Genomic DNA, 144,179 nt, shown 5'->3' on the forward strand with positions numbered 1-144,179 from the left:
GAGGCACAAGAGATCCTTCACCACAAGGAACTCCTGTGGAGTCAAAGGCACTGAAATAGGTAAGTGCTCAACCAATGGTGCTTATGGTGCTAGAGTGAACATTGTCATGACCAAATAGTGGTGAAGACACTGATCTTGATGGCCCCAGAGGAGCTGGACTCAATGGATGAAACTTGAATGGCTGTCTGTGACCAGACCTCAACCGGAGGATTTACTAGGGGCCTTCTATTAAGGCAATAGCTGGGACTTCAATCACCTATCAGGGTTAGACAAGGACAGTTCAGAGTACTTTGACGAAGATGAAGAATGGCATTTGTCTCTGGATTTGTGTTTGGAAGCCAGAGAAGTGCTCCTCATTGATGAGGAGTCAGTCCTCTTGTGTTCAGGGTCTGATTCTGAAGAGGGACACACCTCCATCAGATGGTCTGAGGCAGAAATACCTCTTTTTTGGTTCTGGTAGAGAAGGAGGTACTACTAGGGCATTTGTTCCTCACATGTCCCTCACCAAGACAAATCAAGCAGCTCTTTGCCTATCTCTGACAAGAACAACAGCCCTACACATAGCACACTGCTTGAATCCTGCTGACTTTTTCATTCTAAACCCACCAGTTTTCCATAAAACTGCAAACTATACTAACTTATACATAAGACTAATGATATACAACTATATACCATAAAGTTGTTTTGAAAGATGGTGAACCAAAGTTAAAGTTATGGGGGGCTCCAACTTTTGCCATTGAGCAGTGAGAAGGAATTGAGAGGGAGGTGATGAACATACCCCTTTTATGCTCCCAGCTTGGTACATAGGAGAGCAGAGTGCACGTACCATCTACTGGTACTGCTGGCAAAAATCTCTGATTGGAATGCACTGGGTGCACATACACCTACAGTGGACTGTATGTGCACAGTCACTCAAAGGAGAATGTGGATAAAATCTTCTGATGACCCACAGATACAAGGTTTCTTCCTGATGAAACAATGAAAGTGAATATGGAAATAAAACTTCAAATGATAAATTAAAAGAAGAGGCAGACTTCACTTGCATAGACGAGCCATGCTAGCTGGCCTTCAGAGAAAGTAATTGGCAGGATGATGGCAGAAATTATTTTACAAAAGCTGTATAAAAATGGTACCAGATATTGTGTCATGTTGAAGGAAAAGATTCTAAAGTTTGCATAGAATAAAGAGAGTACATGACAATGAATGCAAAGGTTAAAATTGCAGTGGGGCTGACTAGTACTGTAGGGTATCTGGCAAGAAACTGACCAAAATTGCTAGTGAAAAAACCACCCAACAAAGAAACTAAACGGATGGAGAAAGATTTCATTTTGATAAATGTAGCTGAATACTTTGAGCAGGGTAAAGAAATTTAAAGCAATGTGATCCAAGACACAGAAGTCACCAAGAAGATGAGAAGACAACTTGTCATGGAGTGATAATGGATATTCTTACTAGAGAACTATGCTGGAAAAAGTAATTACAGATAGACTCAGGCTCCTGCAGATAGCTGAGGAGTTCTCATAGGAACATTATGAGAGTACATCTAGGCAAACATGATAAGTATCACCTCTTTTCAAGGCATCAGAATTAGAAAGCATAAATGTCATTCCCTAATTACTACTACTACACTTAGAAGATGGGAGAGAGCAGAGGCAATGGGAGGTGCCAGATCCAAACCATCAAGTTGCTAGTACAAATTCCACACCATATATTGCTTTTTTTAAACTAAGGGAAATTGGCGGAAGCACTTTTAAAAGCAATCTTATTCAAACGCTATTAAAGCAGCCAGTCATAGCTAAATTGCATAGGGAAGGAAATATGCCCCAGAGGCACAGCAAGCCAGAAAAGATTGACTTCTTCAAACTGGTTCTGCGATGGAGCAATCAAATACTCCAGTGTCAGCTTTCCCCATGGAGACAAGACAACCTGGGGCCATGCGACCTCAACCTCGGATATGCACAAGGAAAATTCAATGAGAGATTTGCTGGAGGAACTGCTGTCTTGAAGTGACAAATTACAAGCTTCAGTGACCTCCCTGGAAGGGAAAGTTTGAAACTTTATCAGCACCATTGAGCAATTTAGATGGGCATGGGCAAGAAAGAGAAGAGACAAAATCAAACATACAAGATTACTGGGAAAGCAGCTGAATCTCACACTAAACTTTTGGTTAAAAGTAAAATGGCAAAAGAAAGACGTGTTACATTTTAGAACCATTAGAGTACATTATGGGCCAGATCATCAGTGGGTGTAAATCACCCTCAGTCCACTGAAGTCAATGTCAGCTGGGCACCTGGCCCGCTGTGTGAATAGATTGTGATTCTGGACCCTAAGGGCTGATTTACAGTGCTACTGAGCAACCACAGCTCCCATTTGCTTCATTTGGACTTGTGGGTAACTCAACACTTCTGAAAATCAGTCCCTCCAAGGAGATACAGCTTGATTTCAAATTCACTCACTCACCATGGCTTTGATAATTCACCTCAAACTAAAACAGATTCTACAGTTCAGAACTGAATTCCACTCAGGAGAGACTGAAAAATGTGCCATTGGGGAAAAGAATGAAACACAATAGATTATTTTTAACAGTGAAATAGAGTGTGGTCAGAATGAATAACAGAAACACAGAGAAGCAGTGAATGAAGAAAAGAAAGACAAACACCATCCTCACTAAAATATAAATTCAGCTTACATGGAATATACTGGGCAGAGGCTTGTGCTAGATCCAATTCAGCAAGATGATCATGTTTAACTTTAAGCACATGAGGAGCTACATTTGAAGTCATTGGGGACTACTCGTGCTTTTAGTTAAGCATGTGCTTAACTATCTTGCTGTATTTGGGTCCTAGATTGCAGGCGAGACTTGTCTGTTCTGTTCTATTCAGGCCCTAATACCATGCCAATCGCTGGGGGGGGGGGGGGTCCTTCAATGCCTTCCACAAAGCATTCAGTGTTGATCACTAGTACACAAGACAAGCTTTCATTTGAACTAGATAAATACAGTAGTGTCCGTGGTTTTTTAATGAATCACTCAAAAATGGGTTTAAAGTTCCCAATAAAAGGGTCTGTCAACTTCATCTAGGTTGCAAACTCAGCATACACCTCAAACATAGCTTAAGAGGCCCAGAAAAACTCAAACTTGACAAGGTTCATCTTTCCCTAGTAAGGAGGCCCTGCCCTAAGAGCATCTGAGGAGAAATTTGTTCTCTCTCATTTAAGGCCCACATTTATATTTTTGTATTATGTTAACTGCGGCCTGCAACATTACAGCACAAAAGGAACAAAGGGCGGGTAGAATACAAGATAAGATAGCCACTTTGCTAACAAGAAATCTAAGCAAATATATTACATTCTGAACACAAATTAGCTGCTTGCAATAGAACCGTTGCAGACAGTTCTTCAATTAGAGTAGAGAAAAGTATAGGTAGACATCAGAGGATCCACTCTGTATCAAAAGATGTTACAAACTCCAACCAGTTGCTGTCCTGTGGTGGGACTTTGATCAAGTCACTGAATATCAAAGACCACAACTAGCTACAGAAAAACTTTGAGAACCAAATGTAGGTTTCTGCTCTGTGTAGCTTCAAGATTGGTGCCTTAGACGTGACATATGAAAATGAGAGAATTTTATTTGTCCCTAAAGTTGATTACACAAAACCAAGAGAACTCAACAGTGATTAAAAAGGGATTTAAAAGCACTGTGGAGTCACAGTGTGATTTTCTGAAAATGTGAGATTTTTATAATGATTGGATGTATAATCAGTTACTAAAGTGCAGTCCAAATGAGATATGAACACTTTTCTTCTGCAAGAGATCATGATGATAACTCAGACACTTAAATTGAGCCTTCTTTTTTGGATCATTTTCTGTACAATCTGTTGGCCAGTCCTTTGTAACACATCAGCCCTGTCCATTGAATATAGATACCGAGCTTCTGGTACTTATCTAATCTATTCTGCAAATACTGAGATTTACAAGAAAAGACTCTTCAGTGAAGTTTCTAGTACTTTCTGCTCACAGATGAACCAAAAGTACTGTTAGAACAGACATTGAGTGGAATGGGTCATTTCCAGACTCAGACAGGAGGTGCAGAAGTATATGTCCATCCCCTACCCCCCAAATACTCCAAGAATTTTGAGTTTAAAATAAAGGTTTAATTTGTATTTTGTCTGAGTGTTGGGTAAAAGTATTGATTTAGTACAATTAATAAACCCATTCCTAAGAGATTATAACTCCATAATTACCAAAATAATAACCAGGGGAGATGTTATAATTGCAAATAAGTTAGTTGATATCTCCAGCTGCTAAAGATTTCAGCCAAATCTCCCACTCCTGATCTCAGAGAGTTAAGAGATCATATGCTGATTATTAAATGGAATACAGAATATCATGCTTTCAGCAGACAGACTTATGCTCATTAAAGTTACATATTTATCCTTAAAAAGGAAAACATACCAAGGCACTTGATCTACGCCTCAAGAGGGCTAGCAAAATTTGAAATGATGCTTCCTCCACCTCTTATTGCTGTAATTCTAAGTGATCTAGAGATTAAAAAAAACCCTCTTAAAATACATAAGGATTGTGTGTTTTTTCTGGATTGGCGTCTAAAACACCAAACACTATCATATTAGAGTTTAAGAGGAACACATTGCATTGGGCATCTCCAGAAGAGCAGATCGCAGATAGACAAAGATAGGGATTATGGGTATTCATCTTGAGATACCTGAAAGGGCCCTGGTTTTCAGAAGAAGCTGAATGCTTGCCCTCTGAAAATCAGACCCCTTTAATGTCTTGCCAGTTGGGCATCCAGAAACTCAAGGCACCCAAAGTCAGTAGTAAAGTTTCAAAAATATAGACCAAGGTCTGTAAGACGAACCACTAACCCAGGAACCTATCCTTGCAACAAAGCCCGTTGCCAACTCTGTCCACATATCTATTCAGGGGATACCATCATAGGGCCTAATCACATCAGCCACACTATCAGAGGCTCGTTCACCTGCGCATCTACCAATGTGATATATGCCATTATGTGCCAGCAATGCCCCTCTGCCATGTACATTGGCCAAACTGGACAGTCTCTACGTAAAAGAATGAATGGACACAAATCAGACGTCAAGAATTATAACATTCAAAAACCAATTGGAGAACACTTCAATCTCTCTGGTCACTCGATCACAGACCTAAGAGTGGCTATACTTCAACAAAAAAGCTTCAAAAACAGACTCCAATGAGAGACTGCTGAATTGGAATTAATTTGCAAACTGGATACAATTAACTTAGGCTTGAATAGAGACTGGGAATGGATGAGTCATTACACAAAGTAAAACTATTTCCCCATGGTATTTCTCCCTCCCACCCCACCCCCCACTGTTCCTCTGATATTCTTGTTAACTGCTGGAATTAGCCTACCTGCTTGTCACCATGAAAGGTTTTCCTCCTTTCCCCCCCCTGCTGTTGGTGATGGCTTATCTTAAGTGATCACTCTCCTTACAGTGTGTATGATAAACCCATTGTTTCATGTTCTCTGTGTGTGTGTGTGTGTGTGTATATAAATCTCTCCTCTGTTTTTTCCACCAAATGCATCCGATGAAGTGAGCTGTAGCTCACGAAAGCTTATGCTCTAATAAATTTGTTAGTCTCTAAGGTGCCACAAGTACTCCTTTTCTTTTAAAGTGGAAATGATGATGACAACATTATTATTTTTAATAAACTGAAAAAAAGCTAACAGTAATCACTGGTCAAATAAAAACATGACAGCACTCCATCCCATTTCCTAAAACTTTTCTCCCAATTTAACATACTGCTCTTGATTTTTATTGTCCCCATGTGCGTTGATGTATACAACATATAGTTTTCTACTCTTATATACTGTGATACTTACGGCTACTGTTCCTAGGCTCGTGGCCTCTTCTATATTGTTAATGTTATAATGTTATAAAATCCAATGGAAAGTAAAATTAAAAAAATAAGTGGAACTCAAAAAAAGATCAAAGAGAAAAAGTGCCTAAGAAAAGAAGGCCTGTACATTGGCCCCATAAAATTGAGCAGAGTCCAAAAGAGGGAGGGAAAGTATTCATGACACATTAGAAGAGAGGGAAAACAAAAGTTTACCTCATATTAGTTTGATTCCATTCAGCTGATGTCTCCTCATCATTATTTTAATTTGAAGTCTGATTATTCCTCATTAGAGCAGGTCAGAAAATGGATTTTCCATTCAAAAAGTGTTGAGATTTTTAAAATGGTCTTCTCCCTGAATTGTTTCTAAAAGACAAAATTTTGAAATTTTTCATGAAACAAAATTCTGAAAAAAAATCATTTTGTGTCATATTTCATTCCGATAAATTTGAAATGTTTTGGTTTTAACCTTTTTTAATGCAAAATAAAATAAACTTCAAATCAAATATGCATTTCAAAATGAAAATTTGAATTCTGTTTTGCATTTTAAGGATATGATTTTTTTGACATTTTAAAAACTCTCCCTCACACACCCCATTTTTAAATAATTTCATCATAACTGATATATCACACAAAAAATTGATTTAATCAAAAGACATGTTCCAATTGAAAACTTTTGATTAATTTTTTCACAACCAACTCTCACTTCAGTCTTTACTATCATTTTCCAATATATTAATGATCGAAGAATATACCCAATCAGAGACAAAACAAAAGAGGTTCTTTCTGATGATAGACTGCCGAGATAATGGTCTCCTAACCAAACCAAAATGTCAGGAACTTGTCTCAAAGATGGCAGAGGAGGAGAAGTTGGAGGTGACAGAAGAGCTATGGCAGAAATGATGCAATGAGATGAAAACATCCTGAGAAGAAAACTGAATCTATTCATTCAATCTATCTACTTCTATTGGACTACCCACATGCTTAAGCACACATTTAAGGCTTCACTAAACCACACCTAAAACATCAAATACTACATAAATTAAAATTTAAGAGAGAGTATTCACATTGGACATTTTTGGATGAGTAGGCAACAGATGGACAAAGACAACTGTGTAATGAACTAGTGGATAGCAAGAGAAAACACTGTTAAACTGTTTAAATTGGAATCCTAAAATGATAAAATTTAAGGTAAACAACAACATGCAAAGTCATAGGGCTTGATTCAGCAAAGCATTCAGCTTAAATGCCATTTCACTCAAAAGATCTTATTCTTAAGTATCTTGTTAAGTACTTTGCAGAACTGGGGCTTATTGACTGAAACAAGTCCATGAGATTGGAGGGGCATGGTCCACCAGACTCACAGAAACAGACAATTTCCCAGCCAATTAAAACCTCTATGAATAGGGAAATGGCCTGAAATCCCACTGTTACTAAGTTAACTTTTGCCAACAGATACTATGTGAATTTGCAATTCTGCACTGTACCTGGGAGGTGTAATTCCCATCTTGGGTAGATATACGCAGGCTAGCTTGGGGTGAGCTTGGATAGCACTATTAGAATTACAGTAGAATGGGCTGGGTCTTGGGCTAGCTGATTGAGTACAGTCCAAACCTATCCAAACATAGCTCAATCAAAGCTAGCATGTGTACATCTACCTGAGTTGAGAATTATACTTCCCAGCTGCAATGCTGATGTACCCCAGGTAACAAAGCTGTTACTCTGTAAATACATAATACAACTATGATATCACAGGTAGCATTATGTGATTAATATTGGCAAGTACTGACTTTGACTGCTGTACATGATACACTTGGCTACACACTTGGACTGTTTAAAGAACCAACCCCAGGAATAAGCTTAAAAGCTGCTAGCATGTAACTGACTCCACTGTGAGTCTGATCCAACTCCTTTTGACATAAATGTAAAGATTCCCATTGACTTTGATGTGGGGGTTGATGAGACCCTACAAGGTTAGATGGTTTAGTAGCTTGTTCAGGTCCAGACTGGATGATGTACCATAGTGTTAAACGTTCAGATCTCCACAGAGACAAGGTGGGTGAGGTAATATCTTTTATTGGACCAACTTCTTTTGCTGAGAGAGACAAGCTTTTGAGCTTACACAGAGTTCTTCTTTGTTCTCTCTCCCCAACAGAAACTGGTCCAATAGAGGATATTGCATCACTCATCTTGTCTTTCTAATATCCTGGGACCAACATGGCTACAACAACACTGCATACAACAATGTTCAGATCTCCAGGCACACATCTGTGAGAGTCTAGGCCAATTAAAAAAGCCAATAGGTTTCTCTGCTTCTCTCACTTTCTCCCAACCCATTGTCTCTCCAGTCTTGTTTTCAAAAAGGCTGCAGAATCTATTATGTACTTTATGTGCATTCCATTCAAATACTCCTAAATAATTCTCTAAATCATGCTCTAATACTGGGATTAATAAATGTAGCATGATAGTCAGACTATTATTATTGCAGGTGGTTCATAAATTTTGTGATAATAAACTGATGAATCCACGGAAAACACAGACAACCTGGAAGGGTTTAATACTGCCAGTTACTAGGCTTTTGAATAAGAAAAGTGCCATTAATAAAGATAAACCCCTCCAATTTTAATAGCTAGTCTTAATTCATATGTGCCTTTTTAATCTGTGCTGAATTCCCCTGGAACCTAAGGAACATTTGTAATAATAATAGTAATTCAGATTTCTAGGGAATTTATTCCTGCTTCAAGTCTTTTTTAAATTAGACCCTAGTCATTAAGAGATTCCAGGATAGTGAATGATAGTTAATCAATGTGTTTAATTTGCCCCCCATTATTTATTTGATACAGTTTCCTGCACAATGGCTATAAATCTTTGCCCTCCCATCTTGGCCACCAGTAGCAATGGTGAAATATTTAGTGAAAAAATGAGATTTGCTCATCCTTCTAAACACATAAAAATATTATTAATAGCTTTTCTGTATATATACATTACACACAGAGACATATATGCAGATAGTTAATATACGCACAGCTAAACACTTCAGGTAGAATTTATCTCCCTCATTCCCCCCCCCCCCCCCCCGTTAACTCTTAGCACTATCAGTCAAGATTTCCCAGCATTTAACACTGGATTAGTCCTAAGCATCGGGAAATCGCATTTCTTGGTGCCAAGGGTTTAAAAAGATTCTAATTCAGCAATTAAACTGGAGGCAGCATGTGCCATCCCCACAGCACATTCATCTATTAATTCTGTCCCCTGGAAAAAATGACTACCTCTTGCACCAGTCTGATAAAATGAGGGAACACGCTGATTATGTTTGCAGCTGCTATTCTTGACCCAACCAACAGTGACAGTCATCAAACTATAGTACCTAGAGTGCTGCAAGCTGTGTAAGTTAACCCAAGACATCATTAATTCTAAACACCAGAGCTTTCATCCAGATACTGTGGTTCAGAGGAGCTTAAAAGCAAATCCCTTTGGTGGGCAGGAATTTTGTATATCATTCGTATTAACTTTACAGATACCCATTGGAAACTTGTTTCTCTGTCTGGACTAGGCAAATGCTGGAATCAAAGGTTGAGTGTCCTTGTATTGGATCACTCAGAAGTTGAACTGTGAATGAATTAATAATGCTAGGGGGAAAGAAATCAACCAAATGAGAGACTGTTTTTGTTTGTTTGCTCGTTTCTAATGTAAGGATATGGAGGAGACAAGGAAGCAGAGAGTAGGCTGGATAATTTGCTCATCTAGACATGTGAGCACAGACATGCAAAAATCTAAGGAATATTAACATTTGTTCAGCTCTTTTGTTATTTTGATGGAAAGCATATACTATCAAACAGCCTTTAGGGTCTGATTCACACTCCAAAGAAGTCAGTGGAAAGACTCTCATTGTCTTCAGTGGTCTTGGGATTAGGGGAGAGCTGTAGCTATGTAGATGGGAGTGGTGGAAATGGAAGCCCAGAAACAAGCATAATGCCTCTAGGAATGCTGGAGACAGTGTATCCACTCACCACCCTTTTTCCACCTCTTCTAAACATTTAGCGTGTGCTTTCTTCAGTGCTGCCCTTGAATCCCAAGAAAAACACATAGAGGTAGGAGGGTTGGTCTATGGCCCTCTTTAACAACATATCCCCTACATGGAGCAGAGCATATCCTAGGGATCACAAAGTCTTCTTGTGTCACCAGGTGGAAGTCCCTTCACCTCCCTCTGTGTGTCTTTGCCCAGCAATAAAATAAACATAATACTAATATACTAATAAATAATACTAATAAATATACTAATACTAATAAACATAATACTAATACATGGGGTTGACGTGAGGGGAAGTTAATGTTTATGAAATGTTGTGAGATCTATAGATATGAGATGCTGTAGACATGCACAGTACTGTCACATGACTATCCTTTTATTTCTTCTCCTTATATTTCTAATGCAGTTGCCTCTTCCATACTAAGGCAGATGTGATGAATCCTGATCAGACAGCTAGCCATATCCTGGTCATTTAGGCCAAAATTTTGCAAAGAGCTCTTTGGCTCTGATTTAGGCACCAAAGTGTCATGACCAAGGTTTGGGCAGTCAGTCCTAGTGGTCAGAGCGGGAGTCAGTGAGTCAAGTCACAGGGTAGAGTCAGAGAACCAGGGCACAGGCCAGGAACAAAGCAGAAAAACATAAACAAGTAAAGGAAAGCAGGGATCAGGGACAAGCTGTGGAGAGCAAAGCTCAGGAGTCAGGCAAGAAAACAGTGTCTGATGTAGCAACCAGCCAGAAATTCACTCCGTTGCACAGAAAACTTGCTGTGCTTCCTTCTGACTTAAATAGCACAGCTGGAGGCTCCTCCAAACAGGACATCAGTGGGCTGTGCCTCTCGTGGGACCAGAGTTCCAATATCCACTCAACCCACTAGTTTCTGTCAAGCTTCTAGACGGCAGGTGAGATGTGAAGATTGCTTGGGGACCAGGGTTCAAGACCTATGAAATTCTCACACAAAGTAAGTGGTCAGATTTTCAAAAGAGTTCAGGACATTGGATGCTGAACCATTTGGAGAATCTGACCATGGAGTGTCAGACAGCAGTGCAGGAGAGTGACCACCACACTCCCTTGTGACTGGGCAGGGTGTAGCAGGGTCTCTTCATCTGCTGTTCCCTGCTGAGAGCCAGTCTGGCCCTATAGTGATCGGCCTCGTCTCGTGATTCAGCCCTCTGGCCAGGTCACTTTCAAGTCTCACCCCTTCTGTGATATCAATATCTCATACAAACAGTGTTCCACACAACTCTACTTATCAACATGGCATTTTCTTCCCATCCCAGCCTCCGTCTCACTGTTCTCTCATATCAGTGGGCTCCCAGGCTTCCCCCAACAGAATGCAGAAAACCGCAAACAAACCAAACCCAACTAAAGCAACCTCCACACATCTGGGCTTAAGCCTTTAATTGTCCCCAGCTCCCTGGTGCTGTTCCAGAACAGTGGCCCCAGGTTACTTCTCTGGAGCTTTGCTCCTTCCCACTAGGCTAGCTCCTCTGCCACAGCTTCCTCAGGGGTCCCTTCCCAGAACAAGAGAACATACATTCTAACCCTCTTGCTCCTAGACCTTCCCCTGTAGCTTTCACTTCCTTCCTTTATGGAGACCCTGCTCCTCCCCAGCTGGGTCTGATCACAAATCAGGCCTTGCAAGTCCTCCATCATAGCAGGGCTAACAGAACCCTCAGACTCTAGTAAACCCTTTGTTCACCTAGGTAAGGCTTACACCCCATCACAAGCAGTTACCAGCTTGATATAGGTGCACTCAACAGTACAAATACATCTGGGAAGGCAGAAGTCCCTGGCAAATGGAGTGCGGGGGAAGGATAGGCGGTGGCATGAGTGGAGGTACTAAAACTCAGCTGGGGGGTTGGGAGGGTCCAGGGCATCCTGCTCCAGGCTGGTAAGGAGGGTCCCAGAGGTTCCTACCTGCTCCCAGTGCCATTTAACTCTTCCAAGTCCTGCTCCCTGCTCCATTCTTAGGCTCCACAGCAGCTATTCCAGTCCTGCTGGTTCCCACTGCCTACTCCTCAGCTCAATCCTAAACCACATAGCAGCCGTTCCAGCCCGTATGGGTCCAGTCCCCTGGATGGATCCTGGGCCCCATGATAGGTGATCCAGGCCTTCTGGGCTCCACTCCCTTGTTAATGTTAAAGAAATCAATGGCTCAATTAACAATCAGGGATGGAGCTTAGAGGCAACAAGCATCATGATCAATAACTTATGTTCAGTGAAATTAAAGGCACTTGTTAAGTCAAGTGTTAAAAGCTGCACACACTTAATATGGGAATATCAGTCAAAGACAGTTTGGCAGTTTAACTTGGAAAAAATCTGTAAGCACAAAGTTTCTGTACTATCTTCCACCCAGATGAGTAACTAATGAAGCATAATATTCACACAAATTCATTTCTTTAATACATTCTCAAATCCCTCCATAACGCAACAGAAATGCTGAATTGATAGAAACCCTTACTTTTGTTATGAGTAATACTTCTGAACTATAAAACCAGAATGAAGATGGCAAAGTCAAACACTTCTCTTGTGACAGTGAAATCACATTGACTGCTATTGGGTTGCACCTATATTACTGAAATAAGAGTTTGGCTAAGACAGTGCAAGAGTAAAGAGAAGAGAGCAACATTTTGAGATTTCTCAAGATATTTTTCTCTTACATCAATAAAACATCCCATAGTTCTCCAGACTGGATATGATAGACAAATGCAAATGTACATGGTGTGGAATAAGTGTTTATCTGCTTCCATTTGAAAAAAACTGACATGCATTACTGTTTCAAAAATTAACAAAGCGTAAGAAAATAAGAATCTGACTTATGTCTCTATTAACTGCCTACTGTATTTCATGTTTTATGAGACAGTGTGTTTGGGGGAGATGTTCTAAAACACAAAGGGTAGCTAGATGCCTGATCCCACTGAAAGCCAATGGAAATTGTGTGGCTAAGTCCCATGGGACTTTGAAAATCTCCCCCTTATCTTTACACTTCTATTCACAACAGACCCTTTCTTTGAGGAGTAGGAGCTCAGTGTAAAATTGTAAGTCAAAATTCACTTTGACAATCAGCTTGTGATGTGTAACTTATGTCCTGGTCAATTCTTGTTTTAGAGCTCTCTGGATAACAGAGGCTATTAATCAGAAGATACTCTGCCTGAGGATACTCCCATCAGGGGAGTGACTAGCTGGACATAGGGAAAGGTAGAAGTTAGGTCTTGGAGGCTAAATTTTAGGGTGTTAGATAAGAGATTAAAGTCCACGATCTCCACAGTAGCATTCTCTGAAGCGCTGCGACTTCCATGTGCAGGGCCAGTTAGAAAGGCAGAACTGCATGGTCTCAATGCATGGGTGAGACAATGGAGTTGGGAGAAAGGATTTAGGTTTATTAGGAACTGGGGAACCTTTTGGGAAAGGAGGAGCCTATACAGAAAGATGGGCTTCACCTAAACCAAAATGGAACCAGACTGCTTGCATATAAAATTAAAAAGCTCATAGAGGAGTTTTTAAACTAAGAGCCGGGGGAAAGCTGACAGATGCTGAGAAGCACTTGGTTTGGACACAGATATCACTTAGGGGAGAATTTATGAAAGGGGATACTCTTTATCCTAGGAAAGAGGAGAGGATAGAAGTTGATAAAAATACAGGTAAGAACTCAAGAGAAACAATCAAATGAAAAAGAGTCCCATTAATTAAATCACATGAAGGCCGACAACTAAATATAGACAAATTTTACAAGTACTTGTATACAAATGTTATAAGTCCAAATACTAAGATGGGCTAATGAGTGTGCCTGGTATTAAATGCGGATATTGATACAATAGGCTTCACAGAAACTTGGTCAGATGATGATAACCAACGAGACACAGTAATACCAAGATACAAAATATATCGGAACAACCAAATAGGTCATGCTGGTAAGGGTGTGCCACTATATTCAAAAGAAAACAGAGTCAAATATAGCAAAAGTCTTAATCAAACTGTACCATAGAATCTCTATTGATAGAAATTACTCACCTGAATAATAAGAATATAGCAACAAGACCATACTGACCACCTGACCAGGATGCTGACAGTCACTGTGAAATGCTCAGGGAGATTAGAGAGATTAAAAAAACAGAAGATCCAATAAATAATGAGGGATATCCACTGTCCCCATACTGACTAGGCACATGTCACCTCCGGACAAGAGGTAGAGATAAAATTTCTGGGCATCATTAATGATTGCTTCTTGGAGCAGCTAGCCCTGGAACCCACAAGTGGAGCACAAGATCTGGTTCAAGAGGTGAATATAGCTAAACTGCTCAGTAATAGTGACCAGAATATAATTACATTTAATACCCTTGTAGGGGGTAAAATACCAAAGAAACCCACAACAGTAGCATTTAACTTCAAAGAGGGGAACAAAACACAAAAATGAGGAAGCTAGTTAACTGGAAATGAAAAGGAACAGTCTCAAGAGTGAAATGCCTGCAAACTACATGGAAACTATTTAAAAAACACCTTAACAGAGGCTTAAACTAAGTGTATACACCAAATAAACAACGTAAGAGCACTAAAAAAATGCCAAACAGCAGAGTAAAAGAGGCAGTTAGAGGCAAAAAGGCATCCCTAAAAATTGGAAGTCAAATCCTAGTGAGGAAAATAGGAAGGAGCATAAACTCTGGCAAGTCAAATATAAATATATAATTAGGCAGGCCAAAAAAGAATTAAGAGCAACTAGCAAAAGACTCAAAAACTAACAGCAATTTTTTTTTAAGTACATCAGAAGCAAGAAACCTGCCAAACAAACCATTGGGGCCACTGGATGACTGAGGTGCTATAGGAGCACTCAAGGAAGACAAGGCCATTGCAGAGAAGCTAAATGCATCAGTCTTCACTGCAGAGGATGTGGGGGAGATCCCCATATCCAAGCCATTCTTTTTAGATGACAAATCTGAGAAACTGTCTCAGGATTGAGGTGTCAGTAGAGATGGCTTTGGAACAAACTGATAAATTAAATAGTAAAAAGTCAGCAGGACTAGATGCTATTCACTCAAGAATTCTGAAAGAACTCAAATAGGACATTGCAGAACCACTTACTGTGGTATGTTTCAGAGTAGCAGCCATGTTAGTCTGTATCCACAAAAAGAAAAGGAGTATTTGTGGCACCTTAGAGACTAACAAATTTATTTGAGCATAAGCTTTCGTGAGCTATAGCTCACTTCATCGGATGTAACCTACTGCTTAAATCAGCCTCTGTACCAGATAACTGGAGGATAGCTAACATAACACCAATTTTTTAAAAAAGGCTCCAGAGAAGATCCTGGCAATTACAGACCAGCAAGCCTCACTTCAGTACCAGGCAAATTGGTTGAAACTACAGTAAAGAACAGAATTATCAGACACACAAACAATCATGATTTGTTGGGGAAGAGTCAACACGGGTTTTGTAAAGGGAAATCATTCTTCACCAGTCTCTTAGAATTGTTTAAGGCACCAACAAACATGCGAACAAGGGAGATCCAATCAATATAGTGTACCTAGACTTTCAGACAACCTTTGAGAAGGTCTCACACCAAAGACTGAAAAGCAAAGTAAGTAGCCATGGGATAAGAGGGAAGGTCCTCTCATGGATCAGTAACTGTTTAAAAGAAAGAAAAAAAGGGTAGGGTAAATGGTCAGTTTCACAATGGAAAGAGATAAATAGTGGGATTCCCCCAGAGAGCTGTACTGGGACCTGTTCTTTTCAAATATACATACATTATCTGGAAAAGGTGGTGAACAGTGAGGTGGCAAAATCTGCAGATGATACAAAATTACTCAAGATAGTTAAGTCCAAAGCAGACTGGAAAGAGTTACAAAGGGAGCTCACCAAAATGGGCAACAAAATGGCAGATGAAATTCAATGTTGATAAATGCAGATTAATGCACATTGGAAAACATAATCCCAACAATACATACAACATAATGGGGTCTAAACTACCTGCTACCACTTATGAAAGAGATTTTGGAGTCATTGTAGATAGTTCTTTGAAAACATCTCCTCAATGTGCAGCAGCAGTCAAAAAAGGAGCGATTGAAAAGACTGGAACTGTTCAGCTTGGAAAAGAGACAACAGAGGGGGGATACACAGAACTAGGCAATAAATAAACAAATAAATACATAAATAAACACACCTGCATGTATTTCCCTGCCTCAGGTTCCTCACCACTCTGGAGAGTTATTTGAACTTGGGCAGAGCCCTCTGGGGTGCCCAGAATCCCCGCTTGCACATGACTTCTTCTCTGAACCATGGAGCGTGAGACACTCCCTCTCAGCTTGGCTTCCTTTGACCTTGGCTGGTCCCACAGTTAAACAGGACCCACTGCTACAAAAACATGCCCTTCTTTCCAGCCAAAGCTTCCTCTGTGTGTCTCTGGGAGTCTCCCTGACCAACCCAGTCTCTGTGGTTTTAAAGGCCAGCATCAACTCCAGCCCCCCTCAGAGAAGTTGGAGAAAACTGGTTCTCCTGGCTTCAGCCATTGCATCAGGGTAATTTCATCTGAATAGGTGACCATTAGCATCTCATGAGCCATCATTGTCCCTGGTCTGGGAGGGACATGCAATAGCCCTGACACTCCATGATTCAACAGCTTTCTAAAATCAACCAGAATTCATAAATTGTTCACAGAGAGATTTCCCCAAACAGTTGCATCAGGTCAGCCCCCTCGGATACCCTGCTCTCTGCTAGCACATTGCCAAGACTCCCCCAGGACCCCTTGGGAGATAGCATCCTAAGCGGACAAGGTAATACAACCTGGCCTGGCAATGTCTCTTGTCACCAATCTCCATGGAACTAGAGAGCCCAGTATACCACCTTACCCTTAGATGTCTATCATGTGACATGAGCTGTAACAGCATTGTTTATCTCACCCCACTGATCTGGAAAAATGCCAGTAAGGAGTAAGCTATAGAAACCAAGCCTAATTCAGACAGATTTACCCCCCCTCCCACACACACCCCTACTTCAAGACCCCCATGGAGGGTTTTCCATGCGGCTCTGGGATAACAGGAGGTGGGTTGGGGTAAGACAGCATGGGTCAGGCATTCATTTGAGTCTGCTGGCGACTTCTGGAGGAATGAAGAATGGGGCTTTTTCATATTATAGCAAACAAAGAATTGCCTTGGGGTTCATAATCTATCTGCCAGAAGCTGGGAATGGGTGACAGGGGATGGATCGCTTGATGATTACTTGTTTTGCTCATTCCCTCTGGGGCACCTGTTGGAAAACAGAATACTGGGCTAGATGGACCTTTTGTCTGACCCAGTATGGCCATTCTTATTCCCCAATCCAGTCCTAAGGGATTTGATTCAACAACAGCTAGTGGACTTGAAGAAATTATTAATTCAGGTAAGTCCTATGACTGATGTTATGCAGAAGGTCAGACTAGATGATCACAGTGGTTCCTTCTGTCCTCATGATCTATAAAATAATGACTTATAAAATCATGACTAATACCCATCCTGGCCAAATTTTTCAAAAATGGGTGACAAAAGTCAAGCTCCTAAATCCATATTCAGTCACCTCAGTAAAGGTGTCTGATTTTCAGAGGGGCAGAACACCCAGTAGTTCCCACTGAATTCACTGGCAGCTGTTAGGTGCTCAGCACTTTGGAAAATCAGACTCCTTATATAGGCAGATAATAATAGCTACACCAAAGTCACTTGCCCTCTTTCAAGTCTCAGATTTCTAATGGCCGAATCTGTCAATCAAATTATTTTACAGATTTTTTAAAATGAAACTTGAAAGCATACACTAAGTTCCTTTTTTTACCTTGACATGATGCAGCAATGAACAGACTAGATATTAATGTTATAAATTTATCAATCCAAGACACCTGAGAATGCCTTAAAATACATTATAAAATATGCAGTAAAATTCAGAAGACTTTCAATTTTCCATCTTATGTCATTTTCTTTGGTAATTGCATTCTTAAAATATATGCTCAAAGAACAATCTTTTCACTTCTCTCCTTGACTCTATTTATGATGTTACCTTAGGACCAGCTAATGAGAATTGATAACACTAGTTTGTATTTTCACAAAGAAAAATTAAAACATTGAAATCGCTTTCTCTGAGTCTGTCTTTTTTTTTAAACTTGGTAGCTGAAATCACTGAATGAACTGAACATTTTGTAACAATCTAACAGCCACAAATTACAGCTTTGTGAATTTGTTTCCCTGGGGGCATGTGTTTCAAAGGGGTCTCAACATCCTCCTGAGAGCCATGTTTAGAAAGGTTCTACGGCCTCTGATAGAGCTCTCTAAATGACTGTGGGTCCTCAGTACAGGAAGAGGGGAGCTAGGGTGAGAAGGTAAAAATGGGGCACTCATATAAATTCATAATTCTTCTGCAGCTGTCCACCACTCCTTGGAACTGTCCCCTCCTTAAGTTTTTCAGGAAGGCGCTAGAGGTATCAGCAGATCTTCCTCCCACCTCCTTAGATTTAGATCTATGTCCTTCCTAACTAATGGAGGCCAAGAGGGAGGTGTTGGGACACTTGCTGATGGAAGCTGTCAACAAGTAGGACAAAGTGACATATGACTAGGGTTGGCAGAATTCATTTAAAAAATAAGTTTGATGGATAATATCAATGTTTATTTTTAAGCTTTTTTTCCAATTTAAAATTTCAGTCGTGGGAAATTATGGGGGAGTCAAACAATAATTATTTAATGATAGTAGAAGTTGAGATTCAAAAAGTTGAAGCTTTAAAATTGTTAACATACAAATTGTCAACATTACACGGAAAAATAGTGTACCTACATAACTGTAAATCAAACTCTAATAAGTTATCAGTCAGCATTTTTTCAATTATTATGGATGGAAATATTTTTTTGTCGGTTTGTGTATGCACGGTGAAATGGTTGTGTACCGATTTTGACCAATAACTAGTCCTTCCAAGCTTGCATATGACCTTAAGGACAACTACTGGCCAATTTTTAATCTGCTGCTCTGTCTTTCAAATCTGTAAACTGCCTTCAGTACCATTGAAAGGGACATTTTGACGACACGTTTGTGATCCTCACTAGGCAGATAATCAGTTGGCAGAACAAATGGCCAGTTTTATGAAAAAATTCTGGATGGCCGGGACGGGGCTTAAAAAAGGGACCGTCTGGGCCAAAATGGGACGTATGGTCACTCTAATCATTTTGGGAGCTTTGGTTCTGTGCAGATTCAGAGAGAAAAGCACAATCTATGAATATAAATCTCCCCGTTGTATTTTCCACCAAATGCATCCGATGAAGTGAGCTGTAGCTCACGAAAGCTTATGCTCAAATAAATTTGTTAGAGCCACAAGTACTCCTTTTCTTTTTGCGAATACAGAGTAACATGGCTGCTACTCTGAAATCTATGAATGAATCTCCTGGAGATCCAAATACCAGTCCAATACTGCTTAGCCTGATCGCTCACAGCAAAAAGTTGTACCCCGTGGACAGCTGCCTGCTAGCAATTTTAATTACATGACAGACAAATCTTCCTTTTACATGCTACCTCCTCTTTATTAATTTTATTTAGTTCTGTGTGTAGTTTGCCACTTTAGCTCAATGTAATAAGCTGTTCTGCTGTACTGTCTGGGTCTGACTCTCCTCTCACTTACAACTTTCACTTTACTCAACGAAGTTACAACATATATTGGAGGTCATATATTGTTAAAACTCAAAGTAAGCAAAAAGTCTTAGTCTGGTGTATTTTCTTTTAAATTTGAAGTCGTACATGAAAGGGAAAGAGAAAGACAGATTGTCTCTATTTAATACTCTCCTGAATCCTATTTTTAAAACATTTCTCATCCCACCCATTATTCCTGTTTGACTGACAAATTCTGGGAAAAATACAGGTCTCTTCTCTTACTGCCTGTGCAGTTCTAGGCAATAAATGCTTTTTCTGAGGCCCAAGAAGTTTTTGGACCCATATGGTCATATCCATGTTTTCCCCATGCAATTTGCAGAGGAATTAGCAGATGAAACTTGGGCAATATCAGACCTTTCCTGTGATCCATCTGCCTGCTTTTCATATAATAGAAGACTTAATTTCAAACCATACTGAAAATCATAGCTGTTTTTTAGGCTTGTCAACACAAGATGGCATGTACTTTACACACATCTGACAGGATGATGGATAATGGAGGGGAAGCTTTTTTTTTTTTTTTTTTGTAGCTTAATGCAACATAGGCACAAGCCTGGCCCACAAAGTAAATTACGATATTTCCTTGCTAGAAAATGGGAAACTAGCTGAACAAAAAATACTCTTCCTGCAGGGAGGGACCAGACAGAAGTAGGCCTGCCTTTTCTGGCAAAGACTTCCATCTATCCCTGCATAATGCAGTTGCAGGCTGTTTGCATAACAAACCACTTCACATACCTTCCTGAGTGAGAAAACAATATTCTCTGCAAACCCCTAATGTCTCCAAAACAAATAAGAGTGTCAACACAGGAAATTGGGACCCAAGTGAAGGAGCCATAAATCGGTGGCATCCTGATTGAATGAGTTGTGCCCTGAAGGATTAAGTGCAGAACTGCTCTCATGTGTCAACCAGCTGATGTAATATGAGGGAGGGGACTGAATTATGAAGAGGATGTGGGGGATAAAGATTAGTCTTGTTAAGGATCCTGTGGGGGAAGCTGAAGGAAATTGTGAGGCTAGACCAAACTGAGCAAAGAAACCAAGTACTTGAAGCAATAATTGTGGGGCTGATTACTTAGCATATTTGTCAATTTGATACATCCACAAGTTTGCTTAAATGTGTAAGTGTGCGGCTACTCACAGGCATGCAAAAGCAAAGAGAAAGGAGAACTAGCACCCTGTCTTACAATGGCTACCCATGACAGACCCTCTGTCCAATGCTGAGATGCTAATAAGCCCCACTGTATACTAATAATTTACTCAGATAGAACAAAGTAAGCTGAACCAGGGTCAAATTTAAGAACCACTGAAGACCCAGAGAAGCATTTTAAGCTTATGCTATCACTCTACTCTATTGAAAACAACTCACTCCCACTGTTGATGTATAACAGCCACACATGAGGAAGCTGCTAAGGTTACTCCAAGGTAAATAGAGACATTAATGCTTAGATATGGGATACTATAAACATCTGAACCAGTAAGGCCTTTTTTAAACTGGGGATTCACTTCAGTTACAGCCCTCAGTGCAACTACAGGAGCACAACTCTCTACCAGAGGCAGGCAAAGCTATAATTTGCACAAGTGCAGTTTACCCCTGCTTGAAACTTGAGGCAAACTACACTGGTGCAAAGTGCAACTGAAAGCAGCCTTGGTGCACCAGGGACTGAACTCTCCATCGTAGAGGAGGCTTTAGTTTATTCTGTACTACTGTTTTGTAAATGCTGGTTCCTGCTGGCAAAGTGGCTTAATAAGGGGACCTCATTAGCCATTCCCTGAGATCTTCCGTGAAGAATGATTTCACAGTGTAGGTATAGGTAAATGTGAAACTGGTCCCTTCTTATTCAGTACTCACTCTTACGTACCCTACTCTGTGTGTGTTTTCAGAGTTATACATGTTTATTTTTTCTAATAAAAATAAATTTTAGCAACTTTTTGCTCTTGATAACCTTGACACTTTTTAAGAATCAGCGAGATTCTGTTCTGGCTCATCTGTCCTCAAATGAATTGTTAACTATATTCCCAGTAGAGCCACCACCAAAATTAGGGGTAAAATGCCCAAAAACACCAGCTTGGTGTTGGAGCCACAGGTGCATTCTAATAAGGACTTCAGTTCATCTTGCAATGAATCATATTGCAATGAATATACCTAAATAGGCTTTGTTTTAAGGGACATTTTGAAGCGTAACATGCCCAATATTTGAGTCTTTTTAAAAAATACTTTTTTTCTTAAATGAATGTGTTTGCTGATATGAAGAATAAACTTGCACTTTTGCCCATGGGAGTAACAGTTGTAGTTGTACTCTGGTACTAACAGTTGTCTTTTCATAAATACAGAAACTAGAGAGCAAATGTGAAAGATGTATCATGCATTTACACAAGTTCTGTGTTGTGGACTCTCATAAGGGGTGTGTGAATTGAATAAATTATAATACGCTATTAGCATTTATGTGACATCTTACAAACATTAGCTAATAAATACAACATCCTGTGAGATACGTAAGGACAATTATTTATGCAGTGATAACAGGCTACAGCCCAGTGTGTGTGTGTGGGGGGGGGGAGGATGTCACTCACTTATGATGCATTCCCCTCATGGCTGAATGTGGCATAGCAGATTTTTTGGCTCAGTACCCGCATCAATGGTCACTCCAAGGCAATGTGACATGCTTCTTTTCATGCCGGGCCACTTATAATCCTATAAAACAGAAACCTAATGACTCCATCACAGACCTTCAATCAGAAATTGAGGTGTTATATTGCTTGGTGCTGTACACATGTATCATGGAAGGACAGACCCTTGTCCAGCCCCATCCAGCAAAGGCTTCTGACATAGCTAACTTAACACCAGGAGTAATGCTATTGATTTCAATGGGAATACTCCCAGTGCCTATAGTTAAGCATGCGCATAATTCTTTACAGGATTGGGGCCAAAATATATGATGAGAGACAATAGATGGATGTAACAAAAAGATAGAGGTGCTCCAGTAACAGCAAGATGATGAAGATTATTTTGAAACTATTACACTAATTTCCCTTAATGAATATAACCAATATTCCAAATGATTATGAAGAACCTACTAAAAATATTTAACATATCAGAAAAGAACATTTCCCTCACACCCTCCAAGCCTATGGTCACTGATTCTCTTTTTAAAACAATAAACTTATTTCACAAGTTGTTTTTTTTCTAATTCACTCATAGCTCAGAGTAAATCCCTTCCATTCAATTAGTTCCAGAACTGAACACACTGATACAGCAGTTTGTTTTGCATGCATTAAAAAAAAAGCCACAGTTGGATTAAAGGATTCTGACATGGCTTGTGGAAGCAAAACCTGCATTCACAGTGAGTATCCAGCAAATCCCAGCTGCTTTTCTGCCTCAAATAATCCCAGTTAGCACTGAGTTCTGATGTCAATATATGATAAAGGGGGGAATTGGAAGGTTAAAGAATGTTCCCCCAACTCGCACACAACAGTGAATTTTAATTAATTAAAACACAGTTCAAAATGAAAGATACAACATAAACCAACAAACCCCAAGATATTCCTTTGATTTCTTTCCACCAGGATCTACATTTTAAAATACAGAGCCTGATTCCCATCTCATTTACACAGATGCAAATCAGGTGTCACTCCATTTTGTTCAATGGTGATAGATAGGCTCCTAATTTTATTTATTAAATAGGAAATCTCAATCTTTTCCATTCTGTGACCTGATGTTACACCTTTCCCCCATTGTTTTGACATTCCACTTTCATCTAGCCATTAACAAAGGGAAGGTGGTCATGACCTGGTTGGGGTTACAAACCCCAGGTTGAGAAGTCACAAACTAGAGAGTAGATAAGGGTCCAGTTTGTCTGCAGGACTCTGCCTCATTTGTTGCAGAAGTTGGAAGGTGTATTGTGACAGAGGCAGGGGATTGCAAGAACAGAAAGAAGAGAGGATCTCATGATTAGGGCAACTGAATGCTTCCCTGAAGAACTGGATTCCGTCCCTGCCTCTGTTACAGAGTTCCTATGTCATCCCTGGAAAGTCACTTAAACCAGACTTATCCCAGTTGGTCACTAATTGTGTGTTCCTCATTTTTTGGATGCCTGATTCGAGACCCATGTGTCTGATTTGAGCTCTCATATCGACAGTAAGGACATACTCTTGCTCTGAATATATGAAATGCTAGATAATGCTAAATTATCTGACAAAACAGGCCCTAAGAATCTCAGACTAGGTGCTCAAAAGGAGACGGGGAACATGAGGGACCGCCTGGGGTGAGTGGACAGTAAGATCAAAAAATTCTGACCTGAAGCAGCAGCAGAGGTAGGCAAGCCTGGGAAGTCTGCACTAAATTTATTTAAAAACTGCACTGGGGGTAGAGACAACTGGAGAGAGAAAAGGAAGGCTCAGCAAAGAGAGAAGGGACAAGGCTGACCAAAAAAATAGGAGCCACACAAGGCCCAATGGAGAAGCAATGATGCATGGCTTTGGGGATTGCAATGAATCCCACAGAACAAGAGGAGCAGAAAAACAATGAATAATCACCTGGAGTAGGCAAAGGAGCACGAGGGATCATCCTGAGCTGATAAGTGGAGCACAGGGCACATCCCAGGATGAAAAGAGGAGAGCGAGGATCCACCTGAGGTGACAAGAAGACCCCAAAGGATCCCCTCAGTGTGGCAAGGGGACCCAGAGGAACCACCTGGCAGGAGCAGAGAATGATGAGGAACTACCTGATGGGAGCAGAGGACCATGAGGGATGGCCTGATGCACCAAGTGGGGCTGTGAGGGATGTCACGGGGTCATCATCTGCACCTGTGCAAAGGGAGTGCAGTGCATGCTAAGCGCTACCAAGCAGTTGTCCACCCTCTTTGTGCGGATGTGAATGATGACACAAGGGCCATGGCACGAAGTAGGCCCATATATTACTAGTAAATTTCATTCTGCTAAATGGCTGTTATAAAAAGTCAGTAACAAACCTTAGCCCTCGTTTATCGGGTCCTTTTAAAAGATGAAAAGGCGATCAGCTAAATTTAAGAATAGCCCACTTCTGTAATAACTTTAGGGTGGGGAGGGAAAGGTCAGGATTACTGTATTCTCCATTCCTTAAAAGAGGCTACAGGTTGCTTCCTTGGTAGAAGAGTTATGGCAAAACTTTCTGTGCACCCTCGAGAGCACTTTACTCAGAAGAGCAGCTATCAGATCAAAGAGTGCTTCTGTTTATTAGTTCAATCTCCTTCATTAGATTCCCTCTATCATGTGCTTCCTCCACAAATAGTGATAAAAAAAACTGCTAAAATCCACTGACAGCTGTGGCTGTGATAGACTTCCCCTTAATCGGATTAAGCTGCTGCTTCCCTGTTTGCACCAGTTTCTGTAGGCGGTTACCGTATTACACTACAATCTGCTGATTTCATCTGCACCGGCATCAGGCACCATTCAAAGAAAGCCTGGCCCCATAATAACAAGCTTTGAGAGCAGGGAATCTCCACTACACAAATACACACAAGCTGCTGTCTCTCATATTTTAAAACCTGCATGATTTAGGATTTCAGCTTCTAAATGATTAGGGCATTTTAACAACAAGCTGTCTTAAACTATTATTACCTAAACTATTCTCTGCTCCTGCTTGGTTTTTTTTAGTTTTGCTTTTGCATTATGATGCTTAGTATGTCCCAAAATTTTAAAGAAAACAGAACCCATTTTGCTCAGTCCAGTGGCTTGCTCAAAAGGCAAGAACTGATGCTCAGGGTGTGTGTGAGGGTGGGGAAGTAGTGAAGTATATTTGAACAGCAAGAGCCTGATTCTCTTTTGCTCTGCACCACATGATATCTTATAGCTGATGCCACCATTCCAAGCCAGAATGGAAGCATCCTATACTCATTTTGCACTAGTGTAAGGCAGCATAAAAGTACAGAGATGGTGAAGAGTCAGGCCCAGTGTTTTCAAATTGCCTAGGGACATGGTGGATTTACAATTACTTGCGCTCTGTAAGTCAAGACTGGGTGTCTTTTTAAAAGCCATGCTATAGCTCAGACAGATTTTACAGGCCTGCTGCAGAAATTACTGGGTCAGGTTCTATGTCCTGTGTTATGTCAGAGTAGGTGATCCAATGATTTCTTCAGGCCTTAACATCTATGAATTAGGGTGAGTATATCTGGACCTGGGCTGGTAGCAGATGCATGAAGTGAGGATGCTTAACTGCATCACTCCTTGATTAACCTACACCATGATAACATCTCACATGATGCTGGGCAGAGGGCTAAGGGAAACACAAAGTGTGTGTGAGGAAAGAAGTGTGATTCTGGTGGGGAAGGAGGTCAGGGAGAGTGAAAGGCTTGGGGAAGGAGGCAGAAGTAGGGCCAACATCCACCATAACCTATGCCGACACAGAGCTGCCCCATATTGTTTCATTGGTGCACAATTTCTTCAAAGGGACAGTGTTCAAAGCATGATCCTGCAAGGTGCTGAAATCAGCATATCATGGGGTTGGACCTGTTAGTAGAATGTCATCCCCTATAGAACATTATTATTGCATGTTACCCACCTGGGAAGAAAATGGTCATGTTCAGCAGATGGTTTAAAAAGTTTTATACCTAATCTATCTACCTATCTATCATCCCAAGGAACTGCCAGGTAATTTTGTACGTGTGGGTATGTGCGATGGGACACCAACTACCCCATCCTCTTTGCTTCACACAGACTGCTTAGAGACCTTTCCTCATGCAGATACCACCAGGAAGTTTATTTACAATGTCTCATTCCACCGCCTTTACATCCTAGCGCATTTACAGTATTCACAATGCTATCCAGCTTTACTATTCCTTCTTAGGGGAACGTGTCTCCTTCCAGAAAATTCCCTTTTGTCAAGCCCCTCTCTCTTTCCTTCTTCTCTCTCCTTGGGCTTCCTTGCTGTGCTTCTTTATCCTGTCTCCTTGTTAAAGAGTTCATTAGTTTCTCCTCACCTATCTGATATGCTAATCAGGAACTCTTCTTCTTAATTAGGCCCTCCCCGGGCCTAATGGGTTAAACAGGCACCAGCGTGCTGGTTCTGTTGCTGATTCCCAGCACTGTGTCATAGTACACTGTACAGCTTATTCAGAATCCCAAATAAATTGGAGGAAAGGAACACAGAGTTCAGTTTTGTTATCAGGCTAAACATCTTGGCCCCAGAATGCTAGTTAACATCTCAAATCAGAACAAGCTGCAATTCAGTAAGTGGCCAGATAGATTGGAAACTTGCTGGAGTGCCCATCTGAAACAGCAGATGTGTTTGTTGAGAGATGGATGAATCCAATGGTGGGATAAATTAACATAATCAAACACCCTAAACACAAGAGTTAGTGGTGAGGAGAAAAAGAAAAGAAAAGATGATCCTGACTTAAAAGATCTTCGATAGTTTAAAAAGTAAGCTAGGAGAAAAGCAGCAGCGGCAGGTAATAGGGTGGCAGTTCATGATTGAGGATTTTCATTCTGAGAGCAGAGGGTTCTGACAGAAATGGAAGGTTACCAGCACAAAGCTCACAGTTAGATTTTGATATGGCCCAAGGTTGTTTTTTTTTTTAAGGCAGCTCTGCAGATATTATCTAATTTAGTTATTTTGAAGAGAAGCATAGACGCAGGCACATGGAAGGTACAACTGGCTAGTTTGTTCTCATTAGTAGAATTTGTGCTAATGAAACGTTGGCCTTGATTTCTTATTTCTGTACATTCAGTTTTACAAAATGATTAAAAGACAAGTTTCGGTAAATTATCCTCAAGTTGGATATTAAAGTCCTTATTTAACCTTGTTTCTGCACACTCAGTTAACTTTAAGAGTGAATCGTTGCCTGGCTTTAGTAGAACTGCTTACAGCAAGCAAAGCACTTAAGCATGTATTTAGGTCCTACTGATTCCAATGAGACTTAAGCATGTGCTTAAGAGGGATGCTTTCCTGAATTCTGGCCTCTTTGCTTAAAGTTAAGTGTGTTAATAAGTGTCCGCAGGATTGGGGCTAAAGCGAAACTCCCGATTTCACTGGAGGCTCTGCCTAAAAGCTGAACAGTGACTATAAGGGCTTAATTCGAACCCCTTGAATTCAATAACAGTGTTTGCATCAACTTCAATTGGCTTTGGATCAGGTCCTTATTGTCTAGCGATTGATTACAGTTTTGTATTTGGAGGCATTGGGCCTGATCCTACAAACGCTTACTGCTGAATGTCATGGCTACTACTGTGAGTAGAGCCATTGAATCTAGTGGGATTACTTGTGATGGAAAGTGCTGTGCTTAATAATAAGGCCACAGCCCTTACGCAAATGCTTGACTTTACAGGCATGACTAGCCCACTCAGTCAAACAGAGAAATACTGACCTTAGCCAGTTTACTTATTACAATTTCAAGAAAAAACATTATTTAAAGCCACAGGGCACGATCCAGAGGGCATTAGGGCTTTTACAAATATTATACTGCAATAAGCAAAGCGTGTATTAGCTAGGACTGATAAGAGTAAAAAATATGAATATCACCTGGCTGACACACAGTCCTTTTGAGCCATAGATATCGGAGTAGTTTACAAAGCAAGGTCAGTATCATTATTCCTGCTTTACAGGTAGGGAAACAGAGGCACAGAGCGGAGTCGTGACTCATCCAAGGTGACACAGCAATTCCAGTGGCAGAGCTAGGAACAGAATCCAGGTCTCCTGACTCCCAATCCAGCACCCTAACCACTAAACTATGCTGCCCCCTCCAAGCCCTTTAGATATTTACAATAAGACTCATATACTGAGTTTACACACTTTAATACAGACCCACTGGTAATCAAGTCTATTTTGTCCTCTGTGTATATCTTTTCCAATTAAAGCCTTTTACTATGAAGACGAAACCACATATCTCAGGGGACTAGAAAGGACTCTTGAGTTGGGCAAACTTATATTTAAAGCCAAAGTAATAAGTTTGTCAATCACTTCTTTAATATCAGTCACTCTCTAGTGAACAACATTCAGACTTTAATATCAGTGAAGAGACAATTTGAGAAATGACTGCTTGAGTAATTATATGTGGGATTTTTATGGTCTGATTCTGTTTTTTAAAATGTATACGCAATTGGCTAATTTACCATTGTGAGTCTTACAAACTCCCTATGGCAATTACAGCATATGGGAATTACTTTTATTTTCCTCTTGAAGTGCACAAAACTCCCATTACTAGCACACATATGTAGAAAAGGCCCTTACATTTTTGGTTGCAGACTTGTCCTACATACTTTTAAATGAGTTCATGATATGCATCTATATGGGGAAAAAAATCTAAAATTGGGTTGCTGGAGTGAACCTTCATGTTATGAACATGTTTCTGATTTCTTGTTCATCTTTTGCTCAGTTATATTAACTAAAGCAGATTCCCTAGAATTTTCTAGTGCAAGATATGGAAATAATTTATCATTTTTCTTATAAACTAGTAGGATAGTGTTCCTCCTTTATTTAGTGTATGGGGTCATGCCTTTATAGAAAGACAGAATGTATCAAGTGAAACCAACAGAAATTACTCTGAAAACCTATTGAACTGAGACTTAGATCCCATGTCTCGGTTGTTTTCATCCTACAGACGAGCTATCATTTTTTGTTAAATTCTGTAGGAAAGTCCAATAATCCTACAGAAAGGCGATCTCTCATTTTCTTTTAAATTCTACAGTATTTTTCCATAAGTGATTTTTTTAGATAGTTTTATTAGATCAGTAATAAGGGAAAAGGGCTAAAGAATGTTGGTGGGCAATCTGTAGTGTATTTGTGAGGTACTGTAAAAATATTTTTTGGGGTTGTGTAGTTTGAAGAAATGCCTTCTTTCTTTTATGGAGTGATGTCTGTTCTAAAGTCAGAATCAGACAGCAAGTGGAAGGCAATGTTGGAAGATTATGCTACTCTGGCCCAGAAGTTTAAACCAAATTAGATATTGCATGGGGTCCCCCAGTGTGAAGGACCATAGGCATTTTGCCAGCCAGAGCAGAGACAGTTTTTGGCATGTCCACCTCTCCCGCAGCCAAACAACAGCACAAAAACAGCTAGCCAATTAAACAGTGGGGAAAAAATAATCCCTGAAAGTTGGCACTGCTTGCCCATCCATAGAACCAGCCCTGTCACCTTGTTCAGCAGAAAGACAAGGTGGGTGAGGTAATATATTTTATTGGACCAACTTCTTTTGGTGAGCGAGACAAGCTTTTGAGCTACACAGAGCTCTTCTTCAGGTCTGGGAAACTAACTCCAAGTGTTACCACTAAATACAAGAGTTATCTTGTTTGGTAGTCAGTTTTGGAAATCACAGATAGTTTGCTGGTGACCCTGGCCTAGAAGTCATGGGGCCAAATTCAGGGCTAAGTCTGGTTCCTTAAGGGTAAGTTAGGGCACATCTACGCTGCAGTCAGTGGGTGTAATTGCACCAAATGTTGGCATACGCGATCTAGTTTATTCTAGCTAGCTTGCATACCGCCAGCAGTGAAGCCACAGGAGCACAGACTTCAGCGTGGCTAGCCACATGAGAAATTACCCAGGATCTCAGGCAGGCATATACAGACCACACTGAAATCCATACTCTTCACTGTTATTGGTGTGCATGCTAGCTAGAATAAGCTAGCCTCAGATATGTCTACATGCCATGCAATCACCCCCCCAACTGCTGGGTAGACAAACTCTGAGACTCTTCTTGCCCCAGTTTTACATGAGTGTCATTTCACTGACTTCAGTGGAGTTACTCTTCATTTACACCAATGCAAGCGAGAGGGGAATCAAGCTCAGCATGAGGAATTCATCCCTGCAATGGACACTTTGTACCAGCTATCCCGCTGTAAAATGGCTACTTATGGACTTAAAGACCCTTTGGAGACTATCTCCAGTGCAGGGGCCATTGTAGAAGGGGAACAAGTTAGTGGAGCCCGGGAGACTGCCTTAGCTTGTGCAAGGGACCAAACTGTACCCTAGCAATGGCAGAAAGGGTGTGGGGGCAGAGGACACTAGCCTCCAGCATCATGGTCCCATCTCCAAATTCTACAGCAGTACAGAGATAAATTTCATTCAGCTAGCTTCTGTTAGACTCTCACATACTTACCTTTAGGAAACGTACCCGTCCTTACATGTTTGCATTTGGTCCAGGCCAGCTAATTTAGTAACAACTGAAATTTTTAAGAAGGGGAAACATTCTTGATGAAAACATGTAGGAAGAGGATATTTTATTGCTCTCCAAGATGAGAATTGATAGGAAATTACAAAAGAAGGGGAAGGCCTGGTGGGGATGTAAGAATTGGAATTTTGAAGAGCAAACCCGGAACCCCAGATATGAATTGTGGCAAAGTAGCTAACCTCAGAGCCCCGCAATTTTCAGAGGATACCTGAAAATCTAAGATTTTCTCTATTCTATGATGACATTTAGGTTTCCTGGTGCATTTTGTGAGATTAGGGGTTAATCCCCACTGTTTCTGGCCAAGTTGTCCCCTCCTTTGACTATTGAGCAGTGTGCTGAACACCAGATGGCTTCTGCTTTCCATCCCAGAGATAGCTGAGTCTCAGCAATTGTACCTGGCTGATATCTGTGATGTGCTTTGGGGCTCAAACAAGACTTTGAATCTCTACTTTTATTATTTTATTCACCATTCATTCCCATTAGCTGCTGATTGATTTATCTTATAAACTATAGACAACTTAATTTTTTTTTGAAATCCTGTCCAAAGAGAACAATTCCCTTTGTATACAATCAAATTTAGACTATGCAGAGTAAGGGCTGCTGCTGTAGTTAACATAATTTTGGCTGGATGGCTGATTTTCCAAGGCTTTTCCCGACTTTGTGTTTTTAATGTGCCTTTAGCAATGCAAGTCTGATCAAAGGGAATAATTTGTGCTTGTTTCTAAATGGCTGGCAAGAATTTTAACAGATATTTTTGTGTAATAATTAATTAGGGATATAGTATGATAATTACTACAGAAACACAGGTCTTTTATTGAAATAGGATAATAATCACTGCTGCAGTGAAGGAGTTATTTGGATTATACAGAGAATCACATTTGTTAAGTAGAAGTTTTGGTTTATGGAATAAGAAAAGATCACAAAGGATTTTGAAAGGCTCCATTGTCAGGCCATGTTATCCAGCATGAAACATTTTTCATTTTATTTTTGGAATTGTGTAATTGTTTTATGTTCCAGGGTTTCCCGAACACACTTTTCTTTCCTCCACCAGGGAATGAGTCCCCAAGCTGCTCCCTGCTTGTTTCATCGAATCACCAGTGCAGATTTAGTAAAAACCTTGCTCGGGTCGTTCTTCTAGGGTTTGATCCAAAATCCAGGGAAGTCAGTGGAAAGACTCCCATTTACTTCAAGTGGGTGTTGAAAAAGGCAAGAGAGGCCCCCAAAATTCTTTAGATTCTCCAGAATCTTAAGACATCATGGTCTCAAGCTTATTTCTTGACCATATGATTTATTCACAGGAAGGTGTGATAAGCTTGTTATACTCACCCATTTTCCTAACTGTCACTGGAACTGACTATATAAGGATCTGAGGTTAGCATCTGGTTTTTACTTTATATAGGTTTTCCAAACTGACAGCTAGAGCTGATTAGAAAAACATCACCGACCCATATTCTATTGAAGAATGCAGTTCTGTCAAAGTCAAAGCACTCTGTGAAATCATGCCAATTTTGCTGAAATTTCACTTACCAGAACAAATGGGGGGAATAGTTTCAATGATGTTGAAACAGCCTTGCAATGTCCTGTGCCTTTAAATATTTGAGCACCCCCCTGCAAAGCCTCATGTTCATGTTGGTTTCAGTTTTGCAGCCTGAACAATACAGGTAGCACAGCAGACAGCTGGGTTTCTATCCACTTCCTCTTGTCCATCTCCTTTTCTGCTGGGTGGGTACAAATATAACATTTGGCAATGGAGAATTTCTGTCCCACAAGTGGCCAGTGTGTCCATTGCCTGAACAACAATAACAAGTAGTAGTAGTAGTAAGAAGATAATATAAAGAAAAAAAAGGAAAAGTTTATCTAGGAATAGAAGGTGCAAACTACTGCTTTTCGCTGCTGGGAGAGCATGAGCCAGCTAGAAAGAAAGGGGAAGTAAGCAGATAAAAACAACAAAGGAGAAGTGTCCTGCAATTACTACCTGAGCTGTTCAAATAAATCAGTTGGGGGAAAGCAAGCAGCCCTTTAACTGAGAGAAACAGCCAGTTTGGCCTGCACTGAGGGTCTATAGCCAGCAGAGGGCGCCGGAGTACAGCCAAAGGAAGAATTCTTCAGTTTGCAGCATAAGCAAGCAGCCAGAAGAGGCAGAGCTCAGTAACAAAAAAGAGTTTCCCTGGGGTAGAGAAGATGTCCAGGAGGCATGAAGTCCAACAGGAGAGCAAAGAAAGGATGTTTTTTGTGGGCAACATTGGTGAATTAGACAACAATCGTGAATCCTGGTTGGTGTACCGCCAACATTTTGAGCAATTTGTAACCTGCAACACCATAGCAGATGGACAAGTTTCAACTTTGCTGACAGTGATGGATCCGAAGGCACATGGACTGCTGCATGATCTATTGTCCCCAACTGTGCCTGGAACTACCACATATGTTTCAATTATTCAATTCAATGCAGGACTATTTTTCTCCTACCCTGTCGATGATAGCCGAACAATATCAGTTTCATCATCCATACTAGGGAAGTGGAAAGATGGTAGCATCATTTGTTGATGCTCTAAGGAAGTTGTCAGAATGCTGTCAGTTTGGACAAACATTCAGTGATGCCCTGCATGACCAGTTAGTCTCTGGATTATGCAATGACCAGATCCGGAAGAAGTTACTAACTGTATCAGTGCTAACATTCAAAAAGGCCTTTGAAGTAGCAATTGCAATGGAAATCACAGAGAAGTATTCTCTGGAATTTAGTGTGAACTGAAGAGCATCTTGTGAATCAGCGAGACACACAACTACAAGAATGTAAGGAATTTCCACATGGGCATTGTGCGCAAACTATGTATGCTGAGAATGCCAGGTTATTTACAGAAAGTGCCAGAAGAAAGGACACATCACTGTGACCTGTCGCACAGTTCAACAACCAGCAACACAGAATAACCATCGATCTGAGAAGATACCCATGAAGGCTGAGCCTAAGAAAAGATAGAAGTCAAGAATTCATAATGTGGAAAAAGACAAGTACTCTAGTAACACTGATCAAAACCTAGCACTGCATATGTTATTGGAAGCTGGAGTGAGAGATGACATCTGTGTCACATCCCTGATTGAAGGAGTTTCTACAAGAATGAAGCTTTATACTGGAGCTGCTCTTTCATTGATTTCTTCATCTACATATCACCAGACTTTATCACAAGTTCCTCTGGAAGAACCCGCCATAGTTCTGAAGACTTATACTGGGGAAAAGTTAGTCCCAAAAGAGATTCTCCAGGTAAAAGTTCAACTAGATGGACAGACAGTCATTTTACCCCTGTATGTGACTGAAGGGAAGTATCCACCATTATTTGGCAGATGTTGGCTTGAGAAGCTTACAGTGAATTGGACCAAGATCAAGGCAACCATGGAAGCAACTTGAAATCTTCAAGAAATATTAGGCAGTCAATCCAAATTTTTGAAAAAAGTTGGACAAATAAGCGGCATGTCAGTGAAGCTCACTGTTAAGGCTAACAGCCAACCAAAATATTGCAAGCCCGGAGTGGTGCCTTATGTTCTGAAGCCTCTGGGGGAAGTTGACTTGGACTGTTTAGTGAACACTGGAGTCTTGTCACCAGTTTCACATAGTGAGAGGGCTACGCCTATCGTACCGATGATCAAGAAGAATCGCTACATCCAAATTTGCGTCTCTTTTAAATGATACTGAATCTAGTTTTATATGCAGGCCAGCATCCACTACCTCAAATTGCAGATTTCTTTGCTACTCTTAGTAGAGGACAGTGGTTCTATCAGCTCCCTCTGTCTTTCTCTCCTGGATCCAGATATAACACAGCCAGTTATCTCTTTAGTATTATACAATAAAATAAAAAGGCAAAATAAAACACATTTTAATTTTGTTGAAATGGTACATTTTGAATCAACCCAACTCTATTTTTTTTTCCAGAATATTCTTTCACTAACAATTTCTAAATTATTGGTTTTGTTCCTACTCTGAACAAAGATAAATGCCAAAATTTTGAAATCCTTTTCAAAATGGATTTTCTATCCTCTGTGCAGCTCTATTGTGAGCATTGTAAGTACCCTCACTGGTTATGAGAGCCAGTCCTTCAGATCTAAAGATTGTACAGAAGCATGATCTTTGATTATGCCTTTCATGGTAGCTGCCTGCAATGAGAGCTGCCTCTTCCACTTCTCCCTGGGCTGAGCCTTCCTCATCTTTGCTTGTTTCTCCTCACGTCACTAGTATTGGCTTCCTTCTCCTTATATTCTTAAAAGCCATCTTTACTTCCCAACTCCCTCCCCAAGTCTTCCGAGTTGCCATATCATTTATCATAAATAACGCTTCCCCTTCCATCATAGGAGATTTACTTCCACCAGAGTGAAGGCTTGGTGTGGAGAATAATATCTGGCTCTAGAAAGCTTGCCAGTGCAGAACGTTTCTGCTGACCATTCCTGATTATTTATTGATTGTTAGGGATATATTGGCCTCTCTGGAGTAAGCCTGCTCTGGAGTAGGGACCTCCTGCGGGACTACAGTATGTTTTTCCTTGTAATGTTTGACAGCTGAGTCTAGTTTTAAATAGACACAGATATATTGATTCTGATTATTTACGGTGAACACACTTAAAGAGTTAATTTTTATCAGTTGTTATCATAGAGATTTTCAGATAGCACAGTTATTTCCTATGTTATCACTGCTAGGGTAATGGCTAGTATGTGGAGACTGTTGTATATGTGGATGTGCAATGAACTTTGGACTTGATTCACTAGTACATTAAAGCTACTTGGTGCTATTCTGTCAACCCTAAACCCAGCTAAGCTGTCCAATGAAGGATTCCCGTGCTTCAGTGGATCCTGTGGTGGAGCAGAACTGCAACAGGCGTTATCACTGTTCACCTCATCCTGACTGTTGGCACTAGGGGAGTGGCCAAGGAAAAGGGAGTATTTTGGTGCCGGGCTGATGATCTTCTTCTGCCAGAACAACTCCTGTGGGCCAACAGCTGACCTAAAAAGCAGCCTGTAATTTATTCTGGGAATTGGGCCAGCAAAATTGGGTGGGCATAAAGGTGGTATATAGCTATGACTCCACCAACGTCTGTAAATATCTACATGATCACATCAAAGAACTGCGGTCTTCATTTTAACAAGTTCCACTCTGTGACTGGACAGATCCATTTCCAATTCTGTTCCATCAGTCTGCGGAACTGCCTTCATAGCCTGGTCTAAAATGGTGGCTACAGTAGACCATATTGTTTTATTAAATAGACTTACAGGTTATTTGAGCTTTTTCCAGAGCTATCTTTAAACAGTGTGTTAAATCAGACAGTTTTATTTCCCAGCCAAATTTGATTACTAATGGAGTTGCAGAAGAGTCTATTTTAGTCCCAATATGACTTTTCATTTATAGTAATAATATAGTGCTGCAAGCTCTTCAGTTCATTTTTATGCTGATGATACCATTTTGTATTCTGTAGGTACTTTTTGGACATCAGTAAAGAATGAGTAACAACAGAACTTTAATAAAATCCAGCAAAAAATTTCTGGTTTGCATTCTTTAAATTCAATTAAAACTACATTTATTTTTAGCAGGAATATTACAGCTAACATGGCTAATGACAGCTCACCTAAATTGCAATAACTATTAATCAGATGGTGAAACAAATCCCATTTTAAAAATACATGGTTCCATGCCAAGACTATGCTTTCAACTTTAACACCCATATGGATTCTTTATGACAACAAAATCAAAAGTACAGTTCTCCCCTTAATACTAAGTCCCATTGCATGTAGCTGAACCAAAGGATTGCTGCTTCAAATTATGGTATTACCTGTTGAATCATGGTGATGTAATGTACAGATTGCCTAAAGTATACTGAAGAGGCTATACATTTTGGTCCCAATTTTAAAGAGATCCCATTAATTTTAAATGCCCAATTTGAGACACCCAAGGTTATTCAATATCCATGACTCAGGGAAAATCAATGGGAGCTGCAGAGACTCAGCACCTCAGAAAAATCAGGCCCTAAATTGTATAAAGTTGCCCACCCAAAAATGAAGGCCTCCAAAATCAGCATATACTTTTGATAATTTTGGCCCACATGCCTTTCAACAAATTGAATTGTTAGTATCTTATCATATATACTATTTTTATATACTGCATTCAGCTGACGCATATTGAGCAAAAGCCATTGGAGGCCCTATATCTGCTCATCAATGTAGGCTATTTCCTATTTATTTGCAGAATCTGTCTGTGCTGTCCTCCTCACTTCACAATCTTAACGCTGTAGGTTTTCATTGAACTGCTCATTCAAAGGCTGACCATATGATTTTCAACAGCTGTGAGCTAAACCTCACTACAAAAATATTTAAATCTAAGACCCTTCCCCTATGCAGTCTCTGAAGCTAGAACTGTCATTAAGTAGAATATTTTCCAGGACATATTTAGTATATTATTAGGTATAGGGTGATCAGGAGTCCCATTTTGGCCAGGACAGTCCCTTTTTTAAGCCCTGTTCTGGTCATCCCAACTTTTTTGGCATTTGTCCCATTTGCTCTTGCCTCTTAACCAGTTGGCAAGAGCAAATGGGAGAAATGCCCACTTTTGTAAAAAAAAAAAAAAAAAAAAAAAGTGGGGTGTGAAGGAATGTGAAGGGGGCAAGCAGTGATGCTAACCCCACGCAGTGGGGGAGACAGGGCTCACGGGGTAGGCAGGGCTTGGGTGAACAGCGACGCCAGCCCCAGCATCATGCGGGGAGCAGGCAGGTCTTGGGAAAGGAGCAACGTCAGTGCTGCGCAGGGAGGAGGGCTCAGGCAAGTGGCTCAGGCTAGCTCTGCATGGGGGAGGGCTTGGGCTAACCCCATGTGGTGTCCCATTTTCCCTTTGAGAAATATGGTCACCCTATTTAGGTATGAAGACACTGATTATCTACCAAACAGAAAGCAACGAAAATCTAACAAACTCAACTTTCTGCCAGATCCCAAAGGGTTCGAACTACATTCCCCCCCATAACCTCGATCAGAGTAAGGAGGGTGGGCGAGTCTACATGTGAATGTCTGAAGCTATCGCCACTGTGCAAAATAGTCTCAGCCTTACTCCATTTACCTACAAAAGACACATTCAAGAACATACCATTGTTTTGCCTGGGTGAGCCAGCCATATGAAATTTTTGATTTTTACTATTAGTTATCTGTAATACACTAGCACCTAAAAGCTCCAACTAGGAAGGGGGTCCCATTGAGCTAGGTACTATACATACACACAGTATATTGGGTCAGCCCAGACCCAAAGATCTTAAAATCTAAATAGACGATACATACAAAGGGTGAGAGAAGGGAAGTATTATTATCCCCTTTTTGCAGATGGGGAACTGAGGCACATTGACTGACATGCCCATGGTCACTAGAGTATGGATTTTAAACTATTGTTCTGGGAGGAGTCAGCAGTGATGCTGTTACACATAATTTTACAAGTTCTTTTTCTTAGCACATGACCATTGTTCAGTCGAAGGAAATACTTGTATTGTTAGTTCTAGGATGCATATCTTTGCAGGAAGCTGTGGCAAGGAGCAAGGGAATTTTCACTCTGCATCAATCTCTCTAACTGCAGTCAATTTACAGGTTTCAGAGTAGCAGCCGTGTTAGTCTGTATTCACAAAAAGAAAAGGAGTACTTGTGGCACCTTAGAGACTAACAAATTTATTAGAGCATAAGCTTTCGTGAGCTACAGCTCACTTCATCGGATGCATTTCCGATGAAGTGAGCTGTAGCTCACGAAAGCTTATGCTCTAATAAATTTGTTAGTCTCTAAGGTGCCACAAGTACTCCTTTTCTTTTTGCAGTCAATTTGTGAGACAGAGTTGCTTTCTGGAAATTGGGCATTGGGAATTTGGACTGAGATTCCTGAAAGAAGGAATTGCCTGCATGCCGTTTGTGACTACCTCCCTTCCAGGACTCGCTTATATATAATGTAAATAAGACTAGTTGCACTAAGGATACATTCAGATGCTGCATCACTGATTTCTCCTGCAACAGGAAACCAACCTATAAGGTTCTAACATCTGCTAATAATCAGCAGAGGGGTGGCATTATGAACATAAAGGAAAACATTCAATGCTCCATAGCAATTTCAAACATCATGTGTAAACTACACATTAAATCAACAACCATTCACATCTACCATTAGGTCTTTACAAGAAAATCACCAGCTTTCAAGTGTTCAATGGCTTGTACAGAGTTCTTGGTCCAATCATTTAAAATAATCAGAAGGAGCTTGATTCTCTTATGACACAGCCCTTTGCAGTGCCCATGTAGTGTGAAGGGGCTTTAAGAAGTGGCAGACCCCACCACAAGGGAATCCCTCTATATGCCTCCTCCCACAGCTGCTCCAGTATAGCTCCAGGGGTATGGCCAGAGAGAGTGGCAGACAATGGCTGCAGCACTACTACATTCTGGCTATTCTCACCTAGCAGAACAGTTCCTTAGGAGCTGTTAAACCTTGAGACTGATCTAACTTGCACTAGGGGCTGTGCAGATCCTTAACTAGAGTTAGAATCCAGCAAGGTGAAAAGTTGGGTTAAAGCCAAACACACACAAGCCCTTTCCTGCACAAAGCATAGCTGAACAATCAGGCTTACAGATCTATTACCATTTCCATTAGGTAAGTTCTCCCAAGACCCTTCATTAACATTATCCTAATTAACAGCAATGTCTTGCATAGCCTGTTACTGTACTTTATAAAATTTTGGTATTTTAAAGATATTTCTGCTTGCCATAGGCAGCATCGGATCCTGTCTAGAGTCCTGCATGGGACTATTTTTCTAATCGTGCTCCTGTCCTGACCTGCAGCACCACTCCTGCTCTCACCTGCTCATGCATTGTTCCTTGCATTTTTATCCCGCTCCCATCCAAAACCTTAGGTCCTCAAATGAGACAGATTCCTCCATGCTACCTAAACCAAATATGATCAGTTAATACATCTCTTAATGGAATTCAGATCATTTTTACCACTATAAGAAAACAAGTCTTGCTGAAACCATGTAAAAATAATTTACCTCATGTTATTATAGATAACAAATCTCTTTCTATACCTCATTTAAATTTAAATATTATAAGCTCTATTTAAAAAAAAAAGAAAAACATTCTTTTCATTGCTGAAATTCTATTTAGTGCTTTCTCGCAAATTACCGCAGTCTGGTTTTTTACCCACCCAATCCCACCCTCAATGAAGTACATTTTAACTGCTCCTGCTATTATGTCAGTGGGTCTTTCAGAACCTGCTGGATCCCAATCCTGCTGCAGGGCTCTAATCCTGTCTTCCTCAGTGTTGTGGGGATGCTAACATAGCCTATGACCTTCCCACGGCTCATTTCCATACCAGGCACACTTCATTGGGGTATAAAGTTGAAATATAATTCTCCCCTCATGTGGCACATTGGACTCATTTAGAGGCTTTTTTTTGGTAAATCCCGAGGAGAATACACCTGTGGAAATATTTTAGATGGGAAATTGGTAAGTAGACACAGTTTGAAAATATGATCATGCTCTGGAGAAAGGCTGAGTCTCTAAGGTGCCACAAGTACTCCTTTTCTTTTTGTGGTAAAAGAAACTCACTCAGAGTAACTATCAATCCCTTTTCATTGCAGGGAAATCCAGAAGAGGAAAAGTGGAAAGAGACCTGAGTAGAATGGATGGGCCAATATAAAGAAATAAGTTTTTTCTTTAACTGTGGCTGCTTACAAAACTAGAACGCGATTTTGTTTTACCTCATTGATATGAAAAGGAGCTCACATAGGAACTCTAGTTCTTTGTTCCCATGCTGCCTGCAGGAACTGCTTAAACTTAAACATGTTGACATAGAACCACAGAACGAAAAACAAACCCAAAGAGCGTAAAAAATGAACAAGGGTAAACTAGGCAGTATTCTTAGTTGATATTGGGTAATGCTAAGTAATGCTGGGGGAGGTTAACCCATCACAGGGTTTAAATATGGATACTTCCATGCACTTACATAGCTAACTGTGGTGGCTGCCTAGGTGGAGGTTAAAGATATTAGGACACTTTCTGAAAAGGAACAGTGAAAAGCTCCAGCTTCTGTTTCTTAATGGAAGAGGTTCCAACATCCAGCAGCGTGTGTGCGTTAGTGCTAAGTGCATAAAAGCTGGTGTGGCAACTCACTACATGGCTATTGGTGCAAGTCAGGTTTTATGGGATGGATTCCCCCCCCCCCCCACTGTGGTGACATGCAGGGCATGCTGAAGGGTTGGGAGAGAATTTCCCCAGTGTCAGTGTAACCTTTGGGTGGGCTAGAGTTTACTTCACTGCCCTTCTCCTACTGCCTAAAAACAACTCCCATAGAAAAACACATGAAACCGCAGAATTCAGTCACTGAGGATTTTCAGCTAGGATTTCACAGGGTCAACCTCCCCACAATCACATCCAAAAAGAACAAAAGGAATGAACTTAATTCTTAAGTACCAACTGTAGTAGGAAGAGAGGCGGAGACATAAGCCTTTGTATCAGAGGCCTAATATGAAGCCTGAGCTAAAGTAGTGGTCAAAGCGTTGCTAATATAAAGCAAAGTCAGCAAGAGACAGGCTGTAAGCAGAAGTCAGGCTCTGCCTGAGTACACTCACAGAGCGTGACAAGAACAGGGGAGGTATTGCAAAAACACACATTCCTAAGAAATGCAAGGCACAGGACACTCACGCAAACACATCCAGAAGGATGGTATCAGAACAGCCCGATACCAAGTATGATACAAACACTCCCACCCCAAATATAACAGGAACATGCTGACCTCTCTTAAAGATAAGGTCAGGTTGACAGTATAGAGATGTTTTGATCAAACCAATATGTACAAGGTAATGGTGGTAATAACCCACGTCAGGGGAAAGTACTAACTATGTCAGAGGGGCAATATGTAACTTGTTTGTATTGGTGTACAAAATGGAGTCTCAGAGGGAGTGTCTTTGGCCAGCCAAGGGGGAATGGAAAGTCCCGCCATTCACTGAGAGGCATCCATTGGCAGAGGCATACATATGCTAGTGTAACTATAGACATTGATCCAGGGAGCTAGGACCATGCTTTGTTCACAATAAACCTGGCTGAGCGCCTTTGTACCTTAACAAATCTTGTGGTCATTGGGTGGTTCACTTGAGTCTGCTGTGCCAGTTGTCTGCGCACAGCTGGGGCAGCACACAGAGAAAATACAGAAAGAACACACACACATGCAGCTGAACATCTGATGACACCAACTTTATAAAATCTTATGCTAAAGCAACATAATAACATTACCATCACCTTAATTTCTCTACAAGATAACAAGGCTACTTTATAATCCACATACATTATCTTCACAGTTATACAAAAAACAAAGAAAACAAATTAAATCTAAACAGGTCAGTTCCCACAGAAACACAGTGAGAACTCAGAGTTCTCAAAAGCTTTGAGTTCACCTGAGTCTCAGTAACAATCTTTTATCACCAAAGTCTATACAGTCTGCTGACTCAAAAGTACTCAAAAATCACATCTTCCCTCCATTTTCTTGCAGCAATCTCCAGCTGGAATCCATGGAGACTCTTCCTCTTCTGAAATCACTCAGTTAACTAGTTAGCTAGCTAATTAACCAATCACTCAGTTTAAATATATAGATTTTAAAAAACCCTGCTGCAAAATGCGTCAGAGTTAGGGGGAAACAGCCTGCTTGCTGTTCCTCTGGCTCAGCCCTGGTCTACACTGGGCACTGAGATCGAATTTAGCAGCGTTAAATCGATGTAACCCTGCACCCGTCCACATGATGAAGCCCTTTTTTCGACTTAAAGGGCTCTTAAAATTGATTTCCTTACTCCACCCCCGACAAATGGAACAACACTGAAATCGGTTTTGCTGGGTCGAATTTGGGGTACTGTGGATGCAATTAGATGGTATTGGCCTCCAGGAGCTATCCCAGAGTGCTCCATTGTGACCTCTCTGGACAGCACTCTCAACTCAGCACTGACCAGGTAGACAGGAAAAGGCCCACAAACTTTTGAATTTCAATTTCCTGTTTGGCCAGTGTGGCAAGCTGCAGGTGACCATGCAGAGCTCATCAGCAGAGGTGACCATGATGGAGTCCCAGAATTACAAAAGAGCTCCAGCATGGACCGAACGGGAGGTACAGGATCTGATCGCTGTATGGGAGAGGAATCCGTGCTATCAGAACTACGTTCCAGTTTTCGAAATGCCGAAGTATTTGTGAAAATCTCCCAGGGCATGAAGGACAGAGGCCATTTCAGGGACCCGAAGCAGTGCCGCGTGAAACTTAAGGAGCTGAGGCAAGCCTACCAGAGACGCGAACGGATGCTCCGGGTCAGAGCCCCAAACATGCCGCTTCTATGATGAGCTGCATGCCATTTTAGGGGGTTCAACCACCACTACCCCAGCCGTGTTGTCTGACTCCTTCAATGGAGATGGAGGCAACATGGAAGCAGGTTTTGGGGACAAGGAAGACGATGATGAGGAGGTTGTAGACAGCTCACAGCAAACAAGCAGAGAAACTGGTTTTCCCGACAGCCAGGAACTGTTTCTCACCCTGGACCTGGAGCCAGTACCCCCCCGAACCCACCCAAGGCTGCCTCCCGGACCTACCAGGCGGCGAAGGGACCTCTGGTGAGTGTACCTTTTAAAATACTATACAAGGTTTAAAAGCCAGCATGTTTAATGATTAATTTGCCCTGGCATTCGTGGCTCTCCTGGATATACTCCCAAAGCCTTTGCAAAAGGTTTCTGGGGAGGGCAGCCTTATTCCATACACCATGGTAGGACACTTTACCACTCCAGGCCAGTAGCACGTACTTGGGAATCATTGTAGAACAAAGCATTGCAGTGTATGTTTGCTGGCATTCAAACAACATCCGTTCTTTATCTCTCTGTATTATCCTCAGGAGAGTGATATCATTCATGGTCAGCTGGTTGAAATAGGGTGCTTTTCTTAAGGGGATATTCAAAGGTGCCCATTTCTGCTGGGCTGTTTGCCTATGGCTGAACAGAAATGTTCCCCGCTGTTAGCCACGCGGTGGGGGGGAGGCAAAATGCAACCTTGTAATAAAAGCACATGTGCTATGTATGTAATGTTAACAGCTAGGTTTACCGTGAAAGAGTGTACCCATTGTTCTGTAAAATGTGTCTTTTCAAATACCACTGTCCCTTTTTTTTCTCCACCAGCTGCATGTGTTTCAAGAATCACAGGATCTTCTCCTTCCCAGAGGCTAGCGAAGATTAGAAGGAACCGCACTCGCGATGAAATGTTCTCTGAGCTCATGCTGTCCTCCCACACTGACAGAGCACAGCCGAATGTGTGGAGGCAGATAATGTCAGAGTACAGCAAAGCACAAAATGAACCGGAGGAGAGGTGGCGGGCTGAAGAGTGTAAGTGGCGGGCTGAAGAGAGGGCTGAAGCTGAAAGGTGGTGGCAGTGTGATGAGAGGAGGCAGGATTCAGTGCTGAGGCTGCTGGAGGATCAAACTAATATGCTCCAGTGTATGGTTGAGCTGCAGGAAAGACAGCAGGAGCACAGACCGCCGCTACAGCCCCTGTGTAACCAACCGCCCTCCTCCCCAAGTTCCATAGCCTACTCACCCAGACGCCCAAGAACGCGGTGGGGGCAGCCTCCGGCCACCCAGCCACTCGACCCCAGAGGATTGGCCAAGTAACAGAAGCATTCAATAAGTTTTAAACTTTTAAAGTGCTGTGTAGCCTTGTCCTTCCCTCCTCCACCACTCCTCCTGGGCTACCTTGGTAATTATCCCCCTATTTGTATGATGAATTAATAAAGAATGCATGAATGTGAAGCAACAATGACTTTATTGTCTCTGCAAGTGGTGATCGAAGGGAGGTGGAGAGGGTGGTTAGCTTACAGGGAAGTAGAGTGAACCAAGGGGTGGGGGGGTTTCATCAAGGAGAAACAAACAGAACTTTCACACCGTAGCCTGGCCAGTCATGAAACTGTTTTTCAAAGCTTCTCTGATACGCACCGCACCCTCCTGTGCTCTTCTAACTGCCCTGGTGTCTGGCTGTGCGTAACCAGCAGCCAGGCCATTTGCCTCAACCTCCCACCCCACCATAAACATCTCCCCCTTACTCTCATAAATATTGTGGAGCGCACAGCAAGCAGTAATAACAGTGGGAATATTGGTTTCGCTGAGGTCTAACCGAGTCAGTAAACTGCGCCAGAGCACTTTTAAACATCCAAATGCACATTCTACCACCATTCTGCACTTGCTCAGCCTGTAGTTGAACAGCTCCTGACTACTCTCCAGGCTGCTTATGTATGGCTTCATGAGCCATGGCATTAAGGGGTAGGCTGGGTCCCCAAGGATAACTATTGGCATTTCAACATCCCCAACAGTTATTTTCTGGTCTGGGAAGAAAGTCCCTTCCTGCAGCTTTTGAAACAGACCAGAGTTCCTGAAGATGCGAGCATCATGTAGCTTTCCTGGCCATCCCATGTTGATGTTGGTGAAAGTCCCTTGTGATCCACCAGTGCTTGCAGCACTATTCAAAAGTACCCCTTGTGGTTTATGTACTCACTGGCTCGGTGCTCCGATGCCAAGATAGGGATATGGGTTCCATCTATGGCCCCACCACAGTTAGGGAATCTCATTGCAGCAAAGCCATCCACTATGACCTGCACATTTCCCAGGGTCACTACCCTTGATATCAGCAGATCTTTGATTGCGTTGGCTACTTGCATCACAGCAGCCCCCACAGTAGATTTGCCCACTCCAAATTGATTCCCGACTGACCGGTAGCTGTCTGGCATTGCAAGCTTCCACAGGGCTATTGCCACTCGCTTCTCAACTGTGAGGCCTGCTCTCATCTTGGTATTCTTGTGCCTCAGGGCAGGGGAAAGCAAGTCACAAAATTCCATGAAAGTGCCCTTATGCATGCAAAAGTTTCGCAGCCACTGGGAATCATCCCAGACCTGCAACACTATGCAGTCCTACCAGTCTGTGCTTGTTTCCCGAGTCCAGAATCAGCGTTCCACCACATGAACCTGCCCCATTAGCACCATGATGTTCACATTGCCAGGGCACGTGCTTTGAGAGAAGTCTGTGTCCATGTCCTCATGACTCTCGTAACTGCACTGACGTCGCCTACTCGCCCGGTTTCGCTTTGCCAGGTTCTGGTGCTGCATATACTGCTGGATAATGCGTGTGGTGTTTAATGTGCTCCTAATTGCCAAAGTGATCTGAGTGGGCTCCATGCTTGCCGTGATATGGCATCTGCACAGAAAAAAGGAGTGGAACGATTGTCTGCTGTTGCCCTGACGGAGGGAGGGGCAACTGAGGACATGGCTTACAGGGTTGGCTTACAGGGAATTAAAATCAACAAAGGGGGTGGCTTTGCAAGAAACTGAATGGCAGCCTCCAGGATAGAACTCAAAACCTCAAGGATAGAACTCAAAACTGGGTTTACAAGGCCGTTGATTTCACAGAGGGAGGGAGGTTGGAGAAAATGAATACAAAACAAATCTGGTCTATTTCTTGTTTTGAACCACTTCATCTATCTTTATACATCTTGCTGGCAGCAGACTGTGCAGTATGACCGCTAGGTATCGTCACCTCCTGGGTGCTCGGCAGAAGACAATGCAGTATGACTTCTGGCCATCGTCTTCTGCTAGCTGCAGATTAAAAGACAGTGCACTGCCAGTAGGACTCAATTGCCATGAGACGAAACAAGGGAAATGACCTGGCTCAGTCACTCCCAGGTGCCCGGTTAAAAGAGAACCCAGGACTACGTCGATGACGGCTACAGTCATACTGCACTGTCTGTTGCCAAAAGGCAATAAACTGCTGCTGTGTAGCAATGCAGTACCACATCCGCCAGCACTCAGGAGACATATGGTGATGGTTAGTTGAGCGGGCTCCATGCTTGCCGTGATATGGCGTCTGCACAGGTAACTCAAGAAAAAAGGTGCAAAACAATTGTCTGCCCTTGCTTTTATGGAGGGAGGGAGGGAGGGAACGGGGGCCTGACGATATGTACCCAGAACCACCCGCGACAATGTTTTAGCCCCATCAGGCACTGGGATTTCTACTCAGAATTCAAATGGGCGGTGGAGACTGCGGGAACTGTGGGATAGCAACTCACAGTGCAAAGCTCCGGAAGTCGATGGTTGCCTCGGTACTGTGGACACAGTCTGCCGACTACATGCACTTAGAGCATTTGTGTGGAGATACACGCACTTGACTGTATAAAAACGCTTTCTACAAAACCAACTTCTATAAATTTGACCTAATTTCGTAGTGCAGACATACCCTCAGCTTCTTCTAGCCTGCACAGGGCACATGGCCTTTTGTAAAGCATCTGCCTTGACTACTTGCCCTCATGGCATCTGAGTCCAACAACAGGGAATCTATTGAGCATACCCAAAATTACCACACCCAATTCTAGAAACTTCTGAGTGTGGAGTGCTAACTGCACACCTGCCTAAACAATGAATCAGATACAACTCATTCCTCCTCCACCCCCCAATAAATCTCTTATGGAGATATCTCCCTTTTAGGCTCATGAAGGCATGCAGGCAATCCCTGGTATGCTAGCCACCAGGACATGAGGGCCCGTTATGCATGGTGCTATGGGGATTCTGGGCTGCATCGCAGCCCAGGAGCACTTACTATAAAGGTAGCACAGCCAGATGCTGCTCTTACACTGGGGACCAAAGTCTTGGAAACAGGAGGAGGCAAAGCTGGTTTAAAAACATCTCTTTACCCCCATTTACGCAGAGTGCCAAGAAAGAAAGAAAGCTTCTCACTTTGGAAACAAATTTGGGGATGGATGAACAGATGGATGAATGGAAGGACACACACACACAGAGCTTTAAGCTGGGGCCATGTTCTGTACAGCACACCCGTTTACTGCTGACATGCATTTCACTTCTCAGAAACCAAAGTTATAGTTAGAGCTGGATGACACTTGGGCTTTCCATGACAAAACACATTTTAACGAGAGGTGTTTTGAGCATGAGATTTCACTGCATCACATATAGCTTTGAACCTCTGCCATCAGTTGGGAATTCTGCTATCGTTTTTTGTGAAGTCTTTTATTAACAATTAGTTGTATACAATCTACTAAGAATGAAATGGCTTTCTATTTTCTGGGAGTGGAATTAGTGTGTTGACAGAGCGTTATTACTGAAGTGCAGGACAGAAAAGTGGCTAGCATTGTTCTTCCCAATGCAGTGAGTGGGAGCACCTGATGTAGGGGAGAGGGTATTTAATACCATCTCTTGCTTTCAATCACATCTTTTTTATTCTTTGTGAGTGAATCTCAAAATCACCTTGTGATGGTGAAGATGAGCACTTTTAAGCCTGAATGGTTATCTGAAGCTTATCTAAACCACTTGTATCAGTAAAATTGAGATAGGAATTTCACAAGAGCAGATTCTCTCATGAGACTTCTAGTCCTTCCTTTTCCCAATTAGGTAAGAATTATTACAAAAACATGCAGCACTGGAGAACTAGTCTGCTATCAACATACAGGGAACCTCAAAGAGTCTTTCCTAATGTTGACCCCACAGTGGGTTTGAAATTAGGCTAAAATGAATTTGCCTTGTCCTAATAAAAATAATTACTTTTTTTCTAATTTCCAAAGCAAAAATCAGATGCAGATAGGTAACATTGATAAACTGCAATTTTTTCTCTGCTTCCACATGTATGCAATAAGGTTAAGAAATGAAATATTTTGATTAAGTAGCAGGACACATTTGCTAAGAGTTAGGCCAGTTAAACTGCTGAATAGTCCCTGCAAGGGGAGTGATGAAAACTTTATTGCTTGGGTCATTTAAAACTAGACAAGGTTTAAAATATGCTGTAGTTAACGGTCTTGAACAGGCTGTAAGATAGATAAGATGGCCATTTCTAACATCTAGGATTCTCTGCCCCATCATGTTGCTGTTCCCAAGGTGTATGTAAATTATGCAATAACAGATGCCTAGTTCACATGGAGCTGAGACCACGTGACACATACTCTGCTCTTCACCTTTCCAACATTAAAGCACAATGATAGTGGGTAGAAAAATCTTATTACTTTTTGGCACAAATCCAATAAAAGAACAAAACTTCAGCCATTTTTATATTCCATGTGGTGCTTTATTTTAATAGAAATGCTGCTCAAATTCAAGTCATTTTATCTATAAGCAAGTTTGGATCAATTTTCTGAAAGGCTTATTTATCTCCCCTTCTCCCCATCTTATGCATTTGATTTTAGAGCTACACATAGATTAGCAAGATTTGTAATGTCATTTTCATTTAGACTGCCTTTCCTCTTCCCACTGCAGTGAATAAACTGACCCATAAATTGAGACAGTGAAACTTTACTCTTAGGTACTGAGTATGGTAAGATTTTAAAAAACTCTCCTATTTTTCTTTCAGGGACATGGTGTTGCTCTGTAAATCTGCATAATTATATTCTTGCATAACATTGGCTGCCTAGCCTCTAGGTGGGGGGTAATTTGTCAGGGTAGTGCAACTTAACAGGTTTAACTTAGCAGTTTTAACTTCTTGCAGAGACTCCATAGGAGATGCACTGAGTCAGCAATCTCCCACATGTTCTGGCCTTGTCCCTCTCTGTTGGATCTACTCATTAGTGAGCTGCACTGGTTAGCTCCATTTGCCCTGGCAGAGGAAGGGTCAGTTGCAGAGCAATATCCCGTTTCAGGTGGAATTGCTAAAATGTTGCCCCACAATCTGTTGGAAGCTGGCTGAACTCAGGCAGTTACTCTGGCCCACTGAGTCCTGTTTGTAAAACAGTAAATACCGGATCTTTTCCAAAACTCCCAATTCACTTTTTCCCTCGTTCTTTGGGATTTTGTGTATTCGCATCTTTGACAAACAGCAACAACAAAAAGATTGTTCTTAAGCACTTGCTTCTTTTAGCAGAATCTAGGGTCATGCTATGTATTTAGGAATTAGACACCTCACAATTCTTTTGTTGCATTTTTAAGGAAACATCAATTAACAGATATTGCCAAAGGCAGACTTTTTCCTCAACAGCTGTTCTTTCTTTACAAAGAAATCAGCAGAATATATTGTAGATAGGAAATACATCACTCATTGGAAGATGGATTCAGATACCTGGGACCAAAGGGAGCTCTATGCAGGATTGGCCCCTGATGTTCCTTCTGTAAAGTTTGTTCCATTTAAATTGGTTCTTCCACTGTGATATATAAAGGGAAGTTTAAAATGTGATGCATCAACTTCTTTTACACATTGGATTCCCTAATCTATTTTTTCACAGTAGTCTATGCCACCAAAGTAATTGCCGTAGGCCATGTCATGCTATCAGTTTTTTATGCAGAATTCCCCAATAACCACAAAGGGGCGTGGTACCTGAAAACTGATGCCACACGTGCCTTCAGGTTCTGTGCATGAGAAACCTACTTACGGGTTTTGAAGGTGAGTGCTTCTCTGATTTGTATTGTCCCGTTAATGTGCTGAGAAGTGATGGCCCCAAAATCAAAATCCCATTTGAATGCTCATGAATAGTTTACATCTAATAGTAAGCTCTTCTTAACTTCATAGAATCATAGAATATCAGGGTTGGAAGGGACCTCAGGAGGTCATCTAGTCCAACCCTCTGCTCAAAGCAGGACCAATCCCCAACTAAATCATCCCAGCCAGGGCTTTGTCAAGCCTGACCTTAAAAACCTCCAAGGAAGGAGATTCCACCACCTCCCTAGGTAACCCATTCCAGTGCTTCACCACCCTCCTAGTGAAAAAGATTTCCCTAATATCCAACCTAAACTCCCCCATTGCAACTTGAGACCATTACTCCTTGTTTTGTCACCTGGTACCACTGAGGACAGTCTAGATCCATCCTCTTTGGAACCCTCTTTCAGGTAGTTGAAAGCAGCTATCAAATCTCTCCTCATTCTTCTCTTCTGCAGACTAAATAACCCAAGTTCCCTCAGCCTCTCCTCATAAATCATGTGCTCCAGCCCCCTAATCATTTTTGTTGCCCTCCGCTGGACACTTTCCAATTTTTCCACATCCTTCTTGTAGTGTGGGGCCCAAACTGGACACAGTACTCCAGATGAGGCCTCACCAATGCCGAATAGAGGGGAATGATCATGTTCTTCGATCTGCTGCCAATGCTCCTACTTATACAGCCCAAAATGCTGTTAGCCTTCTTGACAACAAGGGCACACTGTTGACTCATATCCAGCTTTCTGTCCACTATAACCCCTAGGTCCTTTTCTGCACAACTCCTGCCTAGCTACTCGGTCCCTAGTCTTTAGCAGTGCATGGGATTCTTCCATCCTAAGTGCAGGACTCTGCACTTATCCCTGTTGAACCTCATCAGATTTCTTTTGGTCCAATCCTCTAATTTGTCTAGGTCCCTCTGTATCCTATCCTTACCCTCCAGTATATCTACCACTCCTCTCAGTTTAATGTCATCTGCAAACTTGCTGAGGGCGATTGTGTAGATGCAAAACATCATATCCAAACACAGCCACATTTTGGGGAAGTTAGACACACATTAGATCTAAATTTGCCAGTTCAGTCCTGAGAAATTCATTCTGTAAAAGTTCACAATACGAAAAACGGTCAGTTTGTCTCAGTATTCCATATAGCAAATATATAGCTATATTTGTACCATATCAAAAAAGGAAAATTCACAGTCAACTAGTATTCAGCTAGTAGAAACTTACATCAGTACTCATCTCACAGCTGAGATCTGTCATAATTATGCATTCAATTTACAATGGGGGAGTGGTAGCAACCCATTATATCCCCATGTTAAGGTTATCTAACATATCACATTATAAATATTTTTCCATTTTTAAAAAATACCTCTAAATGCAGGTTTGCAGCAGGACTTTGAAATAAAGCGGGGACAGATTCTTGGCATAAGGTAGATGCCTTTTACCATCCCTATGAAAATCTATTCAGATTTGGCCATGTTATAAATTATATAAACAGTCTGCATGACGTTTGTAGAGAGTGCTAGAGGCTTGCTGTTATAATCACTCAACCCTCCATCCAAAATGAATGCACAGTCTCCACTGTCTTGCTGCATCATGCCACACAGATCTGAACCTCTTGATGAGGGCACAGACAATAGGAAGAGGGAGAGAAGGGCGGTGACAACAGTATGTTTCCTTTCACATCAAAATACACTTTTGACCTAGATGAAAGTGCACTGGACTAGAGCCTATGAACTCGCATCTCCTAGTGACTGGTTTGAATAATTCTGTGTCCTACACAGCTCGTTGGCCAAGACCTCATATGCCACTGAGAATTTACACACACTGGGACTAGAACCAGGTCTCCAATGTGGCAGACCCAAATCCCATTTATTAATCATACTGCCTCACAGAAAAAGTCTGTCAAATCCACGTGCACTCTTTATTCTGCCTCCTTGTGCATCATGATAAAGTGGTTTTTTTTTAAATCATGCAGTGCTTGGCAACTTGAATTTTGACATTTCCTAATTTTTGAGTTCTTGACTTTGTAACCTTAACACAGCCTTTAATGTAGGCTTTTGGGGTTTGTTTTTAAATGCAATAGTTTCAAATTTCTACAAATTAGAGCTGAATGAATGCAAACAGGCAGTTGAACACTTTCAGAAGCAACTGAATGCATTTCAAAGTAAGCTGGCACTAACTGTGTACGTTCATATGTGGAATCCTAGTCTATGACAGTTAGATGTAGTTTCTTCTTGTCCTACACTTCTCCCTTATGTCTTTCCCTATGGCAGTTTGCTTTTGACAAAACAGAAACAAACATCTCACTAAAGTAAATATTATATTAATTTCCCACTTTTTAAAATTATAGGCTACTATATTTTATTGCCCATTAGATTTTGGATTCAGACATTCTTCACAGTAAACAACAGGTCTCAAGGTTGTTCATTTTGTTGGCAAAAGAAATAGTGAAGATGAATTGGATGGTTGGTTTAAATATCTCTTTGGATGATGAATTTGCAAGGTCAGGAAAGTGCTAGTCTTGCCTACTGGACATCAGAAAGGAGAAGAGGCAGTCATCATGAGTAAATGTTTGTAGCAACATGAAACATTTACCTACACACCAAGAAAACTGAGCTCAGATTTTGAAATAGTGTGTATTATTCCATTGGTAACATATAGGAGAATTAGACAGACCAAGGTCGTGAGAGTTGCCATTGCTATCTTCAGAGGCAGCAGAATAAAAAGGTCAAGAAGTAACACTGTCAAATTGTAGAGATAAGAGGTAGGATATCATCTTGAAAGGAAGAAAGGAATCTTTGCAAGCCTCCTTTAATCTAAAAAAAGAGAGAGATCAGGAACAAAGTAGTATCACTCCATCAAACACCTCTACAGGTTCCCCATTTATTTCCAGATACAATTCAAAATTGCCCTCCTAATTCTGAGTGTCAGGTAGTACACATTATGTGTGTTCACATATACAGTGTGTCTTATTAAGGTTTAACTGCATTTGAGCCTGATGCATTTGAAGCCAATGATAAAGCTTCCATTCAGTTTAGTGGAAACAAGAGTGGGCCTTCCTTGTGTTATATGAGTCATTGTTATGTGTACCAAAAATTAATTTATCTTAAATGTCTGGCCTTTCACTTGAAGTTTCACTAGGATGAAAGTAACACTTCCCCCACAACACAATGTAGATGCTACCTGTTCCTAAATCAATTGCCTCACCAAACTATACAAAGTGAGATTCTCTTGTCCCCTGGCTGCCTTATATAATCTACAAAGTCTTGATCCAAATATATATCTTGGAATTGAAAGTTTTGGCCAGTATTTTGCTTGGGATAATACAAAGCTTTCCACTCCCATCAGGAGAAAGTCATGCCCTGTCAACAGAAAATTGACTGTTTAATACAGTGAAACAATTTACTGAGGTGCAAAGATAGCTAATGCCATTATCCCTATATGCTTTAGATATTAATATCTCTAGAGCATTCAAAGTGTCCAAAAAGTGTTTCATCTCCTCTAGCAAACACAGTATTAGCTGCTTAGAAATAAATGTGAAATCCCCTGGGCCAATAAAACAAAATCCACCTGAGAGCTTAAAAAAGGGAAGAGAAGCCAGATTTTAAAACAAATTAATAATGAAGATTTCATCTTGTATAAGCCATTGTTTTCTCCCTAGACCTGAAACTCATCAATTGTTTTAGAAATAACAAAATGCACTGATCTTTGATCTACAAAGCAAGCCTTAATGTAGCTTTCTGATTATGCTGGCCGCAAATCTTACTTGCTGTAATTAATATTCCAGAACCAAAATCAATATAATCATGACCCGAACATTTTTTTAGTCCATTTGCCTTGCATGCTCTTATTGTGTTACAATAACTGAGTCCTGTTAGAACATGGAAAAGAAAAGAAAAAATGAAGTATCCGATTTTTAGTACCCTGTACTAAATTATACACATCTCATATTACATATAATGTATGTGTGTGTGTGTAGTCATATATACATCTCCCCACTTCAAATGGTGAAAAGGTACAAGTCCACTCTATTCCTCAGAAGCACCATGGGCAAGATAACATGGGACATGGACAGACAATAGGTACATCTAGGGAGATATACCCTTAAGCATGATCATCATCAGGCCTGCCGTAATTAATTATGCTAGTTGCTGCAGGCATATCACTACCCTAGTTGCTTTGCTATAGTTTTGCTGTTAAGATTTGTAATATACTGTGACTTGAAACAGTGTTTCAGAAGCCAGTTAGAGGCTCATTAGTGACAACAATGTAGCTATTCATCATGTCATTTACAAAACCCAAGTGGCTCCATTCTGCTGAGTGCTGGGAGTTGAGGAGCTCAGCACCTTGCAGGATCAACCCCTTAAAGAAAAGGAACTAAGTAATTAAGGGCATCCTATGTTCTGCAGTCCAGATAATACTATTGCTTCACTACTTAGATAAGAAGCTCTTTGGAAAGGGACTGGGCCTTCATTTGCATGTGTACAGCAGATTTTAGGACACTACTGGAATCAAATAGAACAGATTGATACACACGCACACACACACTTGCTCTAGTAAATGGTAACATCACTCCAGAAATTGATGGAGTTTTGTTAGAATTATTGCAGTGATCTTCAAGAAGGTTAGGGGATGTAATGGTAGGTAGCAAAAAACCATGTTCTTGTACAGAGGTTTTCAAACTGTAACCCATGGAGCATTAGCTCATGGTCTGTCTTAAGCTACCTGGTGACTTGGTGCTAGCTCACCACTTCGATTCCATCTGCTCAGCTACACTGGAAGAAGCTCAAAATACATTAAAAATTCTTTCACAAAGTTACTTTTCCATTTAAGTAACTGCTTTAGTTGCCACAGGGATTTTGTGCCATCATGGAAGGAAGCTGTAATGGTTTACACAAGCCTGTTCTACATTGAAAACTTATATTGACAAAAACCCACACCCCTGACAGATGTGGCTATGCCAACATAACCCACAGTGTAGTCACAGCTATGTCAATAAAAAAGTGCTTCCATTGACATAGCTACCGTTGTTTGGGGAAGTGGTGTTCCTTCAACGACAGAAAAGCTTCTTCTAGTGACAGGTGAATCTTAAAAGACAACAGGTTTACTCCAGTGGTGGGCAACCTGCGGCCCACAAGCAGCCCATCAGGGTAATCTTCTGGTGGGCCGTGAGACAGTTTGTTGACATTGACCGTCCTCAGGCACAGCCGCCCCGCGCTCCCAGTGGTGGTGGTTCACCATTCCCAGGCAATGGGAGCTGCGGGAAGCAGCAGCCAGCACATCCCTGTGGCCCATGCCGCTTCCCACAGCGCCCATTGGCTGGGAATGGTGAACCACAGCCACTGGGAGCTGCGGGTGGCCATGCCTGGGAACGGTCAATGTAAACAAACTGTCTTGCAGCCTGCTAGCAGATTACCCTGATGGGCCACTTGCAGCCCTCAGGTTGCACACCACTGGTTTAGTCTGTCAGTATGTTGTATTAAATTGGACTCTGGGAGTGGTATTTTCAAAAGTGCTCAAGGATTGACCTAATTCTGCTTCTACTGAAATCATTAGTAAAACCCCTGTTGACATCAATGAGAAGAGAGCTAAGCCTATCCTTTGCACGCTTGAAAATATCACTCCTGAAGTTGAGTTGAATATATGGCACAACAACAAATAAAACCACACCCAGAGCTCTTTAGGGCAGAGCCTATTCATGCGTGGTGTTTTTATCTGTTCTGTACAGCACCGAGTTCATTCTGGGGCACTATAAATCAATGAACTATAAGGAAGGTGTTCCTCAGGCAGCAGACTAAGTCTCTGGAGATCTGGGTTCAATTCCCTGCTTTGACAAAGAATTCCATTGTGACTTTGGACAAGGCACTTATTCTCGCTGTTCCCTATGTGTAAAATGGGACTAATAATACTCCCATTCACCCGCCCTTTTGTCTGTCTTGTCTATTGAGATTGTAGAAGACAGGGACTGTTTTTTAACCAGTTTTTGTGCAGTGCCTGACACAGTGGGGCCTGATCTCAACTGAAACATCCAGGTTCTTCTGTAATAATAATTCTTTAAGTACTGACAGGTTCAGATGCTTATCCAAAATAAAACTAGTCTAAACTGAATTTCTTGGATTTAAAAAATCATGCTGGACATCTTGTGATAACAGCTTTATCTAGGAGATTAATCATTTCTGCTTGTGGTCCTGGTTTGAATCTAGATGGGCCAGTTTTATAATCTCTGCAGGATCCCACATGGCAGTTATAACCTCTGAAGGAGTGTATGTGGTGTTTTAAAAAGTTAGACCAATGTTCAAAAGGTGACATGCCTCTGAGTTTTCACAATTTATCCAAAGTCTTCCCATTTTGCCTCTTTCCTAGTAAAGGAGTTAACATGGGGAGATAGGCAGGTTTGTTCAATATGGAAAAATGTAGGGAGGAAAAGAGGATTCAAAAACTAGGATTATCACACAAAAGTAGTCAAGCTCTTAACTGTGGAGAGACTCCATCTCTCCATAATACAGTTAGGAAAAAGTAAAAATTATGTTTGGGGGTGAATGGGTGACAGACACTGATTCTAAGTGAACCAAAAGCAAGATGTTAACAGATACATTTAGTGTAAAGTAGCAGCAGAATTAACAGGTATGAAATGCACTTTTAGCATAAAAGAAAAGGGGAAAATATAAGCCATTTATAGCAAAATACTCTACATACTTCTCAGCAGGATACCCTGACTTGGCAGATCACCAAAAATACATGTAATATTCGTTCTGTGCACTGGCTTAACATAATTTTGTGCCATCGTCATCTTTAACTTATCTAAATAACTACTGAGAGAATGAATTAAAGTATGATGGCATTTTCACGTAGCTTCATGAATGCTTGACTGAAACAATATGGTAGTAAAGTTATTGTTTTGTAATATTATTTGTTGAATTTTAGGGCAAAAGTTCAATCTCCCATGCTGCTCAGTGAAATTCATAAACTCGCTGAACTCTGTCTGAGAACTTGGTTACATTAAGAAGGATGGCCCCCGTTATTATTGGTGGAAATCAAGGTGTTTGTTTTGTTTCTGAGTCCTATAAAAATTAGGATTGGTAATAATGTGATACTGAAAACAAATTTGAAACCCATTTGAGCAACCCCTGGAGTCAATGTTTCCAAGACTGAGCTGAATCATATGAGATTCAACTTCCACCATATGCTATTTCTCAAAGAGGCTGCAGGATGGGTATTAAAGACCTCACTCCCCTGGCACTGAGCCCACCTATCAGAAAGCAATTAGCAAACTGAGCAGAAAGACATGGATATTTCTGATTTAAAGGGATTTCATATCTGAAGGTCTCTCAACACATTTCCCTCCAGAGAGGGAGACATAGGTGACAGGAAAGCTAAAAGAAAAACAACAAAGTTCCTTTGTAATACTGGTAAACTTTGCTCCTGATTCTCAGTTCTTCTTTTCCTGCACTTGGGACAGGGAAAGGAGAGGAAGAACAAGGTGACTAAGTCACCTTCACTAATCCCATATTCTGAGGCCATATGCAGGGACTAATTACACCAACACTCTGCTTTTGGTGGTCCCCTAGGGGCCTGGGAAGCAGAAAATAGATACAGTGTCAGGCTCTCCAGCTAGGATGACAGGAGACCTATGTGAGTCTTGACAGTTGTGGTTGAAAGAGGATCCAGAGAATCTTTCCTCCACATAGGTTCACAACCTCCACTGCACTTGCTTTGAGTTTTAAATGAGCCTGAAATCTCAGAGCAGAACCAACCTGAGATTATTCCATTTCATGTCTTCAATACCCCTGAGAAACATGGTCACCTCAAACCCATGTCAACAAAGCCCTACATACATCCTGCATCCAGAGTGCTCACAATTATACCACAAGGGAAATGCCCAAATCAATAAATGTTTACCTCAAACAAGCTTTCAATGTAAAGGCACAAACAGGTATACTGTAGCACAAAATAAAATGGAACATGCTTAGAATTCAGAAAAATCATTGGAAACCCAGTTCTGTTCCTATTGACTACAGCAGGAGCTTCCTTAAAAGCCACTTTTGAATGTGGGTAAATCTATTGGATGGTTTGAAATCAAGGTATATACAACTAAAGCTACATTCACATGGAAACAAACTTTATTCACAAATAAATGGCAAAGATTATTCAGCTGCTGGAATGGTAGCCTGCATGCTTGTATGATGACAGGTTTCAGAGTAGCAGCTGTGTTAGTCTGTATTCGCAAAAACAAAAGGAGTACTTGTGGCACCTTAGAGACTAACAAGTTTATTTGAGCATAAGCTTTGGTGAAAGATAACTTGGGGCTCTTCACCTCTTTCTCTTATAGTCCAGTCAATCTTTGAAATGGATTCCTCTGAAGATTACCCCCCTCTCACAAAGTAAAGTTCATTCAAGCTGTGAGAAAGGCAGCCTGGAGCCTGGCTGGTTTCTTCCCCCGCTGTTGCTTACTAATATGCAAATTTATCAGTTTCATGTAATCTCCTCCCCCTGTTACACAGAAGGTCCAGTTACCTTTTATGTAATTTGCATTTTCATTGTCTCTTAATGTACCTTTGAGATGCCTTGCAGGTGGATGAATCTCATTCCTTTGTCTAGGATAGAGTAACTTTAGCCCTGCCTGGCAGATACATAATTTTCAATATGTTCGTAAGTTTGAATTTGTCCTTTGTACATGCACCACACAATAATATTAACAATGAGAACGTTAATTGATATCTTGATACCTTTAGATACAGATTATGACATTAGGGGTACATTCAACTGGTCAGGCTAGCTGAAACTTACTGCCAGATACCAATGAGTCCCTTGTGCTCTTGCACTGGGATACTGCTAGGGTCACACCTCAGTCACAGATGGTTCTCTAAAACAGTGAGGGACATCAGGGCTTTCCTAAACTTGGCATCTTCCTGGCCACCTTATTGTAATATCAACATAAGAGATGGAATGGCCTTTATTTATTTATTGTGGCCTTCACAGAGTGACTAATGTGCTAGAGAAATATTATATCACATGTAGGGAAGGTCTGGCTAATGCTGTTTTTTTTTAAATGAAGAGCACGTAGATGGAGGCCAATGTCAATTACAAGATGATGTCTATATTCAGTGTCAATGACTATTTTTCTGCATGCTCTTTTGGGAAGAGATGGCAGTATAAGAAGCCCCTTGGGTAGCCATAAAAAACACTCACCAGCCTTAATAGAAATGGGCACTGGATGACACTGTTTCTGCATACAATTAGATTGAACATACCTGTTAATCAGGCTGTATAGCAGGAGATTCCTCAACACAAAGGATTGAATTCTGTCCTGAAAGCCACATTCAGGTCTCACTTCCAGCAGTCCTGAAGCTGATCTGTTTAGGGACTTTGGCATGGGCCTTTTAAAATCTCTATTTAGCAAAAAAGGATATTTTCCAATAAATATATTTCACAGCATTTCTTAATCCCACCCATTTTCACAATTCCCCATTAAAATATGAACACCCGACTCTGCCCACCCTTGCCTCCTGGTCCTGGCCATCTCTGTGAGACATAATCCTGCTATCTAGACACTTATTTCCATTGATTCTGTGCAGATTTTGAACATCCAAGCTTAGTCTGGGAGAATGAACCTGTACCATAGGCAATGCTGGTACAAGCATGTCATGCGTGTTGAGCACAGTGCTTCTAAAATTCTTCTGTTTTGCAATCTAAGAATTTAAGGATTGATCCTGAAAATGCTTTCCCAGATAAGAGTATGTGGAGCATCAGGAATCCCCTTGAAACTAAGGGCTATCACACAGCCCACCACCTTCCACTGCAAGTGCCATGTGCACTCCTTGAATCCCACCTTCTCTACGTTTAACAAAATAAAACCCTGCCAAAACAAATCAGCAGCAATTCTCCCCCTAAAGTGGGTAGGAGAGAGAAAGAATAAACCACATATGACAGATGTTAGTTGCATCACTTAATGCAATGGGAAGACATGCAGATACTACAGTAATGGAGACAGTAAAAGAACATATGTAGAACCTATGGAGGCAGTCAGCTTAAAACTTCAAAGATCTTCCTTTAAAAGTCCAGTGTATGAGCAGAAACATTCACTAAAGGCAGATATATTGTTCACACAAGGCTCTCCAAATGTATTTAATAATCTAGAAAACCAAAACCAAAAAGCAAAACACTCAGCCCTTTACCCTGTTGCTCACTTATCAGATGAATGCGCATGGTAATGTTGCAGATTTTTCACGCTGCTCTACACCCTGGATATATTTCCTGAAATCTTTTTTAAAAAAATGTATGTACATCTTAAATTCTAAGATCTAACGTGAATAATAACTGAAACGATACATAATTAAACGTTTTGCACATCTGTGTGTGATATTGATGTGTTTAAATATTTGATGACTAATATGTTCACTTAGTTTTTTTTTAACTAAGCTACTAAGTTTTTTTCTCTCTCACCTTCAGTGCACTGCATCTGAGAATATCAATACAGCTTTCATCTAACCTGAGAAGTAGATTTCAAATTTACTTACCAGAAAGTGGTTGGAAAAAAATCCTTCTCTGCTGTAGTAAGGAGTACTCTACCAAATTAATAATCGGAAATGGGGCTTCCCCATCATGGCTAATGTGTTATACCTCCCTCTCTAAACCCCAACTGCATAGGATACGAGTCTGTCAGAGACCCAACTACAGAGTCTTGGCTCATTAGGTCAAGCTGTGGAAGTCCCTAGTTCAATCCCCAGTGTGTCAGCCAAGATAGTGTCCATCCCAATGGCACCATGAGGATAACTGTTTATTCGAACCCATGAAGACTATGTCAGAGCCAAGGCACCATCCCCGCTTTACCCATTGGTTCAAGGTGTGTTGTGTCCCCCTCTCTGGCTCCTCCACAAAAGATGAGAGATTACTATTGATATTAGCTAACTTAGCTCAAGTGATAGAGTTTTATACTTTTACTGCTGAAGGTAACTCTAGCATGGCATCGTAGGGGCTCCATGCTTATTAGTGCTCAATGTTTTTATAAAAACGACAAGGAGTCCAGTGACACCTTAAAGACTAACAGATTTATTTGGGCATAAACTTTTGTGGGTAAAAAACCCACTTCTTCAGGTTTTTTAGCCACCAAAGCTTATACCCAAATAAATCTGTTAGTCTATAAGGTGCCGCTGGACTTGTTGTTTTTGTGGATACAGATTAACACGGCTACTCCCTGATACTTGACACAATGTTTTCATAGGGTTTTTCCTAAGTTTGCAACTAAAGGGATGTGGTTTGGGTTTTGTTTTCTTAAGTGCCAGCTCTGAGATCTGAGACTCAACTGGAGTCTTTTCTTATTACATAATCACCAGATTACATTTACACAACCCCTCTCCAGGAGTAGTGGTAGAAGGTTGTGGAAGTCTGCAGAGATGGTAAATTATACCATGCAAGTGAGTTTAATAAGGCTGGCAGTGGGAATTGGATGAAATCTAACACCCCAATCCTGCAAACATTTACACCTGAGAGCTGTATTCATGACTAAATAATTAAATCTGGGATTTTCAAAGGGGGCCTAATAGACTTGGCACCCAACTTCTATTGACTTTCAATAGATCTAGGCACCAACACCCTTAGCCAAAATTCATTCTTAAAATGTGATCCAGATAACTCTTATGTACATAGTCCAGAAAGAAGGCTTTAATCAAAACCGAAGGGAAACAATGCCATACAGCCATCCTGGGCAGTAATTAACAAGGTATGTGTATTCTGAAAGAGTTAACTGCACTGGGATATATGCCAATGCCAATATCATACAGGCTGGGTACAATGCTGAGTGTGCTGTCAATTGGTGACCATAAATATGTGCTATAATAAGGGATGTAACAAGCAGCCTATACAACAGGGAGAACTATAGAATAGCATATTCACTGGGGGGAAAAATCAATTTTAATTAGGAAGACAATTATATTTTTACCCCGAAGGTCTCAAGATTTATCTCTAAGGTGATGGAGAGCTAATCCTTTGCCATTGTTCCTAGTGGATAGGGAGGTACTGTGGTAATATTTAAGATCTCAGAGAAGACCAAAAGGTCCCTCAAGGTCTTACAACCCTAGATAATACAAATCAGTGGTACAACATTAGCCTGTCTCCTACAACAGCAGTTTATGATTCTACCCTTTGATTCTTCCTACCAAAGCTTTGTTCAGTTCACTCAAACTATTTAGCTGTGGTTTCTTTAAAGTGTTGCTGACTTTGTTTGTTTCCGGTTTACAACTTGGCTTTGTGCAAATAAATAACCTTAGCTGGGCTATGTCCTCCACCTTAATATCAAGGCAAAATGTATAAAAAAAATTTATACGTGAATCAGCTCCCTTGTCAACTAGGTTTATTTTTTAAAAATGTGATCTGTTTTCCTGTTGTCTAGAAAACAAACTGATTGCATTGTCCAGTTCTCTCGAGTCGGCGTCCACCTGACTATTTCTAAGCCTTTCTATTTAAGTGAGGCAAGAGACATAGTTTCAGTGTGAATGGACAGTAGATATTTTATCTCATTTGGGCCTTACAGATTATATGATAACAGGCCTCATCATCCTCTCTTTCTCTCCTTAAATCCAAGTACCAGCTCAGTTGTCCGACTCCCTTTTCCTTTGTGTTCTGCTCACATAGAGAACTATTTATTCTTGCAGTTACCATTCCAGAAATTACAAAGAAAAGGTTCACACTCCCAGTTTATCTGAGAACTCGCAGCCCCTTCCCGTGTCCTCACATTGTGGAAACAGCCAGCTGATTGTTAAGGGTCAGAAGAATGCTTGACCAGAAAGATGCCAAAAAGCCTGTCTCTGAGACTACAATACATCCCAGTGTGGAATTATTCTTATTCAAGAGTCAATTAATGGTTTAGACCAGAAGAAAATAAGAATGATGCTATGTGTTTTATTAGCCTTCTTGATATTAAAACTCACTTTGTGAGTGACAATTAATATAGCAAAGCACGTTCAAGCAGAAAACCCATTAAATACTATTCCTGCTTTGTCTGAGACTTTGCACTTGCATATTATTTTATTCAATATCTCAGGGCTGAATCCTGAAGATCTTCCTCAATTTCTGTCCCCTCTGTTTTCATGCAGGCAAAAAACTTTCTGTGAAGTCACTGGGAGTTTTTTTTTGCCTGCAATGTGACTTGGATCATTGACTTGGGCAGGGAGTACCAGAGAGTAAGAAACCTCTTTCCTGTTCTAAGGGGGCTATCTTGACCTTAGCTCCAGGTTCATAGGAATCTGTTGCAGGTAGCAGGGGGAGTAGATAGCCTTGGCTTCACACCCACCTGTCAATCCACCAGCCAGCTCAGCTGAGTCAGTGGAAGGCAGGCATAATCTGTTGCTAGCAAGGGCTATCATAAATCACAACACCACTTAGAGTAATGGGGGAGCTGTGTCTCAGAAGGATGTCTCTGAGTAACAATGCCTTCCGGTGCTACTCCTGTGATGGTGCAGTTTGTGCAGAACACCTCTTGCTCTAGACTGTGAGAAAGGCACAATGTTGCCCCAAGTAAGAACTTCAGGAACTAGCCCAGAGTGATTAAGGTCACTTCAGATATGTTGAAATGTTGCCACACAAAGGGAAATCTTCTGCAGGATGTGCATGTGTCTGAGGGAAGAAGTGCTGGGATTATTTAGGTAACCCATCTGTGAAATTTAATAGAATAAATGCACTCTCTCTCCTATAAAACACACACGTTACTGTTATATATTCTAATGTTGCTAGATGTCAGTCCTCGCCTTTGCTCCACCAACTTTCCCTGACTTTCCTGCCCACTAGTCAACTTCACCGATGGACACCGCAGTGCTTTCTCTCTTGTTGCCTCTCGAGCATTAAAAAACCTACCAGATAAAATTGGAAAAGCCATTACCTTATCCTCTTTCAAATCACACCTCTTAAGACTCACCTCTGCCATGATGCTTCTCGATCCTGCAACCTGCAGCCAGATTGATGATTATGTGTAGGCAGGCAACAAACTGTGATTATACCTTCATCCTCTTCTTTCCTTTTTTGACTCCTTTCCTTTATGCCCAAACAAAGAAAAAAAAGTACAAATAATGAACAGAGATGTGGCAATTCTTCATCAAGTCCATTGCTTGTATGTTATGTCCCCATCCCTTCCACTTCATCTGTGTGTTTAGGTTGTAAGTCCTCCAGGTCTAGGCTTATCTCTTTTCTGTGTTTGTACTGTTGATAGCACAATGGGGCTCCCAATACTGACTAGGGCCTTTAAAATATTATTATATGTGGCGAGGTCCACTCTAGTGCTTAGTTCTATATGCCACTAGGAAGCAGACTATGTGATGTTAGTTTTGAATGTTTACACACCGATTTTGGGTGGCCACTATGGGACTTAGAACAAGGAAGTAGGAGCCTATGTAAACATGTGATAAAGAGTCTGTTATTCACCACAACCAAAGTGTCCTGGGTCCTTCAGAGATGAGGACTTCCAGCTGCACCTGCTCAGTCTCTGGGCAGCCTATGAGCACAACTGAGCTGTAGCAGGGCCACCTGATTGACCACTCCACCTGACTGGCTGAGCTGTTAAGCAACAACTGATCTCAATGCACATGCCTGCAGCTGCAATTTTTCCTATGCCTGCCCTTCTAGCCTTGCTCCATCCTTCTTCCCAGCTTTACTCCTGTCCTGCTCAGTTTGCTCCAGGCCTGCTTCCCTGCTTGGTTCCTGACTTGAGCTGCGACTCCTGGTTCCTGACTAGGGCTCTGATCTTCAGCACTGTACCTGGCCACTGATGCCAGGTAGGCATGACCACCTCTGATCCATTAGGCTTGACTATCTCTACTCTGACCACTAGGCCTGACACCCCCATGACAGGGTCACGACAGGGTCTCTAATCTCTACAGACAATACAGATTCCTACATAGTTGTTTCAAAGAGACCTGTTACAGTGCCCACCATTGTTGGTATTTCTTCATCGGTGAAGTGTGAGTGTGTTGGAATGTCAAAAGTACAAGTGAAAAAGATTTGTCAAAACTACAGACAACATATCCTCTTCTCTCAGCCCCATAGATTTTGATTGCATATTCTAAACTCATCCTGCTCCAATAGCCCCCATTGTTGCATGTGAAACAAGGGCAAAATATAATGAAAAACTTTTTTCAATTTAATTCTCTATACCAGAAAAATGCCTGACAAGTGCAGGAAGAACACGAGTCCCTATCTTCAAGCTCAAAAAGAGATGTTCAGGAATGTAGTAGTTACTGGCCCTTCAAGTTAATGAGTCACACGGTGAAATGGCTGGAAAGAATTATAGAGAAAAGACTTATGACAGAGTTCCTAGAGAATTGTTATGATGGTCCCTGAAGTCATGCAAACTACCAGACATATATGTTGAACCACGAACACGTATGAGGGTAGTACCACATAAGTGGGAAGCAGCTGCAGCTACAGTGAGTCAGTCATTCACTCTGAGGATAGGTCTATATCAAGGGTCAGCCCTAATCCCACTCCTATTTGTGATTGTAATGGACACCTTGATGACAGACATCGAGAGAGAACCCCTGAGCAACCTTAAATTCCACTGACTTCAAAAAGAGTTGAGGGCACTCAGAGCCTCACAGGTTTGTGTACTGTGCTTGTACCATGCTGGTTGATATTCTTTAAAGACTTAATCCAGCAAATCCTTACTGTGATAAGTAAGTGTTAGGGCAGAGGTTAGGATAAAGGGTTTGCAGGGTCAGGTTTTAAACATGCATAATTCCAGCATTAGCATGAGCACAAAACAAGCTAATAAACAGATTATTTGATTAATTATGTTTTTGGGACTACTAATAGCTGCCTGAATTGCAGTGTGGCCCATAGGAGACTCAGAAGACCTGCGTTCTATTCCTGGCTTGGCCACTGGCCTTCTGTGTGACTGTAGGCAAGTCACATCCCCTCTGTACCTCAGTTTCCCCAGCTGTATAATGGGGATAATGCTAGCTCCTTTGTAAAGTGCTTTAAAATATATGGATGAAGAGTGCTACACATCAGAGGGATGGACACAGTAGCAGAGGACCACAAAATCCATAAAACTTTTTGGTGGGGCAATTGAGAAGAAGCTGCCCTTGTTGTCCCTGGGCAGCTCGCCTGGCTGCTGCTGCTGCAGAAACATGCTCCAGAGAAGCAATTCCTGCAGTGACCCACCATGCCGTGATGGATCACATATGCCATTCGGCCCGTGCCCCTGATGCCACCCCCAGTCGGTAATCTACGTTCCCTGTCCTCCAGGGCTATTCTAGAGCAAGTCTACTGCCATCAGGGAGCCGCTGCCTCCTGCCCTTACTCCAGCAGGTGCCAGGGAGCAGCTCTCTCTCCTCCTCAAAGCAGAGGGATGAGCTGCCTCACACCTCTTCTCACTGTTGTCCACTCCATCCTGGCAGAGCCTCTCACCTCTTCCTTCACTCCAGGCACTGGCAGAGCTGTATCCTCTGGTTGGTGGGCCAAATAAAATGATCTTGCAGGCCAGATGTGGCCCCTGGCCATCAGTTACCCAACCCTGACATATGTGCAAGGGGGACCCTCACTGGGGTTTTAACGGTTAATTTGAATTGTAAACAAGTTCCTCATTTTAAGAAGCATATTTATTTGTCCCTGTAAAAAATAAAATATTGGAGAAGGCCTTTTAAATAGTGCTCTATCATTGTAAACGTTGGCAAGGTTTTTGATTAAAAGTGATTGCACCCAGGGAGATTTTGATTATGCAATTTGAACAAACAAAAATTCAATTTAATTTTGGGAAGGAATCAGAGAGAGAGAGAGCACGCACGCGCGAGAGAGAGTGTGAGTAAATTTAAAGGGAACATACTGTTCCATGCATGCTCTCATGCCAGTCTGCAGACCTTGAGCAAAGCAAGCCATCTGAGAACAGCAGGAGACGGACGAAGGGAGATAGAGAACAATAGGGAGCAGGAGAAAACCATGGAGAAAGAAACAGACAGAGAGGAGGAAGCAGCTGGAGAAGAAGGATCTTGCTGGATTTGCATCAGAGGAGGCAATGGAGTTGGACACTCTGATATAAGGAAAAGGAGACACACTGAATAGACTGAGTATAAAATGGAAACAGTGGCACATTAAATTTGAGGCTACAACAAGGAAAATCAGGAGCAAAAGGTCTGATCCAATTCCCACTGACGTCTGTGGGACTTGGAGCAGGCACCCAGACACCAATATCTAGGGTCCGATTCTGTCACCTTTACTCATAGTCTTCTAATGGAATATTCCAGGAGTAAGGTGCTCCTCAGTGTAAATGGGGAAGAATCTGGCCCTGGGTAACCAGTAAGCTAGCTAGCTAATGTTGAGTGTCCCATTAGGAGGCTTAATCACATTACCTGATCCTCTGAAAATTAGAGGACGATATATCAGGTTCTTCTACCCTTACTCCCACCTAGTAGTACCTTACTTCAAGGATGGGGAGACACAGGTGAGAAAAGGAAGTCAGAGCTAGAAGGCTAATCTCCAGGGAAAGACAATCATGAGAGGTGATCCTGTGAAGAGCAGGTTGTGGCAGGGGAAGAGTGCTGTGTGGATGGCAGAAGAGATAGAGATAAGCATGAACCTTTGGATTGCAGGGATGAACTTTATTGTGTACTGTTTGGAACCATTTGCGGTCATTAAACTAGTCTCAAGCGGAGGGTCGTAGGACTTGTAAGAATGGCTGTGGAAGGTCTGTAAGGAGCCCTGAAGAGGGAGAAAGAGCAAAGTGAACTCTGGCCTTGAGGGACTACTCAACAAGTGGCAACTCTGCTACAAAAATCAATGAGGTTACTTGTAGAGGTAGGTACCACCTCAATAAGAGAAGGCAGTAGAATCAGACTCTGAACATGAAGTTAGTTATTATTAGAACTTGTCAAAATGTTCAAATTTCAAAATTTTCCATCAAAAAAGGGGCATTTTTTAAAATGTTCATGAAAAAAATTCATGTTTCAATCAGTTCTAAGTACTGTTTTTTTTTTTTAAAAAAACCCCTTTCATCAGAAACATCTACATGTGCACACAGCAAAACTGCATCAGACAATCTTGTTGCTGTTGCCTTGTTTTTCCTTCACCTCACTTTGCTACCATCTGTTACATTTACTAGACCTGCTTCTGGAATTTTTGGAACACAAATCATCTCTTCATTTCTTTTATAAAGCACCTTCCACACTTTTGGGTGCTGTGAAAACCACCAACACCAAAAAGTACTACTAATGAGAAAGCTCAGCAGTAGGTGATCAGCAGGGATCCTAGTTTTCTATGATAAAAAAATCAAAATTCTCCAACAAAGAAATGCATAAAAATCTGCATTTTTCCATGATTAAAATGAAATGCCGAACTTCAGTTTCCCTAGTCACAATATATATATATATAGGTTTCAGCTTAACTCAATGTTTTTTTGATATACAGTGGAACTCCATTTATCAGATTTAATTGGGATTGAGGCCAAATCAGAAAATTAAAAATCTGGATAATCTGGAGAGCAGCAGGGCTCCCACAGCCCTGGGTGGTGGGGAACCCACATTGGGCCCAGGGATTGACAGCCTGGGCTGCCACCGGCCAGGACTCGGGCTGTCAATCCTGATTTTATTAATACGGAGAGCTGGATAATGGAGGCTCGGATAAATGGGGTTCCACTGTATATGTTTTTATTTTTTACACAAAATGTAAAAAATAAAGATTCTTTGTAAAAATGCAAAGTATGCATTTTTCTGTGGCAAACAGATTTCTAGAATCCCTGGTGATCATGTTCTACCAGAAGAAAGAAAAAACAAGAATGGAAGTTATAAATTAGGGCTGTGAAGCAATTAAAAAAAATGAATCGTGCAATTAATCGTGCTGCTAAACAATAACAGAATATCATTTATTTAAATATTTTTGAATGTTTTCTACATTTTCAAATATAATGATTTTAATTACAACACAGAATACAAAGCATACAATGCTTGCTTTATATTAATTTTTTATTACAAATATTTGCACTGTAAAAAAACAAAAGAAATAGTATTTTTCAATTCCCCTATCACAAATATTGTAGTGCAATCTCTTTATCATGAAAGTTGAACTTACAAATGTAGAATTATGTACAAAAAATAACTTCATTCAAAAATAAAACAACGTAAAACTTTAAAGCCTACAAGTCCACTCAGTCCTACTTCAGCCAATCGCTCAAACAAGTTTGGTTACAATTTGCAGGAGATAATGCTGCCCACTTCTTGTTTACAATGTCATCTGAAAGAACAGGCATTCACATGGAACTATTGTATCTGGCGTCAAAAGATATTTACATGCCAGATGTGCTAAAGAGTCATATGTCCCTTCATGCTTCAACACGATTCCATAGGTTGTCCTATGATGTACAATTATTTATGACTAGGTGTGGGGGAGTAACACTGACCTTGTGAAAACCAGCACTTTCCCATTCCCTTTCCCCCTCACCTGAATAATTTACCAAACTGTTTAAACAAATTAAATTAGTAATTAAAAGTGACTGGAAACATCACTGGACTATTTAAGTAAACTACAGAAAACTTACACTGGATAATTTATTCTTGTGAGCAACATAATGATCACCCAACAAGTTTGGTTAGGAAGGTGGTTTATCAGGCCCTCTTGACATACTAGGGCGAAAATTACAAACAACACCTACCCATGATGGATTGCAAGATTTATTAACACAGAAAAGGATTGAGTTTTACTTTCTATAGTGGATTAAGGTGCTTCAATACACTCAGGACTAGTTCTTTTAAAAACAACAGGGGACTGAGTTTCCTCCAGAGAAAGACTTAATTTTTATTGAAAACCTACCATCTTCAAACTGCTCAAAAGTTGAAGCACTATGAAACCGTCAAACACCACCATTATTAAAAGCTTTATTTGACAAATCTTCCATTGCTGTGATAACTTGTGTGTTTGCCTCCTCTCTCACATGAAATAAAATCACTCACTTATGCAAACTGCTGACAGGAACAGAAACAAATGGGGTTCTGTGCACTGGGAGAGACACACTATCCCCTTTTTGCCGACTAATGGAAATCATGGTCATTCATAAATCATTAGGAACTAAGAATGCGGATCTACTGTACATATTGTCATATGATACTTTCAGAAAGAGTTGGGGTGGGCTCCCAGGGAAAGTCTACCACATTTTGGTGCAGCCAGGAATTTTTCAGAAGTAGCTTGCAGATATGGAACATCTGCATGAAGCTGTTCCAGGAGGAAAAATTAGCTGACCACCACCCAGCAACAAAAAGCAGGATTTGATTTGATTTGATCCTTCTTAACACTTTATGACACCAAATAATAGTCAAAATATGTTGGTCGGTGCAACAGAAGCCCAGCAGTTGGATTGTTATCAGTGACCAGTGAGCTTCTGGTAGCGCTGGGTATAGATTAAGGACCCCAAAAGATCATTGTGATCATCTAGTCTGATCTCCAAACTAACATTAACTTGCATGAGCTCCCTTCTGTGCTCTGAACACCACTCTGGAATGTTTTGGGACCAGCAGCTAGTGGGCAACTTCCTGACAGGACAGCTTCGTTGGAGTAGTGCTGCCATGCACTTGGGGCTGGAGCACTGGACTGATTTGTTAGCTATGCCAAGCCAGCTTGAGATACCCATAAACTCCAAGACTGTAAAGCTGCTCTGCCTTTATTAAAAATAATAATCTCCTCCAAGTAATTGATTTTGTTATCCCTTTGAGTGATATCTGACAATAGGCCTCATTGTAGGTGAAAAATATAAATATATTTTGAGAGGGGTGTTATTTCTAGAGCTAGGTTTGCATTATTAATTATTTGTATCCCAGTAGCACCTAGAGGCATCAATTAAGATTGGGACCCCATTCTGCTAGCCTCTGTACAAACACAAAGTCCCTACCCTGAAGAATTTACAATCTAAATAGATAATCTAAGGCGCAAAAGACAATTATGATCACGGGAGAACGGAAGTAGTATTATTTAGAACAATTGGGTAAAACTTTATGAGAGATGGGCTAAACTTTGAACGAGATTGAGCTGAGCTTCTGGAGTTATGTCTTAGTTTATAAACCAGTTTAAACTCAGTCATTTGAGCAACAGGCAAATGTCATCACTTTGGGCTGAATTATGCTCAGTTTTTTTTTTCATTCTGTTTCATTCTTAGTAGATTCGAACCCACAAAACAAAAACAAAACAATACCTACAATGAATATTGGTGATCTGTATAGAAAAAATTATTACTAAACTATCCGTAAATGTTGTTGTTCGAGATGTGTTGCTCATGTCCATTCCATGTTGGGTGTGTGTGGATGTGTTGCTGGAGATTTTTCCCTCAGTAGTATCTGTCAGACCAGCTCGAGCGTCCTGTGGTGTCTCACACTTATGCCAGTCACACACCCTCTCAGTTCCTTCTTGCTGGCAAACTCCAACAGTGGAGTAGGAGGGTGGGTCATGGAATGGACATAAGCAACATATCTTGAAGAACAACAGTTACAGAAAGGTTAGTAACCATTTTTTCTTCTTTGAGTACTTTGTCATGTCCATTCCATGTTAGGTGACTCACAAGTGGTACCCAAGGAGGTGGGCTAGGAGTTCCTGGATATGTAGATTTCAACATTGCTCTCCCAAACTTGGCATTATCTCGAGTCTGCTGTGTGATGGCATAGTGAGAGGAGAAGGTATGCACTAAGGACCCAGTTGCAGCCTTGCAAATATCTTGGTTTGCAACCTGGGCCAGGAACACCGCTAATGAGGCCTGACCTTCTTGTCAAATGAAGCAGGATAGTAGGATAGTCAAAGTAGCAGGAGGTGGGTTGTCCATCTGCTCATAGTAAGCTTGAATACAGGAGGTTACCCAGGTTGAGATTCTTTGGGCTGAAACCAGCAGGCTTTTCATCCTCCTTGCTATTGCCACAAAGAGTTGCGTAGACCTATGGAACAGTTTGGTCCTCTCAGTATAGAAGGCCAGGCCATGTCTAATGTTCAAAGAATGAAGACGCTGCACTTCTGAATTCCTATGTGGTTTTGGGAAGAAAACTAGCAGGAAAATGGCCTGGTTACTATCGAACTGCAAGATCACCTTTGGAAGGAAGGCTGGGTGGGGGTGCAGTTGAACCTTGTCTTTGAAGAACATCATACACGGTGATTCTGAAGTAAGGGCCTTAATTTCCAAGACCCTTATGGTCGAGGTAATCGCTATCAGGAAGGTGACCTTTCAAGAGATAGAGCAGAGGGCACAATGCTAGAGGCTTAAAGGGAGGGTCTGTGAGTCTTGATAGGACCAGGGTTTAAGTCCCATAGTGGAATTGGCTCATGAATCTGAGGATAAAATCTCTCTAACCCTTTAAGAAAGCAGAAGGACATCTCGTGTGACAAGACTGATTTACTGGTCACTGACTGGGGGAAGGCTGAGATCATTGCTCGGTGTACCTTGAGAGATGCGCGGGCTAGACCTTTTTGTTTTAGATGGAGCAGGTATTCCAGTATAGATTGAAGGTAAGACCAAGCTGGAGAAAAATCTTATTAGGAAGACCAGATCGATAAAAATTTCCACTTGGCCAGGTGGCTAGTCCTAGTAGATGGCTTTCTACTTAGCAAGACCTGTCAGACTTGCTCTGAACAGGCTTGTTCCTCTGTATTCAACCATGGAGTTTCTATGTGGTCAAGTGAAGGGCCCTGAGGTTCAGGTGGAATAAACAGCTGTGGTCTTGTGAGGTCAGGTCTGGGCATGGTGGGAGCAGCAGCGGGATGCTCCTGACAAGTCTAGTAGCATACCAAACCAGTGTTAGTGCAGCTGTACAGGAGCTAGAAGAATAACGATTGCCTTGTCCTGCTTAATTTTCAGAAGGACTTTGTGCCCTAGAGGAATGGGAGGAAATGCATAGAATAGGAGCTTTGTCCATGGAAGCAGGAAGGTGCTGGAAAAGGAGCCCAGGCTGTGACCACAAAACGAGCAAAACAGATGACATTTCTTGTTCTGCATGGTTGCAGACTGGTCAACCTGGGGAGAGTCCCACCTCTGGAAGATGTCCCTGGTAACTTCTGGGTGAAGGAACCATTCATGATTAGGTGAAAGATATGCTGAGGTGATCTGCCAGGGTATTCTGGGCTCCTGGAAGATGGGTAGCCTTGAGGTGAATGGAGTGCTTCACGCAGAAGTCCCACAGACGGGCAGCCTCCTGGCACAGGACGGAGGAGGGCACTCCTCCTTGCTTGTTGATATAGAATATAGCTACTGTGTTGTCCATAAGTACTCGTACTACTTTGCCCATAATCTTGGAAAGAAACAGTGGGCAAGCTAAGTGGACTGGTCTGTGCTCTCAGATAGTTATGTATAGGGAGAATTCTCCCCGGGATCAGGGCTGGAACCATAAACACTGAGTCCAAGTGGTGTCTGTTTGGTGAGTAGCTAACCGTATCTGTAGGGTCTGAGGTGCAGCCTTGTGTATTTTACCATGTAAGTGCATGCAGACATATGTCTCACAAGCCTGAGACAAAACTGGGCTGTTGTAATGGAGTAAGCATTAACTTTGGATATCAGATCCAACATGGTCTAGAATCGAGCCTCTGAAGGAAGGCTCTAGCCTGGGTCAAATCTAGCACTGCTCCGATAAATCCTATTCTCTTACTGAGATGAGAGTCAATTTTTGTTCATTTTGCAACAGGCCCAGTGCTCAAAAGGTGGCTTGGACCAAGCTGATGCTCTTCTTTACTTAAGCCTCTGAGCGGCCCTTGATCAGCCAGTTGTTGAGGTACAGGTAGATTTGGACACCTCGCCTTCTGAAGAAGCCTGCTACCACTATCATGCATTTCGTAAAAAACAGAGAGGCTGCAGATAGACCAAAGGGGACGACAGTTAATTGGTAATGGGTCTGGTTTACAATAAACCTGAGGAATCTTCTGGGCCCTTGGAAGATGGAAATGTGAAAGTAGGTGTCCTTTAAGTCAAGGGCAGCATACCAGTCCCCTGGATCCAGGGAGGGAATGATGGAGACCAGAGAGACCATGCAGAACCTCAGTTTCTTGAGATAACTGTTGAGGCAGCACAGGTCCAGATCCCCTTGGCCTTCTGGATTAGGAAATATTGGGAGTAAAACCTCTTCCTGCTCAAGTTTTGAGGCACCTCTTTCACAGCTGCCACCTGTAGGAGGGCTTGCACCTCTTGGGCTAGAAGTTGCTTGTGAGAAGGATCTTCGAAGATAGACAGGGATGGGACATGAAAGGGAAGGGTGGAGGAAAACTGAAAGGTATAACTCAGCACTCAGTGCTCTGAAGTGATGAAAGACCTTGCTGGGCTGAAGTGGAAAAGTTGGTCCGAAAAGAAAAGGGGGCCAGGATCCAATGCAGGAACTGACATAGCACCCATGGGCACACCTTTAAAAGTTCTGTTCGAGGCCTCCTGAGTATCTATACGATCCAGGTAGCAAGGGTGAGGTGGATGGGGGCGGTTGCTGATGCTTGTAACCCCTGCTCCTTTTCTTGAACAGGTCCTATCGCGAAAGTGGAGCTGAGAAGCAGGATGGTTGTTGGGGCCTGAAATGCTTCCTCGAAGAACCTGGAGCATAGAGGCTGTGGGACCTGAGGGTAGCCCTGGAGTCCTTCAGACTGTGGAGCTTTGTTCATTTGCACCAAAAAATGCTGAAGAGAAAAACCACTGAAAATGCCTTGCCAAAGCAAGAAGAGATGTTCCAGTAACCATCATGGGTGGTAAGAAGGAAATGAGGCTGGCAGTGCCCCTTATACTGGCGCATAAGCATGCGGCACCAAGGACACTAGACTTGGCCTGACAGATACCACTGAGGGAAAACTCTCCGGCAACGGTGCATGTTGTGCATGCACCCTAATGTGATATGGACACAAGCAAGCAAAGAAGAAATTCCAGTTCACTATTGTCTTTCCCTTCTCTTATCTGTCTGCCCATCCCTAGACTGCAAGCTCCTTGAGGTAGGAACTGGTCCTTTTACATTTGGCATATCAAAAATATTACTGAACACACAATAGTAGCAATAATTAATCAAGTTTTTTAGGGACTCCAGATAAACCAACACCTATAGTTTCAAACAGACCTACCTAATATACAATTCCACCCTTTCACTACTACACAACTCACCTATTCATTGTCTGATGCAGTACCTTTAAGATTTAGTATTCTTTCCTTTCTTTTCCCAATTGCATTTATTTTCTTTTTCTTCCACCCTGAAATAGGTTCCTCTGTGCATGGCCTGCATAGGATTAGCTTGACTGCCCATCGTCAATTGTTAATCTGTGTTTTATTTTTTGTCTGCCCTGTGCCTCTACATAAAAACTGTTTGAGTCACTTTTCATTTGCTCTAGGTTTAGTGGGTCCTGCGGTTTTGATAATATAAATTACATCTCAGCATATAAGACATTTTGGGTTTGATTTAGCAGGCAAATGCATAGAAGCTTGTAAATGTTTCCCATCCATGAAAGCAAGAAAACCTGTGAGACAGAGTTTATAGAATTTGTGGTATGATCAGAAAGGTTAATGTGTAATTATGGGCAGTTTGAAGCTCAGACTTCTCTACCACTGCCTACATTTACACTCTGTTCCTTTATGGCAAATGGTAAAAGATTTGCCTTCCTGCCATTTTAGTTCCAATATCCATAAATTTACTAAGAGAACTGTAGTTCCAGGAGCAGATTCAATTACTGTGAAATTTAAGTTTAGAATAATATGCAATGCAAGTGATTCCTTTGCTTTTCATGCTAGGAATTAGCTTGGCGTAGGGACACCCTGTGGATTGCATTACCAGGTTAAAGATGAAGATGGAGTGAATCTGCAACATTTGAATCTCGATTCAGAAGCTCTAGCAGTTGTTGTAATAATAATAATTTGAATTACAGTTGCACTTGGAGGCACCAACTGAAATCAGGGCTCCATTGTTCTAGGCACATAGTGAGAGACAGTCCCTGCCTCAAATGTTTTTTACCTAAATGCACAAGACAGATAAATAGATGGGAGGGAAACAGAGAAGAAGTGACTTGCTCTAGATCATACCTGTGGCAGGAAGAGAACCCACATCTCTTGAGTCTCAATCCAGCACACTCGCCTCTGGACTAGGCTGCCTGTCATAATAAAAAAGAGGAACGTTATACCATTAGTAGATAACACATTTCTTTAGTTTAATGTACTGGTATAACACTTCCCAAATAGTGGGCATATTTTTGTTCATCTCAAATCAAGAAAAAAATTGACTTAATTCCTGTTACTCTTATGACTCTACTGGAGAAATTAGGAAATGTCTGTTTTTCTTCTGAAACAGAACTACATGCCCCACCTCATGCTGCCTCTGCTCCCACTCCCTCTCCAAAGAGCATTGTCAAGCTCCTAAAAACCTCTCACGCTTACTGCTATTATCCACTTTTCTCTGCAAGTTGGAGTTCACAAAGTAGACTGTCTATAGGCAAATGAGCCTTCTCCAAAAGAAGTTGGAAATGGCAATGCCTCTGCACTAGGCAATTCAGACATTGCCAAGCTCAAGAGGAGACTTTGTCTCACGGTGGTTTCATTCCACACTTGAGGCTTTTAGAATGTGCTTGTGTGATAGAGAGAGGAGAAAAAAATACACAGAATCATTCAACTAATTGGAATTGGCCTTTTCATCCCAAAACATCTGATGGAATTTAAGAGGAAAGAGAAGCACGGATTGACCAATAAAACATTCACCACCAAAATGCCTACAGCAGCAGCTGAATATTTCATATTTTCATTTATTCCAGGTTTTTGAGCCTCCAAATATTGTAGCACTTTAAGTGCTTGCTTTTCTCCTCTCCATTGACTTTAATTGGGCTCATCCTGATGGCTAAACTCTGCCTTGTCGTGTGTGTGAGTGCATGTGTGTGCACCAGAGAAAGAGACTTTCTGCTTGCTCTTTCTTCAATTCTTGCATAAGCCAAGTAGGACAGTGACCTTGGCCACTGAGCAGGGGACTTGGCTAATAGGTTCCAGCAACTCTTCTTTGCCCCTAGGGCATAAGGCCAGGCTCTTTCCCCACTATGTTCATCTGTAGGGGCCCAGGAGAAGGCTATGGCATAATGCACAGTTCATTTCTAAATTAGCTATAAGGAGTGCTGCTGAGCACACTGTCCCCAGGTCCCTGAGCTGCTCTGCCTGCAAAACTTGATTACCTATAATAATAAAAGGCAAGCTTGCCCAGCATACAGGTTTGCAGTACAATGGGAACATGTGTTAACGGAGTTTCCTGCCCCACACACTCTCACTAGTGATTTTGTTGCTTGTGCTGTGTATTGAGGGTCTCAGTAATGACACCGGGCTCCTGATGCTAACAGAGGTAGCACACATTAGTCAATGGTCAGGAAAGCATAGGAGTAAGTTTGCCATATGCTGCTATTGTGTCTTGATATAGATAATTTTCACTGTGAAACTGAAATTAGAGTGGCAGTTACTTTCAGTCCTTCAACTCTGGTTTCCTGAAATAGGCATTTTCAGGCATTAACATTTGTTTTCTAGTAATCCTCTCTATCTTTTTTACTTTTTGATATATCCATATCTGTTAAGTATCTGGGTCATGTGCTCCGACGCTTCTTACCCCACACCAACTCCATCTTTTCTTCCACTGTTAGCCTGATTTAGGCTCCCAATTCAGGGAACATTTAAGCACATGCTTAAGTCCCACTGTAGGCAATAGAACTTAAGCATGCATTTAAGTGCAGTGCTGAATTGGAACCCTAATACCTCTGAGCCAATAGGAGTCCTTCCATTGAATTCAGTGGGCATTGAATGCTCCCAATTCAGCAAGACATTTATGTGCTTACCTTAGAGCACGTGGCTTGTCTCATGGACATCAGTGGGACTATACATATGGGTAGGAACCTTGTTGAATCTGGGGCTACCAGAGTGGGTAAAATACTCCTTTGTTTCTTTGATGGGGTGACAGAACTCACACTGGATCTGGGCAGGAAGAGGTTACTGGTCTGTCCTAGAGACAGAGGCAGAAGCCAGTTCCACCAGAGTGCTGAGCTGACTTGGGAAAAGATCGGGACTCAAGTTAGGCTGGAACAGTCTGGAATACCATTCTGGCACTTTTTTGGGGAACCAGAATATCAGTATGTTACCATCACTTATGAGTGACAGTATTGGAAGTGTGTTTCGGCACTTCTTTTTTTAGGAGTCAAACCTTGGAAAAGATTCTTGGATGTGAACTACAAAGGACCTAGGAGTGGGCTGAGTAGCTAAGCCTAGGTTAGACTTCATGTTGTCTTATCGTTCAACTTATCAGTAATAAGGTCTAACTCTGGGAAGGTGGTGAATTTTGACCATGCAATGCTCACAGATTCTAAAGGAAAGACTCATTTCCATGAGAATCCAGAGTGAAGAGAGATTTTTGAACTTCCTTGCTCCAAAACTGCCATTCAAATACTGTTTCATGTCAAAAGAAAACAGCAAACACCCACAATATTTCTAGAAACCATGGACCTAATTTTGTTAAATATTGAGTACACCTGCATGGGATTCGCAAGTACTCAGCACCTCTGAAAACCAGGGCCTACAGCCAGTACTTTAAATACTATAGCGATACGGTTGGTTGAAGAATGATTCAAATTCCACTTGAAGTGCATTTAATTCACAAACTTTTCTACCACAGGTAGTTATAACATGCTACATACTGAATTTTCATAATCATTTTCTGAACTGCATGGAAATTATTTTTTGGAAGCTTAAAGGAGCCATCCTTCTCTGTTGCTTTGTATTCTACAGGGGGTCTTTATACATTTGAGGCAAATTCTGCTCTCCTTTGTACCTGTGCAATCCAATTTGGCCCTCAGGCTATCACAGAACCTTGCACAGGGTGTTTATATCATCAGGAATTAGGACACTGAAAATTTTAGCGCTTACAGATAAAAATAAAAACACAGAGAAAAAAAATCAGCACTGCTAACAACTCACAAGTGAAACATTCTCATCTGAGTGGGTCTATGTCTAATTGACCATGTGAATATGGCCATGGCAGAAAGCTAACAAATGTACACATCCTACTGCTACACTACACTGTGGGACAGGCCAGCTTGCAATCCAGGAATCCCAAGTAACCCAAAGAGGTGGCATACTTCATGATCAGTGAAGGCTGGGATCTAAAATGGTGGGCCTGTATGTATTACAGCTTTTCCTTTACCTCACCACTCTGCTGCCTCCTAACTTACCCTCCTTCAGGCTGTTTGGATTTTCAAAATGAAAGACTAGGAGAGTGATGAAAAAAGGAGGGAATGCCCAGTGGCTAGGGCACTAGCCTAGGACTCAGGAGACCCTGGTTCAATTCTCTGCTCTGATGCAGACTTCCTTAGACAAGTCACTTAGTCTCTCTGGGCCTCAGTTTCTCATCTGTAAAACAGAGATAGCAGCACCTCCCTCACTCCCTCACAGGGGTGTTCTAAGGCTAAATACAATAAAAGGATGGGAGGTGCTCAGATACTATGGTAATAGGAGCCACATCAATACCTAAGACTGATAGGTGGGACTGGGCTTTCATTAAGGAGGGTTTGAGTGTGGGCATCTCTTTCTCCCCCCCATCCCATCCACAATGAACAAATGGGAACATTACAGAAATATTCACTCCTCTGTGACCTTTTTACTACTGTGTCCAGTCTCGCTGTGTTTTCTACTTTAGCCTCCTATTTATTAAGGGATAGCAACAACCCAAAGAATAGTGAGTATGGGCAAGGCAAATTAATTTTAACACTCAAAGGAGCATCCCTGGATTTTGCGGGGTGGGTAGGGGGAAATTTGGCAGTAATATTTCAAGATCTCCTTTTCTGATTTTAAAAAGCAAGGTGCATCAGATTGTTGCATGGTGTCCATAATATCCAGTAAAGCTTTTTTCTTAATTGAAACCCAATATTGACATTTTCCTTTCCATTCTGGTTGCTAATTTTCTAAGCACATGGATACAGTTTAACATTAAGTTGCCGTTCAATATTAACAATGGAGCAATTCCATTACAAGTTCCATTCCAATCATGCTCCTATGTCTAAAGGTCAGCATTTCCAGCACCTTCCAGGCTGAGGACTTCGTTCATTTTACATAGGCTCAGAAAAAATATCAGTTCACTCACTTAAGCCCCGATCCTACAACATACTCTATCAAGTGGACCCATGGTTTCAACAGGGGCCTGTTCAGGCCCTGGGTGCCCTACACAGTGCCCCTCTTGCACTAGATAATGTAAGGGTAAAAAGTGATTGTTTCAGGATGGTTTTCTCCTGTAAAATAACTAAAAACAGTAATTCTATCAAAACAAACTTGATCAGTGAGTAGTTCCATAGTTCTTGACATTTGTACAAAGTATCAGAGATAATCACAGAGTATTTCAAATGCTCCTTTATTTTATTTATTTTTGTGTTATTTTTGTGTAATCTTGGAAGCATGAAAAGTAACATTTCCCTGCCTCTGTATTCCGTTCTTCTTCACTAGGCAGGATTTTAATCCACACTTTCACCACCTATGTTGTATAAAATCATCTGGCTGTATAAAATCATCTGGTCTCTCAAGTCCTGTCTTTTTTAAGCATTGTGTCATCTAACCCTATTCTGAGCAGGACTAATAGACATGGTGCTTAAAATGTTAATGGCCCATCTTCATGAGGGCTTCCATGCTAGTATCAGCGAAACTGAAAGGAAGGGAATGATTTTTGTGTGTGTAAAATTACCCTAGAGTAGACAAATGAGGGAGTTTCTACCACCATAGCTTACCTCTGTTGAGGATTTAGAATTAAGAAAACCTTCCATTAGCACTCTTACCTAGGAGCAATGAACCAATACTAAAGAACACAGAATATGAATATGAAGGGGATACACAGAGGGTCAGCTATAGGATTGACTATAATAGAGGAATATAACAAAACATTAATCAGAATATAATTGCTTACATAACATTCCTTTCTTCACCATTAATGATTTAACATTGAGGATTTGCCAAGGCACTGAGGGAAGAGGATGGAGGAAGAAATGAACATACAGGAATATAGCCTGTAGTATCCTCCTGCCACTGAATGAATCTACCAAGGCAGGAATGTCAATCTGGTAATGAAAGACAAAAAGAGCCTAGGAGGGTGCCTATGAATAACGCTCCTGCCTAGGATTGTCAACTTTCTAATCGCAAAAAACTGAACACCCTTGTCCTGCCCCTTCCCCGAGGGCCCCCCCCCACTCACTCCATCCCATCCTCCCCCAGTCGCTCACTCTCCCCCACACTCACTCACTCATCTTCATTGGGCTGGGGCAGGGGGTTAGGGCTCTGGGGTGGAGCCACAAATGAGGGGTTCGGGTGTGAGAGGGGGCTCTGGGCTGGGGCCAAGAGGTTTGAGATGCAGGAGGGGGCTCCGGGCTGGGCCAAGGGGTTGGGTGCAGGATGGGGTGAGGGCTCCGACTGGTGGTGCAAACTCTGGGATGGGGCCAGGGATGAGGGGTTTAGGGTGCAGGAGGGGGCTTCAGGCTGGGATCAAGGGGTTGGGGTGTAGGAGGGCATGAGTGGTCAGGCTCCATGCAATGTTTACCTCAGGCGGCTTGCGGAAAGTGGCTGGCATGTCCCTGTGCTTCCTGGGAGCTGCACAGAGCCAGGTAGGGAGCCTGCCAGCCACGTGCCAACTGGACTTTTAACAGCCCGGTCAGCAGTGCTGACTGGAGCTGCCAGGGTCCCTTTTTGACTGGGTGTTCCGGTCAAAAACCAGACACCTGGCAACACTCCTCCTGCCCCCTATACCCATTAGGATGATCAGCCTGTTGCAGATCCAGACAAGAAAAAATGGAGGCTCTCTCGCTCCTTCATAAAAAGCGAACAAAAGCAGCTGCAACACTGGAGAGGTTGCTGGTTTGGCCAATGAGTAAAAAAAACAAGGAGGGGTGAGGGAAGTGGCCCTGTTATTTTATGAGAATTTTTGCTCCTTCAGTATAAACATTAGGATCCCCTAAATAATTTCTCTGTTGCTATCTCAATTGGAGCACTCAAGCTAACAGTTTATTGGGGCAGAGGAAAGATTAGGTCAGATTTCCCTGACTTGAGATCATTTTAACCTGGAGGAACAGAGTGCAGGGTACACATCAGTTACTCTGCCGGTTACAGGACAATGGACCAGCCAGGTTGGTATATCTTCAGGAGAGAAAGTAACGGGTCTCTGAACTATGAACTATTACGTTGGAAATTTGGTGAAAGGTCTAGAAATCATTTAACAAAAGCCATGCTACAAAGGCATGTACAAATGACTGTTGTAGGATAAGAAGTCTTTAGCCCTCACTTCGCATGATAATCTAGCTCTTGGCTACTTAATTGTTATGATTTCACTCAAAATTCAAACAAGTTACAGCAGTATGAATTGTACTACAACAAGAAGCATGAGACGCCCTCTGAATGCCTCCAGAAAAGCAGCTTTTTATAGAGTGGGAAAGTAGCAGTCATTCTGTACCAGTAACAACAGTACATGATAATAGTTCAAAGGACTGAAGCATAATTTTAACTGAGATGCTCTCAAAATCTTCATCAGCTTCAAATGAACTTTGGGGACCGAGCCTCTGAATTGCAATGATATCACAAAACTGTGGCTAGCATTCCTATACTGAAACACAAAAATATCCAAAGAAACAAAACCTTACTCACATTTTGCCTCAATAATAATCCTACTAGTCTCTAAGCAGAATTCTAGCATCTGCACCAAAAGGAGGTTTTAGTACCATTATACAAGGCACTAGTGAGACCTCACCTGGAATACTGTGTGCAGTTCTGGTCTCCCATGTTTAAAAAGGATGAATTCAAACTGGAGCAGGTACAGGGAAGGGCTATTAGGATGATCCGAGGAATGGAAAACTTGTCTTATGAAAGGAGACTTAAGGAGCTTGGCTTGTTTAGCCTAACTAAAAGAAGGTTGAGGGGAGATATGATTGCTCTCAATAAATATATCAGAGGAATAAATACAGGAGAGGGAGAGGAATTATCTAAGCTCAGCACCAATGTGGACACAAGAACAAATGGATATAAACTGGCCACCAGGAAGTTTAGACTTGAAATTAGACAAAGGTTTCTAACCATCAGAGGAGTGAAGTTTTGGAATAGCCTTCCAAGGGAAGCAGTGGGGGCAAAAGATCTATCTGGCTTTAATATTCTGCTCAATAAGTTTATGGAGGAGATGGTATGATGGGATAATGTGATTTTGGTAATTAATTGATCTTTAAATATTGAGGGTAAATAGGCCTAATCCCCTGAGATGGGATATTAGATGGATGGCATCTGAGTTACCCAGGAAAGAATTTTGAATCTGGTTAATCTTGCCCATATGCTCAGGGTTTAGCTGATCGCCATATTTGGGGTCGGGAAGGAATTTTCCTCCAAGGCAGATTGGAAGAGCCCCTGGAGGTTTTTCGCCTTCCTCTGTAGCATGGGGCACGGGTCACTTGAGGGAGGATTCTCTGCTTCTTGAAGTCTTTAAACCATGATTTTGAGGACTTCAATAGCTCAGACATAGGTGAGGTTTTTCATAGGAGTGGATGGGTGAGATTCTGTGGCCTGCGTTGTGCAGGAGGTCAGACTAGATGATCAGAATGGTCCCTTCTGACCTGAGTATCTATGACTCTATAAATGTGCCATTGCTATTTATAAAATCTCTCTCCAAATCTCTCTTTGTAAAACAGTGGATTGGAGACATGAATCACTAGCTCAGTTCCTTTATTTGCAAACTTGCAAATTTGCAAACTTGCAACCTTGATGGACTAACAAGCACAAAATTCCAAAGCAAATGGGGAAGAATTGTTTATAATGAACTAAGCTGTCATAACAGCCTCCCAATGTAAGCACAAGACAGTGCAGGGATTAATGGATTAAAAAAACTGTAAGGTGTTTCATACTATCTCAATTATCCACAGTCCAATTTCTAACCAGCAGAGTGGCAAAAACAGTATGGATCATTTTTTGTGGAAGACCATTAACTTTTCATTCTTATTAATTGAATTATTCTGAACACTCTGCATTGTATTTATTGGATTCAGTATTGTAAGCAGTTGCACTCACCACCATACACTCTGGTGTTAGAGTGTGGCGCTGTAAGGACCTTTGCCTCAAGCACCCCATTGAGTATGATTTTGGTCCTGCAATGGCCTGTTTTTGACCCCACCTTAGCCCTCCAACTAAGTCATGTCTACTATGGACCCCTTCTGGAGTGACAAAAGTCCACCTGGTCCAAAAAGAGATCTCTTTTTCACACTTCTAAGGTTACCCCTCAGCCCATATTCTCAGCTCAGACCTCAGCCCCACCCTTGGTTTAGTATTCTTTGTGTCAGGGCTTTTACACTCTGGGTTCTGTGTCGCTTGAGTCCAGGCCCTTTGCTTTGGGTTCTGGCACAGGGACTCTGCGTTAAGCAGCTATGTCTGCTTCTTTAGACATGTTGCTGTTTCTCTGGGTCACTTCCAACCTCCAAGCCCCTTGTGCTGTTTCCCAGTAGCCTATGGTTAATACAGCCTCTCCTCTGGTTCCCAGGACACTCAGGCTTCTCTCTGGGCCAGAGGTCCCCAGACTGTGGGACACGCCTCCCCTAAGGGGGCACAGAGGAATGTTTGGGGGGCACAGTTGGGACCTGGGCTAATCCCCATGGGGGATCGGGAAGCTGCACCACCCAGCTCCGCTCCTGGCTCCAACCCCGCACATGGGGCCCTGGCTGCCGGCCCCACCGCCACCCACCAGCTGTGGCCCCAGCCTCAGCCCCCTTATCCCTGACCATGTCCCCCTCCCGCTCCTGGAGCTGCAGCCCCAGCTCTGGGGCAGGGCTCGATGTAAAAAGTTGGGGGATCACTGCTCTACATGCTCCCAGCTCCTTAATCCTCCGATGCAACACTGATCCATAGGACTGCCTCACTGGGCCATGCTGCCTATCCAGGGCCACCACAGGGAATCTATTCAGCCTGCCTTCACCAGGCCCTTCCCACAGAGAAGAAACTCACTTCTCTCCTGGGTTGTCTTCTCCTGACTGAGCTCTCCTCTCTCTTCATGTCAGCCTCAGAGATCCTTTCACAGCTGGGATCATTAATGGTAATTAAGCCACTGAGATCAGCTGGAAAATAGCTGCTAACTCACAGGCAAGGCTGAGCCCAGCTCCCCCTAAAGAGCCTATGGCAAGTAGAGTGACCACCTTTTTGGAAAAGGCAAAAGCAGGACACATGCAGGTGCCCTAATCCCTTGTGGTCCTGCCCCTTCTCCTCTTCTTTGCTTGGAGGCCCTACTTGCCAGTCAAGCTGGAGCTGGGCTATGGTAAGAGCCACTCAGGGAGCTGGGGCTGCTGTGCAGAGCCCCAGACCCTCCACCTGCCTGGGGGGGGTTGGGATGCTCGAGAGCAGCCCCCAACCCATATCCCCACTCCCCAGAATATGCCACCTAGGACAGGTGGAGGGTCTGGGACTTCAGGGCTCCCCCCAGCAGCCTGGGCAGCTCTTACTACTGCCCAGCTTCAGCTTCTGGCCTGGCCAGGGCCGCAGGGGGGAGGAGAGAGGAGAAAGGGGCAGGGCCTCCTTGCGAGGGGAGGGCTAAAGCCCATCTCAGTCCCCCCACCCAACTGGGAAGAGGCTGACGCCACCCCTGAGCCTGAGGCAGGCACAGAGCAGTGCCTCGGGGAATCCAGGGCAAATGTCGTCCCAGAATCATTCAGCCCTGTACTGGGACATTCTGGACAGTCCCACCCAATTCAGGATGGCTGGTCCTGAAATATGAAAGTATGAAATCACCAATCAACAGATTCAACTTTGAGCTGATGGACTTGCTGCATGAAAGTTTGGTAAAACTGCCAGCAAATAAATAGGTAAATAAATAGCCAAATGCATTTCAAATCCATAATTAAAATATTAATAACATCACCCCAAAATTCAAAACCTGGCGGCCTATAGTTAGGTTCCTAAATCCATATGGAAGTATCTGATTTTTGTTGGTTAGGAGAACTCATCGCTCCCATGGAAGTTAATGCAAACTGCTGGTGCTCAGCAGCTCTGAAAATCAGCCTACTTTTATTGAGGGTCCTAAGCATAATGTTAGGTTTCAGAGCAGCAGCCGTGTTAGTCTGTATTCACAAAAAGAAAAGGAGTACCGGTGGCACCTTAGAGACTAACAAATTTATTAGAGCATAAGCTTTCGTGAGCTACAGCTCACTTAGGAGCCTAACTTTTAACATTCAATTCTATAATTTGAGCCATTATTTGTTTTGTTCCTGTATGCTCAACCACATTTCAGTGCACAGCTTGTGTGCTAAAAAGAGAAGATAATAGTGCAATCATATTAAGTTGAGATCAGTTCTACAGTCCAGCTCTAGAAGGGTGCAATTCCCAATTGTGCAGAGGGCCTGCACAGGTCCTTCACTTAGGTTCTACTAATGCCCTATTTTGAGGTTTCAGGAGGGATTCAAGTGGCACATAAGCTTTGCATGGGCCCTTAGCACTGTGGAGGGGATTTTGTCCAAGTGATACCTTTATTTACCTCTCTGTAGTCTCCCCTGGTATCAACAGAGTTGAAATTCCCTTGCATTCTTCATTGCATTCAAAATGGTAGTAGAGTGGAGGATTGGCACTCCAGTTTTTGTTTATTTGGACATGAGTAATTGACTCCCAGAGACTGGTTCATGATATGGTTTTCAAGCTTCCCTAAAGTTCAAGGGAGTTCAGATCCTCAGTTTTTTGTAAGGTACAAAAAATGGTTACTTTAGCTTTAGGAGAGAAGTTACAGCACTAGAGTTTTTCAGAAATGCTTGAACTACAAGTGCACTTGACAGTTAACTTTGGAAAAGACATGACATAGTGAATAAAAGCATCTGGCCAAGACATGGCCCCCAGTGGCCTTTTCCTCCTCAAAGCTTTCATCTTTGAGATATGGAGGAAATGGAGAGGGAGAAAAAAAAGGAAAGAAAAATGCTGACACTTTAAAGATATTTCTAATTTATAAAATGCTGAAGCTCTTTCTGCCAATATGCTCTTTGGTGGCTGGCATTAGACCCATGTGGGAGAATAGGAGAAAAAGAATTAACATGGCCTCTCTTTATTCTATTCACAAAATCTGCTTCCATTTTAAAAGCAATTTTGTAAACTTCTCACACTCCTTTTATTTAATCAATTGTGATGTAGAATATTAATTTGTAAATTGGATGAACCTTAAGCATTTGACAACCACTGTGGTCTTAAACCCTCTGCTTCTATATAGTGCATTTATCTTTGTTAGCAAGTGACACCGTGCTTAAGAAGTACAGTCAAAGAGTAGAAAGATCACAGATGCTGTCCTATTAATATTTAGAGAGAAGATTTAATAAATACTGTATCTCTCTCAGTGTTATTATCTGCATTACTGCTATCAGGTTTTAAGGGAATTCAGGGGGATGGTTTCTTATCCATCAGGTTGTCAGAAGCAGACAAGAGGAAAATCAAATGTTCATTTACTCACATCTGGTGTTCCACAGGGATCCATGTTTAGACCCCTACTGTGTTTATCGGTATAAATGGTTTCTATCTATCATCTAAATCAGAAGAGTTTATGTGCAGAGCAAACATCATCAGATAAATATCCTTATCTACTAACTCAGTATAAAAGAAACCAAATGTTCCCTGTGAATTGTAATTCCTGCCGATACTGAGGTTATAAAGCTCCCTTCCCTCTTTCTTCCACTTGTATATTTGCTTGAGCTTCACAACTTGATTTGCAACCAATTATTACATTCATCCTCTTTCTTCCCCTTCTAGCTTTTCTCTTTACACTGATACACCACATCAGCACGGTTATCAACTGGGTGGAAAATCTGCTTTAATATGTGTGATAAACAGGTAATGCTGATTATAACATGAAAGAGAAGCAGATGCAAGGAGATATTCAAACTAAGAGCCATATTGAACCTTGCTCCAGGAAAACCTGCTTGAGCAGGGCAGAGGGGACACAAACTCTGAAGGGTAACTTTGGGGAGCTTCTTGCTAATGCTGCCTTCAGTACTCACCCATATCTACTAATACTGCAGAGGCAGCATCTCTCACTCACTCACTCTCTCACATACACACACTCCCCACCCCAAAGGAGGAGATCCTGGATGAGTCAATGGCATTTTCTGTGGTGAGGAAGGGGTGGAGAGGGCCATATTGGCCAGCTGGGAAGGATGGGGATTTGGCATTGACAGACATTTTAGGTTTTGTCATCAGCCACTTCAGACTGTTTTATTGCTTAGCAAATATGAACACATAAAAAATAGAAATATGGAAAACCTGAACACCTGCAGTATCAACTGGACACACATCCTTCATCGCTTCCTCCCTAAACAGTCGTCTGATGTTACTGCGCCCTGCTGCCATTCTTCCCCACAAGTGGCTGCCTTCAAGTGCATAGAAGTGATTCACACATATATAGCGTGTAAACTGAAAGGCACATTCAGCGTCTCTGTGATGAAATATTCTGCTGCAATCAAACCTGTGTGAAAGAGGCAGCACTTACTAGGCATCCTCCTGTTTAAAATGAGCTCCCTGTTGCATAACCCACCTTTATTAGAAAATCAGCTCCATTAAGAAAGTGATTTGTGTCTATCCTTTGAGCGGTCCCTATAAAGAAGTTTAACAGGATACGCTTGCAAAGCAGTATTACATCCTGCACCTCTTGAAAATCACCTAGTTTTTCTTTCTCTGCTCTTTTTTCTTCCATGTATCTGAGCCATTGGACTCATTCCATAAGCTGCTTTAATGCAGGCACAGTGTATTACACAGCAGGAATAAGTCCAGCTGACATCTCTCTAAATCAGAATTCCTCAGTGATTGGATCAGGTGGGCTAAAAAATAAACTGATGATTTGCAATTTTTGGCAATCCTGGCAATGGCAGTAGTATATTCACTTTGGTTTTAGCTTGTTTACAATAGTGTTACTTTGGACTTATTGTCTGCTTCAGCTGAACGAAAGTTGTTTGCTTAGCTCCTCTCCCTTCACCAGTAAAATATACAAACACTGATCGAGAGCTGGTACATTTCTTTGAATTCCATGGTTTATGAAAGGTATCTTTTTAAGTATCTATATGTTGATAAGATTTAAAGGATTGCCTAGATAAGAGATACACTTTGTTCCAGTAACTCTATAAAAAGCCAGAATATCTATTGTCAGCACTAGAGTAACTCTGGGTTTGCACCACGTTGGGATGAAAACTATCTGACTCATTGTGGTTACAGTAAAGTGTGTATCGCTGTACAAAGAGCCCACAAAAGTACTTTACCTATTGGCTCCAAATCATGCCAGACTGCATGAACCAAATACACAGAACACATGTACATTAACTCTTATGTGTGTTCATACAAAGTAACTTGACTCATCCTGCAGCAGCTCCTGCCTCCTGTCCTGCGAGGCTGGCCCAGCTTCCTGCTACCATCCATTGGCTCTTACCACAGCATACAGGTAGGGTCTTCCACCCAGCAATGCCCTGCCCTTTCGTGTGTGTGTGTGTGTGTGTGTGTGTGTGTGTGTTTCTCCCTCTCAGTGATTTCCCCCCCCCCCCCCATGCACATTAGTTAATCCAGGCCTGGCCTAGTTTAATAGTCTAAGGTCCAATTAGATATCCAGGTATGATATCTCATGAACAAACAGCTTTAGAATCTCAGCCTATATACCACTGGAGGTAAATTCAGGTGATAGATAGTGATGTACAGATGGTTTATCTCACTTCAGTGGTGCATCAGCCACCAAACCTTAAAAATCACATTATTTTTGATTACTCTTGCATGGCCTCTGCATTCTGTGTTTGCAAAATGACCTCCTGACATACGACCCAGTCACTCCACTCCTGTATGTATATAGTTCCCTCCCATGGATGAGCCAACCCTGAAGATATACCATGCCACTGACAGATAGGCCTGCAATGTAGCATCTTCCTTCATTTCACAAACATAATTTACATTTGAAAATGGTCTTTATTTTAAACCAAAAGTGGGCAAGCTTTCACAAATAATCATAGCAGAAATTTGATAAAGGAATTTAAATATACAAGAATACACAGATCCCAAATCAAAAATCCTTAGGCTACAGCAACCCTTTGGGGAACATTGTCTGACAGGCTTGTACAGATAAAAATGTTGCCTATTTGCTAATAAAATGAGTGATTTTTTCCTAATACATGCTACCAGACTCGGTTATACAATATACCACTGTGAAGGAACTTGAAAATCGTACATTAATTCTACCATTTAACAAAACTTCATAACCCTGAGAATATTGATTTAGCCCAAGGGCAAAAATTAAGATGAACTGTAACTCTGACAACATCAAAGAATAAGCATAAAGCTTTGGTGAAAGAAAGAAAGAAAGAAAGAAAGAAAGAAAGAAAGAAAGAAAGAAAGTATAGAGGATGCATCATTACCTAACTTCCATAAACGTAGTTAGGCTTTACTACTTTTTGTAGATCCAAGGGTGCTGGAACAATTTCTATAGTAAAGGTGCTGACAGCCATTGAACCAAACTGTAAACCCAGTATATGATGGAAACCACTTCAAGCCAGGGGGTGCGGCAGCACCCTCAGCACCCCTAGTTCCAGCATTTATGAACAGATCACATCAACAGGAAAATGCATAACTACTAGTGAAATCTCATAATGAAAGCCTAACAATGACTTCCCCACACAACAATTTATCTACTGTCCTTCTAATAATCATGTAGTTACCTCTAAATTATTGTTAAGTAGTTGGGTGGTTTCTTTTCTGGTAGGGGAGGGAACCATTGTGGTTAATAACACAAGTTTCTGCTCATCTTTATTTTCATGAGTCAGACGCACAGACACTTGCCCTGAATATGATGGTATTTCTTTGAACATAACAGACTATATCAATCTCTCATGTATCCCAGTGTGACCTTACTGGACTTCACTGGGATTGCCCAGGTGTAAATGAGAGACGTTTTTTATCCAATGCTTTTTTAAGATGATTAATTTAAATAGCTTTAAAATATTTTTAAAAATCTTAATATATAACTGAGGTGCAAGTGTATCTCTCCACCATATCATTTAAAAGAAGTTTTTGACTGCACTCTTACAATGCATACTTTGTCTCTTTTCAGATTGTTAAAGCTTTTGCTGGTTGTAAATACAATGAAAATATTCACACAAAGAAACACTAATCCTTTTTACAGGCTCATGTTTTTGAGCATATACTAAACACTAACTTACATAGGGTTAGAAAGAAACTTCTCCTATGGGCAGATTATTCCATAATTGTGCATTACGGGATTTCTTTCTCCTTCCTTTTATGAATCTGGTGCTGTGTACAGAAAGTATACTGGACGAAATGGGCCACTGGTCTAATCTGGTATGGCAATTCCCATGTCCTGTTACTTGAATTGAAGAATAAAATAATAATATGAGGTTTGAGGGCATAAGTAGTGAGAAAATTACAATATCAGTCTCTTTTATTAATTTGGGAGCCAAAAAGAAAAAAAAGGCAGTTCCTGTTTTCAAATTAATGAGTCAGAAATGACCGGTTAAAGCAAACTGAATTAAAGCAAGAAACATGGCAGGGATGGAATCCCTCACTCAGAATTGTCACTGTAGAAGATGCTAGTCTCTCTTCTCTCCAGATGAGAACAAAGGGTACAACAACCCTGAATGCTTTCTCACCATAATTATTATTAGCTACATAAGGAAAGAAATTAGCTCCACATCAGTTCCTTGTGTTTAGCACTGTGGCTTCCAACCATGCATACTGCATTGCATGCTGATACTGGTTCTTCATGTTTTTCCCACTAGCATGTGGCTGATCATGCCCACTTACAAAATGGTCCCTTTTACCATTACCTACTTTAGGACTAGATCCTGAGTAGTGCTGAACATCCCCAATTCCCATTTATTTTAGTAGGAATTAGGGTGTTCAGCACCACTCAGGATCAATGATGATGAACTCGAGTATCATTCAGTTAAGCAACTCCAGATAGCCATCTGGTGTAATCTGGCATGTTGAAGCATTGATGAGCCCCAAGTTCTATTATGAGTTAGAACACACACAGCCAAACAGTAGACAGCGGCAGGCTGATGTGCACAGGAGCTCAGCACGAAGCCAGGGCCATGAGTTCATCAGTAAGCACTAGATCCTGCCACCCTCACTCAGACTGGGTAGATCACTCTCATCGAAATAATTTGTGCATTAAGTTGCTACTCTGAGTGGCAAAAACCAGGCCTGCAGGCAGTAAGGGGAAGAGGTCACTGGCTGAGAGGAATGTATGGGGAGGAGAGAGACTACAGAGAATAGGGGGATGGATGAGAAAATCCTTAGTTTGGCCAACTGGTTGAGCCCCAAAAGGCTGGGAATCACAGTGCTAGGAAACATGAGGATTTAGGAATAAACAACAGTGAACTGAAATATTCACAAAGAAGACTGCAATGACCAGTAAAATGGCAGAAGTTCTCCCATCTCCTTGACACATCTTGTCCCAAACTTTTATGAAATGCAGCATTTCTATTTTAAATGAGTATCTTCAAGAGTTTCAAGGGCACTGCAGAAACAGCCAAAATAAATTTGTACAAACATTGTCTATCAAAATGGTTTCATATAAGAAAAGAAGACGCAATTACAGTATAAATTAAATGTAGTATAAACTGCTGTGGCAAGGCTCTGGGTAACAGAGAATGGATATATCTAAAACAAAACATAAAATTTTAAAATTGTATTTAAACGCAGAACACGTTAATGTCTGCATTCATAACTGACTGTAAATAGTTATGTGTAAGCTATATAGTTGATTGAACCTGTGCTTACTGAGGTGTAGATCACTACTTTATGTAAGCAGTAAAGCTTGCTTACATTCAAAATTGGAGTCCCATTTTTAGGATCTCAAATGCCTTTTATTACTGTTCTTGACACTATGAATAAGGATGATAATTTTTACATTTTACGGTTTACATGATAGGTATAGAATACCACAAGAATTAGTACACTAGTCTAATATCTCAAGTATAATGTGGCTTTATACAAATTCTTGCCAACAAACATTGGTAGTGGAAACAGTCCAAGCTCCACCCTCATTCATACCCAATAAACCCCTCTGAGGTCAGTCAGTCCATTAAATACATCCAATATACAGTATATATTTCCAAGTCAATGACAATATGCACTGAATAGCTAATACTCCTTTTCTTTTTGTGAATACAGACTAACACGGCTGCTACTCTGAAACCTGAATAGTTAATGTTCACACTGACTTCAGCCTTCTTGGGTGGGTTAAGCATTTGGTCAGAATACAAATAATGGACCAAATAAGAGTAAAGACTGCAGGATTCTGCTGAGAATGAAACCCAATTCCTCCAAGGCTCCCATCCCATTTCTAACAAAAAATTATTTATTATCTCAGGACCAGTCAGAAGTTGAGCCTTCACTTTTACCCTTAAACACGAGCACCTTGTCTGTTTAAGGAATAAGCATAACTTTGGTGGAAATCAAATTAGACCAGCGCGGGATGTTCTTGAAAATCCCACCCTAGTAGTCTCCACATTTCATAGTGTCAGTGCTATCTAATGCATAGGAACACAGGAACAAATGTTCTTCTAGTGATGTCTCATGGGCTATACCAGGAATCTCACCTGGGACCTGCCACTGGAATGGCAACATGTAATTCCACCACTGTATGTGAGCTATAGTGACAGCCAGGAATAAATGATAGGTTTCAGAGTAGCAGCCGTGTTAGTCTGTATTCGCAAAAAGAAAAGGAGTACTTGTGGCACCTTAGAGACTAACAAATTTATTAGAGCATAAGCTTTCGTGAGCTACAGCTCATAATAAATTTGTTAGTCTCTAAGGTGCCAGGAATAAATGAGTGAATCATAACGCTGGAAGGGACCTTGAGAGGTCATCTAGTCCAGTCCCCTGCACTCACGACGGGACTAAGTATTATCTAGATTATTCCTGACAGGTGTTTGTCTAACCTGCTCTTAATGATGGAGATTCCACAACTTCCCTAGGCAATTTATTTCAGCACTTAATCACCATGACAGTTAGGAAGTTTTTCCTAGTGTCCAACCTAAACCCCTCTTGCTGCAATTTAAGCCCATTGCTTCTTGTCCTATCCTCAGAGGTTAGGAAAAACAATTTTTCTCCCTCCTTATTGTAGCAACCTTTTATGTACTTGAAAACTGTTATGTCCCCTCTGTCTTCTTTTTTCCAGACTAAACAAGCCCAATTTTTTCAATCTTCCCTCATAGGTCATATTTTCTACACCTTTAATCATCTTTGTTGCTCTTCTCTGGCCTGTCTCCAATTTGTCCACTTCTCATGTCTTGCTTACAACACTCCTGCTAATACATCCCAGAATGATGTTCACTTTTTTTGCAACAGTGTTACTCATATTGTTGACTCATATTTAGCTGATGATCCACTATGACCCCCAGATCCCTTTCCGCAGTACTCCTTCCTAGGCGGTCATTTCCAATTTTGTGTGTGTGCAACTGATTGTTACTTCCTAACTGGAATACTTTGCATTTGTCCTTTTTGAAGTTCATCCTATTTATTTCAGACCATTTCTCCAGTTTATCCAGATCATTTTGAATTTTAATCCTATCCTCCAAAGCACTTGCAACCCCTCCCAGCTTGTCCGCAAACGTTATAAGTGTGCTCTCTATCCTATTATCTAAATCACTGATGAAGATATTGAACAGAGCCAGTCCCAGAACTGATCCCTGTGAGACTCCACTCATTATGCCCTTCCAGCATGACTGTGAACCACTGATAACTACTCTCTGGGAATGGTTTTCCAACCAGTTTTGCACCCACCTTATAGTAGCTTCATCATGGTTGCATTTCCCTAGTTAGTTTATGAGACGGTCATGCGAGACAGTATCAAAAGCTTTACTAAAGTCAAGATATACCACATCTACAGCTTCCCCCCATCCACAAGGCTTGTTACCCTGCCAAAGAAAGCTATCAGGTTGGTTTGACATGATTTGCTTGACAAATCCATGCTGACTGTTACTTATCACCTTATTATCTTCTAGATGTTTGAAAATTGATTGCTTAATTATTTGCTCCATTATCTTTCTGGGTACAAAAGTTAATAAGACTATTTAATTACACACCCTTTAAAAAACCCTATAACTACAGAGTAGGAACAACCTGAGGTGACAATCCTAAGGGAAAATATGCATTCTACTTCACATAATGACAATGTGTGCAGTATGACCAAGCATCAGAAAATCATTTTTAAGGTCCCTTAATATAGCTTATCTGATAGCTGTAAAATAATGTTTTGTTTAGAGGCAAATAGAGGTATACACCTTAAAGGCAAATTACCACGCATTCTTGAAGTACTCAGGAGAAAGATTTGATGGTTAGCTGCACCATCCTGCATGCAATGAAAAACTGGCTTCCCTTCTACTTTCATTATGCAATGTGATACTATTCCATTGCCCATTGGAATTAATGAATGTGTTTCCATTGACTCCATGAGGTGCTATGTCTCCTGTCGTTTTTGAGTCTGAGGACCAGACCATCAGTCATTCATTTTAAGCATTATTTTAGGTTTTGATGAATGGGTCAAGCCTTTTCCCAATTTTCCAATGACCCAAGGTAAAAACAAACTAAATTCAATCAGTCATGGCATTATTATTGTTATTGTTGTTATTATTTTTGGCTGGTTTGTTGGTTGTGTTGTTGGTGGTAGAAAAATGAGCATTCATTGTAGTCAATAAATCACTTTGTCACCTTAATCTTTTATTGATTTCAATAAAAGTTGTATTTTGTTTCTTAACAAAAATTCACCAAGAAGGATATGACATCCAGGTATGTGTATAACATAGCAAGTGGTAATCATTTAACATTGTTATTTATGGGGCTAGATATAGATTTTTGTGGAAAAAAATCTTCTAACTGTTTTTTGTAAGATGATGCATCATATTTTTAAAGATGTGATTGACTAAAAGGGAGACTGTTTACAAACTGCACTGAGAAGCTATATCTTATATAGATTTATATAAAGAGACTATAAAACACTAAGTTTCAGGGAGAAAAGATAAGAGAGTATAGTCCTTGCAAACACTAAGTCTATGCTGTCAGTTACATTTAGTGTATCCAAATCATTTAGTTTCATGTCATGTGGCCGTGCTGGGAGAAAAGAAGAAAAAAATGTGCTACTGTTAAAAGAACTATACACTTGCATATAAGGATCAATATAAAGCCAGGCCCCTTTTGGGCAGTATTAAGAAATATTAAATGTTGACTGTCTCAAATGTTAACTCTTACTTTCTTTTCATCTTTGAGAATATAAAAACTTTGCTCACAGGAATGCCCAGTCACCAAATGAATATCAGAAACACAGGTGGGCAAAGTAGGTTCTGCCTTCAGCTGGTGTGAGAACATTACATCAGCACAGAACTGACTTCTTTAAAGTGCCCAGAGATGACTATTCTAACTCTGGAAAATCTTCTACAGCACAATAATATACTGAGAAACTAGGAATCGTATGATCTAAAAACATCAGAAAGATTGACATAACAAAATAGTTAATTCTCCAATCTTTTGATTTATTTTTAAATAAACTACACTACCAGTTTCATTTAATGGCCAAGCAGCAACAGTATAGGGCCTGATTATACTTCCATCTTATCCATGCATAAGTCACAGCCCTATGAAAATAAGAGGAGTGCAGGTATCTTTATTACTGTGTCCTCGCCCCACACACACTGTTTCCCATGGAGGGAGGGCTCTCTGTAGGGAATTCTCCAAATGGAAACATAGCAATTAGCTTTCTCAGCACACACTATCTCCAAGTACCCACAGCTTCTACAGCCAAACAGTAGCATTATCCCCTAAGATTATTTTTGAAGTGAAACTTTTCTGACAACTATGCCATTGATTTAGGAGTTGGATACAACTTGGAATGCCTGCATGTGGGCAGCTGGATCTAGTTTGGTGCATCTCACAAAAACAAGTTACAGTTGCACTACTCTTTAATTAAAGCTTCTAAAAGCACTTTAATTAAAGTCCTGGGTAGGTGGTGAATATTTTTCTCCTTAGTTTCAAAGACATTGTCACTGGAACAGATGAAACTCAACTTCTGATAAGCTTAAATCTTTGTCGCAAGAAAGATATTCGTCTTAAAACTATCAGTTATAAATTTGACATTAATATATTATTCATACATAAAACAAACGACCGAGAAAACATCTAAACATGAGCACTGATACAATATTGTTTGTAAAAAGAAAAGGAGTACTTGTGGAACCTTAGAGACTAACAAATTTATTAGAGCATAAGCTTTTGTGAGCTACAGCTCACTTCATCGGATGCATCGGATGTGAGCTGTAGCTCACGAAAGCTTATGCTCTAATAAATTTGTTCGTCTCTAAGGTGCCAGAAGTTCTCCTTTTCTTTTTGCGAATACAGACTAACACGGCTGCTACTCTGAAACCTGAATATTGTTTGTGTGTTCTTGAGTGTGTGCAGTGTAATTAATAAGAAAGTAATATTTGAAGTAGTTAAGGAGAGAAACTAAACTTTTATGCTATGATTTTTAACACTATGTTCGATAGCTTTCTATTGTATCAGCCTGGTCTAAGTTTTTCGAGTTCTTCCCTTTTGCATGCATTGATTTACAGATCTTTGTGTGTGTGAGTGAATGAGTGAATATGTGTGTGTGAGTGAGAGAGAACACACAGATAAAATACCATACAGGAGAGTCAAAACATTAAACTGTAGACAATATATCTTGGTATTGTATCATTAAAGGAGGTTATCTGGCCATTAAAACTCCAGTGCTTGCAATAAATAGAGTTGATTGAGAAATACACAAATCTGTCACAACACTTTTCGAATGTTTTCAACATTTTTGGTCCAAAACAATTTTTGCAAAATTTGACCACTTTAGAAGTGGGTCAAAAATCAGCAAATATTTTTCAAGAAAAATGTTTGCACATATATTTCAGCAAAATTTTTAAAATCCAAACATTTTCAACCAGCTCTATTAATGAAGATTATAGATAGAAAAGAGAATTAGCACAATAGGGCTCCAGTTCTATGACAGTCTTGAAGCTGTACTTAAGCTCTCATTTTCCACTGTTTTAAACTTCTGTGCCTCCTTTACACTACACATACACATTTTTCAGGCTTGTCCTAGAGACAGAGAATGGAAGGACCAAGTTCCATTATTATCACACCCTTAGAATCATATGGAATTGATGATGTTGGACCTCTGTGCATTCCTAAAAGAAGCCCAACCAATGTAACATCTTCAGTTTTTAATTTGTGCTTCAGGGCAGAAGCACACTGGGATCCTTGTTGCATAGATATAAGTCAAACATCAATGCTCATAATACATGACCGGTATCCTTTAGCCCTGTTGACCACGGAATACTGCTGACACTCGTAGACAAAACCTGGAAGGAGATTTCCAGTGCAGTGGAGATTTCATGTAAAAACATCAGCAAAGCTGTGGAAGAGAGGTTATGTTGGAGGCTAAGATGAAGGGCTGTACATCCCCTTTACACTAATACTGGAGTTTGGATTGACTTTCAGGACAGTTCTCCCACCATTAGTCTCATGAGAGTAGGTCTCTATCTACTTAAGCCATCACTATTCTCACAACACCCCTCTGATGTAGGGCAGGGCTATTATCCCCATTTTATAGATGGGAAACTTAGGCCCAAAGAGGCTAAGTGACTTGCCTACGGTCATACAATGATCTGTGGAGGAGCAGGGAATTGAGTCAGTGGAATAACTCTGGTGAACCACCAGTCTAAGTAAGATCAAAGTCAGGGCCATAGTGAATAGCAGACATGACATGGATTTACCATCAGGAAGTATGCAGGTTTATGTTTAAAACAAATAATGACTCACTTATGCAACAAAATCCATAAAATTCTGCACTTCAGGTTAGTTGAAGGATTTCTTTTTCTGAAACTCTGCATAACACTAAAACAGATGGTTAATTCTCATCATCGATTTCCTCCTACATTATTCCCCTTTACCATAATTTTACAATAATTACTTATTGGGACATTCATTACCCTGTGAGGGACCTAACTTTTTCCTTAAAGGCTTTGTTATAACAAACCTTATAATGGCAGGATCATGTCCTACTAGCTTAAGTATCTGAAATTAAAGCATACTACCATTTTTTATATTTAACAAAACTGTAAAAGATTCAAGGACTTAGAATAGAAACCAATTTTCTGTTACATGTACAGAAGATGAGATTAAAAAAAAGTTCAAACAGCTCCTGAACTAGTATTTTCTTTAAAAAGGAGAAGTATGTAGAGAATCCATTTTAATTTTGCAAACTACTAGATGACAGTTCTTCTCATTTGCTTTCAGTGCAATCAGCTGCAGTATACATCTGAAATGGGGATGCCAGAAAATTCTGCATTAGTACTTCAGTATACCTTTTGACTTCAGAGAGACAAAGAGTAACAACCCCTTAAGGATTAATTGTAACTGCTTTGAGGTCAGGTGATAGGGAAGCTGAGTAGACTAAGATATGAGACAGTAGAAAGTGTCATGGGCTCTTGTGGCACATGTTCACACTACAGACAGATGCTTGAAGGATAGAGACAAAAATAACATTTTTTGGAGAATACAAACTAAGTGAAAGATTTGTGTGTATGTGTGTGTGTGTGTTGTTTTTACATAAGCCTACTTAATAGCAAGTTAGTGGAGATCTAATGCAAAATGCACTGAAGACAACTAAATAGGAATGCAGCTTTTTCAAGTAATGTTTTAATTTAGTTTGGAGTTCATGAACAGGTGCCAGAATGGGTAATGTCTTCTAGCCACAGAAGAGGTACAATGACTGTGCAAAGTTCCCCATCACTATGTCTCCATTCTGATTTGGATGGGTCACTTCTAGGGATATGAGAATATCATCCAAAATCAACACCCACTGAAAACTCAATGTCTCTGCTGAGATTGCCACAAAGGTGAAAGTTAGTGCTAGTTGTGGTCATGTTTTTACATTTTTATGGGATAGCACAAAACCTGGACTGAGTGCACCAATTTTTTTCCTGCTCACAGTACAGCTCTCACAAGGCAAGCACCTTTGGTTACTACAAGCCTGCGGTGACTAATTTCAGTTTTACTCCAAAGAAAATCCCGAAGATCACTGTTACCAAAAAATTGTGCAAATACAAAAGACATGAGTGATTCTTAAACCCCATTCATTCAATCCTTACTCATTCAAAACATCATGGCACCAAGCATTCTCCCTCTCATGTGCTTGGCTGGCTGGTCCTTGCTCCCATGCTCAGGGTCTAACTGCTTGCCTTATGTGGAATCAGAAAGGAATTTTCCTGCAGGTCAGATTGGCAGTGACCTTGGGATTTTTTTTTGCCTTCTTCTGCAGCATGTGGGTGTGGGCCACTTGCCAAGATTATCTGGGTATAGCTCCCTTAATCATTTCCCTGCCACCGTGGGAGCCTCAAGCACTGGTGCACTTCAGCTCTTCCTATTCTCTATCTGTGGCACATAATAGTCTAGTTTCCTGTGGGCTGTGATACTTTGGTCTAATTTTAATTGTTGGGTTTAGTGTGTGGGTGATGGTGACCTGTGATATGCAGGAGTCAGACCAGATGACTAAGTGGTCTCTTCTGGCCTTAAACTCTATGATCTTTTACTTCAATGGATCTTTTGAATGAACAGAGATTATTATAGGATCAAACCTAAATATGTCCAACAGAAGTGTCCATTTATGCTGCCATGTGGCCATATTCAATATCCATTGAAATCAATGGGCGTTGTATGTGTTCATCCCTTGGGATAATCAGGCCTCAAGTGTCCTTTCCTGCTATAACAAGGATTTATGTCAAATGCATCTCCTTGGTAAAGCCTTCCACCATGAGAAATTTACCTATTTCAAAGCAAATTTTCTCTGAGTAGGAAATTAACAGAAAATTCATATGATGGCTTTTCATAGCAACATAATTAAGGAGTAATCACACCTTTGCTGTAACAGACAATTAGCAATCTTCAGTCTCAAGAGATGTAATAAAACTATGTTCACCCGAATCTCTAGCAAATTGCTTAAAGAATAACAATCAACATCATTCTCAAAATCTTAAAATCAAAACCTGAACATTAGATTTCCACAGGAAAATATGCTGGGTTAAATCCTGGCCCCATTTAAGTCAATGGCAAAACTCCCAATGACTTCAGTGGAAGCAGCGTTTCAACCACTCTGGTTAAATTACAATGACTATATAAAACACTTCACGAGAACTGCTGTAGAAATAATGCATATCTTAAACTTCATTGAACCTTCCAGAGCTACTGACTCTAAAGGAAAAATCCAAACTGCTTCTTGATTCTTTTCTCCTGTCTTCTTCTTCTCCTGGCAGAAGGTTACTTTTCTTCAGCCACCAGCTCCCACAGAAGAGCAGCACTGTTCTAATGGTAACTAACCAATTTTACAATGGGGAAACATTTTTAAAGCATCTATCTGATCTATTACGTATATTACGTTATCGTCTGTATTGTACTATTTCAGAATTAATATGATCATTAGCTTTTACTGTTCCCAAGATCTATTGTACAGTATTCTATCTTTAGTTAAATTCCTAGAAACAGCTAAGAAATAGGAGTTGTAAAGCTGGCAGCTGCTGAACAGTATTCTGCTCTGAGGAATTTTGCAGGATATCTACATTACATGCGCACATTGTTTCCAGCAGAGAGGGAACACAAAACACCTCCACTTTCCAGCTGTTGCACAGCAATTAATGACTATGCGACAATGGATTCCTATGGAAGTGAAACTCCTTGTTGTTAGCTCTTTAGCTCAGTTAACAATATCACAATGAACATCACATGAATTAAGCACTTAGGTGCCCAACCAACATGAAACTGGCATGTCAGTTCTGATGCGTCATGTGCAGTGTTTCAGGCAAATACCTTTAGATTTTGCCCCTAGAAAGTCCCTAACAAAACTATTGGTACAAGGTCAGAAATGTCATTTTAACCTGATGCAGGGCATTGCCCTCTAAAGGGGTGAATTCTCTCTTTCCCTTGGAGCAGAAGTCCTTGAATATAGTGAATCAGTGAAGTTCTATTGTATGAGCTTGGGGATAAAACAAGAGGTTGTTATTTATTTGTTTGTATTACTGTAGCACCTAAGAGTCCCAGTCATGGACCAGGACCCCATTGTGCTAGGTGCACAAAAACACAAAACACAGTCCCTGTTGTCAAGCTTTTTGTAGGAATCATGGAAAAGTAAATTTTAAGGAGAGTTTTGAAGGAGGATGTGTTAGCTGAAATTTTACTTCAGATAGGATAGTGGAATAGAGAGGTAGATCTGTGAGTCATCAGCATAGAGATAATACCAAAAGATAAGGTTTAGTGGGAGAAGAAAAAGGAACCAAGGACAGAACTCTGTGGAATCCCCCCAGAAAGTTGAAGGAGGGATGAGGAGGATCCTCTAAAATGACAAAAAAGAGGAGTGATTAGAGAGGTAGGGGGAGAACGTGGAGGGATAGAGTCATGGAAGCCAAAGAAGGACAAGGTTTTAATAAGAACAGCCTGGTCTGTGATGTCAAAGATGGCTGCCAGTTCAAGGAGGAGGAGGATGCAGTACTGGTTCTGAGCTTCTGCTAGAAAGGGGTCATTAGAGACTTTGGCATGAGCTGTTTCTGTGCAAAAGGGGGAAGCTGGTTTGGAGAGGATTGAAATGGAGAAGAGGAACTCCAGGCAGCGATTGTAAACAGCTCACTCAATCAGCTTAGAGGTGAAAAGGAGAAAGGGCAGTAGCTGGAGAAGCAAGTGGGGTCAAGAGGGTAGGGTTGCTGTTTTTAAGATGAGAAAGATGAAAGCATGCTTGTTTTGGGAAGGGGAAAAAGGCAGAGGAGAGGGAGTGGTTAAGAAGAGGGAGATAAAGGATGGGAGTGGGCACAAAGATGATCAGGAGATGAGATAGGATGGGATATTTGAGGCAAATGCAAGGGTTAGGAGAGGAGAGAGGATGATACATTTCTGCATTTGTGACCAGGGAAAAGGAGGAGAGAATTGTAGAGGGTAGAATGAGTAGGGGGAAGGAAAGGTGAGCCAAGGGGAGGGGGAATGTGATGTTACAATTTGTCAATTTTCTCTTGGAAGAAATTCACAAGAGCCTGTGCGCAGAGAGAAGTGGAGGCAGGAGAAGGGGAGGATTTGAGGAGTGAGTCAAAGGTGGCAAGAAGGCAGCTGGGATGGCGGGGCTGGAATTCAGTTAAGTTGGAGAAGTAGAGTTGTTTAGCTAGAACGATGGTGGAACTGAAGGAGAAGAGAAAGCTAGTAATAGTGGAGGAATTTAGCTTGGACACAGGATTTCTGCCAGAGAGCGGGAGCAAAGGGGATGAGCCAAGACTGGTGGGTGGCAAGGTAGACCTTACAATGGTTAGAGAGAGAGATAAAATAGTCAAATAGGAGAGTGAAGCAAGTTAAGAATCAACAACCACATCATTGGAAGTAAGGTAAGGCAAATGAGAAGTCATCAGTACTGATGGACTGGAAGTCATGGAAAGGCTGAATGACCAATTAATTGGTGGGAGGTTGATGAGCAATGGCAAAGGAGAGAGTGGGGAGCTCAGCAACACAGAGATCAGAGAGAAAGCAGTGCTGGGTGAAGACCAAGTCAAGTGAAAGGCCCTTTAGGTGAGTGAGAGAAGTGAATCAGGGCTGCAGATTGAATGTGATGCAGGGCAAGAAAATGAGCATCTAAGGGGTCAGATGGGTCATCAACATGGAAGTTAATGTCACCAAGGATGAGGGTGCAGATAGAGGGAGGGTTAGATAGAGGGGCAAAAGTCACCAGAAGTGAGGAGGTGGCAGCAGAGGCGGATGTGGGGGAGATCAAGATGGAGAAGGGAGGAGGAGCTGGTGGGAACTATGGAGGGGTGAAGGTAACAAAGGTGGGGAAATGGAGTCAGTGGAGGGAAGGGAAGAGGAATGAGGAAGGAGAAGGATGGGGTGATGAGAACAATGGGTCAGAGGCAGAAGGACAAGGCGAAAAAAAGAAAGAGTTTAAAAATGTTGTGATCTTGGGGAAGATCCTCCTTTAGGGGCAAGGTGGACAGGAATGGGTCCGCACGGTGAATCTATTATTGCAATCTAGTGTCCTCTGAAGAGTTGGGATACTGCAGACTCCAGGGTAAAATAAACAGTTCTGCTGTGCTTCTGTGGCTGAGGAGGAGAGGATGCCATCTTCCTACCCTATCTTTCTGATTGATAGCACTGATTTGATTGTTGGAGACTCTCTGTTTTTAAATAAATCAGCTAGTTGGCATGGCTCATTGTTTTACCCAGCTGTAAGGTTAATATGTTCTGGCACAGAAAGGAACATGGACTGAGCTTAGCAGGACCTTTTAAGAGTCTGCTATGCTGATTGTCCATCTGGGAGATGAATGATCTGATCAGGAGAACCAGACTACATATACATCATCATATAAAACAGGAATTAGCATCTTTGTCTCATTCCATCCCTAGTACTAAAATATTCTGGTCCATGTTACCCAAGTAGATTTGGACAGTTGCCAAAAACAGAGGCAAATTTTGGAGGGATGCCAAAAGACAAGATGCAATTGACCTAGCACTTTTCTGTTCTTTCTTGAAAATCACAGAGCTACAACATGCCATGATCACTTACAAACATAGTCTACCCTTGCATTGTGAAAAGGGATTAATGTAGTCTTCCCTGAAGTTTGCTAGGAACCTGTGATTACCTTGGGAGAAGCAAAGCTGAATGCTACTGGTTTAAAAGTACTCAGGTGGAAAAAGTGAAAATAGCTATGATCTTCTTACAACCTACTATACAAGAGATTTTCTTTAACCATTATCCTTATGCCGTTAAAACCACTATATTATTGGAAAAATGTCTTATCTATGTATGCACAATATGATAGTAAAACTCTGTTCCTAATTTTTAAACATCCTGACCTACATTTTCAAAAGTGACTAGTCTTGTTGAGTGACATGTTCAGGGGGTTCAGATTTTCAATGTGGAGCTGATCAGCACATTTTTGAAAGTCAGGGCCCTTTAGGGTGTCTTAAGTGTTGCACTCCAAAACAGATGCAAAATCACTTGTCACTTTTGAAAATGCAGCTTCCTGTCTTTTGTGGTCATGGCTCATAAACTCTACACATATTTGCAATACACTTGTGCTGTCAGTAAGATACAAGGACAGCAAATGCCTCTTCTCCCTATTACTGCCTCTTTACTCCAACTTACATTGTCACTGTGCTCCAGAAAACTCAGAATAACAAAGCTATATTCACAAATACTGTGCCTTTGGTGAAAGAAAAGACTGTCATACTTTCCAACCAACAGCAGTTATATCTTCTGCACAGAGATATCATAGATCATTGAGTTCTTGCAAGCCTCTCATTTTGTTGCCCTTTAACAAAATGCAAATTAAAAAAATATGAAGCAATAGACAATAAAAACTGAATTTTAATACTAAGCAATCACTAACCCTTTGCGTGTGGGTATGAAAGGCTAAACAATGCTGTTCTTTCTCACAGCATAGACTCAAGAGACTATGGGTCCCTGTATTGCTTTTATAACAGCTATCTGTCTTGCTTTGATCTTGTTGATATTTTTAAAGCTTTTAATTTGGAGGATGTTATTTGCTCAGATGCTACCTTCAGCATATTGAAAGCAGTCATCTGTGTGAGGTCTCTGAGCTGGGACATGATTTCTTCGTTAAAACCACATACAATGGTACTAACACCCCCCTTTCTCCCCCCCCCCGCAAAACAACAAACAAACAAACAAACAACCCCCCTCCCACCCAAGCCCAACAACCAAGGCTCCCAAGCATCATATGCCCAAATCACTACATCTCTCTCTAACCTTACAATAATGCACTGCTTATAGTCCTCCCACAATGTGAGTCATTTGCAGAATCTCAAATGATATTTTGGTGATAGATTGCTGGTGATTTCTACATCAGAACACCTTAGAGCCCTGGTACTAAACCCCTGACAGCGTTAGCATAAAAGATTTACATGTATGTTACGAGGGCCACACAAGAATAATAATTTTAAAATACATTGCCTTGGCTGACGGTATACCATGGGAAATCTAACAGCAGCAGGCAGAATGCCTGCTCTGTAATTACAAAATGGCAGCACGGGAGAGGCTTTGGAGACAAGGAGCTAGAGACTACAGCCATCTGCATGCCTTGGTGAATTGAAATTACAGTAATATATGAAGACATTACCTGAAAAGCTGAGCACCATTTAAATGATTTACTATTATGCCCCAGCAAGCTTTAATTTAAGGATAAAGTCATTCAGCAAGCTAATCTGATAGAGGAGGCATTATTTCACACAGTTAAGTTAATTTACACTAGCTGATTGTTGTTGTTGCAGTTGGCATTATTATCTGCACAAACAGCCGATCGGCCCTGACAGAAGCAATATACTGTTTAATACAGCGTCTTAATTCAGCAGGCAAGCTATCTGTGATAAAGGTTTGTTTATAAGCAATAATGGGGAGGGAAGTCATTTTGAGGCTAAGCTGATAACACTGATGAGAACTATATATATATATATATATATATATATATATATATATTAAGAAAAGAACCAGGAACTCCATTCATTTTTCTGTCTGTATAATAATATTATCCCAACAGACTCTTTCCCATTGGTCAGAACTTTCCCCCCCTCCTCATTACAAAGTTGCCCCATGGCACTCTTACTTACTCTCTATTTATTCTCTTGACTGGCAACTTTCTGCTATAGCTCCACCTTCCCACTGCAGAGTCTTTGAGAAAGCCTCAGAATCTTCAAAGAACTAAGGTGTGTAATCTGAACTAATTAGGAAGACTCTAATAAAACCAGGCAAAACCAAGCTTTTCAGTTTGTCTCAATTTAGGATTTCTTTTCTTAAATTGAACATAAGCTGCAGTTCTGTAAGAAGGGAAACAAAGGTTTAAAATAGAGAAAAATATACAGTTCTTAGTGTTATTGTTCAAATGATGAGCAATTCTATTGCAATTGTTGACATTACAATGCTATTAACCCAGCGTAAATGAGAGGAGAATCAGGACCAAGGTGGCAAATTTAAAGGGTTAAATACATTAATATAACTGATGCCAAAGGCTCACCTTCTAAGGCCCCCAACATTAGCTAGAATTAGGCCTAGATTTTCAAGCTATGAAGGTGCCTAACTGCCATTGAAATCAGTGGGAATTAGGTGCATAAATGCCTTTAAAAATCTGGGCTTTAATGTTTTCAGCTCTGCTCCGGTAAAGTACTTAAACTTAAGACAATGGAACTATTCACATGCCTAAAGTTAGGAATATTTTGCTGAATCAGGGTTTAAATTCTTTACTGGATTGAGCTGTCATAAAGGAAAAATAATCTCATAGGCCTCAGTTCGATGAAACCTGCATCTTAAACAGATTTGTATCTTTCTCCACTGCATGTGCACACAAACAACCCAAGAGTGGACTCGGAAGATAGTAGCTTCCCCTTTCTTTTCACAGATGTCCTGAACATTTAACTTTTGCATTCACTCAACATATGAAAAAGGATGGGTAAGGTGAGGTGGATGAATAAGCTTTATATGCTGCCTGTTAATCAAAGATTCTCTTTCAAAGTATATCTCCATCTAACCTCTCCCTCACCCCCCCCCTTTTTTTAAAAAACTCCATCCCTGATTGGTGCTAACACTGAAAATCATGGAGCAGGCTACAGAATTTATAATATTGTGAACATTATTAGGATATTTCACACAAAGAAAGTAGATGGGCCAAATTAACAGAAAAATAAAGACATTAAAATTGATACATAGCTTTTCCCAGGTGCTGAATGTTGAAGAATTGCAAGGCTTTGTGGGGCTTTAGGATACACAATGCATGTCCGTTATACAGACATTTACTGTTTTATTATCCTGTATCCTTACTTTCCATTAACTGGGTGATAATTCCCAGCCAGCAGTGTAAGGCTGGAGCTGAAGGAGATAGAAAACCATTTCCTGTTGAAACTACTGGGGGATTTTTAGCACTTTTGGCACAATTTCATCATTCCAGAAGGAACCTGGCCAGGACTGGTGAGAAAAGCAGCTATCATATATTATAAAGCACAATTAATTAAATAATGATACAGGAAAGGGGGGGCACAAAACAGCCCACATACAGTGAAAGGAAAACCCTCTATGCAACTCGATCAACTTTTGGTTCTTATATCTCTCGTACTATGATATCTGAGCAGCTGTAAGAACACTAAACTGTGACACCGTTTTTAAGCAAAATGGCTGCTATGCACTTTTCCAGTGCACCATAGTTACAAAAATAACCTTTAGTATAAAAATCTGTTTTTTTAGTGCACAGGATGAGATGGTACGTAAGGGTTTATACTGTAGCTGAGGAGGAGTAATTCTGAGCATGACACTTGCCTGGTGTTTTCTATGGACTTCTTTCTTTTGGTGGAGAAAGAGGTGAATGGAGTTACTTGTATCTGATGGCAGAAGAATGAGCCATGGGCCCAATTTAAAACCCACTGAAGTCGTGGATGTCTTTCCATTGACTTGAAAGGGTTTTGGATGAAGCCCAGTGTGAAGAGTAGTTGTTCTGAGTTCCAGAGAAGGCCTCAATGGGTATTAAATGTAGGTCTTGTCTACACGATGCATTAGTCCACACCAGAGGGGTGTAAATACTAGTGTGCACTAGCATGTTGCACACTAAAAGCTTCCTAGTACACATTAATGTGGTCTCATTTCAAACAATATTAAGTTAACATGCACTAGGGAACCTTTAGTGTGCACCAGAAGGATCCACACAAGCCAGTGAATGCATAATATACTTGCACACATAGAATTTACACTCGTCTGGTACAGACTAATGCCTATATAAACAAACCCTAGTCAGCCTCTGAGTCCAGTCACATGCTGTGCCCTTCAACAGTCTTCAAAGTTGGTTAATTTTCAATTTCTGGTGGGAAAGCACATAGTTTATTACACAACAGAAAACACAGCAGAATACTGAGGATCTTTACAATGGTCATTGTTTACGTATTAGAGACAAGGTAGGTGAGATAATCACATCTTTTATTGGACTAACTTCTGCTGATGGAAGGAACAACCTTTTGAGCTACACAGAGTGCTTCCTAAGTCTGGGTTCAAACCAACAGAAATTGGTCCAATAAAAGATATTACTTACCTTCTCTCTCTCTCTCTCTCACCCTGGGACCAACATTTATTTATGTTTATAGACAGAATACAAAATACAACCATGCTATTTTTTGCTTTATTCTCAAATGGGGGCATGGGGAGGGGGTAAACAGGGAGTATTTGAATCCCAAATCACAGCTTGTAAATCTACAAAGGAGGCCATTTTTACAATCAGACTTCCCTCAGTATTTCATAGTAGATGGTATGGATTTGGTATCACCTAATGCTTACAACCTCAATAAAGTCTGGGGTCTGTCTGTTGGTAGAACCAACTTTCCTGCACTGTCAGAGTCAGTGGCAATGGCTTTCATATTTGACTCATTTTTGCAGTTGTTAGAGAGCAACCTGGTGTTATTTTGTAGGGGGATAGACTATTTCAGTATGCTGTTCAAATGGTGTGTTGACAGAAACCAGTAGCAGCTGTTTGATATGCTGACAAGAAAATATGGAGCTGGGTTTGGTCCTGTTTGGCCTAAAATTTTGGCCTAATATTTGCATAGTGGTTTTGAATTTCACTTCTAGGAAAACAGTCATTACGTCTTAACTTGCATGCGCTGGATCTGTATGTTTGCTTTGCTGTGCATTTTAAATTGGCTTCCTTTGTGGAGGAAATGATGTAGACTTTGCAGTAGTCTGTCACGGCTGCTAGAAACGTTGTTGATAAGCTCTGATCTTCCCTTCAGAGGCCATTCCAACAGGGACATAGTTTTAAAAAGCTTGGCAGGAGAATATCTACAAAGATAATATTGAGGATATGGCTTTGTACCTGAGTTGCTTTCACCACCTCTCAAGCTGAGAAAGTGGATGGAGAATTTGCTCATTGCAAGCATGAACTGGCTAACGGTGAGATGGGGTATGGAATTCTGTGCAAAACAAGAAATCTATAAGTGCTTTATTGGCTCACAGATAAAACTGGGCAGGATTCTGCAAAGAGTGGTTGTTCTAAGGGTGTTTAAATACTACAGCATTTATCCAAAGCTTTTTAACATCTAACATCATGATCATTTTGTTGATAATAAAACAAGCCTTGAGGAAAGGGCCTTACAAGCATTAATTCTTTCCCTTCCCTGACTGGTGAAACCACTCACCAATTTACAAATATTGAGTTCCTTTAGGAAAAAAAAGCACAATACTCTCTTCTTGCAAGTGGAATTTTAAGACTCCAGGAATGTAGCTGCTGGCAAAAACCAAAGTAATCACTATCTGATTTGTGGGACATTAATCCCTTGTTAAGTTTGAGGCACTATAATTAGGGTTATGCATGCAAGAATTTCCAGATTTTATAGTGACACCGAATTCAAAGTCCAATATCAACATGAAAATCCGATACACTGTACTGTTCAGATAGATATAGGAAAAAAAGAAGAGGGGATGCATTGATTTCATGTCTCCATTAAAAAAATTACTTAGCTGCATTTCAGGAAAGCATCTCTAATAGTCTCACAAAATAGTCAATGTAGAGCCAGATCCTGAGATGGTGTAAAGTGGCATATTTCCATTTACTTCTACAAGTCCAAGGTGGCTTTGCCAATTTACACCTGCTGAGAATATCAGACTAAAATTTAGACTAGATGGAAAAGTAGCACTGGACACCACCAGCCTTTAAAAATACTATCACCATAATTGTCAAAGATGACTTGTGATCACTGGTTGCCTGATATTATTTGAGGCAAAAAAAACCAAAACCCGGTCACTCACCATCTCATAATTGTTGTTCTTTGAGATTGTTGTTCTTGTCCATTCTAATCAGGTGTGTGTGCACAGAAGATTTTCCCCCTAGCAGTATCCACTGGGTTGATCCAGGTGCTCCCTGGAGTGGCGCCTTCATGGTGCTCAATCCACCACCCCATCAGTTCCTTCCTGCTGGCTATTCTGACAGATGGGTAGGTGGGTGGGCATTGGAATGGACATGAACAACACATCTCAAAGAACAACAGTTACAAGAAGGTGAGTAACTGTTTTTTCTTCTTCTTCGAGTGCTTCTTCATGTCATTTCCAAATCAGGTGACTCCCAGGCCTAAATTCCAGAGGCAGGGTTGGAGTTCAGATGTCCACTGACTGGAGCACTGCTCTACGAAAGGCCGCGTTGTCTCTGGCCTGCTGGGTGATAGCGTAATGTGAGGTGAAGGTATGTATGGAGGACCACATTGCCACTCTGCATATTTCCTGGATGGGAATATGCACCAGGAAGGCCATTGAAGAAGCTTGCACCCTGATGGAATGTGCTGTGAGCACTCATGAATGCAGAACGTGATCCTTGACGAAATTTGTTGAGAGGAGACTGGAAGACCTTTCATCCTGTCTGCCACAGTCACAAACAGTTGAATTGACTTCCAGAACAGTTTTGTCCTCTGATGAAAGACAGAGATGATGGCCAAGCGAACCCTTATTGATGACATGGGCAGCCCCTGCTGCTTGAGATGGAGAAAGTAGTCCAATATAAGTGGTACAGCAGTGAGCGTCAAGGACGAATGATGCTGCGCCAACCAGATTGAAAATTTCTTCCTCTTGGCAAGGTAGGTAGACCTGGTGGAGGGTTTTCTACTGCCAAAGAGGACTTGTCTAACCAGGTCCGAGCAGGAGAGGTCCATCAGGATCAACCATAGAGCTTCCCCGGAGCTTCCATGAGGGCAGGAGCCAACATGACCATTGCCGGCAGTGGGGCAAAATTAGTGTGGCCCGACTCGGGTCTTACAACAGTTGGCTCCTTGGGCCTAGCCGGGGGAAAATGGCCCCTCTCCGGCCTCCTCTTCTTCTGCGACACTGGTGATTGAGACTGGTGCCTGCCTGCAGCATGTGTGCCGCGAGTGGAGCCATGATGGTGCTGACAGTCCTTGTCTTTACTTGGCACTGATCCCTGTGCCGACAGTGCCAGGACAGTTCATACCAAGGAAGAGGTATTCGGTGCAGGATGTGCCGACCTGGGGTCAGACTGGGGGCAAAGTGCAGCTTCCAGTAGCAGGATCTTCAGGTGCTGATCTCTATCTTTTAATGTCCTGAGGCGAAATCCCCTGCAGATCCTACAGTGATCCTTTTGATGGCTCTCCCCCGAACACTTCAAACACAAAGTGTGAGGATCACTTCTGGTCATACACTTGCTGCAGACTTCACAGGCTTTGAAGCCTGGAGACTACAGCATGCCCCAGTGCCAGGACAGTGCTAGAGGGGAACCCTCCCCCCCAAAGGAAACTTAAGAACTAATCTTAAGTATCTACTAACTACTTAACTCTAACTAAAAAAAACCTAATGAATAACTATATACAGAGTGCCAAATGCGCTTGTCACGACAAGAGCAAGGGGAAGTTCTAGCTAACCATCACTGTTGGTAAGAAGGAACTGAGGGAGTGGCAGGTTGGTAGGGCCCTATATTGAGCACCATGAAGGTGCCACTCCAGGGGGCACCTGGACCGACCCGACGGATACTGATAGGGGAAAAATCTTCCGGCTGCCATGCACACGTGCACACACCTGATTGGAATTGACATGAACAAGCTCTCGAAGAAGAACCTGAAGTTCAGATAACTTCTGACCATTGCATCATCATCATTTCACATGTTCTTTAATCTGCTTTGCAACACAATCAATCCAGGTTTCATAGTAGCAGCCATGTTAGTCTGTATTCGCAAAAAGAAAAGGAGTACTTAGTCTCTAAGGTGCCACAAGTACTCCTTTTCTTTTTACAATCAATCCAGTTTCTGTATAACACTGTCAGACTTCATCAAACAAGCCTACGGTATGAATGTTAGGCATTCCAGAAATCATCTGTCTTATAAGTCGCTGAATCGAGTTACAGAAGGAAGCTGCACTTTGCACCCTGGCTTCCAAAATTCACACAGCAGCCAACATACTAGCACAGCTTCAAGAAAAACATATTGTACGGCTTACAGGTATTTTTCATGGTTTTGTTATAACGGACCATAGAGCCAATTGTGTAGAAACTCTGTCAGATGGCCAAGTCTCACATGTGCCATGTTTGAAAACTGTCTGAACAGCCTTTGGTGCATGATTTTCTTAGAAACGACAATATTATTTAACATCTTCTGGCAGAAGCTTACTAAATCAGCTTCCATTTCAGCCCCTCCGTAACAGCAGTGTGTTTTCATTGGAGATTGCTGCAGAGCAGCATGAGAGCGCAATAAGAGTAATATATAGCCAAGAAGGGAATTTTTTCCTCCTGTTTTATGGTGAGAACAATTTTAATGATGTGCCCTGCACCCCTTCTCTTGTTTGTGTTCATTTGATTCATTCTTTTTTCCATGTGTGTTCATATTCAACACAGAACTACAGGAATGATACAGAAATAATTATGAATATTCATTTTTAATTGCATTAATTTAGGGCTAGATTTCGCTTTTCCATACGGCCCTGTTTTGGGGACAGCATGTTTGTATTTTGAACACTGCAGAGAAAAAAAATCATGCCTCAAAGAATTCCTACTGATGCTTTTTTTAACTTAACTTAACAAGTACAGGCACCCTGAGCCAGTGTAGGCCATTTATTGTAGCATCTTTTCCAAGAGATTAAACTTGTTACTCTCCTATCTACATACTTAAGGATCAGGGCCCTAAGGTAAATAAGTCTTCAAGAGAGGGGTTAGATAGAATAAAGGAGAGCAAATACCAAGATGCCAAGTTCTCAAGCTTCTATTTCAAACAGCACAAATGCAGCCAGCCAGCCAGAAAATAAAGAGGAACAGAACACAGCAAATTAATTCAAAATTATTTGGATGGATTAGGGTTATGATCTGATAAGTGAATCATGCAGTGTATGGAAGTGTAAGAACCAAAACACAATCAGAAATTATAGAATAAAAGGTAGTAAAATACAGAGAGTTTCAGGTCAGGAAATAGATTCAGAGGAAATTCAGGATAATATCCTAAAAACACCTGCTCAATTTTTGTAACAACAGAGCAAATAGTAACTGGGAAAATACTACAGCTGAATGACTAATTCACAATAATAAAATTACTTAAATATTTTACTAGTCACAGAATACCTGCCAGTAGATTGCAGTTTCTTAATATGTTATGATTATTACTTGTTATTTAAAATAGAAGTCCCTGTCATGGATCAGGGCCCCATAGTGCCTGGCCCGCCACAAATATATAACTAAATGATGATCCCTTCCCTGGAGAGTGTATCTGCTATTCACATATATTTACCCTCTTTGTTCTTCTTGAATTGTTCACTTGATGGATTGGCTGTGAATGTCCACAATTCAAGTGATTTTACTTAGCTGTGATTGGTCAGAAAGGTCACGTTATTTTTTTTTATTAAGTCTAAGTTCAATAGCATTGCATAATACAAGAGGGAATAATTTGATCCCTGCGATTTCAAAGGGAGGAGTTGATTAATCAATTCCTGGTTCTCACTCTTCTCAGGTAAATTACTTTCTATTTAAAATATTACTAAAGAGTGTGTGTGTGTGTGTGTGTGTGTGTGTGTGTGTATTACATAATATACAGAAAGAAAAGGAGGACTTGTGGCACCTTAGAGACTAACAAATTTGTTAGTCTCTAAGGTGCCACAAGTCCTCCTTTTCTTTTTGCGAATACAGACTAACACAGCTGCTACTCTGAAACCTGTCATAATATACAGAGAAATAAATATATATAAAAAGATTTTTAAGATTTCTGTGTTTTTGTAACCACTTTTTATGGGCAATGAACTGCACAATTCTCATTGAACTACTTTATTCCAGGTGGTGAGTCTCACTTAATGAAAATAAAGTTCAACATGTACTCATGGGCGGAGGGAGGGGAATAACCAAGTTGACTATTAGTTAGTTTTAAATTACTTGATAATACAAGACTTTTTTTTTTTACTCTAGGTCATATAGTGAATTGGTGGCAGAGCTGACAACAGAAATCAGATCTCCTGACTTCTTGTTCCATTTGGCGAAAAACTGATGCCTCCCTTTTAAAAATAACCAGCCAACTCTGTGTGAAACTTCAGTAATGAGTTAAAGGTACACAATAGTAGTAAATATTAAAAATAAACCCACTTTGAGCCATAGTGTCTCACCATCACTGCACAGGTACAGATTTCCAGCAAAATGCCTCAGTTTTAACTATGAAAAGATTGTGCCATCTTGATTGGCAGAATGAATTACCCGGTCTACCATAGTCTCAAGACTCACAATGGAGACTTTTCCTTATGTTAGTCTCTCTGAGTTTGTGATTCTGTTTTGAACACTTCCTTGACATGGACATGAAGAAAAGAAAAGAGACTAGCTGTTGGTTACCAGTATCATAATCTCTGCATTGTTCACTTAGTAACAGAGCTATATCTTTAGAGCAAGAAGGATAGCCTTGTGATTCAGGCATTGGATTGGGACACAGGCGATCTAGGGTCTATTCTCAGCATTGCTAAAACAACCCTGGGTGACCTTGGCCAACTCATTTAAACCTCCCCTGCCCTTTGTTTACCTATATATAGTCATAGAGTTTAAGGCCAGAAGGGACAATCAGATCATTTTGTCTGGCCACCGTTATATCATGGGTTACTAAATGTCACTCAGTTACTCCCACATCATGCCCAGCAAACAGGATTAGAGCAAAGTGTTGCAGTCCTCTATTTAGATGGTAAGATTGTTTGGGCAGATATTATCTCTTCCTATATGTTTCTATAGTACCCAGGGCAATCTCAGTCTGGGCTTCTAAATTCTATTTTCATATTAATATCTTAATTGGGGAAATTGCTTAATATATTGTAATGAAAATTCCCATTTCTGTAAAGAAGCTATTAGACAATAAAGATCCATCACACCTTGAAGGCTACTTTTAGAAACCATGCAATACACTATCCCTCTTTTTTGCATTTCTTCTTTTCATTTTCCTTTGAGTTCTTTGTTTAGTTTTACTAACAACTTTACTAATTGTTGTGGTTCCTTTATACTATGTATTTTGCCACTTTTTGACTGTAGTTACTGAAATTTTAGGTATATTTTCTGTTAAAAAAATCAATAACAATGAAGCATTTTAAAACGAAATGGTATACTGCCATTGTAATATAGAGATTGTTAGTCACATACAGAATGCTATTAAAATTTTGGCATTTACATGCACAATTCTCCATGCATAACACAGGGCATTTACACTGAGATCATTAGCTGTGTTGTCTTTATTAAGAAGAATTCAGTGGAAAAAGAACCTAAGAAAAACAGTGCAAAGGTTTGAAAAGAATGCATGAAAATATATGAAATGTTAGTATACATTTTAAGTGACTAGATTTCTACCAGACTAAAAATAACTGGACTAAAAAGCACACCCAAGTTTTGCAAAAAATGAAGAGAACAATTTGATAAGGAAGTATGCAAGGGAAATGTCATATAGACCTGAGCCCCAGTCTAGATATGACAAATTTATCACCACCTCAAGGGATGATTAGGTAGTGATTAAGATCAAGCCACAAAAGACATTAGTGACACTTTAACAGATCTACAAGACCCTGTTAGCATGAACTTTCATCCTCCAGTTGAGTCACAGATGAAATATTAAAAACAGTGTGTCTCTCCACTTAAGAACAGATGAGAAAAAGTTTAGATTATTCTTTGCAGTCAAGAAAATTGTGGCTGCCATACCCAAACATGCTAATTTTGTAGAACAAGCTCTTGAAAACACAGCTATTGAGAAGAAATTTATAAACTTCACACTATAATTCAAACTGTACCCATTGTTTTTCTTGAGATTCAGACTGGACATAAGGTGCTGTACAGGTCGGGGCCTAGATCCTCAGCTAAGGCTGAAGAGCCCATAGTGCAACTCTGGGGAGTGCAAGGATAGCACAAAATTTGCTTTTGCAGGGTTGTGAAGCGCCAGGCCTCAGTCCTTGGGGTGCTCTACCTTACACCAGCTGCTAATGGTCCCAAGGCCCTAAACCACAAAAGAGATGAGAATCAGAGCAGTTTGGAGGTGCCTGGTCATGCCCCCTCTTCTGGTAGCTGGCAGAGGGTGGTGTAGGAACTGATATATTAACTCTACCCCATCAGAAGATCCTCAAACCCTAGGGCTATCCTCCGGGGACTGGATATGCTGTAATCATGGCTGTAATCTACAAAGTGGTAATGTAGTTCCCCAAGGTAATAATTAATAGATTAATAGTCAAGATTAATCTTGACTACTGATTTTCCTCTTTCCCAATAAACATTAAAGAACATGGTACCCATTTTTTAGCACCTTGACATAGTCTCATTAGCAGCACATCTTGTGTTTCATTCCCCGAAGACAAGGAAACTCTCTGAATTAAACTGTTGGCTCAGATAGTGTTTAGTTCTAGGAATAATTGTATTTATAAAGGCCACGATTCAGTAAAACATTGAGACCCAATTAAGAATAGCGCTTAAGCATGTGCTTAAGCTCCATAGACTTTAATGGGAGTTAAGCACATGCTTAAGGGCTTTCTTGAACAGGAACCTTAACCTTGAGCTTAGTTTGAATTTAGAAGCAGCAGCTTGGGTGACCAGTTACCAAAGGTGAAAAATCGGGATGGGGTTGGGAGGTAATTGTCACCTATATAAGACAAACCCCCAAATATTGGGACTGTCCCTATAAAATTGGGACATCTGGTCATCCTAGCAGCAGCTTGCAGGAGCCACTTTACAGTATTATCAGCCAAAGAGTTTGCTTTATTGTTGTAATGCTTGACACTGATTTGATTGGCTAAGAGTGTAATCACATGCTGTTCTTCTGGAAAGATACTGGGTTGGATTTCTCTGAAACAGCCTAAAAGTGCCTCACTTCCAATTAAACTCTTATTAGTCTCACTTGCTGCTTTGTCTTTTTTGTTAATATTTTTACTAGAACTGTCCAGCAATTAAAAAAATTAATCTTGATTAAACACTTGATTAAAAAAATTAATCATGGTTAATCGTGTGATTAACCGTGGTGTTAAACAACAACAGAATACCATTTATTTAAATATTTTTGGGTGTTTTCTACATTTCCAAATATATTTATTTCAATTATAATATAGAATACAAAGTGTACAGTGCTCACTTTATATTTATTTTTATTACAAATATTTGCACAGTAAAAAACAAAATAGTTTTTTTTCAATTCACCTAATACAAGAACTGTAGTGCAATCTCTTTATTATGAAAGTTGAACTTACAAATGTAGAATTATGTACAAAAAAAACAACTGCATTCAAAACCAAAGAATGTAAAACTTTAGAGCCTACAAGTCCACTCAATTCTACTTCTTGTTCAGCCAATTGCTAAGACAAACAAGTTTGTTTACATTTACGGAGGTAATGCTGTCCCCTTCTTGTTTAAAGTGAGAACAGGTGTTCGCATGGCACCATTGTAGCCAGTGTTGCAAGATATTTATGTGCCAGATGTGCTAAAGATTCATTTGTCCCTTCATGCTTCAACCACCATTCTAGAGGACATATGTCCATGCTGATGACAGGTTCTGCTCGATAATGATCCAAAACAGTGTGGACCGATGCATGTTCATTTTCATCATCCGAGTCAGATGTCACCAGCAGAAGGTTGATTTCCATTTTTGGTGGTTCAGGTTCTGTAGTTTCCGCATTGGAGTGTTGCTCTTTTAAGACTTCTGAAAACATGCGTCACACCTCATCCCTCTCAGATTTTGGAAGGCACTTCACGTTCTTAATCCTTGAGTTGAGTGCTGCAGCTATCTTTAGAAATCTCATATTGGTACCTTCTTTGCGTTTTGTCAAATCTGCAGTGAAAATGTTCTTAAAATGTACAACATGTGCTGGGTCATCATCCGAGACTGCTATAACATGAAATATATGATAGAATGTGGGTAAAACAGAGCAGGAGACATACAGTTCTCCCCCAAGGAGTTGAGGCACAAATTTAATTTACACATTATTTTTGTAACGAGCATCATCAGCATGGATGTATGTCCTCTGGTATGGTGGCTAAACCATGAAAGGGTATATGAATGTTTAGCACATCTGGCACATAAATACCCTGCAATGCTGGTTACAAAAAGTGACATGTGAACACCTGTTCTAATTTTCTGATGACACTGTAAATAAGAAGCAGGTAGCATTATCTCCTGTAAATGTAAACAAATTTGTTTGTCTTAATGATTGGCTGAACAAAAAGTAGGACTGAGTAACTTGTAGGCTCTAAAGTTTTATATTGTTTTGTTTTTGAGTGCAGTTATGTAACAAAAAAAATCTACATTTGTAAGTTGCACTTTCATGATAAAGGAATTACACTACAGTACATGTATGAGGTGAATTGAAAAATACTATTTCTTTTGTTTATAATTTTTACAATGCAAATATTTGTAATAAAAATAATAGTGAGCACTGTAAACTTTGCATTCTGTGATGTAATTGAAATCAAAATATTTGAAAATGTAGAAAAACATCCAAAATATTTAATAAATTTCAATTGGTATTCTATTATTTAACAGTGTGATTAATTTTTTTAATTGGGATTAATTATTTGAGTTAACTGCGATTAATCGACAGCCCCAGTTATGCATTTAAAATATGACAGAAAAATACTAACGCATAGATATAAAACAATATTGTTGGTTAGGTGACTCAAATTGCCTTACAAAGAACTTTATAATTAAACAATATAATGTATTCACAAATTAAATCAAATTTAAAATCAAATGTGTCCCATATATTCTACGAAGTCTATTGGCATCCACTGAGTTAATAAATAACATATTCTAATGGCTATATATGCATTCATATCCTTAATCCATTGTGACACTGAAGGGCCCAATTCTATTCTCCCACCATCTTTACAATAGTGTAATTCCACTGAATTAAGTGGTTTACACAGAACAGAATCAGGCTGACATGTTTCTTTGTCCAGTGTTCCATAGACATTATCTTGCCACTGATTATGCTTCTGCCATACATTTTCTTTATCTATTTTACATGTCTACATTATTTAAAGTGTAAACATCTAAATTTTTTTAAAAAAAACATTGTGCAAATCGTGCTTACACTCAGGCCTGGTCTACACTACAAATTTATGTTGAATTTAGCAGCGTTAAATCGAATTAACCCTGCACCCGTCCACACAACAAAGCCATTTTTGTCAACGTAAAGGGCTCTTAAAATTGATTTCTGTACTCCTCCCCAACGAGAGGATTAGCACTGAAATCACCATAGTCATTTTGAATTAGAGTTAGCGTGGATGCAATTCGACGGTACTGGCCTCTGGGAGCTATCCCACAGTGCAACATTGTGACCGCTATGGATAGCACTCTGAACTCAGATGCATTGGCCAGGTGTACAGGAAAAGCCCCGGGAACTTTTGAATCTCATTTCCTGTTTGGCCTGGCGAGCTCATCAGCACAGGTAACCATGCAGTCCCAGAATTGAAAAAGACCTCCAGCATGGACCAAACAGGGGGTACTGGATCTGATCACTGTATGGGGAGATGAATCCGTACTATCAGAACTACGTTCCAAAAGATGAAATGCCAAAACATTTCAAAAAATCTCCAAGGCCATGATGGACAGAGGCTAAAGCAGGGATGCAACACAGTGCCATGTGAAACTTAAGGAGCTCAGACAAGTGTACCAGAAAACCAAAGAATGAAACGGACACTCTGGGACAGAGCCCCAGACATGCCACTTCTACACTGAGCTGCATGCAATTCTAGGGGGGGCTGCCACCACTACCCCACCCCTGTCCGTGGACTCCGATGATGGGGTACTCTCTGCCATGCCTGAGGATTTTGCTCCCAACACCTTCTTTATCCTCACCATAGGACCTTCCTCCTGGTGACTGATAATGCTTCAGTCCTCCAACAGTCCATGTTCTCACTCTCAGCTCCTAGTGTCTCTTGCTCCCAGCTCCTCACACGCACACCACAAACTGAAGTCAGCTCTTTTTTAAAACCCATGTGCCCTGATTAGCCTGCCTTAATTGATTCTAGCAGCTTTTTGATTGGCTGCAGGCATTCTAATCAGCCTGTCTTAATTGTCTCCAGAAGGTTCCTGATTGTTCTGGAACCTTCCCTGTTACCTTACCCAGGGAAAAGGGACCTACTTAGCCTGGGGCTAATATATCTGCCTTCTATTACTCTCCTATAGCCATCTGGCCCGACCCTGTCACACCTCCCAACCCAACCAAGCCGGAGAAGGGACCTCTGGTGAGTGTACCTTTTAAAATATAAATACATGTTTTAAAAACAAGGGTTCTTTAATGATTAATTTGTCCTGAGGACTTGGGATGCATTCATGGTCAGTACAGCAACTTGAAAAGTCTGTTAACGTGTCTGAGGATGGAGTAGAAATCCTCCAGTGACATCTCCATGAAGCTCTCCTGGAGGTACTCTAAAAGCCTTTGCAGAAGGTTTCTGGGGAAAGCAGCCTTATTCCTTCCTCCATGGTAGGACACTTTACCATGCCATGCTAGTAGCAAGTAATCTGGTATCATTGCATGACAAAGCCTGGCAGCGTATGGTCCCGGTGTTTGCTGGCATTCAAGCAACATCCATTTTTTATCTCTCTGTGTTATCCTCAGGAAAGTGATATCATTCATGGTAACTTGGTTGCAATACAGGAATTTAATTAAGGGGACCTTCAGAGATGGCCGTTCCTACTGGGCTGTTTGCTTGTGGCTGAAAAGAAATCTGCCCCACAGTTAGCCAAACGGTGTGTGTGTGTCGGGGGGCATTGATGCTGAGCTGTTCATGTTTGGCTAGGAGGGATCTTCCCTGATACCAGCCAGGTGGTGGGGGGAGGGGAAAAGCGATCATCCCAGAGAATTGGATGTGGGAAGGGGGTTAGTTTGGTTTCTGCTGCTGCACGTTAACATGAAAACCACAGCACTAAACGGCCAACTCAATGGGCTTTGTGTGGTATGGGAAAGGATGGTGCTGCTTTTATGAATGTTGCAGAAGCCAAAAGACTATAGTTTATCATGGCTGCCTGCAAGCCGAATTCTGTTGCCCGGCCCTGCGTGTGTGATTTCTAACATATTACATAGACCTTGTACTGAAATCATATGTGCTATGTAATGTGAATAGTGTTGTTCACCGTGAAAGAGTATAGCCATTGTTCTGTAAAATGCAACTTTTAAAATACCTCACTCCCCTTTTTTCCTCCCGCTACTGCAAATGTTTCAAGCCTCCCTCCTCTGTCCCAAAGGCTATCTCAGATAAGGCGGTGAAAAAAATGCACACGTGATGAAATGTTCTCTGAGCTCATGCAGTTATCCAGCACTGACAGAGCTCAGCAGAATGTGTGGAGGGACACAGTAGCACAGTACAGGAAAGCAGCCAATGAACATGAGGACAGGAGGGATGATCAAGATGAGAGGTGGCGGCAGGAAGATCAGAGGAGGCAGGATGCAACGCTGGGGCTACTGAGGGATTAAACGGACATGCTCTGGCCTCTGGTGGAGGTTCAGGAATGGCAGCAGGATCACAGACTGCTGCTGCAGCCATTGTTTAACCGCCCTCCCTCCTCCCCAAATTCCATAGTCTCCTCACCCAGATGCCCAAGAATGCATGGGGGGGGAGGCTCTGGGCACCCAACCACTCCACCCCAGCGTACAGCCCAAGCAACAGAAGGCTGTCATTCAACAAGTTTTGAAGTGGCCTTTTCCTTCCCTCCTCCCCTCCTCCCACACCCCACTTAGGCTACCTTGTGAGTTATCTCCCTATTTTTATAATCAATTAATAAAGAATACATGATTTTAAATGATAGTGACTTTATTTCCTTTGCAAGCAAGCTGTGATCGAAGGGGAGAGGGTGAGTGGCTTACAGGGAATTGGGGCGTCCTGGGGGCGGGTTTTCATCAAGGAGAAACAAACCAAGGGGGCAGGTTTTCATCCAGGAGAAACAAACAGAAGTGTCACATGGTACCCTGGCCAGTCATGAAACTGGTTTTCAAAGCTTCTCTGATGCACAGTGCTTCCTGCTGTGCTCTTCTAATCGCCCTGGTGTCTGGCTGTGCATATTCAGCGGCCAGGTGATTTGCCTCAATCTCCCACCCCTCCATTAACGTTTCCCCCTTACTCTCACAGAGATTATGGAGCATACAGCAAGCAGCAATAACAATGGGAATATTGGTTTCACTGAGGTCTGAGTGAGTCAGTAAACTGCATGAGCGACCCTTTAAACGTCCAAATGCACACTCTACCACCATTCTGCACTTGCTCAGCCTATAGTTGAACAACTCAATACTACTGTCCAGGGTGCCTGTGTACGGCTTCATAAGGCAGGGCATTAAGGGGTAGGCTGAGTCCCCAAGGATAACTATAGGCATTTCAACATCCCGAACAGTTATTTTCTGATCTGGGAAGTAAATCCCTTCCTGCAGCCATTTAAACAGACCAGAGTTCCTGAAGATGCGAGTGTCATTAACCTTTCCCGGCCATCCCGTGTTGATGTTGGTGAAATGTCCCTTGTGATCCACCAGTGCTTGCAGCACCATCAAAAAGTACCCCTTGCAGTTTACGTACTGGCTGCCCTGGTGGTCCGGTCCCAAGACAGGGATATGCATTCTGTCTATAGCCCCACCAGAGTTAGGGAATCCCATTGCAGCAAATCCATCTAGTATGACCTACACATCTCCCAGAGTCACTACCTTTGACAGTAGCAGCTCAATGATTGTGTTGGCTACTTGCATCACAGCAACCCCCACAGTAGATTTGCCCACTCCAAATTGATTACTGGTAGCTGTCTGGCATTGCAAGCTTCCACAGGGCTATTGCCACTTGCTTCTCAACTGTGAGGGCTGCTCTCATCTTGGTATTCTTGCACTTCAGGACAGGGGAAAGCAAGTCACAAAGTTCCATGAAAGTGCCCTTATGCATGTGAAAGTTTCGGAGCCGCTGGGAATCATCCCAAACCTGCAACACTATGCGGTCCCACCAGTCTGTGCTTGTTTCCCAGGCCCAGAATCAGCGTTCCACGACATGAGCCTGCCCCATTAACACCGCGATCTCCAAATTGCCAGGGACCGTGGTTTTAGAGAAATCTGTATCCATGTCTTCCTCACTCTCGTCACCTCGCTGCCATCGCCTCCTCACCTGATTTTTCAGGTTCTGGTTCTGCATAAACTGTATGATAATGTGTGAGGTGTTTACAATGGTCATAACTGCTGCAGTGAGTTGAACGGGCTCCATGCTTGCTGTGATATGGCATCTGCTCGGGGAATCCAGGGAAAAGGGCGTGAAATGATTGTCTGCCATTGCTTTCACAGAGGGAAGTTTGACTGACGACATTTACCCATAACCACCAGTGACAAATTTTTGAACCCATCAGGCATTGGGAGCTCAGCCCAGATTCCAGTGGACAGTGGGGACTGCGGGAACTGTGGGATAGCTATCCATAGTGCACTGCTCAGAATGTCAACGCTTGCCATGGTACTGTGGACGCACACTGCCAAATTAATGTGCTTAGGGTGGATGCATGCACTCAACTTTATACAATCTGTTCCCAAAAATTGACTTCTGTAAAATCGGAGTAATTTCATAGTGTAGACATACCCTCAATATCTACTGAGACCAAATCTATGCATTTCCAAACCACTTGCATAAAATCACCAGTCCTTATTTTACATTTAGTACATATCTCTGAAACTGGAGTTATATATCATGTTCATTTGGGTGGGAGTGGAGGGGTGGGGGGTAAATACAAAACCTTGACTGAAAATTAAATAATGTTATCCTATGTTTAGTAATTATTCATACAAATGCAACCTGTGCATATATTAACCTCCAATCTTCCCCAGAATTATCTGTATTTAATTACGCATTTTATTTCTCTATTGACCTTTGAAAATATCCCCCCTGACTACCGATCAAAAACTCATATAAGTTAGAAATTCTTTTAAATCTTTTTGCAAATATTCATCATTCTACTTCCCAAAATATTCAGTTGAGGGTCTTTTAGTTCATTTTCCAAAACTGAATTCAAATAATGTCCGACTAATATTTAAAAAAAAAATACCCATCAGCAGAAATGACTGGCTTGAAGATTATACTTTTGTTTGATAATTGAAAAAGGCATTAATATCCGCTTATCAGAGATCTCCCCTCCAAAGTTTAAAAATTGATATTTAAATACAGTAGGCACTGTGGAGTTGTTATTACTTAATGGCCAAAAGTGAGGTACGTTTTGAAGTATCACCTCACATATTAAGATATTATGTCAAACATAAAAAAAGAATTATAGTCACTGAATCAATTTCAACTAAATTAAACATTGGTAAAACATTGTAAATGTTACAATATCCTGAGTCATTCTATTACATGTCAAATATGCCTGTACTTAGGGGAGAAGAATAGCTGAGCAGCCCAAGATCATATTATATTTATTTTACATCTGGCGTTGAAATACTCACTCAATCATAAGGAAGTATTAACCTGTCGAAACTAAGCCTATATAGTTTATTTCTCCATTAAACTGATGAAAATAATCTTTCAATTTGAAAAAAAAAAAAACTGGATCAGGGATAACAAAAGGGAAAGATTACAACGTACAAAATGATAGGCAGTATATTAATTTTCAGGACATTTGGCTTTGCCTACCTCTTCCATTGTCTCTTTAAATAGCTCCAAGAGAATATTCAAATTATTGACTTCTAAATCTTGCTAACCAATAGAAAAACATAGAGATTAACCCAAAGCTCACTGAAGTCAATGGAAAGATACCCTTGATTGCCTTAGATCATCCATGTCAAAACCTTGACAGTGCCACAATTATCAGCTCTAATACTTAATAAGCATTCCTCTTAAAAACGTCACCCATGAACAAAGACAATAGGTGAAATCCTGGCTCTATTGCAGTCGATGGCAAAACTCCCATTGACTTCAGTGTGGTCCACATTTCACCCACATCTACATTTCCCCGAAGAAATCCCTTCTATTTGCTCACACATTCAGATAATTAACGTGTAGCGGCTCTGCTGATGTATCAAAGAACAAAGGAGAACTAATGCATGTGAATCACAGTACAAGTCTGGTAACGCATTCACCAAAAAACAGTCCCTGCATTCAGTATTGATAACATATTCAGATGGCCCCAGTCAACATTGTAAAACATGAAAGAATAATACCTACATAAAGCCTGAGCATCAGACTCCAATCTGTAGACATGAAGGTGCCTTGGAGGGCATGAAATCCACCCCTCCCAACCTGGGCCCAGAATGTGGATTACAGCACAATACACAACTCCCAATCCCGCACCGCAGTTATGCTCATGGGCTGCGTGGTAGTGGCAGCCGCTCTGTGACACTTGGCGTAAGGTGCTGGGGCACAGGATCTATGCACATGTAGATTCTCCTCTGGCAAGCTGGCACAGCACAGGTAATGGGCAGACATGGCCTCCAGCACCACAATCCCCTGTTCCAGTGTGAGGTTTAAGTGATTGAAGAGCCTCATGCTGGCTCTCCACACTATGTGCGAACTTTGAAAGACAAGTGGAAATGGCCCACAAACAGTTTATTTGCTTGCACCATTTACAAGGGCCATATCCAAAGCTCAGAAAAGTCAGTGGATATCTATCTGTGTATATATACACTACAGTAAAAATACATACAATATACCCTGATCCTGAATTGGGATCAGATAATATGGATTCCTATGCTCACATGGAACCCCACTGACACCAACAGGACTTTGCATGGACCCACAATCCCTTGGTAGATGATTTAGATGTAGGAATTGGGGCTTTAAGTGATATTAGAGCTAAAGGAGTTCAGCCAACAATGGCCTGAGAGAATTTGTTGACATTTCAAGCCTCATTGGGGTTCTTCTTCCACAAAGAGGAAAGCTATTAAGTTTAAGCAGCACAAATCTCAAGAGTCATGTGTGCAAGCATTTGTGGAAAACAGATCCCAAATGTGAACCCACAGTATCTGGATGAAAAGAGCTCAGACATTTGCTTAGCCTTCATCACCAAGCACATATAGACCTTTGTACATACTCAAGTCTTCACACTGCAAGTACTTGTATGGTCATCCAGACAAGTGACATAAATAATACCCTGTGACTTATCTGATCAATCGCCATTAAGGAGAAACAGTTCCAAGTTTGAATATTATGTGTCATATTGTTGCAAGTTTGCACACTGAGTCCATAGAAGTGAAATGTATCCAAATACGCAGTGTAGAGCAAAAATGACAAATATTTCTTGAGATATTTTTTGGTGAATGATTTCCTCAGCTCTAATCTATATACCCTCATACACATAATAGTGAAATTAACAATCATTGGTTTGAGTGAATATTGTTATTGACATAAATCATGTATTATTGAAGGAAGCATTTTATCTGTCAACATAATCAAGCTTTCATGCCTTCACCGGTGGTCCTCCAGGGTACACTTCATTTAAAATGGGCATACTGTACCACCAGCTATCTTCAGAAACACAGGCTGCATGTATCTGTCAAATACACCTGGTGTATTTAGTAGCAGCCAAACAGTTAATTAATATGCCTAATATACCAACTATGCTATCATCGGTAGTAGAAACGGGTACCACCACCCCATATATTAGATTCTGTCAAAAATTATCTAATAGAAAGGTTTAGATTAGGCTTATTTTTTTAGACAGTTTTATTAGATAGATTAAGTTTCTGTGCATCTCTCCAAGGACCACAGTAATAACCAGTGCCATGACTTTCAAATCCTTTGAACTGCAGAGGGGAATCAAACATAGTTGTCTTTTTATCCCATCTTTTGCTCTTTAGCATTCTAAAAGCTTGCATAGCTCATCTGTTCAAGGAGGAGCATTAGGGGGATCACTGTTGACAAGTGATGGTACAATTATGTAATGCAGATGACATTTCATTACCCCCTTCTGATCTGCAATTCCCACTCTCACTCACTCCTTATTTTGTGTAAATATTATACCAGAGATCTAGCTATACAAGAATCAAGAATGAGTGTCTGTGTGTATCTATCTTTTGATCAAAAATACCCATGGGTCCCAATCCTGCAATTATATTGTGAGAGGGAACCTTTGCATCCATGTTAAGTCTCACTGACTGCCATGGGATTCTGTGCTGCTGCCAGAATGTGATCAGGCATATCTGATAACAGGATCAGAGCTTTGTAAGAAAACACATCTTGTGAAAGGTGTTGGATTCAAATCTGATTTTCGGAAGTGCTGAGCTCTATAGACACCTCAGAAAACCAGGACACAATGTCTCAATTTCTAAAGTCACAGCAATAGCAGGAGAGACAAGAACAAGTGGTGCAATCACAGTTGTAACAGGAGAGATGGGTGGTGCCAGGAAACATGTCTGCAATAGTATATACAAGAGCAGATGCTCCAGTGGCCACTATAAAGAGGCTGGGAAAGATGTTGCAACTCTGGCTGAATTGCAATGAAACAAAGAGAAGAGGTGATGCTGCAACAGCTGAAATAGATATTTCATCTTCTTCTTTTACCCAGAAAAATATGGCTCCAAACTGTAACGTTGCACGGTGGCAGCGTAGTTGCTACAGTGAAACAATTTATTCCTTGGACACTACATCAAGACTACTAACAGGTCAGAGTGTGAGAGAAGACAACACTGTTCAGACTCAGCTTCAAAACAGGAGGGCTGGAGAATTTTGCACAGTAGAGAAAATTATTCTTCTCCCATGTCTAGTCAAAGATCTAGCGGTAAAATCTATTGCCGAGTGTCATTTGCAGCGACTTCTGCTGCACGCAGTGCTATGACCCAAGAGGCCTTTGTGTGTGCCCTCAGTGACTGCTTTTTCCATATGTATACATCCAGTGTCAGTTGGGGGCGTAGCAGGTCATACTCTTTGTGAGTTAATTTGTTGTTCCTCCTTAGGAATAATTAAATGAAAGTCAGTTAACTACAAATATTTTGGACACAGTTTCAAAACTGCACAATCAAGTCATTTTGACAACTGAACCTTATGACACAATTTCAGAAAATAACACTGTTAAAATGCAGAAGTATTAAAATGAAAAATGCGGGTCTAACTTACAGACTGGAAAGAGAATTTGCATTAAAATATATTTTTTGGCCACCAGGCTGTACTTAGACTGTAAAAACAAAAAGAACAAAACAGAATTATATTAATCTATTTTTTGCCCACAGCTTGAAAAAGCTTTTATGTCAAAAATCTCCCCTCTAAATTACACTTTGTATTCCCATTGTATATTGTATTAACTGCTTTTTTTTATTAGCAACCTTATTACAGTTGATCTGCACATGAATAGAAGCAGTTTACAAATTATCAGAATCGGACTGGAAAGACTACAATCCTCATACAAATTGTTTACTGGCTTAGTAAAAATCTGCATATAGATGGAAGGAGTCAATCAGGAGGCACCTTAAGGTATGCCTCAAAAGATATGATTATGAAGATATTTGGAAGCCTAGTATGCACACAATGCCTCATACAAATGGAAGTAAATGGCTTAATTTGTCAAACATCCTTAGGTCTCTGTTTTATTCAGGAATTATTGTGTGGTGTCTCTATGGAGGAAAGGGAGTGCAGCCCTTGGCTGATCACATGTTAGCCAAGGGTTTCTTTTTAAAGTAGGATTATAGTAAATGTGGGGACAAAAAAGATCTTATATTATAAGAAGATTGAGGACATTGAGCTCCCTATGCCTGTTTCTCAAATTCTTGGATCAGTTTTCACAGCTGATTTTAGTTGAAAATCATGAAGGCATCAATCAGATTATGGGGATGGAATCAAAAGAGAAGGAGAGAGAGATTGGTAAGTAGCATGGACATCATTCATTTAGGTATACAATCTGCAGTGTAAGTCATCATTCTGTAGAACATTACTTTCTTGGGACAATGGAACAGCCTGACTGTAGAACAGTCGCAAGGCAGCCCTCTCACCTTAGTTATTCTTGTGTAACCCCACGACTATTCTCAGAAAGGGAGAGTTTTGATTTATTGTGTACTGTACAGTTAAAGGTTGTATTTCCTGGATTCCTGCTTTTTCATCAGACTTGTACTTAACAGATTTTTCAGGAACACAAATATTTGGAGATAAATTAACAGGAACTGACAAATGACTGTGCAAGTGTTAGTCAATGAATAAATTACTGAGTTTTAATTGCTTTGCAGCTGCATTGACTAAAACTAACTCTACTAGTTTAACTGTCATTTTAAAACAAATGTTGTTAAACTGGTGCAAAACACTGTGTGAAAACTCTTAGCCCAATTTATACCTGGTACATAACGTGTTCGCTTAATTGAGGAATGAATCCATTGAAGCTAAATTAATATATACCAAGTTAAATTGGATTAAGAGTGTCCAGGCTGAGTAAACATTGGGCACTAATATTACAGAACCAGAGCCAGAACTCTACTGTTTGGAAATGGACAGGCACTAGAGTTACTTGGAGAACTTGTGCAATGAAACAAATATTATTTAATTTAAAGTAGGCATTTTCACCTATGTCTATAGCAGTGGACAGGAGTCAGAACTCATCAGAACTATTTTCAGCTATCATACTCACCATATGATCTGGGCCAACTCACTTAACCTCTCCTAAATTTCTGTCCGTAAAATGTACATTTGCAGTAATGCACAGGGAAAAGTCTTAAAAAGTGCTTTACAAAGACCAGCTGGGTACAAAGTATTAGTATTTTTCATAGGAATTCTATACATTGATACACATAATGAAATCTCTAACTATATTAATTAATGTATTCTGGAATGCTCTCCCTTCTTTATTGTTTGTCTTTCTCTTCATCTTATCTTCTGTGCTGTTTTGTCTCTATGTTCTGCACTGGTAAAATGGCCCCATGGTATATAGTTTTTGACAAATCCCACCTTGTATCTCTAGATTGCCTTCTGGTGAGAGTATTTAGCCTACATGGGAACTATAGTGTTTTCATATCTGTTGCAAAGGTTTCTGAATCCTCTAAGAGTCCATAGTCTCTGAATTTACAAAAGTTGATAAACCTTTGAATGGACTTTTAGAACATAACAGCAAATCTGGATCAGACCAATGGTGCATCAAGCCCAGTATCCTATCTTCTGCCAGTGCCAGATGCTTCAGATGGAATGAACAGAATAGAGGAATTATCAAGTGAGCCACTCCCTGTTGTCCAGTCCCAGCTTCTGGAAGACAGAGGTTTAGGGACAGTCAAGCATGGGGTGGTGTCCCTGACCATCTTGGCTAAGAGCCATTGGTGGATTTAGTCTTCATGAACTTATCAAATTATTTTTTGAACCCAGTTATACTTTTGTCTTTCACAACATCCCATGGTAATAATTTTCACAGGTTGATTGTGTGCTCTGGGAAGAAGTATTTCCCTTTGTTGGTTTAACCTGCTGCCTATTAATTTCATTGCATGACCCCTAGTTCTTGTGTTATGCAAAGGGACAACAGTACTTCCCTATTCACTTTCTTCATATCATTCATGATTGTAGAGACTTCTATCGTATTTTCCCCTTTGTTGTCTCTTTTCAAAGCTGAACAGTCCCAGTCTTTTCAATCTCTTCTCATATGGAAAATGTTCCATAACCCTAATCATTTTTGTTGCACTTCTCTGTACCTTTTCCAATTCTGAAATATCTTTTTTGAGATGGGGCAACAAGAACTGCATGCAGTATTCCAGATTTGGGCGTACCACACCTGGAATTTACATAGTGGCATTATGAGATCTTATTTTTATCCCATTCCTAACGGCTCCTAATATTGTTAGCTTTTTTTTTTTTGACTGACACTGCATGCTGAGCAGCTGTTTCCAGAGAACTATCCACAATTACACCAAGATCTCTTTCTTCAGTAGTAACACCTAATTTAAACCCCATCATTTGGTATGTATAATTGGGATAATTTTTCCAATGTACATTACTTTGCTCTTATCAATAATGAATTTCATCTGTCATTTTGTTGTCCAATCACCCAGTTTAGTGAGCTCCCTTTTTAGCTCTCTGCTGTCTGCTTTGGACTTACTTTCTCTGTGGACCCCTAGCAGTGCTATCCACCTCAGAGTGCCCTACAGCCCCCCAACAGCCCAGGGAGCTGGCCACCCCCAGAGAAATGTGCAGATGGCATTCCCAAGGGTAGAAGGGAACTCCTCCTGGCAATGCAGAAACGCGCTACTTCCAATAATAGGCCAGGGGCTAAATTCACATTCTGGCTTTTGGGATTTTGGGCTGGCTTAGTTTGAGGTAAAGGTCTGTAAGTCATTATTTTAGTTTCATCATCATGCAATGGCATTTCAGTTTTATAATTACCTGAAGACAAGGAACAACAAGTAACAACAAAAATCACTATAGCATGCATTGTTCTAATATTAGCCAATACACTTCAATCTAGTTTTACCAGATTTTAGAGCTAGATCCAACTCAGACTGTAATCAATGGAAAGCTTCCCATTGCCTTCAGTGAGCATTGAATCAGGCTCACAGAAAACAACAAACTGAGCGTCCAAGCTGACACTTGTTGTAGCTACTCTTTCCAGCATGATAGAATAATTCAATGATCCATTTCCCTTTAAGAAACAGACATTCAGAGTTGTATATATTAAAATACATTACTCAATGGTTAGTGTACTAGGCATCTAAGTAAAGCAGAAGGGCAGGATAGAACATCAGTTCAGTATCTCTCTTCTTATAGTGTCTGCATGCAGTTGGCTCCAGTAATATATAACCCTATGCAAATTATTTGAAAAATGGCACAGAAAATATAGTGAAATTAAACAGACATCTGTTAAATGAATAGAGATGCCTTACAGTGCATTGCCTTTGCACAAAGCAAACTGATACCAGTCAACTCTGTGTTTTTGGGGAACCAGGGTGCAGTATCTAGCCTGTCTGACTCATGAAAGACACCCCCCACCACTAGTCTCTGCTTGAACCAAAACTGATCAGAGAAAAGGCTTTCAGAGAGCAGTGAAGGGTGTTGCGAAACACACCTAGACCCCTCCTGATAAGGGTAACAAGATTAAGACATCTCCATTAGCATACAGAATGAAGAACAGAGACAACTCCCCTAGCCTCATCTGCATGAAAGATGGGACAGGGAGACATCTACATTTGCATACAGAATGGAGAACAGAGAACCGCACTGAACTCTGGGACCAGAAAAGCAGGGAAGCACTGCATCATCGGGGATCTCTGCTCCAGATGTTAATGAACCTACACCTGCACACATCCAGCTCAGCAGTTATCAGACTAATTCTAGTAATGAATCCTTGACTGATATCCAAAATACTGAAGCAGCCTAATTGCATTGTGAGCTCCCTGGAAGAAAACGCCACCCATAGCCAAGCTCCTTGGATCAGCTCCCATTGTCTAGCCTAAAGAAAACACCTGACTCATCAGTTTACCCATAAACAAACCTAGTGTTCTCCCTTGAACCATTGTTGTTTCTTTACAAAAAACCCTACCTATGCCTGAGTAAGTGTTCTGATGCATGGACCCAAACTCTATATCAATTCCACTGGGACTCCATCTCCTGACTGACCGTGCTGGGGGCACTGCCTGTCTCCAGCGCTCATGACCCTGATCTACCATCATCACCTGGGAACCCTGACCAGTTCAAACCTCATGGAGTGGGTGAGATCCCTCTCTCTCTCTCTCTTTTCTTTTCTACCTCAGGTATTAACCCTTAATAATGTAACTGTTACATTTGTTTAGCCCTCCTTCTGTAGTTATCACTATTATTCAATAAATAAATTTTATGGTTAAGCTGGTTGCTTCTCTCTCTGAACTTTATTCTTTTGTGTTTTTAGCTTCCCCCATTTACTCTGCAGCAATGCTTCTTTTACCTAAGCTAAAGATCCCTGTAGCGCACAAAAATACTGTGGGGTTTGCTCATCAAGTGGGTTACTACCAGCATAATTGTAATGTGCAAGTGGGGATAGGGACGTGCTGAACCTGTGGCATATAAGGGTGACAGCTGAAAGTGCTGCTTGGCCCAGCCTATTGAGACCAGGGGAACATAAGGGGGTCAGCTTGAGACTGCTGATTGACCCGGTCCACTCAGACTTGCTCTGTTAGTGTGTGTGTGTGTGTGTTCGTCTGATTCTGGGGCTGGAGGAACCCAGCCCTAGGTCCTGCAGGATAGCTCATCGGGAGGGGACTTGCAGAAGGGAGAAGTAGAGCTCCATATGAACACACAAGTGACACAAGCAGTACATTAATAGAACTACAGAATTCCTCTCCTCCCCCCCAGAAGAGTAACTCTAATAAATGAGTATACCCAGTAACGGGCACTTCTGGTAACAAAACAGACCAACAAAAGCCACCAAATACAAATATAAACCAAATGAAGAGTAAAATGTTCCTTCCCAATCTACACTGCAGATCTCTGGGTTAACCCATTTACAGATATTATTATAATCCATATACACACCGGTGACACAAGTGTTATGTAATCCAATGCAACAAAAAAGGATGCAAGGCACTGGAAAGGTGAAAAGGGTTATTTTATTACATCTAGCCTGGATTTAAACCACGCTCTTTTCATAATGCCTGATTTTAGGCTGTTAGTAGAGAATGGTCAGATAGGAGGCCTGATGTTTGGAGTTCTCTGCAAGCAGAATGCATTTGTTGTGATTGTCAAGGTACCCATGGGATTTAGATAGAGAATTGCCATTGGAATTGATGGGAGATATGGTTTTAAATCTTTTTTGCTTTTGAAAATGTCAGTGTTTGTCTTCACTGGCAATTCTGTGCTCACAGCTCTTTTCAGACCAGGCCCCTGAGACATGCCACGCACACCACCTCCTGTTGCTGGACCATTCTGAGGATGAAATCCCCTTCCTACCAGGGCCAGAACATGCCAGCCATGTCCTCTCTCTGCTGGCTTGAGCCTGTACTGTACTGACAATATTACTCCTGGGGCAGAGGTATCCTGACAACATTTCATCTCTGCTTGATATAATAAATATAAATATAAAACCCTGGAATTATAACATTAAAACCTGCCTGCAAACAACAAGCAAACTCTGTGACCAAGAACCATCCACACATTAGCCCTTTCTTTAGCCTAGGTGTCAAAACCTTTTGGTGTGTGTTGTTTTTTTTTTTTGTTTGTTTTTTTTAAGAAAAGCAATGGCAGGCTTTAATCATAACCAGTGAAGTACATTAGTGCTGTGCTTTCCGGAACTGTCTAAAAACTCAGAGGGAATGCAATTTGTTACTTCACACCCCGGTTTTCAGTGGATATAGAATAGTATCATTACAATTTTCTACTGCAAAATGCTTCATGTGCCCTGTTCACATAACCTCAGATTGCGTTAGATCTCTTGTATCTTATTTATTATACATGTCTACATATTGTGATAATTGGGTTGTATAATATCCCATGCAGGCTAATGCGAAAATGATTTCTGCTGCATAGAAATTACTTATTTTGACTCCTCAGGGGTTAGTTTTGTCAAAACTCATGTAGTATTTAGCAAAGTAATCATTGTTCAATTGTGCAGCAATAGAAGTATAAAATTATCATAATAGAAGTGGAAAGAATGAAAAGCTGACCTCATTTGTTTGATTATTAATGGTGTTTCATCTAATTTACAAGGCCTAACCTTGTGTCATGCAAATGTAGAGTACAAATGTACCTTTTTATCTCACAAACCTTAATTAGATATGCAATCTATCATCTGAATTACTGAAATGTATTTATATAGTTTTTGTTGCTTTCTAAGAGGTACCAGACATCAGTGAAAAAAATATTTTCACAGACATTATAGCTGGGACTCCAGCTGTAAAGTAAAATTGGAGAAATTTATATTTTTCTAAACTTAGCTGCAATGTACCACATTTTGTTAAACTTCACACAGACAAAGAATCAAACACACTTTCAACCTGAAGATGTGTAAATGTAAAAGAACAACAAATGGAGGAATAGGAGTTTGGATTAGATTGGGGGAGCCCAGAATTTGCGTCGAACTCTGTGATATTCAACTTGCGTTGCGTCACCTCACAGCACTGCTCCTCCCCCCTCCCAGGGGCCTAAGCACCTTTTTAAAAAATTGGCCCTCTCTCTTTTATTCTGCATTGGGCCAACCTGCTCCACTTCAACAAGTTCATCTGCCAGTTTGTCAGCTTCTTTCACATGTGCTTCTGTACCACCTTCCATCCTGGCTTTTCCTCACGGAGTGCCATTCCTCATCTGACAGCCACTACCCTGTCCTCCTCCACATGCCCTCTGAAGACCCACCTCGGGGAGAACACTTATAAGAAATCAACCAATAAATGATTCCTAGGTTGGGGACAAACAGGGATAGCTGGTACTTCATTTATTCATAATAATAATTCCAACAACAATCAACTCCATGAGAATTCAGCACCTAATTGCCATTTCTGCTTTTGGACAAATCACCCCCTAAATGTACGTGTAGGTAAACACTGAATCAATTTGACTTCTCTCCCCACACCCTTATGCAACTTGTCTTAGATTAATTTCTTTAGGTCAGGGGCCATTGTCGTCAGATGTTGCATAAATGGGTTGCTAATTCTGACTGGGACATTGGGAAGCTAGTGCAGTATGTGTAATAGATAGAAATAATATAAACTGGTGGGATGCCCTGACTGTAATGTTCCTCGCTCCCTTCCTCTAAAAGATATAGCAGGAACAGAAAACGACTGGAGAAGGGCAGTGAAAATGATTAGAGGCTTGGGAAGACTTCCCTAGGAGGGGAGATGAAAGAGAGTATTTAGTTTAGAGCAATGACATAATAAAGACATATAAAATAATCAGTGGTACACAGAAGGTCATTTGAATGCGTCTATTTACCCTTGATCATAATAAGAGAAGAACAAGGGAACAACAGAACCAAAATGTTGCTATTTAATTAACCATATTTTATTTATAATAGTCTAAATTGGTTCTAATGTATTGGCTAAAAGAATCTGAATTAAACCAAAGGACCATTATCAATCAACTTAGGGAAAGGGAACTTTCATTTCACTTTGGCCGACAGTTTAAACACAGGTTTCAGAGTAGCAGCCGTGATAGTCTGTATTCGCAAAAAGAAAAGGAGTACTTGTGGCACCTTAGAGACTAACAAATTTATTTATTTATGCATCCGATGAAGTGAGCTGTAGCTCACGAAAGCTTATGCTCTAATAAATTTGTTAGTCTCTAAGGTGCCACAAGTACTCCTTTAGTTTAAACACAGTAACATTAGTATTATAAAAGGACTCCATTTATAATTGCACAGCCATATAAACAACAGCCCCTCAAAGTTGGTCATTTTTATGACATATTTCTATGTTATACTAGCAAGCGGTTAGCATTTCAATTGCATTTGAAAGCAGAATTCATGGTTCTGTTCTTTGTTATTTCAAGGTCCCTGCTAAAGTCTCCCTAGTACATGCTAAAAGAAAAGGAGTACTTGTGGCACCTTAGAGACTAACAAATTTATTTGAGCATAAGCTTTCGTGAGCTACAGCTCACTTCATCGGATGCATGCAATTCATTTATTTGTGCTTATTATCTCATGCTATTATTTTTGCAGCAAATACAGCTGATCATGCATTTACAGATGTAGTAGATCAAAATCCCTTGAACATTGTATTGTTTGCTCTGGGCTTATTACTCCCTGATACTTTTGTTATCCATAGATTTTGCTTGTTTACCACTTGCTGTCTCTGTGTAGATCATTTTTATAGATGAAAAACAGAATGAAGATGCACTGCTGACCCCTGGGAGGCCTCATTTGTTCTTTCTCCAATGAACAGCAGGTCCCTTTACTACTGTTTGCTATTTTAATCCAGTGCTTTGCTCACACCTGTGGTCTAATTTGCACTTCACATGGATTTCAGTTTAAAGCAGATTAAGATATGTTGGCTCCACCTTGGGCAGGAGAGGCAGTGTTTTTTTTTCAAAGACAAGCTGCACTAGAAATGCTGGGCCAATGACAGGGAAACAGGCATTTGGCACCAGCAAGTGGAAAGATAATAAGTGTTTTTGAAGGACACAGATAAATCTCGGTCTATGAACTTTGCAGGAGTAATTTCAACTCTACAGCTGTGGTGCTCTTAGCAAGACAGCAAAGTGATTGGTAGAGGGACTGTGGGTCAGAAGAGAAATTTCACAGGAGATGCAGGATAAGGGCTTAGGGAGACGTGTATGTGTTGGGTGGGGGGAGGGTGTTAAGGGTAGAGGAGACAATGCTAATGGGATTTCAAGGTTAATTTTTAGGGTTCTTGTTTAAAAACAAACTCCAAAGACTCCTCCCCAGACTCCTGCCCCATTCCTTTCTTTTTTCATTTAAACCCTTTAAACCCTATCAGAACAAAGACAGGCTTTGAGAATAATCCAGAATCTTTCCAAGGTGCTGTGACTAATTAGCTGCAGCTAGAGATTCCTCACCCAAGGCTGATTCTGAAACCTCTTTTGGGATTTTAACTCTAAAAGTACTACACCACTGTTGGGCCATTAAGATTTCAATCTGCAATTTTCCTTGGGTGGGGTGTACTTGGCTGCTAGGTTATACCACCGTAAGACCACAGCTCCCCATCAACATCTGAGATGTAGTTTTATTTCTTCTTATCAGAGATGAACTGAACTTGGTCAGGCTTGTAGAGTTTACATGCAGTCTGCCTCTAAACTTGATGACGGTTATTGTACTAAAAATTACAGAACATATCTATTAACTTGAAAATGAACATTTCATAGCTGACCAGAAATATGCCTGGCTCTTAAAAATTTAAAAGGTAGATAACAGAAATGCCAATTGTTCATTCAAATTTGGAAAACAAAGTAAAATTATTGCTCCTTTAATTAATCAAGCCCAATGCAGGGCTTTTTTATATTACTGTCCAACCTGCTATGAAGTTGGTCCTTATTTCCAACTTTGAGTTTTCTATGTCCACTAACACTGATTCTACCCCAATATCAGATGATCAGGAATCCCAGATAATAGAGAGAAAAAGATCACTTCCCATAGCCTGGGACAAAGCATGACCTCATGTGTATCTTTGCAACCCCGTTGACGGGGTGGAATTATCCAAGAGAATTAAATGTAACAGCCCCTCTGTTTGCTGGAAGGCATATGGGTATGGGAACACTTTCCAAACAGACTGCTCTCTACAGCAGAACTGGCATGAACTTAGGGAAGGAGATTCCCTACCACCTTGCTTTCTCCATTTTCCAGTCCAGATCCTCAGCTGGAATACATCTCCATAGCTCCACTGATCTCAAGGGAGCTAATGCTGATTTACATCAGATAATAATCTGGCCTCCTGCTGCAAAATCCTGGCTTTTTTTTTTTTAAAGCTCTAACTACTTTTCAGATTTGCTACCATTTTCAGTGCAGATGAGCTATTTGCTTTCCTACCCAAACTAAAGGGCCTGACCTCTTCCACTAGTACAGTCTTTCTTGCTCCCTAAACATATACTTTGAGTAGTCTATGAAAGAAATTAACATTTCTCTCACTCTGCCAGAATCATTTGGCGAAGTTTGTGATGCATTGTTACACCAGTACAATTACTATCACAATGGAGCCATTGTATCAGAGATATTTTCCTTCTCCTTGTGTTGCTCCTTTTTTCTTAGCTTTTGTTTTTTGCCTGTTTGGATTCATGTCAGCCCTCAATATCACTAGGGGAATCCATCTGTCAGCAAAAGTGATGAGAAACATTTGTGCTCAATGTTATTCACAAGAAGCAGGTAAGCACTCCACAGACTAGCACTTTATTCCAGTAGTGTTTGTGGCATATTGCTGTTGACATTGGTCAGTACTGGAAGTTAGGTCATTAACTTTAATTTTGTGTCTTCACTGAAGTACAAAGTGAGGTTGGTTAATTAAACAGCACTTAGAATTTCTAAAACTGGCGCCAGACACATATCTATTAGTCTTTGTTAATTGCATTCCTTCTCCCTTATCATTTATCACATTTATATCTAAATACTTGACAAAACAGCAGATAGTGACAGTACAAAAACGTTTTTGACTGGAAATTCTGGGCAAAGGGGACCTGTAAAGTGTCTGATCAGAAGTACTGACTGGACACCAAAAGTCCAGTTACTGCCTGCAGGGGTGCGGAACGGGGGAGGGAGGTGTCACTACCTGCAAATGCCACTTCCAGCCTGCCCAGCCCAGGGTCTGAGGGCCACGAGAAATGACTGGGGGGACCTGTAGTGTCCGGTTTTAAGAAACTGGAAAGTTGGCAACCCTACAGGTTCACGCAGAATTTTAGAGTTGTGGAAGTAGAAAATAAAGCTGTGCAGTTCTTGGCAATAATTCTACATGTGTAGTCAGGAGGCAGACAGAATGCCTCCAGGGTCATGACCTGAAGAAAAGTTCAGTGTAGCTCAAAAGCTTGTCTCTTTCACCAATAGAAGTCGGTCCAATAAAAGGTATTACCTCACCCTTCTTGTCTCTCTACATACATGGTAAGATTCAGCCTTTACTACTTTTGAAAGACCCAACATGTGCTCCTCCTAATGCTAGCTAAGATATGGCAACTTGCAGTCTATAAATCAGTCACTAGATGTCTCTATGGGCTATACAGATCTCCAAACAAGACAAGGCCTTGGTAAATAAATAAATAAATACAAAGCTGGGAGTTGTATGGAAGCCTGTTTGTGCCTATAATTCTTCTGGTTAAGAAAGGGCTCCTATTTACTACAGACCATGATTGCATGTACTATGGGGCAGGGTCCTTGTTAAATCCCCCAGCTAGTCATGATACATCATCTTTGTGCTGAACACCACAGCTAGACGCACTTGCTGGGTAGCCCAGACAGTAGCACTGTGGTTATGTGCTGCCTGTACGCACTGGGAGGGAAATGGCACCTGCTCAGGGACAGTTACAATATGGCCATCAGTGATTAAAGAAGGAAAACAGGAATACTGCTCTTAGGATAGATCAGGAGCTTGAAGACTCCTGTATAAAGGCAAGTCCATGACTATTCTGAGGTCAATGGTTTTCATGAAGACTTTCATTATTCCTTTTCTCTGTATTTGTGTCAGATCCTGAAACACAATTTTTCCTCAAAAATACAGATTTCCTCTTCTGACAGAAATTCTAGACTTGATACTCTACTGCCACACCCCTTGTGTTGTCATTTACACCTGGGTAAATCAGGATGGTAGCATCGTATACCTCCTTTGCACAGATGTTGATGACACTAGGTGATAAGGAATCAGGCTTCTAGAATCCACAGGGATTTTAAATTGAATTTCGACATACTTGGTTTCTTTTCTAAAGTGGATCAAATATCTCTTCAACTGAAAAGTGCATTTCTTCACTTTCTACCCATCTCCGACACCTGCAAAGACTATTCAATAAATTCTTCTGAGGGACAAATTCCAAGCTATATCATCAGCATCACTCCAGAACTGGCAGACGAGTTGTTGTCTGTGAGGCTTTTCTCTCTTCAGCTAATAAAAGGAGAAAATAAAAGAAAACAGGGAGAAACATGGCATTTCTAAGAGCATAGTGTCCCCTATTACCAAGATGTGGGATAAAGTCCAATACTAACTCAGATGCTGCCTGCTGAACCAACACAAATTATATCCTCCCTCCCAGAGGATTGGAAAGTGTGATCTTTCTGGTGTAATTTGCACTCCTTTTGAGATGATTAGATGCAGCTCGCACCTTTTTGCACATAAACAGTTATGATCGCATGAAGACAGGATGGTGCTGTTGATTTGGTAGGTAGCAGCTGAGTAAGTATTGCATTAGTGCTGCACCCTGGGCAGCTTTAAGTTGCATCTTTGCCACTCTACCCAGAGAGCCACTACAGATACGAGTGCCAGTCTGGAGACCTTGGGTGTCTGCCAGGAAATTAATGCAGCCTAAGTGTGATTTGTTGTATCCATGACATATTGCTAGCATACTGTAGATATGCAGGTAGTGGAATCTATCTGCATGGGATATATATCAATTGGTGTTTACTGTTCACCTGCAGGGAACTGAGTGTGGGGACATTTTGCCTGAATCACTATTGCTTTTGAATCTTATGTAGTCATTTATACCAATGTAAAGTGAGTAAAAAACACTACAACCATGCTGACTGGTTAGCATTTTATACTCACTTTGCACTGGTGTCTGTTGTGAATGCTGTCTAATACCATCAATCTCTGAAGGGGTCAGATGTCTCTTCCTTGTTCATTTTATCAGGCTGCTATTTTTTTTTATTATTTTTAATTTATTTATTTTTGCTTTAATGTAAAGACAAATTGCATTTCCAACAATCCAGTTTGTCCCAAACACTGTTCCAAGGTTGACAAGCATGCACAGATACAACAGAAATATTATTGCAGGCTCACCTGCATAGCAGTTTCTATCTACCCACATTAAGATCCAAGTCCTCTGAATATCTCTTATCTCAGTTGCTAGGGATTAGCATCTCTCCTGGGATTTGGGATGGCATTCCCATTATCCACTTAGCTACCACATTCTAACTATGTTGTCTTCAGATGATGCTATCATCTGCCACTACTGTGCTATGCTTACTAGAGATCTCACATATCTGAATGCATCCGATGAAGTGAGCTGTAGCTCACGAAAGCTTATGCTCAAATAAATTTGTTAGTCTCTAAGGTGCCACAAGTACTCCTTTTCTTTTTGCGAATACAGACTAACACAGCTGCTACTCTGAAACATATCTGAGCTGGTTGCTACTGTAACAAGCAACCAGTTAGTTCCTGCATCTCCAGGCACTGTAAATTAAGGTGCTTTTGCAGCATTTAGTTTAGAATTGGTTAGAAGATTGCTTAAAATTTCAATTAAAACAGAATAGTTCCTAATTTTTATTTTCCATTTCATGACAAGCATTAGTTTAATAAACACCCCCTGGTTGGCAAAGTAGCCCCAATGCTACTCATGCTGCAAATCCGTATGAATTTGCTAAGACAGTAAGAGGTAGTTTACATTTTGATGTTTTGAAATAATTTTGCAGTGTCTTTGTCCCTGGTAGGATTGGGCTCCTGAAATTTCCATGGAGGTATACTAGACAACACTAGAACACATTAGGCTGCCCATAAAACTATGTATTACCTCCAAATGATACACTCTGCTTTAGGTGACTTTTCCTGAGGAAGACAGAATGTGACTCACTGTTTCAACATTTTCTTCATATCTGTTAATATTAAATTAGCAGCAAAATTTGGCATTTTTCATAATAAATCTTTCAAATGTGCTTTATGCTCATATCAGAGATTTACTGGCCTACAGGAGGCACTTCTTTCTTAGACAACTGAAGAATTAAATGGCAAAAAAATCATTGGTTTTGATCAACTCTACAGAAAAATTAGAAATTTGGAGCAATCCTCTATATAAGTGCTTCACCCATCTATATATTTAACCTCTATCTTATTAAAGCAGATTCCCCAACCCCAGCTCAAATGACCGGGAAGCAGAAAAGTCATCCCAGTATATAAATTTTGTAGTACTACAGGCCTATACCTGTTATCCGCTAATTAAAATTATAAACGAAAAAGCATATGAAAATTGTAATCCTATCTTAAATTACGGTACAGATGCCACTATGGATGAAGAACTTTTTATAAAAAAGCATTCATTTTAACAAACATATGGACAATTAAAGAAAACATCATATACCTCACAGACAAATTTGCTCCAGCTTGTATAATATATACTTACTATCTATGACTTATTGTCAGTGCACTTGGGTGCACCTACCTAGTGTAATGGGGGAAAAACCCACTAGTAAAACTTAAGATGGAAAAAAAATCTTATCTATGCAATACAGTCCATCTGCTATCATTGGGACTAAACCATGTAGGTGGAAAGGTGAGTCTGAGGGTCATTTGAACACGATGGGTCAAATCTTTAGCTGGTTTAAATTGGCAAAGCTTCACTCAAATCAATGGAGTTACCACAATTTACATCAGCCAAGGATCTGTGCATCCTATTTTTCAGTGAAGCACAGTTAACCAAACAGAGCACCTACACTTATTAGCCCTTTGCAAAGTGATGGCCTTTGTGTATCCGCTCTGTAATGAGACCAGTTTGCCAGTGGTGTGGATAGTGTGTTTGTTGATCAGGAATACACACCTCCAAGATAATAATAATAATTATTATTAATTCCAATAATTCCTCCAAGATACCAGGCCTATGAGCTACTGAATGCATTTT

The sequence above is a fragment of the Dermochelys coriacea genome, chromosome 10 (assembly GCF_009764565.3).
Source record: "Dermochelys coriacea isolate rDerCor1 chromosome 10, rDerCor1.pri.v4, whole genome shotgun sequence".
In the NCBI taxonomy this organism is placed as follows: domain Eukaryota; kingdom Metazoa; phylum Chordata; order Testudines; family Dermochelyidae; genus Dermochelys; species Dermochelys coriacea.